Source organism: Corylus avellana, chromosome 1 (assembly GCF_965113065.1).
Source record: "Corylus avellana chromosome 1, dhCorAvel1.hap1.2, whole genome shotgun sequence".
In the NCBI taxonomy this organism is placed as follows: Eukaryota; Viridiplantae; Streptophyta; class Magnoliopsida; order Fagales; family Betulaceae; genus Corylus; species Corylus avellana.
Genome location: NC_142490.1, coordinates 10,592,222 through 10,736,400, shown reverse-complemented (window position 1 = coordinate 10,736,400; position 144,179 = coordinate 10,592,222). Strand labels below are relative to the sequence as shown.

The 144,179-nt window shown below is 35.8% G+C and overlaps 10 protein-coding genes across 30 annotated transcripts in view; 4 read left to right on the top strand and 6 right to left on the bottom strand.

Annotated features, from left to right (window-relative positions):
• The first annotated feature begins 14,940 nt into the window (after positions 1-14,940).
• LOC132172271 (senescence-associated-like protein (DUF581)) lies at positions 14,941-20,882 on the top strand. Its single transcript, XM_059583746.2, has 2 exons — positions 14,941-15,399; positions 20,384-20,882. The coding sequence occupies exons 1-2, from the start codon at positions 15,086-15,088 to the stop codon at positions 20,529-20,531; spliced, it is 462 nt and encodes a 153-aa protein (XP_059439729.1). The 5' UTR covers positions 14,941-15,085; the 3' UTR covers positions 20,532-20,882.
• Positions 20,883-45,376: 24,494 nt separating this feature from the next.
• Positions 45,377-51,058, top strand: LOC132170470 (DNAse I-like superfamily protein). Of its 5 annotated transcripts, XM_059581462.2 has the most exons (15): positions 45,377-46,502; positions 46,602-46,689; positions 47,107-47,175; positions 47,335-47,422; positions 47,513-47,617; positions 47,705-48,323; positions 48,418-48,611; positions 48,725-48,833; positions 48,966-49,114; positions 49,306-49,603; positions 49,701-49,785; positions 49,919-50,020; positions 50,136-50,222; positions 50,323-50,400; positions 50,522-51,058. In XM_059581462.2, the coding sequence occupies exons 1-10, from the start codon at positions 46,473-46,475 to the stop codon at positions 49,529-49,531; spliced, it is 1,677 nt and encodes a 558-aa protein (XP_059437445.1). In that variant the 5' UTR covers positions 45,377-46,472; the 3' UTR covers positions 49,532-49,603; positions 49,701-49,785; positions 49,919-50,020; positions 50,136-50,222; positions 50,323-50,400; positions 50,522-51,058. The 5 variants fall into 5 exon arrangements, with proteins under 5 accessions (XP_059437445.1, XP_059437447.1, XP_059437448.1 ...); XM_059581464.2 differs by having other exon boundaries at positions 49,924-50,020; positions 50,136-50,400; XM_059581465.2 differs by lacking the exon at positions 50,136-50,222.
• An 8,082-nt stretch (positions 51,059-59,140) lies between these two features.
• Positions 59,141-59,924, bottom strand: STN1 (Nucleic acid-binding, OB-fold-like protein). Its single transcript, XM_059584020.2, has one exon. It carries the CDS (start codon positions 59,869-59,871, stop codon positions 59,368-59,370), a length of 504 nt encoding a protein of 167 aa, XP_059440003.2. The 5' UTR covers positions 59,872-59,924; the 3' UTR covers positions 59,141-59,367.
• A 1,994-nt stretch (positions 59,925-61,918) lies between these two features.
• LOC132170854 (Protein kinase superfamily protein) lies at positions 61,919-68,833 on the bottom strand. Of its 3 annotated transcripts, none has more exons than XM_059581979.2 (8): positions 68,676-68,833; positions 68,360-68,526; positions 65,371-65,444; positions 63,859-63,972; positions 63,474-63,752; positions 63,230-63,343; positions 62,295-62,367; positions 61,919-62,178 (listed from the first exon to the last, which is right to left on the bottom strand). In XM_059581979.2, the coding sequence occupies exons 3-8, from the start codon at positions 65,431-65,433 to the stop codon at positions 62,141-62,143; spliced, it is 681 nt and encodes a 226-aa protein (XP_059437962.1). In that variant the 5' UTR covers positions 65,434-65,444; positions 68,360-68,526; positions 68,676-68,833; the 3' UTR covers positions 61,919-62,140. The 3 variants fall into 3 exon arrangements, with proteins under 3 accessions (XP_059437962.1, XP_059437963.1, XP_059437961.1); XM_059581980.2 differs by having other exon boundaries at positions 68,360-68,520; XM_059581978.2 differs by lacking the exon at positions 68,360-68,526 and having other exon boundaries at positions 68,676-68,832.
• Positions 68,834-84,187: 15,354 nt separating this feature from the next.
• Positions 84,188-90,210, bottom strand: LOC132171948 (Pentatricopeptide repeat (PPR) superfamily protein). 6 transcript variants are annotated; one of them, XM_059583367.2, is made up of 6 exons: positions 90,074-90,210; positions 89,775-89,899; positions 89,297-89,667; positions 85,005-87,862; positions 84,726-84,799; positions 84,188-84,596 (listed from the first exon to the last, which is right to left on the bottom strand). In XM_059583367.2, the coding sequence occupies exon 4, from the start codon at positions 87,805-87,807 to the stop codon at positions 85,453-85,455; it is 2,355 nt and encodes a 784-aa protein (XP_059439350.2). In that variant the 5' UTR covers positions 87,808-87,862; positions 89,297-89,667; positions 89,775-89,899; positions 90,074-90,210; the 3' UTR covers positions 84,188-84,596; positions 84,726-84,799; positions 85,005-85,452. The 6 variants fall into 6 exon arrangements, with proteins under 6 accessions (XP_059439350.2, XP_059439348.2, XP_059439352.2 ...); XM_059583365.2 differs by lacking the exon at positions 89,775-89,899 and having other exon boundaries at positions 84,188-84,473; positions 84,552-84,596; XM_059583369.2 differs by lacking the exon at positions 89,775-89,899 and having other exon boundaries at positions 84,188-84,458; positions 84,552-84,596.
• Positions 90,211-90,305: 95 nt separating this feature from the next.
• LOC132171951 (uncharacterized) lies at positions 90,306-97,000 on the top strand. Its single transcript, XM_059583371.2, has 3 exons — positions 90,306-90,394; positions 91,115-91,288; positions 96,547-97,000. Exons 2-3 carry the CDS (start codon positions 91,129-91,131, stop codon positions 96,933-96,935), a joined length of 549 nt encoding a protein of 182 aa, XP_059439354.1. The 5' UTR covers positions 90,306-90,394; positions 91,115-91,128; the 3' UTR covers positions 96,936-97,000.
• A 1,034-nt stretch (positions 97,001-98,034) lies between these two features.
• Positions 98,035-103,737, bottom strand: HMT2 (homocysteine methyltransferase 2). Of its 2 annotated transcripts, XR_009439097.2 has the most exons (8): positions 103,526-103,737; positions 101,621-101,677; positions 101,313-101,542; positions 100,815-100,944; positions 100,327-100,530; positions 99,370-99,441; positions 98,269-98,666; positions 98,035-98,158 (listed from the first exon to the last, which is right to left on the bottom strand). XR_009439097.2 is itself a non-coding variant. In XM_059583370.1 (7 exons), exons 1-7 carry the CDS (start codon positions 103,706-103,708, stop codon positions 98,433-98,435), a joined length of 1,110 nt encoding a protein of 369 aa, XP_059439353.1. In that variant the 5' UTR covers positions 103,709-103,737; the 3' UTR covers positions 98,216-98,432. The 2 variants fall into 2 exon arrangements, 1 of the variants encoding a protein (XP_059439353.1); XM_059583370.1 differs by lacking the exon at positions 98,035-98,158 and having other exon boundaries at positions 98,216-98,666.
• Positions 103,738-108,746: 5,009 nt separating this feature from the next.
• Positions 108,747-116,180, bottom strand: LOC148587932 (serine/threonine-protein kinase 52-like). Of its 6 annotated transcripts, none has more exons than XM_088516488.1 (7): positions 116,126-116,180; positions 112,436-112,797; positions 110,672-110,793; positions 110,204-110,415; positions 109,928-110,102; positions 109,367-109,501; positions 108,747-109,086 (listed from the first exon to the last, which is right to left on the bottom strand). In XM_088516488.1, the coding sequence occupies exons 2-7, from the start codon at positions 112,791-112,793 to the stop codon at positions 108,880-108,882; spliced, it is 1,209 nt and encodes a 402-aa protein (XP_088372614.1). In that variant the 5' UTR covers positions 112,794-112,797; positions 116,126-116,180; the 3' UTR covers positions 108,747-108,879. The 6 variants fall into 6 exon arrangements, with proteins under 6 accessions (XP_088372614.1, XP_088372566.1, XP_088372589.1 ...); XM_088516440.1 differs by lacking the exon at positions 116,126-116,180 and adding an exon at positions 113,305-113,393 and having other exon boundaries at positions 112,436-112,802; XM_088516463.1 differs by lacking the exon at positions 116,126-116,180 and adding an exon at positions 113,305-113,393.
• MCCA (methylcrotonyl-CoA carboxylase alpha chain) lies at positions 116,015-127,791 on the bottom strand. Of its 4 annotated transcripts, none has more exons than XM_088516350.1 (16): positions 127,439-127,791; positions 126,558-126,679; positions 126,101-126,248; positions 125,269-125,406; positions 124,858-124,953; positions 124,714-124,773; positions 121,123-121,215; positions 120,931-121,042; positions 119,969-120,073; positions 119,620-119,759; positions 118,867-119,101; positions 118,610-118,776; positions 118,300-118,416; positions 117,915-118,157; positions 117,724-117,819; positions 116,015-116,230 (listed from the first exon to the last, which is right to left on the bottom strand). In XM_088516350.1, the coding sequence occupies exons 1-16, from the start codon at positions 127,769-127,771 to the stop codon at positions 116,225-116,227; spliced, it is 2,211 nt and encodes a 736-aa protein (XP_088372476.1). In that variant the 5' UTR covers positions 127,772-127,791; the 3' UTR covers positions 116,015-116,224. The 4 variants fall into 4 exon arrangements, with proteins under 4 accessions (XP_088372476.1, XP_088372492.1, XP_088372511.1 ...); XM_088516366.1 differs by having other exon boundaries at positions 119,620-119,756; XM_088516385.1 differs by having other exon boundaries at positions 126,558-126,718; positions 127,439-127,525.
• A 15,593-nt stretch (positions 127,792-143,384) lies between these two features.
• The window catches only part of LOC132171253 (GDSL esterase/lipase), a 4,023-nt gene continuing 3,228 nt past the window's right edge, over positions 143,385-144,179 (top strand). Inside the window, exon 1 of the mRNA XM_059582523.2 lies at positions 143,385-143,704. Coding sequence (XP_059438506.2) covers positions 143,594-143,704 — 111 coding nt within the window. The 5' untranslated portion in view covers positions 143,385-143,593. The remainder of the gene's footprint in view (positions 143,705-144,179) is intronic.

Here is a 144,179-nt window from a genome sequence, read left to right as displayed (position 1 = left end):
TACATAGGCTGATGGGACGAAACTCAATAATTTTGGTAGGATTTTTCACTTTTGGAATGAGCACAATATTTGATGATGCTATTAATTCATCAAAGATATTGTTATTAAGGAAATCAAGCAATGCATGACATACCTCTATCTGTATCGTCCCCCATACTTTTTGGTAAAAACATGCTGAGAAGCCACCAGGTCTAAGAGATTTCAATGGATGCATTTATGCCAAAGCAAAGTCAATCTCTTCCTTTCCAAATGGCCGTAACAACTGAGCATTCATCAACTCTGTCACCCTACCCTCCAACCCATTCAAACACTCCTCCAGTCCACTCATATTTCCTGCCATAAATAATTTCTCATAGAAAAGTGCAAAAGTCCGGCCTATTTCTTTAGGTTTCTTCTGTAACATCCCCAGCCCGTTAAGGCTGAGTTTGCCACTTTTCTTCTTTTACAACAAAAGTTTTTGCAAAGATCTATAAGGTCTATCAGAGTACTTGATTTTAGAGGATACGAAAAATGTATAAAACATTATTCAAGAGATTTTATTACAAGCGAAATTAGAAAACATTAAACTTTAATTGCGGAATATCATATCATTACAATAACTTATATGAAAAGACTTTGAAAATTAATAATTATTCCCACCCCATTCCGGCCTCCTATTCCAGCATCCTTTCTACCTGAAAACAAGAAATAAAACTGAATGAGCCCAAAGGGGGCCCAGCAAGTAAAATCCACAACCATAAATAGTTTTACTCCTTGTTCTCAGTTTTGAAAATCATTTTCGCAAATAAATATAATTCTAGCCATAATAATATCTGTATGTACGGTTGCATCTCCCGTAACATATACATACTATTACATCTAGTAATAGATCATCGTTGTAAATCATCTTTATAAATCATCATCATAATGCATCATTATAAATAATCTCTGTAAATCATCATAGCATATCATCGTTGAAAATATAGTATCATTTTCTCATAATAAGGCCCATGTACACTATTACCCCTGTGCACGAGGGTTGCGGGTCCTGTGACCATGGCACTGAACTGTGGCCACAGCCATGCCCGACCGTCAATTAACTCTTTCTTGGTGCACTCAACGGTCTAGTTGATGGAATACCACCTTCTGGCATAGCCTCCTTCAGTGGTTTCGCCTCCATCCGAGTATCGGTACCGAACTCTCATCTTATCTTATCTTGGGGCCAAAAATATTCTCCTCCATACATGTGCCCTCATTTCATAAACATTTATCTCATCTCTTGTACTTTTCTTTGTACTTCTTTTGATGCATCTTAGGGCAACATGTAAGAGGGTTTATCATCATTTTTCTTTCTTATAATCATCATCATTTCTCAACTTTCTTTTCTTAAAATGGAAACTTTTCCAAATATAAACTTGTTGTGCTTAAAAAGCCTTTAAAGAAATATAAACTTTCTAAATAATTCTTTTAGAAATCCTTCATGCATGCAACATAACTTCATAATACGTAAATAAAATAATCATTTACAATTTACTAAAGAATGAATAAATAGCATGACATGAAGTAACTTTAGAAGGGGTAGTGAATTTACTTACCTCTAGACTGAAGCTAGAAGTGGTATGAAGGAATCTAGTTGCTCCAATATGACTAACACCACTAGTATATCTTTTGAAACTAATTTCTAAAGTCCGCTATCTCTTGTGTTCTTTCTTTCTTGTAGCGCTTGGTCTCGCCCTTTCTCTCTCTGTTCTGAGTAAACACTCTTAGAAAGAAGAAAGACCGAGTAAAAAGCGGAAGAAGGAAGAATATATGCAAGAGATGGGAGAGGAGATGAGTGGTGAAAATTCTGAAGGAGAAGAGCTCTATTTATAGGAGAAAATCAAATACTATTCCACCAACCCTACACTATTCCACCAACCCTTTACTATTTCACAAACCCTATACTATTCCACCAACCCTACACTATTCCACCTTCAATTTACGATTATACCCTCATTCTTTCTTCAATTTACAATTATACCCTCATTTTACTATTTCACCAACCCTATACTATTTCACCAACCCTATACTATTCTACCTTCAATTTACGATTATACCCTCATTCTATCTTCAATTTACAATTATACCCTCATTTTACTATTTCACCAACCCTATACTATTTCACCAATTACCATTCTCTAATTACCACTCTCATAAATTTCCCAAGAATTAAAATCCTTAGCTACAATGGATATTAAAATAACATCATTATCAAAATAATCTATTTAAATAGCTTTGAAAATTCTGGGACACTACAATCTTCCCTTCTTATTAGAATTTCGTCCTCGAAATTAAAACCTATAATATTATCGTCCAATCTTCAAGTTGAGGGATTCAGATAATATTCCTTTCAATCCTTCATCAAAGCTTACTCTCTTTTATCATATTGAAATTCCATCTCCTTCTTCTATGAGTAAATCTTATTCACAGTCTAAAGTCTCAATTTCTGCAATCATTCATCAATTCACACTAAAATCTTACCTCAAAATCTTTTCTATTGTTTCTTTCCAACCTCAATAACAACGATCGAGTTATTCATTAACAGTCTACAATCAAGGTTTTAAACATCAAATTAATAAATCATGTGATCAATAGTTCATACCTCCAAACATCATAGTCTTCATTTCAAGCCTGCAATAATTCTCTCGATCTAATTTAATCAATCTTATCAAAAAGGTGTAAAAATCATCCCCGCCTATATTCTTTTTAGTATCTCAGTATTCCAAATCATGCATACGAAATTTTAATATGATGCTCTAATAATTATTAACTTCTCACCATCATAAACCTGTAAAAGTAAATAGCACCAACATTCTACAGTTTATATTTTCCAAAAGCATTATTACATGAATATACCTCAGAAATGACATCATAATTCGATTCATTCTAAATACACAACCGTTTCTATTTTCTCATCCCAACTTTTGTGTTGATGCTACAATATCAGCGAAAATCTTTCAGTACTACATCTTTACTTGATAAATCATAACTCAATAATAGAAACTCGTAATTATGATTTCAACTCAAACGAAATACACGATTACATCAAATGTAAGATTCTCATCCATTCTTGACTAATACATGCTGTGCTTTGCTGCGTTCTAGAGATGAAATTGATAAGCAAGCAAAGTAGGATATGGGTAAGTTTCCAAACTGGATGTCCCAAAACACTCATGTTATAATTTCTCTCCCTTGGGTCTTGCAAGGTCAAGAAGAGAAAAGAGAGAAAGATAGTCCTGTTGCTTTCTAGAAATGAAGATTTGAAAAGCATTTCAGGACATGGCATGTATGTGAGACTTTCAAAATACCCACATCGGATGCTCTCTCTCTTCTGTCATTTACGAAGACTGGGAAGGAAAGAGAGATATTTAGCCTGAGAAGCATGATCAAGGATAATCTTGCTTCATCAGGACATGATCAACGATAATCTTGCTTCAATGGTTTACTACTGAGAGTATAAGGAGTTGGGTTTGTGAATCAAATCGTGAGGCTGCATTTTTCTCTTGAGGACACGCTCAACTAGGAGGAAAAGTCGAGCTTTCATTGTATGGAAGGCTATTAACAGAAGATTTCAGGCGAAGGGGTATGATCAGAAGGCATGTGTTGCAATGGAGAAAGAGGTGGGAATTTATAGGAAAGATTTCTGGTAATGAACGAGCGCGTGGTGCGCGTTGGCATGACAATTCATTCAGTTGCCCACGCATGGTATTTGAAGTCGTTGATTGAACAGTGGGTTTGAAAAATGAGCTCAGTCGAATTTATGACAGGAGACAAGATCCTACTTCCACGGGATCTTTTGACAAAATTTCCATCGCGGCCCGAGGTCGCCTAACGCTTTGTTGTTTACTGTTTATTTCACCTGAAGTGAAAAATTCCTTTAAAGCCACTCGTCTGCTGCTTCCAGAAACTTCACAAAATTTCTTCAGTTCCTAACGCTTAGTCTCTTCTCAGTACTTCATCTCTCCCAATTTCTTCGTATTCTCAACTATTTTTCCTTACTCTCCTAAATATGGGAGTATCATCATCATCTGTTAACAACCTCGATTTGAATGTTGCTCCTGCAGCACAACCCATTGTTATGCCTGACGTGCAACCGGAGGTGCCTGTTGTTCCCCCTGAAGTGTCTGCTATTCATCCCGTCGTACCTGTTACACACCCTAATGAACCTGCTGCATATCCTAACGTATGGCAGCCAACTTTTGTCTTTGATAATCGTCCTATCACTATTCACGATTCTGTCATGCTCCATGATTCTACTGCTGTAGCAGTGGCCAAAGGTTTCGTAATTCCACGGGATCAAACGTTCTTAGCTGATAGGTCGGATACTGATGCTATTAATAACTCATTGGCATTCAGTATCCAAGGTGCTGCTTCAGTTTCTGACATGGCACAACGTTTGAGTGCCAGAAATGTTGAGCTGAAAGTCTCAAGAAACCAAATCGGGGTCTTACAGCGACTGCTCAAATACTACAAACGAAAACACGTGGATTTGAAGCAGGAGAATACTCAGCTGAAAAAGATGATGTTATCTTACGCAGAATACTTGGGACCAAAGATGCTAGAAATGGAGAAGAATACCGAACGTCTCCAGCGACAGCACGAAAAACTCCGGGTCGATGTTCAGGGGTGTTGCAAGTCTCTCCGCACACGCTCTAGTCAGGTACCTCATTAGAAATAAATATTCTCTTTGATAATTCAATTATATAAATATACGATTATGCTCATACTAGGTTTTCTCTGTGCAGAAATAATCTTCCTGGAGCAGCTCTGAGGAATCATCTGCTCATCATTACCACGTATCTCTTTATGCAACAAATTCCCTTCTCTTTTTTTTTTTTTTTTTTTTTTTTTTTTTTTTTTTATGGACACTGGTATGTAATATTATAAGGAGCTTGTTCTCCAAACATTTCTTTTCGTAATCATTCAGTGCTCATTCAATATTCATTATGAAATCATTCTGTCATTGTAATAACTTCCTTTAAACAAACAATCTGTTTAAAAAAGTTAATCACTCAATAAAACATCTAAGTATGCACCATCACATGTTTTCAACCTCTAAAATACCTTAATATCATTGAACATATATCTTATAAGAGAAATTTAGATCATGTCACTATATTATATCACTGTATCATATTGTCTTTCAACTCTTACCTTTATGCTTCAATTTACCTCAAGAATAATAATCCATTTTCTTTACTTAGTAAAAGAAAATTATATCAAAAGCTTTGGCATGTAACTAAAATTTCTCATAATTTCATATCCACTAATGCCTCAAAATTTAAATATTATCCACAACCTAGGAGCATCAATTCATCCTCAAAACTTTAAGCATCACTTCAATATAATTTACCTCAATTACAGAAAACCTAGCACCTCAAATTCTAAGAATCACCTCAAAGATTTCATGAATTGTACCTTAAAGTCATCACAATCATTTGAAAATATCAAAATCCTTAAACCACAACTTTATATATCAAAATATCTTATAGATTCTAGGGTATACCTCATTTGCATTTATCCCTGCAATACTTAGGCATTCACTTCATGCCACTACGTAATCCTTATTCATCAATCCATATATTATAACATCAATCATAGTATCATTATTGTCATCGACCAAACCTTAGCCATTACCAAAAACTCATATAAACTCTTATATCATTAATTCAGTTCAAGAATCATTTCACAACCGACATCCATAAGACCATTCATTACCAAATCACTTACACAATTTGTCTCACAACCTAAATCCATAAAACCATTTTGTCGCCAAGTTAATTTCACAAATCATCTCGCAACCTAAATCTATAAAATCATCATACGATTTTTAAATCATGATCAATAATCTTTTCTAAATCCTCGAGACACCTTAAAATATACCCTTATCAATCGATACTCTAGAAAACTGCCGCAAATCCAAATAGGCAGATACTATAGATCACAACCTATCTATAAAATAAAAATTCATCTCTGCCATTAACATGATCACAATAATAAAATCCTCCAAATTAATCACACTAGGATGATTTTTTTTTTTTTTTTTTTTTTAACAAAAAATTAACCATTAGAAAAATGCTCATGCATCATTTATTAGAGACCACACAACAATGCACACTCTACTTGGCCGGAATGTGGCTTCTCATTAACCCCCCAATTTTTTTTTTTTTTTTTTATTTTTTTTTTTTTTTTTGAAAAGTCTGCCAGAACCTTATAACCTTTGCTCTGATACCAAAATTGTAACATCCCCAGCCCGTTAAGGCTGAGTTTGCCACTTTTCTTCTTTTACAACAAAAGTTTTTGCAAAGATCTATAAGGTCTATCAGAGTACTTGATTTTAGAGGATACGAAAAATGTATAAAACATTATTCAAGAGATTTTATTACAAGCGAAATTAGAAAACATTAAACTTTAATTGCGGAATATCATATCATTACAATAACTTATATGAAAAGACTTTGAAAATTAATAATTATTCCCACCCCATTCCGGCCTCCTATTCCAGCATCCTTTCTACCTGAAAACAAGAAATAAAACTGAATGAGCCCAAAGGGGGCCCAGCAAGTAAAATCCACAACCATAAATAGTTTTACTCCTTGTTCTCAGTTTTGAAAATCATTTTCGCAAATAAATATAATTCTAGCCATAATAATATCTGTATGTACGGTTGCATCTCCCGTAACATATACATACTATTACATCTAGTAATAGATCATCGTTGTAAATCATCTTTATAAATCATCATCATAATGCATCATTATAAATAATCTCTGTAAATCATCATAGCATATCATCGTTGAAAATATAGTATCATTTTCTCATAATAAGGCCCATGTACACTATTACCCCTGTGCACGAGGGTTGCGGGTCCTGTGACCATGGCACTGAACTGTGGCCACAGCCATGCCCGACCGTCAATTAACTCTTTCTTGGTGCACTCAACGGTCTAGTTGATGGAATACCACCTTCTGGCATAGCCTCCTTCAGTGGTTTCGCCTCCATCCGAGTATCGGTACCGAACTCTCATCTTATCTTATCTTGGGGCCAAAAATATTCTCCTCCATACATGTGCCCTCATTTCATAAACATTTATCTCATCTCTTGTACTTTTCTTTGTACTTCTTTTGATGCATCTTAGGGCAACATGTAAGAGGGTTTATCATCATTTTTCTTTCTTATAATCATCATCATTTCTCAACTTTCTTTTCTTAAAATGGAAACTTTTCCAAATATAAACTTGTTGTGCTTAAAAAGCCTTTAAAGAAATATAAACTTTCTAAATAATTCTTTTAGAAATCCTTCATGCATGCAACATAACTTCATAATACGTAAATAAAATAATCATTTACAATTTACTAAAGAATGAATAAATAGCATGACATGAAGTAACTTTAGAAGGGGTAGTGAATTTACTTACCTCTAGACTGAAGCTAGAAGTGGTATGAAGGAATCTAGTTGCTCCAATATGACTAACACCACTAGTATATCTTTTGAAACTAATTTCTAAAGTCCGCTATCTCTTGTGTTCTTTCTTTCTTGTAGCGCTTGGTCTCGCCCTTTCTCTCTCTGTTCTGAGTAAACACTCTTAGAAAGAAGAAAGACCGAGTAAAAAGCGGAAGAAGGAAGAATATATGCAAGAGATGGGAGAGGAGATGAGTGGTGAAAATTCTGAAGGAGAAGAGCTCTATTTATAGGAGAAAATCAAATACTATTCCACCAACCCTACACTATTCCACCAACCCTTTACTATTTCACAAACCCTATACTATTCCACCAACCCTACACTATTCCACCTTCAATTTACGATTATACCCTCATTCTTTCTTCAATTTACAATTATACCCTCATTTTACTATTTCACCAACCCTATACTATTTCACCAACCCTATACTATTCTACCTTCAATTTACGATTATACCCTCATTCTATCTTCAATTTACAATTATACCCTCATTTTACTATTTCACCAACCCTATACTATTTCACCAATTACCATTCTCTAATTACCACTCTCATAAATTTCCCAAGAATTAAAATCCTTAGCTACAATGGATATTAAAATAACATCATTATCAAAATAATCTATTTAAATAGCTTTGAAAATTCTGGGACACTACATCTTCCAACTTCTCCTCTCATCATCCTGGATTTCTTTTATATGATTGATCTTCTTCCTATGACTCGCTCAAGCATGAAAGAATGGAATGTTCCGATCGCCATCTAAATACCAGTTTTGCTTTGCCCTTTGCTTCCATCGGATGCCCTCTTGCTCAAGCATGTAGTCAATTTCTGCTTGCAGTTGCCGTATTTCCTCTTGGTTGCCTGAATCCTCACAGAGCTGTAGTAACTCTTCGGTATTTCCAAATTTTCTTATGCTCCAGCCCTGTAGCTTTGTTTGGCACTGCTCGAATCTCTTTCTCACCCCCTACATGGCACTCTTGTCAACCCCATTATCCTTTCATGCCTTTAAAATCACATTCTGACATGCTTCATCTAAGAGCCAGCTAGCCTCAAACTTTAACCCTTGTAAAATTGTGTTTCTGCCCTTTTTCTGCACATGTAACTATTAGAGGTTTATGGTCGAATGTCCGAGCTGCCAACACGTGTACACATACTGCTGGGTAAAGATCAAACCAGCTATGATTTGCAACAATCCTATCAAGTCGTTCCTTAGTAAATCCCCCATCTTGACGCTTGTTATTCCAAGTGTAACGAGAACCCACAAAACCCAGATTGTTGAGATGACAATCTTTCAAGACCTCCCTAAACAACTTCATTTGCCGATCCCTTCTCAATAACGCACCCTCTATTTCAGCTTGGGAAGTGATGTCATTAAAATCACCCATACATAGCCACGGTATTGGGGGGGGAGAGTTTAAGATGGTTGAGCAACTCCCATCACTCTTTCCTTTTTTGCACTAGTCGGATTGCCATAAAACCTGGTTAATTTCTACTATTTATTTTCCACTGGGCCTTTCACAATTACATTTATATGACTACGTGAGTAATTTTGAATTTCTACTAAACCATCATCTCTCCATAAAAGAGCAATGCCCCCACTCCTTCCAATAGGCTCCACCATAAAAGCTCCAACAAAGCCAAGTTTGACTCTAATCCATTCCATCTTCTTTTTATTGCTGATTGCTTCCATAAAAACACCACACTAGGTTTCTTTTCCTTCACCATCTGGCAAAGGTCTCAAATGGTCCATTTGTTTCCAAGCCCATGGCAGTTCCAACTCATTAGAATCACTGGGACCAGCAGGGCTGTTCCACAGCCTACGCCAATATAAAAGTGGAGTTGTCCTTCAACGTCTCCCCTTTCTCACCCTCTTGCTAAAAACTTTTCTCTCACCAACCCCCTCTTGAGGTGGGTGTTTTCTTTTTTTCTGATCTCCTTACTTTGCACCAAACCAGGATTATAGACCTTTGCCTTCCTCGCCTTACGTTTCCACTTCCTGATATTATGCCCATTTTGTTGGCTCTCATCAAATAAAATCATCCCTTCTACCTCCTTTTCTTCTTGTCACTGCCCCTACATCACATACTCCTCTACTGTTTGTTGGAAAAAGCTTTCATAATTACTGTCTTGCACAACACCCAAACTACGAATATCAAAATCCCCATTAATTGTACGTGCTTGCCCTTATCTATCTCCTTTCAGAATCCCCATTAGTCATTGGAAAAAGCTTTCATAATTCTAACTCGCTTAATCCCTTTCCCAACATATGTTGTACGTGCTTGCTCTTATTTATTGCATGGCTTTTACATAACAGGCCAAAATTTAAATCAGATTTGGGTGATCCAATCCCCTCCTAATTCTCCACGTGTTACGATCCCGACCCCTCACTACTTGGCTCCAATAGTTTTTGCTTTGCTGTCTTAGGGTTTACAAAAAACCTAGATGCTTCCTTGCTAGACGTCTCATTCTCACCACAGCTGCCATCATCTTATTTCCCCTCCTTCGCCAAATAGTGTCCTCCACCATACTTCCTTCGTAGATCCTCCGCTCTTAAACATACGCCCCATTGATCTCCCTCCTCATCCTACCTTCACATTGTTTTCCTTACAGGACATCCCTTCTCCCCATACAGAATTCTACCACACTAGAAACAAAACATGGGTAGTTTCTCATACTTAAAAGTAACCCAATGCGACTTCCCTGCAACGTTGAGTGCTCGTCCCCTTTCTAGCACCTTGGATAATTCAATTCCAATGTGTAACCGCAAACATCTCCCCCACCCAACATCGTCTCCTACTACATCAACCTCAAACAGCTCTCCCAGTGATTCACCTATTTTGGTCCCTACAACCTTGTTCATACACAGTAATGGCATATCATGCACCTGAACACAGAATGGCAAGTGTGTAAACTTCATCAAAGCTGGAGGTACACTCCCATCAAACTCGTTTAGTACAAGAATCTACCTATTAAACGACCAAGGCCGTCCTTCCATGACTTTCATTTTATCTTCTATATCTTCAAACTCAAAGAGCCAAACATTATCTTCTATATCTTCAACCTCTTTGAATATTACCTTGCCCACAGTTCTCCAAAGACGAGATAGAAGAGACTTAAAGGCTTCTTTGTTAATTTTCCGTTTTGTTCCTACCTTCCCAATCAGACATCTCGCTCCCTTCTCTTTGCCCTAAAAAATCTCTCCTTCAGTAATATTAATCCCCACCTTCTCCCCTCCAGTAAGGGAGATTTTACCACACAATTCCTCTAGTACCTCTATCATCACCCTTCTTCACGCTAGATCCCACCCTTTGAATAAGCAAAACGATCGCACAAAGCCTTCTTCACTGTTGCCGGTAGAAGACTTAGAAGACTTATGTTCCAAACATTTTTATTAATAAAGCACTAAACATTTTCTCTTGTGCATTAAGTGATTACTTTTTCACTTTGCTTAATAATTTTATAGGATTTTGATAGTTAGATTTGTCGGTGAAAAAGTGTGATACATCATGTAAAAAAATTGCACTTTATTGACTAGCTAGTACCTAACTAGATTTTCAATTTTACTAGACAATTTAAAAAAAATAAATTAAAAAGGTAGGGATAAACGGTCTATTAGGTTTGCAAAGCTAAAACATTTTTTGTTATGGGTGGTAGATTATGACCAAATGCGCCCTAGAGTTCTAGGATAGCTTCTATAAATCAAAAATAATTTTATAATAATATCAACAAATATATATATATATATATATATATATATATATATATATATATACCGACCAAATATTTTGTACACATAAGTTATATTGTTTTTGGGAAAATGTACTTTAAACAATCACTACATTTTCATTTACATCTTCATACTTTAAAAGTAGCATTGGGTTCTCCTAAACTAACACCGCATGCTAAATTAAACACTTTTTTCATTTTTCTACCTAAAATACCCTTGAAGTTATTAAAAACTAAAAAATAACTGTTTGGAAAAAAAATTAAGGGAGCTAATATAAAAAATGTCACCCCTTTTTGGTAGTTTTAGTTCCCCCCCTTCCCTCCCTTTTTGGTAGTTTTAGTTTTTTCGTCTTTTTGTTTAAGTTTTAATTTATTTCAAATGGTAATGTTTTAATAACGTCAAGGGCATTTTAGGGTGAAAATTTGAAAAATGTATAATTTAACACGTAGTGGTAGTTTTGAGGGGCTCCAATGTCACTCGTTAATGTTTAGAGGCGTAAAAAAAAATATGGCCATTGATTAGGGGGCTAAAGTATATTTTTTTCCATTATTTTTTCACTTTGCTGGATGACTATAATTGAAGTCCTCACATATGCAGGGTTGAGTCTATTATATATGTAATAGGTGGCATAAGTCTCTAGGTGACAAACTTTTTAATTTTTTTGATGCGATTAGGTGCTTTTTAGATTTTGGGCATCCGAGTTCGTTATAAATAAGGAGAGTCAAGCCCAATACTCAGACCGACTTGGTAGTTTGATCACCATCAAGATTCAAGACACAAGGTCTTACTCCTGTGTTGTGGGAAATATTGAGTGATAAATAATGCAGTGGAGTTTTGGACCTTTTTCTTCCGCCCCTAATGTCACAATAATGACATTAGGATATTTTTCTTTAATGAGAATCTCCTATAATATTTTTCTCTTAAAAAGCATCCCCATCAATTTGATCCATGTAGTTATTAATGTTATCATTCTTAGGGTGCGTTTGGGAGTGCGTTTTTTAAAAAATAATTTGCAATTTTAAACTAAATCGCAACTTTAAGGTGTTTGGGATTGCGATTTTAAAAACGCAAATTTTAAAATCACAAAAAAATCTGCGATTTTCATAAGCTGATTAGAAGGTATTTATTTGAAAAAGTGCAAATTTAAAACAAAATCATGATTTCTATTAAAAAGATATTTGGCACAATAGTTATCTTTTTTAGAACGGGAATGAAAAAAATACCAAGAATACCTAAAATATATTTAAAACCCTTATTTTCTCTTTTTTTCTGTCTTGTTCATCCTTATTGGTAATTTGGTCATGAAACCGCAATTATATGCTAATGTTATCCAAACACTTAATTGATAAAAAAAGTACTTTTTAGTATATTTTACCAAACACCTGTGCGATTTTAAAAACGCAATTTTTAAAATCGCACTCCCAAACGGCCCTTATACCACAGTATCAGGCTTGGTAGGGAAATCATCAAATCAGAAAGAAAATTATGAATGCAATGAAGACTACTAGTACAATGCACCTGTGTTATTGCAAAATGGATCTTGGTTGTTGTCATTTATAATTTGTTTATATTCCATAGACAACTACGTAAGGCTTTATCCAAAAAGACAGTGGGTTAGGATCTTTTAGATTTCCTCCACGGTGGAATTAAATCTTAGCCATTATTTTTAATTAAATGTTTCAAAATTTACATTTACCATCTTTAGAGAATTCTTGTTTACTAAGATAACAAATGTAAACCATTTAGAGCTTGTTTATCTATAGAAAAAAAGGCTCATTTTAAAGCTTTTCAGTTTTGGACTTTTTTAGAGCCCAACAAAAAAAAAAAAAAAAAAGTTTTTTACTAAACTAACTCATTTTTACTTGGCAAAACTTTTTCTATATTAAAAACACTTTTTAAACTTTGTAACACAATCATAGACAAGCTTTTACTATATTATGGTTTAAAAAACTCTATATGATGTAGGTAGGATGTCAAAACAAACAAAGAACAAGAAACAGTAAAGAAATCCCAAGTTGAACTAGAGTCTCATTAGTCAACAATTGGGAGCGGTAGAATCTTGCGACAAGAAGAAAAAAAGTCTCACTTCAAAAAAAATTGGATAACTTGTATTTATCCATCAAATCTACCTTCATTAGAGTACAAATCTTACTTAAAATATAATTATTAACTTACTCAAAATAATTTTGAGTAATGCTATATACCATCATTTTATCCCTCAAAGTTGGTGTGGCTTTTAAAATCATCATTCCAAATCCAATGGTAATTTTAAAATGCACATCGATTTGGGAATAAAAATGATAGTATATAACATTACTCAAATATTTAGGATAACATTCATTTGTTGAATTACAAAACACCCTTAACTCTTGAAAATTAAATTAGATACTAATAAACACATTAACTAATAAGAGACAACAAGAGGAGTCCTAAGAATACTTACTTATACAATCATATTTTCCCAAGCAAATGTTGGATGTTTTTATATTGTAATTGAATTTGAAGATATCTCCTTTTGAGTCGAAAATTAAGAATTACCGTGACGTGACAGTGACTATTATCCCCGGGAAAGTAATGCTACGCACCATCTTTTTATCCTCTAAAAATTGACGTGATATTTAAAATTATTATTTTATCAAAATTCAATTGTAATTTTAAAAGTCACATCATGTTTAAGAGAATAAAAAAATATGTAACATTAATCTACCCAATAGTGAGAGCCCAACAAGTGAAAAGCAAATTCAACTTGTTACTAAGAAAGTGTATGGAAATACATCCTTAAACTTTATTTGAATTTTAAAGAAATTTGAATAGCCTAATTCTAAAGAATCGTCGTCCAAAAATATATCCAAACATGTATGTGGGAAGCCAATAATGTGTTTACGGTTTGAGTAATGCTATACTTTACGGATTTATTACGCCCATATCATACTAATTGATATAACATGTTTTAAGTAATTACTAATTAACATTATAAGCCACTTAAAACACACCAATAAATGAGTGAAGAAAGTCATTATTCTTATAGTTCATTAGCCTTTTTTTTTCCTTGAGCAAATATGGGAAAACAGGGGAGGGGAATATAGTTCACTAGCCTTATTTGGTTATTCATGTACCACTATCATTTAATGTGCACTTTAGAAACCGAGTAATGCTATAAGTACAGAATAGGATCCTCGAATATTCATTTAGTGTTTTTTAAGATGAGTAAAATTGTCATTTTAATTTTTTAAACAATTTTACCTTCTAAAATATTCTAATCGATACTCGAGGATCATTTTCCAATAAGTAAGGCTCGTGTTCCCCTTTTATCCCTAAAGCGACATCGTTTTTAAAACCACTATTGAATTTGAAATAGATTTCTATGTCCCTAAGAGGTAGCTCAATCAGTTAGTACTACGCCTAATGAAGCGTGGGTCGTTAGTTCGAATCTCCCTCCCCCTCTTGTGCGGACATGTAAAAAAAAAAAAAAAAAAAAAAAAGGAAAGAAAGAAATAGATTTCTATAAAATTTTGATTAAAAAGGAAATTTAAAATCCACGCCACCTTTGATTGAGAATAAAACTTAAGCATTTCTTTAAAAAACCTGCCAATTTTCACTTCTCCTCCAAAAGAACGGTTCGGTTTGACATGTATTCGAATTTGACCACCGTAGACTATACGTCCCCTACAAATAGAAAAAACTGAAAGTGTTGCATGGGGACCACAGTAGCCTATATAAACCTCCCACGAAGCTACATACTCACACTCAGGCACCACCTCACCAACCTCCCCCACCTTTCTCGCTTCTCTCTCTCTCACACAGCTTTTCACTCCCTCACCATCTCTCTCTCTCTCTCTCTCGTTGTTTCTGTAAAACCCTAGCGAGCTTTCTCTCACAATGGCAGCGAAGCGCTTGCGGATCATACGGTCCTCGAGCTTCGGCGACACAAGCCTGCTCAACCAGGTCCTGACGCCGACGGCGACCGTGTCGCCGGAGCACCGGTTCGATGTGGGTACGGCTCCGGGGATCCCTGTGACCGCAAGGCCGCCTAGCGTTGCGGCGGAGAGGTATCAGTCTCCGCCGAGGATTCTGACGCTGTCGTCGCCGGAGAGTGAGAAGGAGAAACCTGAGGGGCAGGTTGGTAATTTTCTGGAGAAATGCTACTTCTGCAAGAGGAGAATCGCTGAGGATGACGAAGTTTTCATGTACAGGTAGAGTTTTCGTGTCCCATTTTCTTAGTTCTCTGTTTGGCTCCTGGGAAAAGAATGAAAAAAAAAAATGAAAAGATTTCCTTTTTTTATGTTTTACTTTGTTGTTTTCTCCTCGATTATTCTCAGTAGAGTGAAGATCATTAAGAAATGTTAAAGTTTTCATCATTTAATGTATACATTATGTTGGTTGAGATTTTAGTTGCGCTCTGTTTGGTTGTTGAGAAAATAACGGAAAATGGATGCCAAAGTACTCTTTTGTTATAATTGTTGATTGCCTGATGTCCTACTACTTTATCAAAATTTAGAGATTTTCTCCTTTATCAATTTAGTTCAAAGTCTAATCCTTTTGTTGAAGAGAATAAAATTCTGTTTTCTGGAAATTAAAGATCAGAATTGAAATTTCATGCTTTATCTCTGAAAGTATACAATGACACAAATTTATAGGGGCTTAAAACATTCAAGATATCTCTTGGAACCAAATACAGTAATGACACAACTTGACTTCTTGGAAAAATATGGGCTTGACTAATTTAAGGAAGACCTTTTGACCGACTCATTATTAATCAAAATGATGACTTATAGACTGACTCTCCCCACTGGAGAGAACTCGCCTATGATGAGTGAAAAGCTTGATATCCTAAAGTCCTGGATTGAGGCGTAGGAAGTCTAATGGACTTATCCATGTACTTTCTGACACTGGTTTTCCTTTCCACGTAGCTAGGAATTTCTGGTACCCTCCCTTTCTTGTGGAAACTAGCCATTCATCAAGAACATCTTTCTTCACATCTGGTTTCTTTAGTGCCATTGGCATCTGAGAACTTGGATTTCTTCATCCACAGCATCACGGTGCTCAAATTAATGGTTAAGGTCCTCCACATTCAAATTGGGACTGATGACATCTGGTAGCTGGAGTAAATATGCATTTGGCCAAAGGCTTTTGAGTACCCTGTAAGGTTCAGCTTTCCTTCAGTAGAGTTTCTGAAATGCCCCCGTTAAAAATTGTTCAGGTTGTATCCGTACCATAACTTTGTCTTGAGCCAGAAATTCCACAAACCTTCTAGTTCATTTGTTCAAAATTTCTATTGTTCATTGCCGATCGCAATCTTCTTTCAAACTTCTTCGTAAATCTCATAGAGATATGCCTCGCAAAATCCTCGGTCTCTTGGCTTGTCCTAATATCAGTTGGTAAAGGCATAAGGTCAATAGGTTATTATCATGGCTTCAATCCTATGACAATTTCAATTTGTGATCTACTGGTTGTTCTATTCTGCTACAGGCAGAATCAAATCCATGATTGCACATTTTCTTGGACAAGGCAATGTATAAAGTTTCCCAAACTTCAGTTATCACAACCTCTATCTGATCGTTGGTCTAAGAATGGAGGGGACTTGATAATCTTAGCTTAGTAGTTAGTACCCATGATTATCAATAGAGTTCTCCAGACGGAACTCATAAATTTAACATCGCTATTGTGAAACCATAGTGTTCAGAGGAAGTCATGTAATCACCCAACCTCTTGGAAGAAGATCCAAGCAATCTTGGACACATCAGATGTCTTCCAGTAAGTTATAGTATGAGCCAATATCCACAACCACAAGAATAGAATCAGACCCTCTTGCTTTCCTTGAAATCCTAAGATAAAATCCATGATTTGAGGTAATGGAACTGGAGTGCAGATTCTCAAATATTTTTTAGTTATCCAAAAAAAAAAAAAAAAGGAACTGGAGCATACTGTCCTTTAGAAACTTGACAAATGTAAAAGTGCAGAATAATCCTCTCAATATCCCTCTGAAGCTTTGGTATCTCGTCCAAAGTGTTTGGTAAACATAATCGATTACGCTAGAAAAGATACCCATCATGGAGCCTGAATTCAGTGTGCTTGGCCAATAAATTTTGCTGTAAATCTTCATAGATTGTTCCAAAATATGAATCTCCAGCATACTTGTTCTTGAGGTCTTCAATACCAGTCACTTGTAGATCCATAGGATTTGGGGAAGTCACCATTCAATTGAGCGCCTCTGCAACTTTGCTTCTTGGATTGCTGTAAAAATGTGCTTCTGCTGCATGCCTAGTATTGATATGCTTCTGTGCATTCAAACACTTCAATGCCTCGTTAGTAGAATAAAGAACAAAATCCTTATAAGACAAATAGTGCCTATAATGCTTGATGGCTTGCACCACAGCATAGAATCCAAGATCATAGGTAGAACACTTTCTATTGGCCATAATTTTTTTTTTCCCTAAAGTATGCAACAGCACCCCCTCTTGCCTTAGGACTCACCAATCCCCATATGAGAAGCATTACAAGCTAACTCACAAAATGTGGAATAGTAGGCATGTGTCTAATGTAAGCTAGTTGATTGGTGGTCTAGATATGTGTCTTCTTTTTACTGGACATAACGTGTTGACCTCATAGTCATTATCTCTGTCACTCATCACAGTCAAAATGTTAACGGAGAGGGAACGGTGGAAGTATTTAATAGAAGGTGTGAGTCTTATGGAGTGATTTGATAACTTTTAAACTTAAGGAGAGATTTGATAAAAGGTGAAACCTCAGGAATCACTTGAGCATTTTTCCCTAAAACTTTTGGGGCCCTAAGAGTCATTATCACCTGCCTGACATGGCTCAAAGGCTCCTCTCTGGTTTGGCAGTAAATTAGATGTATTCAAAGAAAACAGAAAGCAATTTTCAAATATAAGCCTGAAGTATGTATGTCACCACCCTCCTCATAAATGTGCTGGGAGCATTGGTAAGGCAAAATGCATTACCAACCAATCATTGAGGCCATCCCTTTGTTTGCCAAGGTTTTTTGAATCTGGTGGTAACCGCTTCTAAGATTGAGCTTAGAAAAGACTTTAGCTCCCACCATCATATCAAGCATGTCATCAAGACTTGGTATAGGAAACCAATACTTAGTGTTAATCTGTTTTAATTGCTTGATTGTCAACGCATATCCTCCAACTTCCATATTCGTTTAGCATTAATAATGCTGGTTCCTCATACTGAGTGAGACTCATTCTGTATGCTAGCATGCAATGCTGCTTCAGGCATTTAATCAATTGCATGCCGGATATCTCACATTGGTGGCAGCCCCTTAGGCAGCTCCTCTGAAACTCCTGAGCAACTAAGGCATAAACAAACCGGTCTCTTACTTTGCACTTTTAAATTGCTATGTGGACATGTTCAAAGCTTTCTTTTATGCTCCGGCTTCGATTGGGGTTCCTCATTCTTCATAGGCAGCAAGATGATTTTTTGCCCATTGTGGGAAAATGTATAAGTATTGGCTTTTTCCGTCATGCTGCACTCTTCTGTCATTTGTCCTTGGCCTTCCTAACAAGATATGAAGAACCTTCATTAGAATTCCATCGCTCCATATGGTTTCAACAGCGGCAGCCAGCTTTTGTAATGTGAAGACTTTACGATCATTTTCATCTTCTGACAGCATAATTTGAGATTATTAACTTTTCTGTGTATTCCTAAACTGTCATAGCCCTTATCTCAAATGTATCAGCTGTTCATAAAGAATCATATAATCAAGAGGAAGATATCTCTCCTTCAAGTGGAACTTCATTTTGTCCCAGTGAATAATCAGAGAGGCTGACCAAGTATGATCATGTGCTTTTCAATACTACGCCACCACATTTATCATTTCCCTTTAACTTCATTTTTAGAAACCATACCTTTTAATCTTTCAACATACCATACCAATTAATTTTTTTTTTGATAAGTAACATACCATACCAATTAAATTAATCATCTATAGTTATTAACCAATTAGAGAAGGCATGAGAGCCACGCTTTCTGAAAAATAGGAAAATCAATTCTCACTCTCTTAGTAATTTCATAATTGGCAATATCATAAGATCCACCATGGTGAATCATCTGCTGATAAGAATGGAGTCTCTAGGATTGGTTGGATTGAACCCATACTTTTCTTTACCAAATCTCCTACTGTGCTACTGTAACTGCTTTCTGGATTGTCACCAACAGTTTCTTCATCCATGACTTGACTAACTGGTATTGTAGAATCTGTTTTCCTTCCAATTTCTAAATTGGTGACTTGATTAGTGAGGTCTCTTCAAGTCTTTGAGCAATCTGTAATGACAAATCACCTCATTCTCAATTTGTGAGTCGTCTTTTGAACTCTTCCAACTTATGTTGCCAAGGCTGTTGAAAATTCAAATGGCTGAGAGTGGAAGAACTGTTTTGATACCAAAATTGATGCAGACCAGGAAAACAGAAACTAAATTTGGTTGTTTATGAAGGTGGTTTGTTATAGAATACGGTGGAATTAGGTGTAGGAGAAGTCCACCTCTTTGGACAGACTTTAAAGTTTAATCCTATTTTGAAAAGGAATACAACTTTGTTTTCTGGAAATAAATATCAGAACTGAAAGTTCAGTCCTTACTTTTAGAAGCATATAATGACATATTTATAGGAGCTTAGAACATTCAAGACTTCTCTTGGAACAAAGACAGTAAAAACTCGACTGCTGGGAAAGCCAAGGGATTGCCTAATTTAATGATGAATCTCTGACGGACTCTGTAGTAATGTTAATAGACAGCTGGATGCTTGTGGACTTTGACTCTGGCTTTCAGAATTAGCAATATTCAGAAATATTCTTAAACTTACTAGTTGATTGTATTCCCATCAACTGGACTTGTTTAACGTGTATTTCTCCTATATTGAGTTAGTGCGAGTGGCCTTTGGGCTAAATGGCACCTCCACCTCCATAGGAATAGGGTTGTGGGTCAAGTCATGGGAATAAAGTCTTGTGGGTTGTACGAGTTATTTACAAATAAAAAAGAAAATGAGTGAATTAGCCATCTAAAATGCTGTTAGAGTTTTTCATGGAAGCTGGTTGTTGAAATGACGCATATATGATCAATTTCTTGTTTCAACTCTGCAGTTCTTTTTTGGTGCTTTCAGTATAATTACTGTTTCACTCTGTTCTTAAGACTGTACTTGATGGATGCAATGCAGTTACTTGCGCGCATTTTGCACCTATGAGTGCCGTGCCAAACAGATTGTCATGGACAAGGTGGGGGAGAAAGTGTTTGGGCAATCAGCAGAACGCATGACTCAAAGTGGCAAGATGAACAATGTGAAGTTGTTTGGTGTTCAACTGTGAAAACGTACATCTTCGATGTCTCAAATATATCTAGCCAGTACTAACTTTTGTGGTGCATAGCTGTCAGGTTTTTGTGATTGGCATGCCCTTTTTTGCATAGATGAACATCATATGTTTTTTAGATTCTCGTGGTTGACATATTGTCAGATCTCGTATAGTTACAGTAAGGATTACTGGAATACAGTAGCATGTTGAACTAGACTTCTTCCTTGTGTGGTCCTGCTTTTGCTAAATGTTGCTATTGATATGGGCTTACAGATTGTCCCATTCTACAGTTCTTGAAAATGTAGGATACAGTTCAACTGGAACACTCTTCTGGATAAATATAGTAGTATATTGCATTGGTGTCTATTTTTTTCTTTTAGCATTAAATACAGCAGGTATATGCTTCTAAGTAATTTGTCATTCAATTATCTGCAATGATTAAAATATATTTGCTTGACATATTGCAACATTTTTTACTTTTTCCTTGATGAAGTTTCTTGTCTTTGAGCACAATTAATGCAATAAGTAGCCATGGAATTTGAATGAGCAAAACTAGCACCTATGTTGATCCAACTTTTAGGGGAAAAAATACATCTTCATTCTTTGCTTATTCTATTAAAGACATCAGATTTGTCCAAAAGAGTCATTCTCCTGGATTACCTGGTAACTGGTTCTGACGGGTGGGGTCAGTTACCCGTAGGAGTTTGATTAACGGTGAGGATTGTTGTACAGTATGCGTTTGCGACGTGTAATTAATTTGAGTAAAGTTCTCTTACGTTATCAAAAAAAAAAAAATACATGAGAAATGAAAAGGCTTTTTGTCTCATTACGCTTCTTAATTAAATCAGAGAAACAAAACAGGGTGTCACATGAAAGCAGAGGATTCTCGTTATATTATTCCAAAAACTCAACAAATCATTCTTACTCTAGGCAGGGTAATAAATGTATAGGGCATCTTTGTAGAATGTAAGAGGAGTAATCACTACCAAGCCTTTGAGTAAAGAGTTGTATGATGGAGCTCACTTTTGCCTATTCAGCACCAGAGCATATGTTTTACTTCTTAGCGAGTTGAATGGTAAGTTCAAACTAGACACATGCATGCTAGGATGAACTGAAAAATAGACACCCTTCCTATAGCACCCATAATTGAGGATTAATAGAGATTTAATATGCATCAACATAACATTTTGCCTTCTGCACCATTGCCGGTATCCTCTTGTAATTCAAACTTACTTTGTCTCCCCATTATTATGTGGTAGCAAGCATTAGTCCATCAAGTGCAATTGGTTAGGGGTTGGAAGCAGCTTCAACTTTAATCATCCATTGCGTATTCTGTTCATGGATGCGAATACCGTCAATCTTACCATACAATATTCTGCTGGTAATTTGTTGACCCAAATTTTCGTTTGAGGTAATTCCACTGCCAGAGAATCTTGATGGCTTAGAGTAAGATGATCTATATTGATTTTAATTTAAACAGAAAAAGGGTGGGTGGACAGTTGCATTGTAGGACTCAAAGCAGTATAAGTAAATGTTAAGATAGCCAAATAAGTTATTGTTATGTTTTGGTAGACTTAAGTTATTTTCTTTGTGAATCGTTTAGAAGCTAGAGGTTGAACAACTCCCAAAGGACCACCCTGTTATTGCGAGTAGCCCTATAATACCAAAAAAAAAATCACAGCCACATAATTCCATGGCCTCTTTATAAGGTTCCAATCTGGATAAAGACTTGGTATCTTGTTCCTTTGTTATGGGTCCCCCTTTTGATGTTGTTCGTAGCAAACCCAAAGTGTTTTTCACTCCTAAAAGGAATTCTGCTGTATAGTAAAGGGTAGATCTCTTGTGATAGAGGCCCAATTTGAAGTTGTGGTCATTATAGACGCCAGTAGAGATTAAAGGAATTTTCTAAGCCTGATATGACCCTTTCAATTGTAAAAGATTTTGAGGTATATCATTAAAAGCCAGTGGTCATTTTTTAGCTTGGATGCCATGGTGATTGCTGAGGTGCAACTTTGTGTTGCCTAGGCCTTATTATTATATCCTTCAAAGTAATGTATCAGCTACTCACAATGTGGAAAGTTGGCCTAAGCTGATTAGGTCTCAAGCAGCACAAATTAGGATTGATTAACTATTTAAAGAATGTAAAGGAGGCTGTTAATTTCCACTTCTCCAAGCACACAGTGATTTTAGAGAAATTGCTAACAATTCAGACAAAAAATGTGAATCTTATAAAATTCACCTGTCTGATTTGTTCAGACAAGTGGGCCCTGTAGAAGCTTCGCACATTTACTGTATTAGCAAAATTATTATAGATTTCTATCGGTTGATATATGCGGTGCAGGGACTGTAAGGGGCTGAGTTAATTTTACATTGTTTTGCTTAACACACAATTGAGTTGGGCAACAGGTACCATATATTAGAGCAGAATGCATTTTCATATTTGCATCCATTGTAGAAAAAGACTATGGGCATTGGCATGGGCATGATTGCCTGTTGCCATGATACTAGATACTCAAATTAAAGCTACCACTTTTATTTTGCATCTTTTTCAGTCAGCGTTTGGCAGAAACAAACCTTTATGTCATTGATTGTAGTTTTAACATCAGCTGTGTCTCAACTTTAGCTATTGCTTTTAGAAACTAGTCATTATTCATTGGTTAACACCATAATAAAACTTTAAAAAAATAAAATAAAATAAAATTGTTGAATTAAGTTTTTTTACGTATCTGTTTTTATTAGTTCTTGGTTGGAGCATCCAAAGAAAAAAAAAATCCTTTTATCCGTTGCAAATCTGCAACATTAACTCCCGAAGAACTGACGGCAAGGAAATGATGGATGACATCCTTCGATTCCGAGCGCTGAAGAAAAAACATCGTGAGAAACGAGGGTTTGACTAAAAATGGAATTGGACGTTGGAGATACCAAACAGTCGTCACTCTACGGCAACAATGATATCACACACACACATACACACAATTGGCAGTGAGTTGATCCCACGTTGTGCTTGTGAAAGAGAGTTGTTTGGCTTTATTTATTTAACCCTTCCTCTGTTTTTCTGACACGTACCTTGTTGAACAAGCAACATATCATCAAATCAAGGCAAAGCAGGGCCCTAAAAAATCCCAAAAAATGACATCACCCTCTACATAAACGGAATGCTTAATTTGCCTCTAACAAGCAACAAAGCTGAGAGTGAGAGGATCAAGTATCAGCTACTTATGACCTCATCTGCAGACCCTAGTTGTAGATTATATTTAATGCAAACCCTAAAATCCCATTTCTTTCTTTTACTATTATCTTCCTCCCCACTATCCCCATCATCTCGATCCACCACATATATATCTCCCTTTTCATCTTTTTACCATCTCTCAGTGAATCAGTGGAGGAACAAAATCTAGACTATCCCCCATCACACAAAAGTAGGCCACGTGGCCGTCCAAAGTATTTCATTTAAATAATAAAAAAATAAAAAGAAACTGTGTCTTATTCATTTTTTGATGATGGGGTTTTGTTTGTTTAATTTTGGAGCGTGCGGGAGTGTCAGGATTTTCCGTGTGGGGGTGTTGACCTATGGAAAGCAATGAGCGAAGTCCAGCAGCCAGCAGGTGAATATTTTTAAACCTTGAAGCACCGACCATCTGCTGCTGCAAATATAATCAATCCACTACGACTACTACTAGCAACCACCCTCTTATAAAGACTACTGTTTTGCTCTTTCTTCGAGAGACCCACTTCATTTATGGTTTATGATTTCCAGTTATCAATATGTTATTATTTCATTTCAGAAATACCCAGCTAATGCATCACTTTTTGACTTGCCCCCCAATAATGCTCACACTCTCTTTAATTCTTAGCTACATACTAATTATATATTGCCGGGATTAGATATCGAGTAACTGTCTTTAAAGGGTAATTTAATCGGCTGAGCATCAAAGCTTATTTCAAAATAATCCTTTCACAATTTCTTTGATCTTCATCGGACGATGTCAAGTAGGCATTCATTTATGGACAAGAAAAAAAAAATAGAGAGCAGGATTATATATAAAATTATTATTATTATTATTATTATTATTATTAATTAGATTCTGAAATAGCTCATTTGGGATCAAAATAAATAATACATTCATTCCCCAAGTGGTACAGTGGGACGAGGCAATTCTGGTTGCCGCACATGTACGAGAGCCTGAGGTCACGTGCCTGAACAAGCAGTGGCACGTCTGGATGGAGAGAGACCACGCTTTGCGTACAAACTAAAAAAGGCTCGGAGTCCGGAGGTGTTGCTTCGGGTTCTCCGAGGGTGACGTCGGATGGAAAAGAGTAGTGGCGAATCATGGCTTGACACGTTGATGGCCACAGTGCCGCTGCCACCTGTTGCCTCTTGGGCATGTCCTGCCAAGCTCTGGGATGTTTTTTGCATCAGTACATTGCATAAACGCATTATAAGTGAAAAAAGAAAAAAAAAAGAAAAAAAAAAGGGTACTTACATGAAACTTATAATTATGTGGATGATGATGGCCCTGTCGTCTAGGCCAGAATGATAGCTGGGTATTCTTTTTTTTTCTTTTAAGGTATGCCAATTTTATCTAAACGTGGATCGTATGACTATAATAATACTTACTTGTTTAAAATTATTTAAAAAAAAAAGAAAAACTGCCATCTCAAAATCAATTGAATTATAGTCTGCCACGACCTCCTTTGGGCCAAAATGATTGCTAGTTATTGATCTCCCAATTAAGAAGGCAGCTTGTCTCTAGCAATTGCATGTAATCACTAATATTAATGGGAAGTGGGACGAGATAAAAAGAGTAAATAAAAAAATAAAGAAAAAGGGTGAGAAATGGGCATGTTACATGTATTTCGAAATTGCTTGTCTTTTAATGAGAAAGGACATGATTAAGCTAACATGAAATGAGTGAAGGACATTCTCATTTGCTCGTGTGGTCCAAGACGTTGCCATCATAGGGCTGCAGATAGGGTGTCAGATTTGAAGGTAAAATAGAAAGAAAAAAAATTTGCATACTATACTTCTATTTAACGTTAATTGTGTTTGTTGGACAAAATTTAATGCAACACTCAACTAACTCTTGGATTAATTCTTATTAAATCAAGTACAGTTAAGAAAACTGACTATATATATGGCTCTTATATGTATATATAATCCAGCATGAGGGATGCTTAAGATAAGATTTTGTAGGAGCTAAAGCGTGATACTTTTGTGATTAAAGGCTTAAAGATTTCATCCTTTGCTAGAAGTAGAAGATATACTAAAATCAAAGTGGATTGCTTCTTTTTATCTAAGGAATATGGTTGAGGTCAAGGTTGTCAAAGGAATTAGTGGTTTGAAGTCTTAATTCTTATTCTTATTATTATTATATCTTCACTTTCAGAAAGTTACTCAAGCCATCATACCAAACCCAAAACCTAGTGTGTACGTGTATCTTATCGGATCCTTTAATATTCCACTCACAAAAACAAAGTATTTGATAGCAAAGCTAGGCTAGGTTATCTAAACTTTTAAGAACTGATCAGCTGAGAATTCCCTAGCCCTAGGGGTATCTCTCATAGCCTTGATGGCATGTGTTGGGCCTAATGACCCGATACCTAATTCAATGACGAATCGACTCAAGCACAGCCGTCGCATGATACCACATTAGATTCTTTCTTTTAACATGCCAGCATTTATCTTTGTAAACTCGATATGAGGTGGAGTCACGGGACTTACGGAACACATCAATAGGGGAGCCTCTAATGAGGGTGTGCCACATGCCTGACAGTTACCGCAGACCCACTATAAAAGGCAATAGATATTAGATTAAAAAAAAAAAAGGAATTTTCGTCTCTTTCTCTTAAATACAAGTTTTTACTTTCCTAAGTTAAGCATCGAACTTATCCTCCGTCGGCCCACTACGACAAACTCTTTTGGTATTCTAGGAATCTGAAGTGTGGCCCTAAGAGTAGAAGATGAAGCTTAATTAGTATTGAGTTTAATAGCAATCCGATCCATCTCTTCTCACAAAAAAAGAAAAGAAAAAAAAATGGTGATGAGTTAGTTTTAGGAAGGAGAGCCAAAGCTTCTCACTTCTTTTTGGCTTCTTCATATCTGCTTAGATTGCTGTCTGTGTCCTTAAAGCATATTGTTTGCTTCACAAAACAGAAACCAAGGAGCCACCCCCCCATCCCCACTTGGATTTTCTGTCTGCTCTCTTTACTGTTGCCCTAATCAAAGCTCAAAATCTATGCAAAAGTAGTTGCTAAAACCATTCAAAGATCAAATTATAGGGATTCTAATTATTCATTTCAACCCACCAAATCATCATTTCATTTGTAATTTCTTTGCATTAATATTCTAATGTGATATTCATTTTTCATGACATGCATTAATATGTCGGATTTAAATGTCAAGTACGTACAACTTGATCAGTAAAGATCGTAAACACCTTTTTGGTCATGATTAAAACGGTAAGAGAATCTTATGAATTTCATCCAAACTCATGCATTAAGACATTTTGAAATTGCCTTTTTCTTGTTCATGATCTTGGCACTCATAGGAAGATCCCATTAGGGACGAGAATCTCATGCAATAAAACAATTCACGTGAGAGAACTTACCTGAGTTTTACCTGTTTTTCAAACAAGTAGGATACAAACGAGCTCTCAAACTGTCTTATTACAATGTAATATGATAATTTTATTGCACGGGATATAAATTCGTTATAAGAAAAATGTAAAGCTTTGAAATAAATTATTCCACTTGATTTTTATTATTTTTAATTTACCAAATCCAAAGATTAGAAATTTAGATGGTCTAAAAAGGAGTGTGTATGGTCTGGGGGTGGCAAAGCAATCAAATCTGGTCGGTCGCAACCGCGAGTGTCAAAGGAATAAAATTCCAACTGTCATTAACGTTAATTAATAAAATAAAAGAATTATTAAATATATAAATAAACCCCATTAAACAAAGACAGACTTTCTTGCTTGAAATCAAGGAACAAGAAGAAATTATGAAAAGTAGAGAGAGCATGGGAATTCCCGAGGCCCCATGCAAAAAAGTGTTTGCCAGATGTCACTTCTGCCCAGTTCCAGGCTTTGTGCGATTCTCCCAAACCTGTAAACGTCCAAACATGTCTTTTTTTTTTTTTTTTTTTTTTTTTTTGAAGTCCTCCACTCCCAATCCTTGCTTTTTGTTGATGCTGCTTTCTGCATATTGAATTGGCTATGGATCGGGTTGGCTAGTGGTGATGTAAAATACGGAAAGCCCATTAGCCCTAGGGTCCAAGGCCCGTGGAGGCCTCCTTGCACGGGCAACCCATCGACACGAGATCTAAGGACAATGGGCCTTCGACTAGGGGGTAAAGGCGAGCAGTTAATAACCGCCTGCTAATCATTAACCGCTATAACCGCTAACCGTTTAACCGCTAACCGCTATAACTGCCTAGCTGTTCATGATTAGTGGTTATTAGGTTTACTAACCGTAACTGCTAACCGCCTTTTATATATTATCATTCTAATTTTAATAATTTATATATTATCATTATAATTGATATGATTATATCACATGATGAATTAATCATTAAATTATATGATAATATAATAACAAATAATACATATATAATGAGATCATATGATTATATAATATCAAATTAAGTAATTGACATTAGATTCAACAATGTATTACTTATAAGCACAATTGAAGTATCAACGCGTATTTTTTGAACAATGTTTTTACTATTTTTTGAAAAAAGAAATTTAACCATTTTTTAAAAAAACATTTAACCATTTAAGATAACCCATATAACCACATATAACGAAATTATTGATTGAGTTGCTAAACTAAAAATAGAAATTTATAAAGACATAAGTTCGTAATTGAATAAAATATTTTTGAAACTTTATAGTTTATACCTTCTAGCATTTATTTATTTAATTTTTCCATAATGAAAGCAATTGATTGTGGGAAATTCACCAAGCTGACATATTAATGTATTTTTTGAACACTGTCTTTACCATTTTTTAACCATTTTCTGAAAAAAGAAATTGAACAAATTTTGAACAAATTTTTTAAACAATTTTTTTGATATGTGTACATGTTTATGCCTTAATATTATTATGTTTAAGTTTATAACTTTTCTTCTTTTCATGTCCACAGTATTTGCTAGAGGACCAAATAAGAGTATATTATACACAAGGATTGATGAAGTTTTAATGTTTTATTTGAACTTTTTTTTTTTAATTTTTTTTATTTTATATGTTGTCTTGAACTTTTTTTATATGTTGTTTTTTTTTAAATTAAAAAAATTAAAATTAAAAAAAAAAAAGGTTAACCGGTTATGATTTAATATTTAAGAAATTTTTTTTTTAAAGCACAAGTAAATGTAAATTTGGGGTCAAATATTTTTTATTTTGCAATATGGGCTCCTTTTATAGCAATTTGGCCCAAGAAGACACTAAAAATATAAAACAACAAATGAGGGTAAAAATGCTACAATAATAAAAAAAAAAAAATTTAAAAAAAGCCCAAAAAGTCCAAAAATCTAAAAAAAAATCCAATTTTGAAAGAACGGTTATAGTGGGCTATTACCTATCTTACTAACAACTAACCTGCGGTTGATAGCTAACCGTTAACCGCGGTTAGTAAAATTTAATAACCGCCTTGATACCCCTACTTTCAACCGAAGAGTCACTCTTTGAATAGCATCAACAACCAAGTGTATCCTATATATCTAAAGGTACCTTAGTCGAAGGTGTCACAATCGATGGAGTACACACATGAGAAGCCGACCATAAAAGGAAAGTGTTCTTGTCTTTAATAATTTTGCCTATTTTGGGTCTACATTGTAGAAGGAAAAAGACCAACCCTATAAGGAAGTGGATCAACGAGGAGAACCACCTTCCATATTAGATTGAACCATCCCCATCCCCAGCCATCCATAAGGGGTGGCTCGACCACAATTTAGTTGTTTTTTAAAATAATACTAATGTGGCAATCGCTGATAGGTTTGATATGGTGGGCCATTAAGTTTTTGGACGAAAATGGAAGTATCAACTATGTTTACAAAATGTCCATGTGTACTACTACTTGTGACATTTTTGCAAGCAGCAAACTAATGTAACTTTTATTTATTTTTTTATGACATGTCCACATAAGGGAAAGGGGAGAGGGAATTCGAACTAGTGACTTCCATTTCGTGATGCGTGGTCTACAACTGATTGAGTTATCCATTGGAGACCAATGTAACTATTTGATAACAAAGCAAAGCACAATTACTAAAAAAGTATTTAACCCCAAAACAAATGAAGTTTTCTAACCTCTTATTTTTTATTTTTTTTTAATTCAAATCAGGGAAGGGGAAAATGAGAGATAACAACATGAAAGTAAAAACAAAGGACACATAACCCAAACAATAGCCCCAAAGCAACCATAAATTAGTGTTGTAAAATTTGAAACTACTGGGAATGGTTCAAATAAATAATCTTGCCAATTTAGAAAATTGGGGCCGTCATAGAAGGTGATAAGCACGAGAAAAATTTCGTAAATGGAACAACCAACGAAACAACATTGGTAGAAAGTGAAGAGACGCTCCATAGCAACATAACAAGCACTAAATAAGTTTGGATTGGAGTCACCGCAGAAAAGCCACACCATGGTGAACAAAACCTACAACAAGATCTGTGAATCTCTATAGCCCAAAAGACGTAACCAACTACAAACCATAACTTAATAATCGAGGCACATAGCGAGTTGACATGTGGACCAAAATGAAGTGAGATAGAGGCGGTGCTAGCAACATGCGCGCCAAGGTGGTGCGTGGAGCGCATGCGCGGACAGAGAGAACGTTGGTTGGAGTGAAGGAAGCCGATGGAGGCAGAGTGAGGGCACATGAGAGAGATGAAGAACAAAACTCAGTAGATCGGGCTTTCCTGCGGATGAAAACCAAGTAAAGAAAAAAAGAGAGAATAGAAGAAAACCAAGAAAGGAGATCGGGTCGGGGAAAGAGGGAGAAAAGAAGAGAATAGAGACAAGTTCCATACCTCCTCCCCAAAGTTACTTAGGAAGGAGAAGAAAAATTTCACGAGGAGATAATGTATAAACCTCACAAGGCGTTTTAGAGCTTCTCTCTATGGCATACACCAGGCTTCAAACTACTTATTTCAAAGAAGCTTTAAATAATTCTTCTTCCAACTTGGCTTGAGATTTTCTTGCTATCCACCTTGATTCAAAATATTAAAAGTTTGTCTTTGTTAAGGTCATTGAGACTAACATCCCACAAGATCTTCTAAGATATAGATAAACCTAGGGGCGGAACTACCCCTAGGATTGGGGGGTCCCCAGCTCCCCAGGCCAAGGGCTGGTCCCCCCTAAAAAAAAAAAAAAATTAAATACCTTTAAAATTTAACTTTTGCCCCCCACCCCACAATTTTTTTTTTTTATTTTTATTTTTTAACTTTTGTCCCCCCAAACTAAATATTCTAGTTCCGTCCCTAGATAAACCATTAATAAAAATCTAAATCTTGGGCAGAGCTTTTGGTAGATGCAACATGTTAGAACAATTTCTATTACAGTGTGAACACGTTTTCCGAGCTCGAACCTGAAACGAGTAAATAAACAAACACAAAGAGAAAGCGTCATGTGCTGAGCGTAATCTCCCTCCGATCCTCAAGTAAGGTCTCTGTTATGAAAATTTTAATATACTCGTAAGTACATGAATCGTTCTGTAATATAATGTTGCAAGTGCGAGGTCGAACCCACAAGGAATTGTGTATATGAAAACCAAATATATATCTAAACCAACTTACTCTTAGCCTAGTTTCGAAAGATGAGTGATTTTTGAATTGAAAATAAAATAAACATAAACATAAACATAAAATAAATAAAGTTAAATTAATCAAAAGACAAAGCACTAAGGTTGTAGAATCCGTACCCACCAAATCATATCAACATATACTCATGGTCATCAATATATCCGAAATTTTCAACATAAAAACCTTATGTATGTCCTACTTTGCTGAAAATAATTAATTAAATCATCCAATGTATCCGTCCTTGGCACAAATCACAAAGGATACCCAATTTAAATTAAATCATCTAATATATCTGTTTGCATAACAAATCACAAAGGATAATTTAAATTAAATCATCCAATGTATCTATAGAATGAAATACAATGAATATCCAATATTTTGATAAATGAAAACCCAAGCAAACAATTAATAGAAACTATCTCAAATCATGAGAAAAACATGATTGAACTCATATCCAAGAATCATCTCACTATTTGAATTGAAATAGAACAATTAAAACATCAAACCTCATATATTCAGATAATATCAACTTACATGAAAATATGGTTGCTCTTCATCGGTGAGGCTTCATCCTCAACCTTAGTTGAGAAATTAGCTACACATAACTATGAAGAATAAATCCTACAAACAAAAATACTAACCATAAAGGAAAAACTAAGCTAAAGAGACTGCTGGTGTGCCACTTTTTGTCCCCGGTCTCCAGCCTCCTCTTTTCTTTCTTCTCTTGCTTTTATAAGGCTTTCTAGGGCTTTTTTACCCTAAAGACGGCACTTGGCAGTTTTTGGAATGTACTGATAAGTGCGATCGAGCCCGTGACGGGTGCACTCGAGCGCACTCGTGCATATGGTCTTCTCTCTTACGGCACAGTTGCACTCGGGCGCTAATGTGCCTATGCTATAGCGTAGTTGTGCTTGATTGTAGGTTTGCTGGGCTCGAGCGCCAATCTGATGCGCTCAATCCCTTTCCTTGGTGGCTTTCTTCCCAACTTTGCATTTCTCAACTTAAATCCACAGTTTTGCTTTAGCAATTTGCAAAATACTAAAATCACAAAACTAATACAAAAACGTTAGATTGTAATACGACTAAAGGATTAACAAATGCAAATTAAGGGGCTCAAATCTACAATATTTGGCACTTATCAAACACTCCCAAACATACATATTGCTAATCCCTTAGCAATATAAAACTAAATATAAAATGAAAAAAAAAAAAAAAAAAAAAGTAAATCCTCTTTTGTGGTAGATACGATTATATTTGACATATGCAACAAGCCTTTTAAACCCCTAGACATTCCTAGTGGACGAGTGAAATTTCGTGAGGGTTTAACATAAATGATACCCACAAACGTTGTCAACACTATGTTATTGAAAATAATGAAGTTTCACACAAACAATGATTCTTACTCATGAGCAAGCTTAAAAGGGTAAACTCCATCTTCAAGGTCTTTAGGACAACCAAAGCCAAATCACTCATAACTGGACAGTTGAGACATCATATAATTTGATAGGTGCAAAGTGAAATTAGCATACAATCATGAGGCTTCAATTTAATCTCAAGATAAATGGTTTAGTACCTAAAAATTCGTAGAAATCCCTATCAGATGAAACAACTAAGGCAAGATAAGCACATCTTTTTTTTTTTTTTTGTATGTGTATGCTGTGCAATGCTTAGCTCCCTTAAGCTTTCTAATTGACTCATGTAATGAGTATTAAGCCAATGACTCCCAAACCAAATGGCTTTAGGGCAGTGGATGTAGAAACATCCTTAAGGGCTTATTAACTCAAGTAAAAAAGGCTACAAAGTCAAGCTAGTCATACCATCAACGAAACTGAACTTCACATTATTTTATCGAACAATCAATGCTTAATAAGGCAAGATGTCTGATTACTCAGTGAAAAACTCAAAATGATCTCTCTCTCTCTCTCTCTCTCTCCCTTTTTTTTTTTTTAGAAGCCAAGGTTATTCATCCAACAAATCTCAAGATAAACATGATTAAGCTCAAATTTCATACCTCACAACCTATATGCTAATATGCTCATGATATTCAACTCAAAACAAGTGAAGTCTCTTTTGCCCAAAAATAAGTCATAGGACTCAGATTCCTAATGAAATATCATGTGTTTAACCCTTTGAGCTAGCCAATGAAATGCAAATCACAGCTACAGCCTAACTCATATTAACAACTTTTTTTTGAAAAGAAATTGAAACAAACAATAAAAAGATAACAAGAAATGGACAACGGTGTTTTTCTATACCCCCAAACTTGAATTACACATTGTCCTCAATGTGTAGTATAAAAATACATTATCATACGGAAAGAAACATCTGAGTGTGAAAAAGGCAAGGTGTCCCCCAAACTTAAACACCAGAACATCTGTCAAAAAACACTTACATTAATATTTTATCACAGAAACAAGCATCATAAGATTAATTGATGTTAAAAACGAAAAATAAAATGACAAGAAATAAAATGAAAAAGGAAAAAGAAATCATGACTTGAAGTGTGGAAAATAAAATGGAAAATAAAATTTGAGATCGAAGGTGTTGTCCTTGATCATTCAGATATCCAACCAATCTTTTCCACCTTTTCTTCTTTAAAACTTCATAGCACTCAGGAAGAGTATTTCGCCATCTTAGATAGCGCACTTGCTTGCTTAGAAGGAATTTCTTAGGAAGATGGTTCCTAGATTTGCGCGCTTGTGTGCATAGGTCCTTGAGGATTTTGGCATAAGATGGCTCTTTGAGACATTTAGGATATGAAGCTTTGGGTTCATGATGCGTCTCAAGAGGGAAAGTGATGCTCGAAGGAGCTTCAGTACTCACTTCCATGTCATTGGACAATGTCGCCTAGACTGCCAAACATCCTGGTGGAGCCATCGGGAAAATGCAGAAAAACCGATGAAGGAATGTCGTAATTATGGCGGAGCACCCTCTCGTCCTCCACCAAAAAATAGGATCTTTGCCGATGTGGAAAGTCTAGATGCAAGGATAAAGAAGACGCCTCACCAACAGGACGCACTCTGGTAGAAGAACCGCCCAAGCAGCTAATCGGAGGAATCTCTGGCGACTGCTCATCGACAGTCTCGCTAGCATTTGTTAGAAGCCTTTGGGAAGACATGATCACAAGAAAAATCAAAATGCACTGAACTCCGGTAGGATGAGTGTAGAGCTGGAAGACTTAAACAATGGAGGTTGACTACGAAATCTTTATAGAATAGGAAACCTCGAGCAAGGTGCAGGGCATTTAATACGGAGACATCATGAGCCTGCAGTCACGCCTGAACTGAAGAGACTCAAGCCGTCTTTCCTTTCAGGAAACGCAACTGAAGGCGCCACTCACGGATCGACACTTGTTTCATCGATTGTTGCGCTCAGATGCAAACGACGTCCAGAAGGACACGTGGACAAACAACGGTGCATTTATGCGGATAAAGATAAAAATTTTGAAGAAACGGAAGATTGCAATAGATTGCTGAATATCCGGGGTGCATAAATATCAAGCTCCATAAATGGTCAAGACGCCAAGAACAAAGGCTCAGAGGAGCTGAGCAGAGTATAGCACTCGAATGGTCTACCCTAAAAGAGGAACACTATAAGAGGATCGTTAGGAATTTCTTGCCCAAATCTTCGAACTTCTCGATAGAGTTTGCGGGCAGTTTTCGGAACCACTCCCGATCGTTTCCCGAAAGAGTGAGAGGAAAGGCTCAGCATGCCATTTCGTCAGGGGTATCGTGGAGGCCCAGATAGGTCCAAAAATTCTCCAAGTGCTCGACGAGATCTCCCGTTCCCATGTTACTCAGCATCGGAGGGGCTTTAAACTTCTCAGGTAGCTTAAAGCTTACCACCCGTTTAGTGAAGGGTGAGCCAGTGCCCATCAGCAACTTGTCCACCAATGTTGGTTTTCCTTCTTCCTTGGAGCCCTATCTCCGCAAACTTCTGCTCCAGTTTTTGTTCCAGCTCTTTCATGGCTTTGTTGATGTCCTCTTGGTTGTTGGGTTGTCTTCGCTCCTCCTAGCGATCGTTTTGCCGAGGATGGCCTCCACTGTTATCCTCTTGCCTACGCCTCTCCCATCGCGCACCTCCTGGGTTAGCCTAGCTTTGCTCGTCCTCTAGATAGGCCTCTGAGTCAAAGAGGTCTAGCATACGATAGAATAGCTCATCGTTCCTCTCTATCAAGGCCGCTACCTGCTCTTCTAGTGCGGCTGTGTGGATATGTTCCGTTGTCTTCTGGTTATGTTGCTAGTGGGGAGGTGGAAGTACACCTCCTCCATTCTCCAAGGTTTTGCAGGTTGGACTGGGCGTCGTTGTTTTATAAGGCTTTAGCCCGATTCTAGTTACCAGAGCGCGTTTCGATTGCCATACTAGATTTATTTATTTATTTTTATGAGAAATGAGATTATTGTTCCCACAGACGGTGCCAAACTATAAGAACAGTTTCTGGTACGATGTGAACACGTTCTCCGAGCTCGAACTTGCGAGTAGATAAACAAACATGAAGAGAAAGCGCCCTATGTTGATCGTAATCTCCCTCCGATGCTCAAGTAAGGTCTCTGAGAAAGTATGTGTAAGCCCTAGAATAATTTAGCAATGATACCTGGGGTCCGGCCTATAAATAGGTTGATAGGTTCACCTAAATTAGAACTCTTCCTTTGATCTTATCCTAGCTTTGTGATGATCTTATCCGAGTCTTGTAGTTTGGTTTGTACCGAGAGTAGTAGCTGTATGTATAAGACGGTTTTTATGATATTGGATATTCGTAACAGGGAGTCCTTGACTTAATGAGACTCAATCGCTGAGTGTTAGAAGTTAGTTTGATCACTACATCTAATTACAATGATAAGATAGACCCCAAGAAACTGATGAGTTGGCAACCCTAGGAAATACATCCCCTAGTGACTTATTCCCGAGTGATTGTGCGTAGACAATGTCTTTCATTCTTTTAATTGTGACTTTCGTGGGCTAGGCCCTTGTAGCCAGGACTTAGTTTATAGCTCTGTTACTGGACAACGACTTCGTAGCCCACCGGGCCGTAAGAGGAATGATATTTTCCCAACACAACCCATTGATCAACAAGAGGGTGCTATAAGTTTTAGGTAACGACCTTTTCTTCAACTCATTGGCATGAGCCATTTCCATCACAATACTCTCTCTCTTATTATAAACATATATTCTTTATATTTTTTGAAGTAAAAAAAAAAAATGTTTAATAATTGTGATTGCTTGTCGTGATTTGCATAGTCTCTCTCCCACTCTCTCTCTCTCTCTCTCTCTCTCTATATATATATATATATAATGGCAACACGCTAGAAGTTTGGTTGTCAAACTGAAAGCTACAAGAAAATTATAGGAATGATGAAATACACAATAATTAACCTCATGATTTGATGGGCAACATGGAGGGAGGGTGATGAAATTGAAAGCTAGGAAAATGAAATACCAATAAAGATAGTGACAAGATCTTTGCCAGGTCAATGAAATTGAACAAATTAAAGAAAACCCAAGTGTTCACTTCATCTTCATTTTTATCCCGAGTGAAAAGCTTCACATCAAGAAAGAAAATTTCAGGACTCCATTTTTCTACACTTTTTTATTTACTTTTTAATTTTTTTTAAAAAATTGGTTTATAAATGAAGTGCCACAATCTCATAAGATTTATTATTTAAAAAAATGCTATACTTCTCAAAAAATATCAACGACAAGAAAAATACTATACTTTTCAAAATATACTATGTTTTAATTGTAAAAGGCAGGAAGGGGGCGAGATTAGAATAGCTACTTTACTTGAGTGCTCCCTCGAATCCGATTAAAACATAACTTGACAAAGCCCCATAAAAAAGACCCATAATTATAATTTACACTAATTAAACATTAAAAATTTTGATTGTGAAAAGATACATCAATTGGGTGGCATCCCACAATAAATTATCCAAAATTGGGACATGCATAGTACTTGTACGAGCAAGAAGAATAATCAACCTCGATCAGCCAACTTTACGTAAGAGGTGGGTTACAAATCATTGACAAGAAAAGAGCAAGAAAATGGACAAAACATGTCACCTTCAGTAACATAAGATTTAATTTGAGAGTGATGTGTCAAAAACCAAGTTGCCATGTTAGAATTAAACCCTACTCTTCATTGACAGCCAAAAAGCTCAACCCTTTTCATTTGCAGAGCAATTTCAATAGAAGTAGACAAAATAGTTATTAAAAAGTACAAATTTTTATTTTATCTACTCATTTTTTTATACACACTCAAACAAATTCTTTACCCTACTCTTCAGTTTCTTTAAATATTATTTTACGTGGAAAAGAGTGTGAAAGAAAGAAAGTAAGAAAAAACATAATAAACAAAGTTTATAGTGTAAATAGTGAATAAACTAAGAGCATCTCTAAAAGAATAGTCAAATCCCTAATAATAGTTAAATCTGACTATTATGAGTATTTTTTCATCTCCAGCAGAATAGAGAATTTAACTTTTTATCATCTAGTGTGAACAGTAAATAGGTTGATTAGTCTATTCACTATCCACACTATAAACTTTGTTTATTATTTCTTGTCTCTCACTTTCTTTCTTTTACTTTCTTTCTCCTCCACTTTCTTTCACACTTTCTCCCACACAAAATAATATTTTAAAAAACAAATAAAGAGTATAATAGAGAATTGGTTGGAGTGTTTATAGAAAAATGAGTAGTTAAAATAAAATTTTTAGCTATTTTTCTTATTTCTGCTGGTGATGCTCTAATCAACTGTTCACACTAGATGAAAAAAAGATAAGTTGACTATATATTTTGCTAGAGACGAAAAAACACCCATAATAGTTAGATTTAACTATTATTAAAGATTTAACTATTCTTTTGGAGATGCTTTAAACACAACTACAATCCATATTCTCAACATTATCTCCCCCAAGCAACCAAGAAAAGCTTCATTCATATTTCATAATTCATAGTCTTCAATGACGTGTTAACAACCCAATGAATGAGAGTCACTAATCAAGCTACCCAAACATTCCATAATATTATTAAATGATGGATACAATTTTGAAGACCCACAACAATAATACAAAAGAGTGGTAAGAGCCGTACGTACGAAAAAAAAAATAACAGCTTTGATAAGATTTCTGTTACGAAATTATTGAGTCTCAAGACTCATTTCAAAACCTTAGGCCTCTTGCTCTTGTCTTCTGTCGTGTCTTCCAGCCTTTCATTTCCTGTGTTCCACTTTTTGTTACTTTTCAAGGAAAAAAACAAAAAATTATGTGAAGAATTTATTTCTTTTTCTCTTTTTTTTTTTTAAAAAAAAAAAAATATATAAATGCCTACTAATTAATAATAATAATTTTATATACTTTGAAGGTTTTTAATTTCTGTCTTCTTCATAATTATCCTCGGTTTCTTGAAGCCACTCTCCAAAACATGAGCCTTTTGTCCCCACGCTCGACATATTACACCAGGCACAGTGTTTGATGCGATATATGAACCAACTTGTTTTAGAGAGGGGAGGGGGTAGTCCAGTCCTTAGGAATAAAAAGATGAATTGCAGGGGTATAATTGAAATTAAATAGAATTTTCTGTTGATTAGTTAACAAACATGAGAAATTGAGAATGAATGTTTTTTGCCTAAAAATAACCACAACAGAGCCTTTGCATCCTATTAATTTATGTAGAGTTCTATTTCAATTTTAGCTAAAATATTTTTTTTTTACTTTTAATTAAATATATTTTCAATGCATATCACATCCGATTATTTATTTTGTATACCATTTTTTTTTTTTTTTAGGAAGTTTTAAAAAAACATTCAACGCCCTAACCAATTAATCCCCTTCTAAAATTCAACTTAGGCTGCATTGCATTTTTTGGTCTAAACTTTCTAAAATTGCCTCATGTGTTTTGGGAGAATTCCAAAAATGTCCACAATTCAATAAACCAAAATCAGAAGAAATATAAATAAATAAGTAAAAATTAAAAATTAAAAATTAAAAATACTAATAATTTGGGGTGGCCAGTTGGCCACTATACGGGTGGCTCTGGCCATTAGGGTGGTTCGGCCATTCCCAAGGGGTCAAATGGAGGTGATTGAGCCACCCCAAATGACCAAAAGAAGTACTTAAGGTACTCCTATTTGGCTGGATTGAAGGTGGCGAGATACTTTCACGGCCCATGGGAGTGATTCAGCCACCCTCAAGGGGCCAAATGAGGGTGATTTCAAACCATTCGGGGATGGCCACCCCTATGTGCCATGGGGTGGCTCGCCACCCCTAATCCAACCAATTGGGGGTGGCTTGAGTCATCCCCTTTGGCCATTTGGGGGTGGCCAAAATCACCTCCAAACCCTTTGGATGTGATTTTGGCCACTGTAATTTTTTGTTTTTCTTGTTTTCTGTTTTTTGAATTATTTATTTTTAATTTTTTTTATTATTATTTTTTAAAAAATATAGGAACAATTAGGTATTTTTCATAATTTTGAATAGATAAAATGGAAATTATTAACGGATTGGTCACATTGCGATTTTTGATACTTTGTTAGGGTACAATGTCAATTTTTAAGCATTAGAGGCCAAATTGCAAATCGGGTGAAACTATTGGGGAGTACAGTGTATTTTTCCAAAAAATAAAAAATAAATTAGGGTTCTTCGAACACCAAACGTTCAATAAGCAGTTACATACAAATAAAATTAGGCATTTCTATTTTTTTGCTTATGCATGCGATATTTTAATTTTATGTACCTTGTATGATTTGCAACTAGATTTACAATTTGAGCTACTTACAGCTGATAACTCTAACATTAAGTAGATGTATGAACTTAAGACAATTAATAATGATTGTGATAGGTGATTTTATTTTATTTTTTAAATCTTTCATATTCATTCATTAAAAAAGATTAAGAGCATAAAACCCTTACATGAGAGAACATAAAGCTATGAGGTTACAACGTCATAAAGATTAACATAAAAATCTTAGAATCAGGTCATATCTATGACTTCAACATTCTATAACCCATGTCCAAATTTGGTTATTGAACAGATCTACTTTAGGTAGACTCAATCTAATACATAAGTAGTTCATATTCTCAACTTTTATTTTTCCGGCTATAAGAGCAAAACCCTCACACCAAAATTAATCATTCTCAACTCAAAGGCTAAGACAAAAATCTTCACCCCAAAAATCGCTCATGAAAGCAGATTTAAGGAGAAGTCAAACCCTTATTCAAAAAAAAAAAACAACAAAAACACAATTAAAAAAAAAAAAAAAAACCAGCAGCAAACAGCTACAACAGCTGAGGCGAGGGAGGGAAAAAGCTCACTCGATTTCGGGGAGGCGAAGAGCGGTGCAGCATGGTGGAAGGCGGATGGACGCAGCGCAGCATAAGCAAAGGGATGGTCGAAAAACCAAAAAAATAAACTTAAAAAAAAAAAAAAAAAGGAAAAATCTAAGAAGGGGAGTGGAAGGAAAGAAGAGGGGGAGTAGGGGGAAGGGAAAGGAGGTGGAAGTAAGAGCTCTAGGTTTTCTCCTACCTAGGGCCGGCTAAGTGAATGTTGTTCTTTAAGACTTAAGTGATTGATTGGAATCAAGTCATTGCATGAGATTAAGTTATCAACAGTTAATTTTAAGCTTTATAAAGTTATTAGCATTTAATTTCCATTTCTGACACCCAAAATTTTAAAGTCTGACACACGTCAAAAAGGCCACGTCAATAAATTTTACTGACGTGTCAGACCACCTAACACGTCAAAAACTGCATGTCAGAAAAAAAAAAAAAATACAATTTTTGTTGTGTTTAATCATTATTACAGAGAACCGAACGTTGGATCCCAACCTTCAACGGTGACAATAATAAAGTTTTAATCAAGCTTGAGTAGGATTTGAAAATATGGGTGTTTTTATTTTAGATTCTCTCTCTTCTTGTTGTTTGATTTGCTTTTTCTTTTTAGTGGTCATTGGAATGGCAGCAGGTACACACTAGGGCCACAGAGAGGGTACATTGGAAGTTCCTCTCCCTTTTGCCAGAAGGTGAAGAAAACGACATTAGAAGAAAGCCTAGTCCAAAGATGAAAAAAAGAGTTCAAATTGGGACCTTAAATACTGCTACAAAAACTGCATGGGAGAAAGGAGAGTGCAAGGGGGGAGGGGGAGGGGCGGCCTTCAAAGCTGAGAAAAGCAAAAGAAACACAAACAAATTTCCTCCCAACAGAAGAAGATACTTTGCCCAAAGTACAAATTAAAGATCATCCTTTGACTGCCTCGTTTCTCTATCTACTTAGCTATCAACTTCAATTTCCACAACTCAGACACAGTTTTGCTTGTTAATATTATCTCATTTCTTTCATTCCAAGCCTTCTTATTAACCCTTCTATCAAATTTCTTTTCATATTTTTTAAAAAAGTATAGCGTGTTTATCAAAAACCCATATCACACCCGCTCATATAGCATGTTTTAAGTAACTTACAACGTCAATTACCTCGAGAAAAAAAAAATGTAAAAGCCTATCCATTTCATATTTTTGAAAAAAAAATCACACCGCTCCCATTGCATGTTTTAAGTGGCTTATAATGTTAATCACTTCAAACAAAAAAAAAAAGAAGTGTAAGCCTATTCATTTTGTGGATCCTAACAGGATCACAATCCCTATGATTTTTTCTTTTCTTTCTTTTTTTAAAAAAATTATAGATTCTAAAATTATGTGAATACGAACAATTCCTTGCATCGAACAACTTAAAAAATACTAACTATTAAAACGAGTGACATGTTAGCGAGGCAACCAAAAAAGTTTTCTCCCAAAACCAAAAAGCACGTTTTTTCTTTAGAAAACCAAATAACTATTTTTTAAGTGGTTTGATGCAATAAATAGTTTGAATTCAGATAACTTCAAACTTTTACAGTTTCACGAGGATTTTTATCCCAATACTATTCATTTCATTTAAAACGGAGAAAATTCTGCATTATTATGAATGAGAGGCAGATTGAAGTTGTCTCATACATTTATACTGTGAGCTTTCTTGTGTTTAATTTTGCGGATCTGGAAATTATGAAAGGTGGACCCACAAGGAAACAGGGGGTTGGTCTGTGACACGTGAGGGAAAGAGGCAAGAGATATCCTGCGAGATTGTTGTACAATTGCAACTATAATAAATGTCTCCACAACTTTTATTATTATGCAACATCTACATATTTGGGAACCCATGAATAATCGTACGGCTCTACATGAAGATCCACGTGGCACTCAACTATTGGATAAGGAAGAAGCCATGTATACAAAGGATTTGGGAATCATAAAATTCATCATACCAATTATTGACTCCAACTCTTTGGCGTCCCCTTAGACCCCCATTTTCATGAAAATGGTGGATCAAATAGCCCCCTCACTAAGAAAGTGAAAGGTTTGAAGTTGTAGGCCACTCCCCTCTCCGCCCTTTTGTAACGACTCAAAAAAAAAAAAAAAAAAAAATTATGTATAAACCCCCACCCAATAAAGCTATGATATAATTGTAACGATGTAGGAAAAAATATTAATCACATATATGTTATCATTCTAAGGGTGCGTTTTAAGATTGCGATTTTGCAACAATAATTTATGTTTTTAAAAGATACCCCAAAACGTAAGGTGTTTAGCATTACAATTTAAAAATCACTTAATTTAAAATAGGAAAAAAATTTACGATTTCTATAAGCATTCTAGAGGGTGCTTATTCAAAAAAGTGCGAATTTAAAACCAAAATCATGATTTCGCATAATAAATATTTGATAAAAAATACTTTTTAACATGTTTTACCAAACGTTTTTGCGATTTAAAAAACGTAATTTTTAAAATCGCCCTTATTGAAACTGCAATCTCAAACGGACCCTTAAAAGAATAGTCAATTAAGAGCTTCTCTATAATTACTGATAAAACTAAGTTTCATCTAGTAATTAAGCAATATGAGACTTAACACCGATGAATATCTCTTATAAACTACAAACTCTCTATATTGACTACTCATTTTCTTAATATGAGATTGGAGCGTTACACATTTATCAATGAGTGTTATAAATCTGCTATATAATTTGATGATGTGATAGTGAAAATTAGTTTTTGGAGTCTATATTTTGGTTCTTTCAAGTTTAAGTTTACTACCAATTTAGTCCCTGAAATTCGAATTTAGTCATTAAAATTTGTATTTGTTGTTCGTCCAAATTTTTCATCATTGGTTCCATCAAGTGTCGGGTTATATACAATTGAGTTAAAAAGGATATCGTTTTTAGTGAAAATTCTCTGAGAGAAGATGATTTTTAAAAATAGAAATAAAATAAAATAAAATAGAGAGAAAAATAGTAATTTTCCTTTTTTTTTTTTTTTTTTTTTTTTAAGTTTCTTGCTCATGAAATTATTTGCTAAAACGATATGATTTTCAATTGATGTGCATTTCACATGAATTAGGGGGGGTGGGGGGGGGGGGGGGTGTTGTTCTTAGAAGTTTTATAACTATTAATTAAATTAATAATATTACTCTTTCTAATTAGTTCAAAATTTAAAATAACTGAAAATTTAACATGATATTAAAAGATGGACAGAGTTTTCCTTTAAATTAGGTTGGAAGAAATTTCTTCCAACCTAATCTATAATAATGATATATGTCTCTTAGCATGTGAAATGAACATTTTTTTTTAATAAAATTTCTTCCAAGTTTATTTATACTATTAAAAAAACATGTGACTTTCACATGCTTAAATAACACATGTCATTATTACAGATTAAGTTGAAGAAAATTCCAGTTGTCCATGTTTCGGAATTTAAACACTCACTTTATACTATACAATGACATGTACAAGAAAAATATTGATTGAATAAACTTTTTTTCAGGACAACTTGTGTCGAAAAATTATATATATAATGAGCACATCAGCAACTCCCTAATCAAGCTCAACACATCGTTTAATGCTTAATTAATCTGGCTAAATGATGATAATGGGAGGCACAAAACTCTTCTATTCTCCATCATAATTGGGTGCCTGCCACGTTGACAGAAAAGGAAAGCATTTGTTTGGACAAGTATGAGTTAGAAAAGTCTTTGACAACCTAGAATTGGGTCCGAATTGCTAAAATTGACTAGTGGAAGCTTCACTAGGGGTAGTGGGTTTCAATAGGGTTTTGGAAGATCAATATTATGGTTCTTTTGATTGTTTTGCCGTCAACTCCAATAGTTTAATTCCACCACATATAAATTAAGAAAAATGTTATTTTATACTCTTTTAATGTTTTCTCATCATATGAGTAGATTGAACATGCCAACCCAGTTGGGTATGCCGAGAAAATGCAAAATAGTGTTTTTGATAAATTAATCGCAAAGCGCGTTAAGTTATAAAAAAAATTTAAGACCGAGCTAAGGGGAACAAACACGGTCTCCCACATGTAGCATGTGTATTAAGAATAGTCAATTAAGATTAGAGAACTTAAACCAAGAATCACTTTTGTTTGAGCTAGGCATTAAACATTAGTTACACTAAACCCTAGAAGATCGCGTGGGGGTGGGGTGTGGGGGTGAGTGAACTAGGGTTAGGGGACCTCAATCACCTAACAAGATCCTACATTCATGTAAACAAGTCATTTTTTTTTGCATGCAAAGCATAAACTTCACATTAATCCACAAATGAAATTAACCCCAAAAATGGGACAAATGCCTTGGGACACAAGTCTAAATTGAGTCAAAAGAGCCTCCCAAAATGAAGGTTTTGAGGAGATGCATTGCCTCTAGAGTTTATAAAACACACAAAAATGCTTCCAATGTCCCAAACCCCAATGGATGTACATACCAAAATTCCCCCACTCAAAATCCTATAAACCTATGCATATCTCTCAAACCCCAAAAACCCACATTCTTCCCTTCAATTCTGCAAACAATCACATGAGATGAGAGTCTTAGCACCAAAGAAATGAATTTTGACAAAAACAAAAAAAAAAACAAAAAAGGGGACAAGTATTACAAGTTTCTGTTCCATATTTGAACAACCTTTTTTTTTTTTTTTTGGATTTGGTATAAAAGAAATGCACTTAAAAGAAGCAGAGGAAAGGGAAACAATTAACTCTCTCCCACATTCCCTTTATCTTTTTTCTTCTTTAACTGCTGCTTTCCTTCCTGAGTTCCTCTCATAGAAAGATTTGAGTACAAGTACTGGCACTGCTTGCATGTTAGATCAAACCTAACTTGCTGACCGTGGGCAGAGGTTAGAGAGAGAAAGAGAGAGACGGAGAGAGAGTCCGGGCAACGTGTGACTGTCGTGGTTGGGTGAGTGAGTCCGGTGGGTGGCCAATATATCCATCCCTCCGCGACTTCCCAAGTCTCCATCCAAAGCTTTTGGTTTTGGGTCGGCCTTGGATTTGGGGTAAAAAGCCTCCACAGAGAGAGAGAGAGAGAGAAAGAAGCCAAGCTGCATCTCCTCCAAACACCACTTTATTCTCTCTTCAAATTCGATACTTTGCTCAGTACCCACAACGAGGTGTTTTTGTTTTAGTTTTTTTTTTGGTTGCAGAGAGAGCCAAAACTCTCTTTCTCTCTCACTCTCTCTCTCTCTCTCTCTCTCCCTTCCTCTCTCTCTTTTAGGGTCTCCTACATTGTCTCCTTCCATCCTCAGAATCTCATTGTCTTCCTTCTACGCATTCAGGGGGTCTGTCATTCTCTCTCTCTCTCTCTCTCTGGTTCACTTTCAAATTTGCTCTGTTTTCTGTTCCTCTGTTTCCATCTGTTTTTCTCTCGACTCAACGCTGAAAATAGGAAGTACAACGGAAATTACTCATCTGGGTTTTACCTTTGTGTTTACTAAATGCCGAGAAACTGGGATTTTCTTGGTTCCATCAATTGTTTTCTTCTCTTCATTACCTGAAGAAACAGAATATGTTAGTTAGCCGCACCGATTGTTCAGTTCTACTCTCTTGTTAATCATTGAGCTTTCTTTCTCCCATTGCTTTGAGGAGCATAAACAAGCGGATTTTCTCTTATTTTTAGGTTCATTCTGGAGAGAAAAACAAACCCAGTTTCTGGGCTTTTTTTTTTTTTTTTTGGTTCCTGAGATTTGATTTTACTGCAGAGTCTTAGTTCATTTTTCCACAGTCAAACTAGTTGAAGAGCGGATTGTAAAAATAGATATCTGGAAATCTGGATAGCTATATGAAGTTTGTGCAACAATGAGAGATGGGAGTTCCAAGAAAAGCAAGGTTTAAGAAATGCCACCACTTCTCTTAAATTGTATACCTTTTTTTCTTTTTCAAATTTCTGGGGTTTCTGAGATTGCTGCCTCTCTTTACTTGTTGAAGCTTTCATGGCCGAAGACATTGGTCAAGAAGTGGTTCAACATCAAAAGCAAAGCTGAGGACTTTCACGCAGACGATGTCGTTTATGGAGGTGATAATGGCCTAACATTTTTGTTAATTTCTGCATGATTTGGATGCAATTTAGGGCTCTAGAATTGGGAATCTTAACTTTGATATCAACAACAAAAATAGGATTTTATCTGCAATACATGACTTGCTTTAAGATTCTTCTAGACCCCGAATGCACTTAGCATTATTCTACTTCTGTATCACTGTTTGGGACAGCAATTATAGATATATATTTGGTTTTAATGGGGTCAGCAAGTTCTATTTGCAGCTCAAGATCTGTTCCTTGTTTGCTTCCTCTTTCTGAAATTCATTTTTTGTTTTTGTTTTTGTTTTTTTTTTCTTCTACTAAATGTCGTTTTTAATAGTGCCTGATATATGGTATTGATGCAGTCAGTGGAAAATAGCACAGTTTTAACAACTTTATGGTGTTTCTTTTCAGGTGGTGATGAAGAGTGGAGGAGCAACTATTCAGAGAGGGAGGCATGCACAATCAAGAAAAGCAAAACAGGTTCAGTATCAGACACTTCAGTACTCATTTGGACCACACCATTCTTAAACCCCTCACAAAATAAAGCTAAAACATATTTAGAAGACGCAATTATGCTTTAAGAGTCTCCTTATTTCTTGCTCCCAATTATTTTCACTCATCCCTCCTGAAAATTCACAGCGAGATCAAACAAAAGGAACTCTGATCGAATCCGGCGGGGTAAGATTGACCTTGATACCTCACAAGTAACGGATGTGCGTAATTATAGGTATGCTCGAGTGCTACTCATTGGCTTGCATTGGTTAATTTCTTTTGCTGTGTGCTGGGTTTTATTGAGTTCTTTCCATTTGGGTTATAGGCTTTTTGTAGCTACATGGAATGTGGCTGGAAAAGCTCCTCCTAGTAATTTGAATCTTGAAGATTGGCTTCACACCTCTCCTCCTGCTGACATTTATGTTCTTGGGTAGGCCCTATTAATCAAATGGTGTTCTCTCTTTTATTTTAGTTAAGCAACTTTTTTTATATTAACGGAAGCCGTCTTGGCTGTCAGGTTTCAAGAAATTGTTCCTTTGAATGCTGGCAATGTTTTGGGCACAGAAGATAATGGCCCAGCTAGAAAATGGCTAGCTCTAATTAGGAAGACCCTGAACAGTCTTCCAGGCACTAGTGGTGGATGCCACACACCTTCACCAATCCCTGATCCAATTGTGGAATTAGATTCTGACTTTGAAGGATCAACAAGGCAGAAGGCTTCATCTCTTTTCCATCGTCGATCATTCCAATCCTTGAGTCGGAGCATGAGATTGGACAACGACATGGAAATTCCACAGCCCCGACTTGATAGGCGGTTTAGTGTTTGTGACCGAGTTATGTTTGCCCACAGGCCAAGTGACTATGACTTGAACTTCAGATATGGCTCCTCTGATGATGAGAATGTACCTGGGGATTCACCAGTGGCATCATATTATTCGCCAGTATCCTACAGCGGGCCTTTGTCCATGGAGGATAGAGATAGACAGTCAGGCCACTCAAGGTACTGCTTGGTTGCCAGTAAGCAAATGGTTGGGATATTTCTAACCATTTGGGTAAAGAGTGATCTCAGGGACGATGTTCGCAACATGAAAGTGTCTTGTGTGGGAAGAGGACTGATGGGTTATCTTGGAAACAAGGTATATTTTTGCTTGTGAAAATTTTCTTGAATTTGAGAGTAAAATTATCATGAACTAGGAAACGGTGGCACTCTCATTTGCTTGGTTTTTCCAGGGTTCAATTTCAATTAGCATGTCTTTGCACCAAACGAGCTTTTGCTTCGTATGTAGCCATTTGACCTCTGGGCAGAAGGAGGGTGATGAGCTAAGGAGAAACTCTGATGTCATGGAGATCCTTAGGAAGACAAGGTTTCCCAGGGTTCATGGCATGGGGGATGCGGCTTCCCCTCAAACAATTCTAGATCATGAGTAAGGCTGAGGCCCTTATTCCAATTGGTTCTTATGTTTGGTATCTCATCTTTAATGTTATGAAATGGGCAATCCAAAGCTTATGTTCTTACATTGTGATTGTCTTGGTGCAGTCGAATTATCTGGCTAGGAGATTTGAATTACCGTATTGCACTATCTTACCGTTCTGCAAAGGCTCTTGTTGAGATGCGCAATTGGAGGGCATTGTTAGAAAATGACCAGGCAGGTTACCCATCCTATTTGATGTAGTATTGATTTTTACTTACTATTTTTTGGGGGCTTTGTAATGTATGAAAGCTTTTTGTCAACCAATACCAAGAATTGCTCATCCTGAACATTTGTTGATACTTTCAGCTGCGTATAGAGCAGAGACGGGGGCATGTCTTCGAGGGATGGAATGAAGGAATAATATACTTCCCTCCTACATACAAGTATTCGAATAATTCTGATAGATATGCAGGGGATGATAGGCATCCAAAGGAGAAGCGAAGAACTCCCGCATGGTAATCTCCTTTCTTTCTTTTTTTTTTGTTTTTTAAGAAACATCTTATAGCAGAAGAGTTACAGAAAAATTACACTGATGCACCTTTTCAAAAGAAGTTATCATTAGGCAATGTGTATTTAATATATGAATGAAACTGTGGGAAGTGGAAAATAGGTACACTAAATCTAATCTGGCCATTTGTATGTGAAGGTGCGATCGTATATTATGGTGGGGTGGAGGCCTCCATCAATTATCATATGTCCGTGGGGAGTCGAGGTTCTCAGATCACAGACCAGTTTATAGCATATTCTTGGCAGAGGTCGAGTCTTTAAACCGTAGCCGTATAAAGAAAAGCATGAGTTGTTCCAATGCCAGGATTGAGGTAGAAGAGCTGTTGCCATATTCACATGGATACACTGAACTCAATTTCTTTTGAGGGACAGAAATCTGAGTGATTCACATTCCAGTATGGTACAACTTGAAACAATGGAAGAAGATGCTCTTCAAGGTAGTTTAGGTTACCACAGTAAGATTTCTATCAATTGCTTGTATATCATTATGATTCTACATCATAATTGAACCGAATTTGAATGAACTTTATACAGGATTTACTACAAACACAAAATTCTTTGATCAAAATACAAGTTTCTCAGATTTTCCAATACCAATTCGTCTCCTCAATTCGGTCGGGTAATTATTCACCTTATTTTATTATTTTTATCAATCTTATGTTATGCTAACAAAAATTATAGGTCAGCTTTTAATTCATTGATATCATTGACCTGGTTTGGATAGTTTATAATATACCTAATGCTGCTTTCAGGACAGACAAGAATCATGAATGTTTGACATGGGCCAAACGGCTTTCTCACTTTTTACCCAAGTAAATTCTTGAGCTAGTTGACCACAACTCCTGCATCAAAAGGTAGGCTACTTACTCAACGAATATCCTGAGAGTATGTAGCCAATTATTTATTCATCTTCTGAAGTAGTTTTTTGTTGAGGTCTCTTGCTTGTTCTTTACTCTTTTCTGCATTCAGTCCCCATCTTGCAGGTCCATGTGCTGCCAAGTACTTGGTTTCAATGGCTATAGAAACATTCTGTTACCCATACAATCCAAAAGAAGGGTTGTCTGTTTTTCCTTTCCTATTCTTGGCTTGGCTGTAATTCTTCTTGCCTATGCCTTTTGTCTAATTCTGTCCATGCTTATCCTTGTCACAACAACAGGTACAGAATTTGTGATTTTTGTCAATAAATAGCCTCAGAAGTTTGTGGTTTACTAGTATATTCAATCTTACCAATAAGGTAAGCTAATTTTCACAAAATAATGCTGTTCTTATTGTAAAACTTGTACTGATGCTTTCACACTTATGGCGGCTAGCTCATTCTATAAGCTAAAAGAATAGTATATTTTGTGTTCTTGCAGGATGAACTTGCTCAGTCTCTCCAGAATCACCAACTTCATTTGGCTTGCAATTTTATTTTTTATTTTTTTGGTTAAAGGGGAAAGAAATAATCTCAGGGTAGATATTTTGCACTGGGGAAAGAATTAGAGATGTAAACAGAAACTAATTAAAAGTGAAAAAAAAAAGGAGTGTTGATTGATATGAAGCTTCTTTTGCTGTTGCTGCTAATGATTTTACTGAAAAATACAAAAGTGAATTTGGTTGACTGTCTCAGACCATTTCATTTTTTTCTTTATCTCTAAAAACAAAAAGCTCACACTAGCTTACTCTTTTCATAGATGTGTCAGGCAGTCACCAGTAAGTCATTATATGTAGAGGTCCTTTACATATTCCTTTCTGGCTTTCTCTGTCTTTTGTTTTGATTCACTGGGCGCCAATGCAATGTTGCCATTTCCAGACCCTCTCCCCACTTAATGCCATTGGCAAATAAATGACATTTTATATTGCTTTCAACCGCTGCTGCTTCAGTAACTCTGTTTCAACTACATACCACAAAAGAAGTGGACACAGAAGAAAGAAAAAAAAAGTGGGCTGTGTCAAGCTCCCTTTCTTTGCATCGGTCTTCAGTCCCCCACACCCAAATTCCCTGAAAAAAAAAGAGCAAACTATTGAGAGAGTCAAACTTAAAGTGTACTTTGGGTAGATCAACTGTGACTATGTGGAGTTGGGTGCAAGTAATTGACCAACAACCTACACCATCTTCTGAAACTACTGCATGCAAGAAATTTATGAGCTGCTATGAAGTAATTTCCTTAGCCAGAACACCCCATCTTACATTAATGTGTAACGCCCCTTCTTCATTAGTAAGTTAAGAGCAGTGGGGTGCAATTATTTTTTCTTTGGTAGAGATTAAATAAAGGTCTTAATTGCTATTGATGTCCACATTACAAGCACTTATTAATATCATCATGATCAATAAATAAAATGCCACTAAACCTAAAATAAGTACAAGTTTCACCTCGTGTCACGGTTAGCTCAAATGGTCCCTTGTTTGATGTAATACCACGATGTCGGCTATTAGGAATCTTCTTAAGTGACAGCAAACATAATAGGACATGACTTACAAAGGGCCCTACTAAGAGGGTTATTCCGATACACTGGTTATTCTCAATCGGTGTAGTCGGTTGGTCAATTTTAAAAATCGGAACCAGTAATTGGTTGCCGGTTGTCCAGTTATGTGATAACCGTCAGTTACCTATTGGTAGCTAGTTATCTGGACTAGTAATTAGGTTTTTCAAAACTTGGGTATTTGGGCCTACTTTGGGGCTTAATTTAGCCTTTTTTTGGCCTATTTTTAAAAAACAATTAGAACTTTTTTGACCCAATAAGCTAGGCTTCGTTGTGATTGTGCATAAAAAAAATAAAATATAAAATAAAATAAAATAAAAAGAAAGAAAAAACCTAAAGTAAATGACGTCGTTTTACATTTTTTTTTTAAATAAATATATTAATATATACACCCGGTTATCGGGTGTATATAAATGCAAAAATCGATAACCGGACCAGTATGGTTGGTTACTGGTTATTTCCAACCATTTTTAAAAGCAATTGACCAGTTACCGGTTGGTAGCTGGTAACTAGTTGGTGGCCGGTTATAACCAACCGGATTTACACCCCTATTTTTTATTTTTTATTTTTGTAATTATCTTTGCTCTTTCTTACTCGTACCCCCAAATTATCATTTCTAATATTTGAACCCTAAAATTATTATTTTGTTGCAAAAAAATTTATATGCTAGTTGTTCCCATTAAAATGAATGGAAAATAGTGCACATGATGACATACACGTTCATATTTTAGACTTGAAATGTTCAAATTGTCTTAAACTACCACTTTAAACATTTTAGGATGTCCTTAATCCTAATTTGGTGTGAGTTATTATACATAAGAGTAATGCTATAAGTCTTTTTAGAGTCTTCTTAGAATTATTCCAAATGTGATGTGGCTTTTAAAATCACAGTTGAATTTAAGATGTGATTTATTGACTTTTGATCTAATGGTGATTTTAAAAGCCACATCACATTTAGGATAACTATTGGAAAACTCTAAGAAAACTTATAGCATTACTCTATATGAGAGTAACTATTTTCTCGATTGAGGGCTTTTGTGTGCTATTTCTCGATTTAAGTAATTTTTTCTTCTATTTTTGGGAGGAATACATATCCCTCATTTTGAGGAATAACTATTTCTACGAAATAGTTCCCAAGAATTCATGTAAGAGCACTCGCTTACATCATTGCAGTCTCATCAAAACTATTTTTTAGTTATTTTGGTGAGGCAATTTAACCAAATGAAAATGTTAGATGTTCTTCTAGTGTTCTCCTATTGTTTTTCCAATTGTGATGTGGCTTTTAAAATTATCATTGAATTTGAGGTTATTGTTATTGACTTTTAATCTATTGGTGATTTTAAAAGCCATATCACAGTTAGGAAGACACCAGAAGAACACCTAGCATTTCCCTTAACCAAAATGGCCTAAATGTCCACTTTTCAGCCTCACTACTTTAACAAAACAAAGTAGTGAAATGAACAGTACTCACCAAATTTAAAATTACTATTCAATCACCTATTGATTAAACAATTCATTTCTCTCTTTTCCTTTTTGCTTTTCATTCTCTCTTTTTCTTTAATAGTTAAAAAAAGAATAAACAAATCTTTAAAAAAGAATATTTAAATAGAATAGTAAAAGTGGATTGTTAAAATAGTAAGGTGCTCTAAAAAAGTGAGTCGCTAAAATAACAAAAAGTGTGGTAAGGCTATTTTTTGTTAAAATATTATTTTTTAGAAACTTTCAAATATTATTTAAAGTTTCTCAAAATATTTTTCATTTTCTCTCTACCATCATCCTACCAATACATGGATCATTTCTTTTAGGACCACAAATTTTGGATGGCACGTTTAAGGAGTACATGTTTGGATTATGTTTAAAAAAATAAAGTTTTTAAGTCAAAAAGTGTTTTTTGGCAAAAAAATTTGTCAAAAGTGCTTTTTAGCTTTTTTTTTTTTTCTTTTTTTGGACCTTTAAATGTGCTTTCATTTTTTTTTTTACCAAACAGTTATTTTTTTTTTCTTCATACGGACTTTTTGAATGTTAAACGCATTTTTAATCCCCTAAAATGCTTACTCAAACAGGCCCAAAGTGCTCAAAAAAAAAAAAAAAAAAAAAAAAGGCCCCAAGTATAATGCTAATAAAATAAAGGGGAAACTTAACAAACCTTCTTGAATTTGTACATGTTTTGAAAGTACTCTCTTAATGTTCAAAAACTCTCAATTTAGGGTATCGAACTTTCATTTTCCATTAAATCTTGTCAAAATTCCTAAAACACCCCTTTATATATATATATATATATATATATATATATATATATATATATATATATATATATTCTTTGTTTTTGCAAAAATTTAGGCGTAACTTTTCGCAAATTCCGTTAAATCTTGACAAACTCTTGAATATTTACAATTTTTTTTTTTTTTTATATACAATAAAAATGGGTATTTTGAGAATTTTGACAAGATTTAACAGAAAATCCTAAGGAAATGGGGACATTGCAAAAACTTGAAAGTTTAATACCTTAAATTGAGAGTTTTTGAACATTGAGGAGTAATGACAAAACACGTAGAAATTCATGAGGTTTTGTAAATTTTTTTTTTTTTTTTGAAACATATCATACTCATTCATTGATAAAAGTTGTGAGCCTAAAACTCTTACAAACAGAACAAAAAGCTCTGAAGTAAATCATAGCCGAAGCTAAAGATACAGTCATCAACAACAAACCAAATCAACCAAAACACAGCATCCGCTAACCTATGACTAACTATCAGATTTAAAACTCAGATCTGCATCAAACAGACACCATCTAATGCATAGGTAGCGCTCATTCCTCGGCCTTGAGAGCAAAACCCCAAAGCTGATACTTATTCCTCGTCCTTGAAAGCAAAACCCCTAGCCGATACTTATTCCTCGACCTTGAGAGCAAAACCCCCAAGCCGATACTCATCCTCCTCGACTCGAAAGCCAGGATAAAGTTCACATCCACAACCCAAGGTTTTGGACCAGTAATAACGGGCAGCAACCGAGCGCAACAAAGTAGGAGGAGAGAGCCTTATTACAAGCATAAATAAAACCATACAGGGAAATAAAGGGAACAATAAAACTAATGCAGGAAAAGAAATTACAGCAAAGAAAACCAATTACAGGGGAACTCAAAGGAAATACAAAACAGAAAAACAACAATACAGGAAATTCATGAGGTTTTGTAAAATTTGCCTTAAAATAAAAGATGGATTGTAATTAACTTCTATGGGGTTAGATCTGATTACATCTGGTTCATTATATATATATATCACATCTTATAATTTGAAGTAAATTGATATATTTTGAGGAACTAATCAAATATGGCACATCATATTTGATATCTTAGTTGGCACATAATCATTCTTCTTTATCCTTTTTTTCTCATGGCCGTAGGGGTGCAAAGGCGGTTACGGTTAGCGGTTAGTGGCAATAACCGCTAACCGTAACCGCCCTAGCGGTTAGTAAATTTCACTAACCGCAACCGCTAACCGCCTAGCGGTTAGCGGTTAGCGGTTAATGGCCGGTTAGCGGTTAGTCAAATAGATAACCGCCCGCTAACCGCTTTTTTAAAATTGAGCTTTTTTTTGGGCTTTTTGGGCTTATTTTTTTGGGCTTTTTTTTACCCTCATTTTTTTTTTCTTGTATTTTTAATATCTTCTTGGGCCCAATTGCTATAAATATTTGAATTGTCATTGGATCATATGATTAAGTGTTGATCTTATAAACTTACAAACAAACAAAAATACTTCAATTGTAGTTATAAGTAACACATTGTTTAATCCAATGTCAATTACTTAATTTGATATTATATGAATCACATTGTCATTGTCATTGTACATGAATAATTGATTAAGTATTGGAATTGTAATTGGATCACATAGTTAAATATTTATCTTATACATTTATATTATTCAATATGCATATAATATAACTATAAGCAATTATATATATATATAAATTCAAAATTGTTCAAAATTGTTAATTTTCTTTTTTTCTTCCTTTCAAAAAATGGTTAAATTTCTTTTTCTAAAAAATGTTCAAAAAATACATTAATACTTCAATTGTGATTATAAGTAACACATTGTTGAATCTAATGTCAATTACTTAATTTGATATTATATAATCATATAGTCTCATTAAATTATATCATATGATTCATATGATTAATTATTTAAATTCTTATCATATTTACTTATAATCTTTTTTCTTTGAATTGAACTTAATATCTAATGGTAAATGGTAATGTTCAAACTCCTAAATCCTAAATTCCTAAAGTATCTAATAATGCTTTAATTAAATTGTAGACTTGTAGTTATAAGTAACATATTGTTTAATTCAATTGAATCAATTGTGATTATCATTGTACATGAATCATATGATTAACTTGTAGACTTATGACTTATGAGTTATGTCATATTATATATGTATTATTTATTATTATATAATCATATGATTTAATGATCAAGTCATCATGTGATATAATCATATCAATTATCGTGATAATATATAAATTACTAAAATTATAATGATAATACATTAATACTTAAATTATGTTTATAAGTAACACATTGGTCATTGTTTAATCCAATGTCAATTACTTAATTTGATATTATACGAATCATATCATCATTGTACATTAATAATATGATTCACTTGAAGTCTTGAATAAAGTATTTGAATTGTCATTGAATCATATGATTAACTATTGATATTATACATTTATATTATTCATATACATATGTAGACTTATATAGACTTATAGGTTTATAACATACATTGGAAATAAGTCTCTAGATATTTAATTGTTGTATTAGTATGAATTAGTATACTTATGAGTTATGTCATATTATATATGTATAATTTGTTATTATATAATCAAATGATTTAATAATCAATCTCATGTGATATAATCATATAAATTATAGTGATAATATATTAATACTCAAATTGTGATTTAATTATTTTTTTAAAAAAATTGTGATTTAATGATCAAGTGATTATATGATATAATCATATAAATTATAGTGATAATATATTAATACTCAAATTGTGATTTAATTATTTTTAAAAAAAATTGTGATTTAATAATCAAGTGATTATGTTATATATATAATTATAAAAATATATTATATAAAAAGGCGGTTAGCGGTTAGCGGTTACGGTTAGTAGACCCAATAACCGCTAACCGCTAACCGCTAGGCGGTTATGGCGGTTAGGCGGTTAGCGGTTAATGCGGTTAAACGGTTAGGCGGTTAGGCGGTTGGCGGTTATAGCGGTTAGCGGTTAGCGGGCGGTTAAAAACCGCCCGCCTTTGCACCCCATGAGTCATGGGTATATATGTGGGGACATAAATTTGCTACAAACTAGTTTGTAGTAAATTCATACAAACCCATCTAATAAAGTGACATATGTCCATTAATATGTGAGAAACACATTTTTTTTTTAATGGTTAAGTACTTTTTTATTACCTCGGATTGCACTTTTTTATTTTTCCCCCTAGGTTTCCAAAACAGTCAAATCTAATACCTCACCTATGGGGAAATACAAAATCGATACCTCGTTAAGTTTCCATCAGAGAAAATTAACGATCTGCCACGTGCCACTCCCAAAATATGCCACGTGTCCTAAAAAATTAAAAATAATAATAATAATAAACTAAATCTACAAAAAAAAAAAAAAAACAAAAAACAAAACAAATTGAAAATTGAAAATTTCCATTTTGGCCCCCAAGGGCCCTTGGGGGTGGTTCGGCCACCCCCAAAGGGACTGCAAGGGCCACCCCCATTGGCCAAAATGGGGTGGCCGGCCATCCCATAGAATTTTCAATTTTCAATTTTTTTTAATTTTTTAAGACACGTGGCATTTTTTGGGAATGACACGTGGCATGTCGTTAATTTTCTCTAACTGAAACTTAATGAGGTATCGATTTTGTATTTTTCCATAGGTGAGGTACCTAATTTGACTGTTGTGAAAACCTAGAGGGAAAAAAATAAAAAAGTGCAAACCGAGGTACTAAAAAAGTACTTAACCCTTTTTTTAATATGTGCTTCTCACATATTTTTTAATAGTTATGGGCCACATGTCACTTTATTAGATGAGTTGGTATGAATAGGGTTTAGCAATTTGTAGCAAATTGTTGTTCCATTTGTGGATTGAATTGATTGATATAGTTTGGAGCGAAGGTTCAAAGAAAAAGAAGAAAAAAAAAAGTGTGGAACTATGGTGTCAAATAGCTAACCACGTAACATCACTTCATTGGTTCATCAAAATATATATTTAATTTTAAGGATAAATTATACTTTGCCCCCTACCAAATTATTACCTCATTTGCATATAGGGGTGTGTATCGGTTATAACACTAACAGGAGAAGCATTTTTTAAATATTAACCGAAATTGTCGGTTAAATCGATTAATTCACCAAATTCATTTCGATAAGAATAAAATTTTCAAATTTTTAGTTAATCGATTAACCGTGGGCTTTTTTTAATTGGGCCAATACTATTTTTAAATGGGCCAAAAATTGATTGTTTTTAACTTTTAGATGACCATTTTTTTATTTTTTATTTTAACTAAAACAAAAGTTTAATCTTGAACATACAAAACAATAAAATCCCTTTTTAGGCTAAATTGGTTGTTTTTAGGCCCAAATGGCCTTTTTAGGGCTAAACAAGTGTTTATTGGACATGTTTTGAAGCACCCTTAACATATTCATTATCTTAAATTATTACAAATTGTCACTAATATAGATAAAATTAAATGAAAACCAATTAATATTGCTAGGACGCTGTCCTACCATACTTCGGTGGTTAATGTTTTAGTTAAGTCATTTTCAGTTCGGTTACTAACGTCGGTATAATTTTTTTTTTTTATTACCGACAGCCGGAAGTCGGTAGAGTCGGTAGGCGGTAATTGAATAATTTGCCCACCCCTATTTGCATTCATACCTTTAAACTTTGACTCACTATAACTCATCCCTATAAACTACCATTTCGTTCGAAAATTATTCCCCGAGTTAGATTGAACCAATAAATGTGAATGGTAAACACATCACATGCATGGAGTGAATTGCATTGAGCCAAAGTTTAGAGATGTAAGTGAAAATGAGGTGGTAAATTGGGATGGAGACAAAGTGTAATTTACCATAGAGTGAAACTCGGAACAAAATGATAGTTCGTATCGTAGAAGTAAGTAGCAATGAGTCAAAATTTAGAAGTATGAATGCAAATGTGGTGATTATTCAGCGAGAAAGTGTAACGTACCCTTAATTAGTTAATTTTATAGTATTACACGCTATATCAGAGTTGAAGTATTTATGCCTTACTGTATCATAGGTATATGCTTTGCATTTATATTTATAGATTGATTTTTTAAACTAAGAATATTTAATGTAACTTTTCAAAAGTATATATATAGATAAGCAAGTTGAACATATATAGAATTCTAGACCTACATAATCTGCAATAAGAATGCAGAGAATTTAGAAAATGAATGCCCCATAATCTTTAACTTCTCCAATTTTTACGATTTCCTTCCATTATATTTCAGCCTTTTTGTGCTTAGAATAATCATGAATTGGCTCGAGCATTCAAAGCTCAAAATCGATCCCAATTCAAAATTCTTTAAGAATTCATTCGCACACTTGCAGGAATCGAATTCAAAACCAAAACCCATTTCACCAAATTCAAGAACACATTGATTGAATTCTTTCAACCAACACAGCGACTACTACTACTTGTTTGGAGTCCCAACATCGTAACACTTGCGAGCCAAAGTAATACAGTGCAACCAATGTAAGGTCTCCGCATTTGGGTCTCTCTCGACCACCACATCCGACACCGTGATCTGCACCGCCCCCCGGTAACTGGTGATCCTCCCGCGCACTCGGGCCGCCGCCCCGAGCCTAATCTCCGCCGCGAAGCGATTCGCCGCTTCGGCAATAAGTCGAACATCTGGCGGGCTGCGCCGAGCGAAGTAGGGGGACGAGAAGTGGTTGAGCCAGAGGACGCAGCTGACACATCCGGTGCCGTCGTCGATGGCGAATTTGAGGAACTTTCCGGGTTTGAGCTCGCGGGAGGTGATGGTGCCGACGGTTTCTGCGCGGGAAAGAAGGGTGCCTTTGCGAGAAAAGGAGATGGGTTCTGAGGAAGAATGAGAAGGGGTTTGGGTGAGAGAGAGGATGTCGAAGGCCAGGAGTTTTACATGGGTGTTGTAGAGTCGATGGCGTTGATCCATGACAGAAGGACTTCCTTCTTCTCCTCCTCTTGGTTCAGAGAAAATGCTGATATTTTCTCTTTTTCTTTTTTTTTTTTTTTTTTTTTGATGGGGTTATATATATATATATATATATATATATATTTTGTGACATGTCCTTACAAGAGAGAGAGAAAATGAGATTAAATATTTGGACCAAAGTAAAACTTAATAAATCTCTGATAAAAAAAAAAAAAAATTATTTAATAGACTTGAAATAACCTTTGCTTTGTCAAAAAGACGTTAATTGATGTGACATGAATGTGATAAGAGATTTATTTAGTTTTCATTTTTGCTTTTTTATCAATCTTCGTATAAAAAATGAACAAATCTATTACTGAATCTGTAAAATTTACATTATTAATTTTTTTAAAAAAAGATAAACTAAAGATGTGTAAGAAAATGACACTAAACACTTAACAGTAGTTTTAAACAGAAATTTTGCAAAGACAATCATGTGGGGGTGCAACAAGCCCACGATTACGCCATGCCTCGTTAACCTAAAGCATGTTCCAGAGCAACTGCTTATATTAGGTTCTCTTAGAATCGGGTAAACACGGAAGATGGGTAAACAAATATTTAATATATATATATATATACACGGTGAAGTAGCACTCCAATTGATATCCGGTAACTGGTAAATCAAGTTGAAGGCTCGTTTTACTGGTTTCTTTGAAGGCAACAGCTTTTGGCAAAAATCTGTTTTGGGCATCAATGGATGTAGTCACAATCAAACCAACCCCACCCTAATTTTATTGGACCAGAAATGCAATCATTTCCAAATTTTGGCCAGCCTGGAATAGGGGATTGCAATGGGATGTAGGCACCAGCTTTTTTCATTTTTTTTTTTTCTTCTTGGGTGAAAGAGTATCATACTCAAGTAAGTTTGCAATGAGGTCTCAATCATGGTTATACTACCACAATTATTGCCCTTTTTTCTTTATATAAATAAAATTTTCATTACCAAAATGAGATACACAAGTAGACAGGAAGTGTACATGAAAATCCCTTGCATTCTGCCATTGTTAGTATTAGTCATGAATGAAGATGATAATGAAACTGAAATCTGTCCATGCATTTATTAGGGAAATAGCCTCGATACCAACTATGATAGCCTGAGGACCACTTTCAGTGTCTTGTGGACCTGTGGTACTTTTTTTTTTTAAATGACCTTTACCGCAGAGCCACTTCGTATATCCACCTTAAATCTCAAACCCGTGTAAAGCACCCCACCACACTTTTGTGGTACATCCTTTCACATGCAATCACATGACACGCAAGACCCATGAGGATTAAGAACAAAATCTGTAACCATACGAAACTAAAGCGTATATGTCTTGATAAAAAAACCAACTAAGCTTGTGATAGAAAAGACCAAATCCGAAGATAAACACACAAAAAAGTCAGGCCACATAAACAAATGGTATAGCAAACTGAAGGGGACAACCACTTGAGCACTATTCCAATAAATGAAGCAGAAGGATTTTGTCAAGGCTCATGGTTCTTAAGAATGATATTTACATAGTCAAGAGCCCTCGAGAATAACATATAGGCGGGATGATCCTGAGTAATTATGTGCTCCAAAATAATAATAATAATAATAATAATAATAATAATAAATAATGCAAATATGACACCTGAGGTAGATTACTACAAGAGTAGCACCCCAATGAAAGAAACAAATTTAGACTGAAATCTTAGGTAACAAAATAATATGGGCACTTACTAGCAAGTTTGGATCACAATCTTAAAAATTATATGTGAGCCGAAGAATACTCACTTTCCCACAATAGTTTGGCATTTGGTTCAGTGAAGTTCTCCCACCAAGAAAAAGAAAAAAAAAAAAAAAAACTGATAATAGGGTAGACCAACTGGAGTTTATTATCAATTCTTTGTAGCGTCCCAAATCAATTTAACAGCATATGGCTAAATTTCATGCCAACCATACCATATAGCAGTCGTCATCTTATGCAAAGGGTAACTCATGACACTCAAGAGTGAAGAAATAATCTAATTGGAGAAAAAAAAAAAAAAGTTAGAACACATTGGTAGCCTATTTAATATCTGACTGGAAATGTTTCACATCTTAAGCATCAGGTTCAAAACATTTGCATTTCTCTAAATTACTATTACAACATGCAAACATGCTGTGATAAATACAACACAGGGTTTGATTATCTTAGAAAACTCCTCTCTCCACTAGAACATCCTTCCCTTTTACCTTGATGGCGAACAGATATTTCAAAATGGCTTATCCAACCATGGTCCGCTTTCGTCCTCTTTGTCGCACTGTAATAAGTTGCAAAAACAAGTATGAAAATATGGAATGCAATAAGGATAAAACAGAGTAGTAGTTGAAATTCCTAATTAAGCAGAAAACAAACAAATGTGGGGGGGGTGCACACCTTCAGCAAGCTTGTTAAATGTGGACGACCACTGTTTTGAGGACTTCCGATATGAAGCAAGTATCCGATCCATCTATCCAAGGCAGTGTAACAATGAGGAAATCAATCTCCATTCAGAAAGCAGAAACTGGAGGATTTTGGGTTCGATGATCAAGAATCATTTTTCCACATTTAAAAAGAAAAATGACACAACAAACACAAATAATTGGCGTTTTTCCACATTTAAAAGAAAATGACACAATATACACAAAAAGAACCAACTTTCTCGAATCTGATCTTGTTTATCTTGTAAAAATCCATCCCCTGGGAATAAATAGTAACATGAAGTTATTTCCAATGTTTTCATTTTGAATCTTGTCCAAGGATAATAAGTTAGAAAAAAAGAAGCAAATAATTTTGACTGCAGAAATGTCGCAGTCTCAGAAGTGCCTGCCATTTTCATTCTCAAGTATGGAAATTCTCAGAATTCTCAAAACACACTCCTGAAAATGTAATTAACCATGTGATTTTTTTTTTTGACAAGAAACCCCTCCAAGGCAAGGCCACTGCATATACCCACCCCAATCAAGTAAACCTCGAACCAGTGTAGAGCGCCCCCTTGACATGGATCGAGTGGCCCCAAGGAATTGTTTGCACCCGAAGAGATTCGAACCTTGGACTTCATGAACTACCACAAAGACTAAGCCTCTTACCACTTGGGCCAACCCCTTGGGGTTCAAAGCATATGATTTTATTTTAAGCATTCTAAAAAAAGCAAGAAATTTAAATAAAAAATAAAAAAGTAGCATTAATCTTAGGCTAGCTCTCCAACCCCAACCACTTAGAAGAGTCCGAGTTTCAATTACGTGCTTATTTTCTCTCTATAATAAATTCTCTCTATAATAAAAAAGTACAAGTAAAATTAGAATTAAGGAAAGCAAAACCACTTGGCTTACCACATTTCCACATGAAGAATGCATGGAGATCAGTGCCCGTTCAAGTACATATAAATCAACAGCTTTATCTTCCGGAAGGGTTGAAGTGAAGCTTAGACCAAAGTCAATGAGGACCTATAGAAAGATATTGACTGACAATAAGCAGGTTGATAATAACTTTAGTCATGGAAATCACGATCAAGATGGGAAACATTCGGTCATACCAACCAAAAGAAAAACAACAAAAAAAAAAAGGGAAACTCACAAGCTGATTGGTACCACTCCTGAGTAACATGTTCGATGTGGTCAAGTCTCCATGGATGAGACCACCATCATGTAATTTTCCAATTGCATCACCAATTTGTAAAGCAATATCATCCAACCGCTCTTCAACAACACCATGTGACCCAAATTCAAGGAATACATCTTTCACAGAAGGACCCTCCACAAATTCTAACGTTAGAGTATGCAGCACAGGATCGACAGAATACAGCAAGGGAGTAGTAACTCCAAGTCGTCTTGCTTTTGTCATGCACCTGGCCTCCTGTTTCAACAATTAATTTATAGAAGATATCAGACAAGAAGCAAAGCATTGCTTCATCAATTTATGGAATGAAGGGTGGAAAGAAGGATTCACAACAAAAAATTACCGCATTTAAGCGCTTAAGAGTAAGTTTAGAATCCAAAGTTGGATGTCTATACTTCTTTGAGAAGCGTTCCTTAACAATAGACCTCCTTCCCACAAAAGCTGACTCAAAAACTCTCTGCAAGGAATGTAAGATCAGCTTAAAATTATAAATTAGTCTCTTTGTGGGCCTTACGTGTGATGGCTATGAGGGAAGATTATTGGCCTTGTTTTTGGATATTTTAGCAAACAATGACGCTTAGGGTGTGGGTTCTCATTCGAAAGTGGGCAAAAAAGGTGTGAGAGAACTTAATAGTCCGTTCAGTTCCATTAACTATGATGCACACATTGGCAGTGCTTCTCGTGGTAGGAACAAGGGGAGGGCTCAAAGAGGTTTTACATGAATCCTAAGCTGTTTTCGTGGAATGTTAGAGGGTTAAATGAAGGTGGCAAGTGTTTGAAAGTCAAAAATATCTTAAGGCAAGGAAGGCATACATTATTTGCTTGCAAGAAACTAAACTGGAGATTATTTCTAGCAGTATTGTGAGAAGTTTGTGGGGTTGCCAGTATGTCGGCCGGTGCTATCTTCCTTCTAGTGGGGCGTCAGATGGAATTCTACTAATGTGGGATAGGAGGGTTGTGGAGAAGATTGAGGTGCGTGTGGGGGAGTATGTTGTGGCTTGCTCTTTTAGAAATATTGAGGATGACTTTGCTTAGGCTTTTGCGGGAGCTTATGGCCCTAATATCGATACTTTCAAAAGGTCTCTCTGGGAGGATCTGGTTGGCCATGTTAGTTGGTAGGATTTACCTTGGTGATTTCAATGTCACCCACTTCCCTTGAGAAAGATCGCGGGTAGCTCGTTTTTCTCCCGCAATGACAGTTTTCCAACTTTATTTCAGAGCAGGGTTGTTCACGTGGTCTAATTCCTCTTGGTCAAGACTAGATGGGTTTCTTGTTTCTCTGAATTGGGAAGCTAAATATCCTAGGCTCTTACAAAAGAGGATTCCTTGATGCTCTAACCATTTCCCTATTCTCCTCGACTGTGGCAATGTTCAAGGGGGCAAAAGACCCTTTTTTAGTTTGAGAATATGTGGCTGAAGGAAGATGGGTTTGTGGATAGGGTGAGGCTTTGGTGGTCATCTTATAGCTTTCAAGGATCTCCTAGCTTCGTTTTGGCTCAAAAACTAAAGGCTAAGGCTTTCAAGGTTGATCTAAAATTGTGGAACGAACAAGTGTTAGGTAATGAGGATTCCCTTAAAAAGGCTCATCTCGAAGAACCGTGCGCTTTTGAGACTTGAGGAAAAGAGAGGGTTAGATTCTGAAGAGAAGCTGAGGAAAAGTCTGTTCGTCAGTGATCTAGAAAAAACTACTCTTCAAGAAGAGATTAGTTGGAGACAAAAATCGAGAGTTCTTTGGCTAAAAGGTGACAAATGCACACAGTTTTTTCATTATGTAATTTTCTGATGCAATGGTGGTCAGCATGAATTAAACCAGCTAGATATGGCCTTTATAAGCTCAAATTTTAACTGAACTCACAGCTTCAGCTCCTTGCTTCAGCAGAATGAGAGAGTTGTCTTTTATATCTGCCTTGATCTCCATAATGAAATAACCTGCAATACCAAAATTTTCAAAGTTACCACAAAAAATTTTCAGTTTTTTCTTCTTTTATTTTCTTTTCTTTTTAAATCTAGTCCTTTTACACCAAGTACAATAAATGATAAATAGTATATGTCAAATAATGGAAAACACTAATCTCATGTCAAATGATATGATCCCATGATTTTTAGGTCAAATTAGTTGATAAATTACAAGATATTTATTCTTTGGGAAGTCTATACTATTGGGCCTAATTAGTCGACTAGAAGTTTTTTTTTTCCTTTTTTTTGGATAAGTATTGATGCAGATCGGCAAGCCTTGTTTGCAAGCTCGTCTGCAGCCCGTCCGGACGAGCCTCAACCCGAGAGCCTCGTTTGCAAGCTCGGTCGGAGACCGTTCGGACGCCTATGTTATTTTCGATTGACGATGTTTACTAAAAAGACCGTATCTAGAGTTTCAGACCTCTGATTGGAGCAAGCTTGATGGCGTTGGAAACCTAACTCAAAGATTTACAAAGTCATGTTTCACGAGAGTTTGCTAATTCCAATGTTTACTAAGTCAAAAGAGTCTCCGTTCGCAAGTCGTCCGAACGGCCCTCTATTATGTTTCAATTTTCAGTCGTTTTACATATTTAATTTTCAGTTTCTTTAGGGACCGTCCGAACAAGGGAATGTCCCATCCAGACAGGACTCGTAAAAGTTCAATTCCGACTCAATTTTGTATTAATTTTAGGTTTAGGGTTTGGGGGCATATAAATACATGTTTTATAGACCCTAGAACGCAGTTGTTGATTATATTTGAGTTTGTTTAATAAGAATTACTTTGAATTGAGTTTCTTCTTAATTTTCCTTCAAAACTTTGAGAGTATATAGCATTTTAGAGAAGATTTCTTAGATCCTTTGATAGAACCAAGATCTAGAAATACCTATATGTTCTTTATTGTTGTTATTTGCTGCAATCCACTAAGTCACGCTGCATCAAGTATTAGTCAACCAAAGAGGTAACTATGCACTTCATTTTCGAGGCTTCCTTTCTTGTATAGGGAATTGGTTATAAATTGCAGATGCCTTAATGGCTTATTCACCCATGAAATACAATGTTGCGTAAAGGTTTTGGAAGTCTAATCCCCTTAAAGTGGTCAATCTTTGGAGGTCTGATCCCCCTCAAAATGATTAATCTTCTCTCTTCCTCTCTAATTTTCTCAAATTTCTTGATTTACGATTGATAAAACCCTAAGGTCCTGTCAAATTGGCATCTGAGCATCAACATCATGCATTTTGGTATCTCTAATTTAACGGATTCCCCATACGACAACAATTCCCAATAGAGAGATGAGAGTTAGTTTGAGTCAATGATTGAAGCAAGGTATATGGAAAAGCTTGATTAGAAGTTTGAGAAGCTTAATGGATTTTTTTAGAATTGGATTACTCAAGCCTTAGCCAAAGTTGTTAGAACTTGTTTCTGAATCTATTGCTAACCGTGTTCGGCAATCTGTGCATGGAACCCAAGATCAATCAGAATGGAGTCCTCCTGGCGATCACAATCAGGGTTCCCTTGCATGAAGGTAAAATTTCTTCGGCAAGAAGAAAGGGATCTAACAAGTGGAATTTTTTTTTTTTTTTTTGCTTCCATCAGGTGCTAAAAGCATCAAAGGTTAAGGTGGCTTCCATTAATCTTGGTGGAGGTGTCTTCAGGTTTGGATAGAAGTGAAAAAAAAAATTTCCATTCATAAAATCCAACTAGTTGGATCTTCTTCTTTCTATCTAGGAAATTTTGCCTTTATGCAAGAACACCTTTGATCATGATCGCTAAGAAGACACCATTCTAGTTGGCCCTAGGTACCACACCTGCGATTTTGACAACTTTGGCGAAACCTTGGATGATCAAATCTTAAATAAATACTTTAAACTGCTCTCAAACTTTTGATCGAACTTTGTTGTCAGTCGTTCCTTTAATCCTTGACTACAATTGAGTCTCATCACTCTGTTGGGATTTGTTATTGGGAGTCACGGGGTATTCTACCAAATCAGATATGTCAAAGTTTTCCTTTTGATTATGTGTAAGGGGTATGCACAAGGTCAATGCTCTGATAGCAACTTGATAGGACCCTAGATATCCATTGTAAATCAAAAAATTGCTAAAAAAAGAATTAGAGACAGAGAAAAGAGTGATCATATGGAGGGGATCTGACCTCCTAAACCAAAACGAAGCCAAAGCTTTAATTTTTATTTCTTGAACAATAAGCCCTTATGACTCTACACTTTATGGAAATTGATCCTCTCCATTTCAAATGAAATGGAGAAAAACCATTTCAAAGTCTAGATTTTGTTGTTTAACATCTAACTGTTCTAGATAGTGCCACATCATTTAAATGAAGTGGCACCATATTCACCATGTAGCAACATATAAACTATTAAGTTTGTGAAATCTAATCTAGACCATAAAATGGTTCCTCTCCATTTCAAAATGGAGGGGATCCTTATCCACAATTTATAGGCCTCTAAAGCTCCTATCCCAAATGGATTAGGATTTTAATAATTACACATAATGACTCTAAATTTCTAATGGACAAAAAATTCAATATTGCAGACAAGAACTCCTAATCCCTAACTGATGCACATTGACTAATTAGACCCACAAATCATGGGATCGTATCTTCAGCCTCTTTATTCACTTTAGAAAGACCCAAAAAACCCATTCTTTCTTCTTTCTCACTCAGCTTTTCTCACGCAAACCATTACCTTCACCGCCCAGCCCACCACCACGGCCGGAGCACGCCGCCACCGGGGAATGAGACCTTTTTTTTTTTCAAGTTTCTATAAGACATTCACATATCATCTGGGGAATATCCATTATTTCTTGTAGTTAATTTTACTTATAAAAAAAAAAAGTTAATTTTACAGAAATTTTTTCTGTTTATACAAGTTACCGGTGGAGCAGCGGTGGGGATCGGCCTAGGCGTGGCGGCGTGGTCCGATACTGGGCGGTGTGGGGATCGGCCTGGGCGTGGCGTGGCGGCGTCCGAATCTGGGCGGTCGTGGCGTGTTCCGGGCTGGGCGGTAAAGCTAATCTAAGGCGGCGATGGTTTTCCTGAAGCTGAATATCATCAATCAGGTTTCTCCAATTACCAAGGCAAAAAATTCAATCACTTTGGTATGAAGAAGAACCCTAGACTCAAACCCACAGGATGCAATACAAAAAAATCTTAGAGAATAATTTCGTGAAAATAAGAACAAAGAGAGTACCTTTCGCTGGTCTGAAAATGAGTTCAAAAGTCGGCTGCCACAGGGAGCAATTTGCAAAACGGCTAAAATGAAGCTACAACCATTCACCTCCTTTTTACGCCTCTGCACGACGTCGCTTTTCTTCAGTCATTGAAAACCAAAACCCAAATAACAAGGATAAACCTTCTATGAAGTCCATATGTTGCAATAACCGATAGACGGTGTACACGTCACAGCTAATTACACATGATAGAATAGGAACAAAAATATTGGATTTTTTTCTTTCTCTCTCACTTTCTCTTCTTAGCTGGTTCATCACTTCCTCTTCACCAAAAATTTTATTTCCTCTTCTTCTCTTTCTCTCCTAGTGGGAGATTCGCACCATTCACCCACCACATCCACGGCTAGGTCACGGCAAGTGGCAGCGCTCTTCGGCGGATCCTTTTAGGGTGATAGAATCTCTAAATGATTAATTTTCATTTTCTAGATTTTAGTTTTGAATCTAAAAATGAGTTTTGAGGCATTAGAAACGGATTTTGATGTTAGGTTTGATAAAAAAGTGGCCAGAAAGGGTGACCCACGGCTAGGTCTGGCTTGGGTCTCGCCGGCTATGGTTTTTTTTTTTTCCTCTTTCTCATTTTGATTTGGTATGGCTGTTCTCACTTATATTTTTTACATTTTTCTTAAATTGATGATGTGTCACATAGTAACCGAATGCAATAAAAAGGTTGGTTTATACCAGGTCCTGATAGTAGAGGCTATCAAATAACAAACCAATGTCTTTTAATCAAAAAGAAAACCTAAAAATAAAAAGACTTTATTTACAAAAAAAAATAAAATTCTTTACTTTAACAGCATGATTAGCATCTACTCATGGTCAGCATCTACTTCCTTGTATGCCTGTCGATTAGTAATTGACTTTAACTCGAAACTGTATAAGATGGTTATAGAATTTTAATAATTGTAACCGCTCCACTTAAATGGGTGTTATTTTATAATCGACGGTTAGTGGTTATTAAAACCAATAACCGGTTATTGATAACTTTTTCTTTTTTTTTTTAATAATAAGAAAGAAATAAGCCATGTCTACGGGAACAAATAGACTAGAGAATATTCAGTTTATGGCTAGAATTTATTCTCAAAAATCGTAAAGCTACAAATGGGACACGTGTCCTACTAATAAAAAATAAAAATAAAAAATATTATTTAAAATTTAAAAAATAAAATTAATAAAAAAAAAAAAGGGTGACTGGCCACACCATTTTGGCCATAGGGGGTGGCCGGACCACCCCATTTTAGCTAGGGGTGGCTTGAGCCACCCTCAATGGCCGGCCAAGAATGGCCGAACAACCCCAACGGTTTGGCCCTTAGACCACTGCTAAGGGCCAACTCATTATTTTAATTTCTTTCGTTTGGACCCGGACCACCCCCTGTTGGCCCTGGGGTGGCTCAAAGCTAAAATGGGGTGGTCTGGCCACCCCTTATGGTCAAGATGGGGTGGCCAACCACCCTTTTTTTTTTATTAATTTATTTTTAATTATCTTTTATTAGTGAGATACATGTCCCATTTGTGACTCTCTCAAAAATTTTAGCTATGAGCTAGATATTCTCCGATCCAAAATCGACCGTAAAGATCCTGTCCCATGACAATCCATGTTCAGGCCTGTACAAACTACAAACGAAAGCCAAATTGTGGGAATCAATATAAAATAAAATAAGTCCTATCCATTTAAGGCCTGTACAAACGGAAGCCATATGCAATATCCAATATACAAAAAAAAATTAGAAAAAATTAAACCATATCATGAAACCAAATTCCAGGTTCAAATTTTGCTTCTCATATTTTCCACTTTCCAGCAGAGATAACAATAACAAATGGGGAGCATGTCAAAGAGAAATTCTGACTTGTAGTCTACTGACTATTAACGCCATCAAGGTTGTGCCCTTTGTTGTGAAAATTTTAATACTCAAAAGTTCACGAATCGTTTTGCAATATAGGGATGCAACTGTGAGGTTAATCTCACAGGAAATTGTGTTTTTGAAGAACAAATTATATCTAAACTAATTTAACCTTAACCTAGTTCCGAAAAAGGTTTAAATTTTAGTTTTTGAAAATAAAAAGAAAACATAAACTAAATAAAAATGAAAAAAATCAAGAGATAAAGTACTATAGTTGTGGAATCCACACTCATCAAATCATAGTAACATGTTCCATGTTCATCAATATTATTCAAAGTTCTCAACTTCTCACAATAAAATCTTAGGTATGTTTTACTTTTGCTTCAAAGAATTAATCAAAGGCATCCCATGTATCCATTCTTTTACACAGATCACAAAAGAAATCCAATTTAAATCAAATCATCAAATGTATCCATAAATCACAAGATATATCCAATTTAAATCAAAACATCAATTGTATCCATAGAATAAATCACAAGGGATATCTAATTTTTGTATGAATTAAAAACCAAGCAATCAATTGTATGAAATTATCTCAAATCATCAAATGTATCCTTGAATTACAAAAGATATCCAAGAATCATCTCAACAATTGATTTGAAGTAAAAAAATTGAAATATTGAAACTCAATAAAATTGGATAGTATTAACTTACATGAACACAATGTTGATCTTTATTGATGAGGCTTCATCCTCAACCTTAGTTGAGAATTTAGCTTAACATGATTACGAAAAATAAAACCTAAACCTAAAGAAAAACTAAACTAAAAGGGAGAAAAGATGTGGAATTTCGGACTTGGTCTCTAGCCTCCTCTTCTTGAGGCTTAGCAGTCTATTTATAAAGGTTTCTAGGGCTTTAAACCCTAAAAAGGGCACTGGTGCCAGCCTTTCAGACGAGTGCGCTCGAGCGCATGGCCAGTGCTCCCGATCGCACTCATGCATGCGTTCTTCCTTCTGCGGTGCAACGCTCGAGTGTTGATGACTTGCTGGTGGGCGTGGGTGCGCTCGAGCACAACCCTACTAGGATCGAGTTTATATGCGCTCGAGTGGAGGGTTGTGTGCACGGTCTCACTTCCTCAAATGGCTATTTTTTCAACTTTCTTCCAAATCTTGCATTTTTTACTTTAAAGGCGTAGTTTTCCTTTAGCAACCTACAAAAGACTGAAAACACAAAACTAACACAAAACATCAAATTAAAACACAACTAAAGGATGATTAACAGATATAAATTAAGGGGCTCAAATATGCAATATTTGACACTCATCACCCTCTGCTATTCATACTATTCAGTGGCTTCATGGAGATGGAGGGGTAGGCAATTTTGTAGTACCCGTTAGAGGTAAGCAAAAATGGAGGGGAATTGGGCCAAAAGTCCTTTTATTTATTTATTTATTTTTTATTTTTTTTTTAGGTACATTGAAAGAAGAAGAACAAAAAAGTGCCCATTGTATAAGATGGTTTTTAAGTACATTGAAAGAAGAAGAACAAAAAAGTGCTTATTGCATAAGATGGAATTGTAGACACTATCAATTTAATAAGCACTATGCAGCTAGTTTTGGACAAAGTTTTAGCTCGCCATCCCTCAGTTTTGCCTGAAACCTTCTCCATTATATCTTGAAAAGCTGCTAATTTAGATTTACCAAAGAAAAGGGGTAAACCTAGATATTTAGAAGACAACTAAGCCCGCTTGTAGGGAAAAATGCCATTGATACTATTGATAGTAGATGAGGCAGTATTTTTGCTAAAGTGGACAGAGGATTTGGAAACATTGATTGCATGTGCAGACCAAAGACAATATTTGTCTAAGCAAGACTTGAGAATAACAGCCTCTGAAGATGTTGCTTTTGCATAAAGAATGAGATCATCTGCAAAAAGAAGATGAGTAACCGAAGAGCAATTTCAAGCAATTTTGATACCTTTAAGAAGATGAAGAGATTCTTGACAAAGCAGAAGGCGAGAAATGACTTCTACGCCAAGAATAAAAAGAAATGGCAATAAAGGATCCCATTGACGAAGCCCTCTTTGGGAAGTCATTAAGGATGATATTATGTAGGTTTTTTAAGATTTCTATGTTCGGGCTAATTTTGAAAAAAGCCTTAATGCTATGTTTATCTCCCTCATTCTGAAGGCACACGAGGCTTCTTAGCTTAAGGAGTTCCGTCCTATTAGTCTTGTGAGAGGGATCTATAAGATTATCGAAAAAGTTCTCGCTAATAGGATGAGGAGGGTTGTTGATAGGGTTATCTTTAAGCCTCAGAATGCCTTTGTCAGAAGAAGGAAAATTCTGGACTCAATTCTTATTGCTAATGAATGCTTGGATAGTAGTAAATTTGGCGAACCAAGGTTGATTTGCAAATTAGACATGAAGAAGGCTTATGATCATATTGATTGGAAGTATCTTTTGTATTTACTCAGGAGGTGTGAGTTTGGGGAGAAATGGTGCTCATGGATAGAGCATTGCATATCGTAAGTTCATTTCTCTGTGTTGATTAACGGTACTCATGTCGGCTTCTTTAGAATTTCTCGAGGGGTGAGTCAGGGTGATCTTTTGTCGCCCTTTCTTTTTGTCATTGTCATGGAGGCGTGATATGGTCTTTTTGTGTGCAAAAATATCAATAATAAAAATTACCACTCGTAATAGAACGAATCCTTGAACGATAGAGCTATATAGAGGGTGTCAAACCTTAAGAACTGCAGAGGCGTTGCTATTAAGCTTGTCAAGATCAAATTTAACTCAATTCAAAAGATGATTATTTTGTTTTTGTTTTATAAAAGTAAAAGTACAAATAAATAGTAATGAGAGAAATAATATGAGGTTGATTTCACCACTAACTGCATAAAAATAGTCAATCATAAATTAATAAGGGAAATTCATATTATGCATGATATAGGGTTCGTCTCTCAAAAGATTGAGTTGAAGGCACAGACTGTTGAATAATGTCGAGTTGACGAAGAGTAGAGGCAATCTGTTTTTGGATATTTCTAAATTGAATAGAATTCCAAATTTTTAGAGCTGCCTTTGTAGCTTTGAGTTTCTTGGATAGATTATAAGAGGGAGAGCCATCGAAAAAATTAACCCAAGCATTGGAGATAACCGAACTACAAGTTGGATCATAAGTCCAAAATTCTTTAAATCTAAATGGACGAGAGAGTGAAAGAGTGGAGGCAGCTGTATCCAAGATTATTGGATTATGGTTAGAGGTGTGTGTAGGACAGTGTTGGACAGAGAAATGGGGAAACAAATGTATCCATTGAGAGTTGGCTAGACCTCTATCAAGACATTCCTTGATAACATGATAACATTGTCTTTTATTAGACCAGGTAAAAGGGTTACCAGAAAATCCTAGGTCAACCATTTCAAAGGAATCCAAAAAGCTATGAAATAGATCTTTAGAGGAGTATGCATACGGTCTACCACCATATTTTTCAGATTGGGATAGAATCATGTTAAAATCACCAATACACAACCAATGCCCAACATAATCCTAACAAGCATTCAACAAAAAGTCCCAAAGACCAAGATTTTTTTTTTTACAAGAGAGGACCATATATACATGAAAGTAACCAGGGATTATTAGGAGGATCAGAGTAGCAACAAACATTTATTGTGTTAACAGTAGTCGAAATACATTCTAGATCCACACCATTGCGTCATGGTAACAAAAGACCTCTTTTAGAACTAGAGGGAAGAGCATGAGCCATAAAAAATAAAAAATAAATAAAATAAAAAACTTAGACTATTAAGAACAACAACAGCATGTAAAGGTTGAGTTTTTGTTTTAAACAAAAAGAGAATATCAGGAGAATGTTTTAGAATATTACCCCTTAAGCTACAAATTGCAGAGGCACGAGATAACCCTCTGCAATTCCAAGCCAAGAACTTCATGTAGGGGAAGGTGGCCTCACTGGGCCAGCCTCCAACATTTCCAAATCCTCCAGGGCATAAGTAACATGAGTAGGAGATGATTGGTTGTACAACTCATTACCTTACACAAAATCATTGAAGAGCCTGCGTCTTTCTCTCAGTGCTCTGAAAAAATGGCGTGAAGGTGCTGGAGACTCAGCGACAGAGGTTGTTATAGAAGTCCCCCTTTATAAAATTTTAATAGAGGGCGCAACAGTCAAGTCAGAGGCAGCATAAACATCTGGTGCAAAAGGCAAAACCGGTTATGGCAAAGCGTCCAAATTCTGTCCGTAATGCCCATGGAGAGGGTTGGCCATGAAAGCTTGAATTGGTCCTTTGGGAGGAGCAGAATCCTAAAGCTCAGTAAGAGACAGAGCAGCAAACTCCAAACTAGATAGAGATTCCGTGGAAACATTCAGGGTATGGCAAGATTTCTTCAGAAAGGCAAGAGCATATCATCAACAGTACACGTGATTTTTTATTTTCCTTTTTTTCTAGGCAAAGTAGAAGTAAGTGGGGAAGGAGAAGGAGATGGTATAGGAGGTGGGGTGGAGGGGTAAGAGAGGTTTGGAGAGGAAGAAGGAGAAGGCAAGGGAGCAAGGAGATGTGATCTAGCAAGGGAATATGGACGAAATCGTGAGGGACTGTGTGGATGGGTGGGAATTTTTCGTGAAGATGGGGCATTTGGGGTTTGGGTAATTTGGAAATAGGAGGGCCGGTTTGAGAGTGGATGGGTTTGGGTTAAAGGAGGGGTTAGATGAAAGGGAGGGGGAGGTCCATTAAGGCTTGGGTTATTAGAATTTTAGGCCCAAGAAGTTAAGTAATCTCTAAGGAAGGTGGGTTGGTTTTGGTGGGTGGGATAGTCCAGATTATTTTTTGCTTGGCGGGTAATAGATTCCAGCTAGGAGACAGGGGAAGGATAGGCATAGAAAAAAGGGTATAGGCAGGTGGGATCATTTATTAGAGGTAGGGGTGGGTATCAGGGGAATCGGTGACGGTAGGGGGTTTTCCGCCTACCGTCCCGAATTTGTCGGTGAAGTCGGTAATTTCACCAACTTCATCTCGACAAATTTGATTTCGACCGTTACCGTCACCGAATAATCAGTGACGGTAACGGTCGGTAACCTGTTAGAGAGAGAGAGAGAGCTTCGTGGGGTGGAGAGGTATGGTTGATCTGTTTGGCGTCGTTGCTTCACGGGCTGGCAGATCGCAATTTTCGCAAAGTAGAAAGCTGGTTCTTCAAGAACCATTCTGTGTTTCTTCAGATCGCAAACAAGGAGTCAAAGACAAGCAAGATTCTAGCTGATAAACCAAAAGGAAGTGTCGTTCTTAGTTGGAGCATAACCATTCTTGCTTGAAAATGGAAGTCTGGAAAAAGCAGATGAAACATTTACGTATGTGGAAGATAGCCCAACTCTCAAAAAGCAAAGAAAAAGTGTGCAGCGTGCCTAACATAGCTCGAAGAAAGAAAAAGCAGAGAAAAAGTGTGCAGTGTGCGTGAACTGTGGAAGTCTCTGGAAAAAGCAGAAAGAGAGAAGTAAGAAAGAAAGATAACCCTTCATAATGCTTTATGAGGTCCCAAGAAAAAGTGTGCTGCCAACATGAGACCATAATAAAAAAGTATGCATAATAAAATAAATATTTGAATAAAATCACTTAAAAAGTGTGCTGCCAGCAATCACTTAAAAAAAAATTAAACTTCAAGTCACAAATACATCACTTAAAGAAAATCACAAATACATTTTAAATAACACAACAACAATTAAACTTAACCTTATTATCCATACTTCACAAATCACAAAATACTTCAGTGTTAATATCATACTTCACTAAACACAATTAAATAAAGTGCAAATTATTAATTCACAACCCAACTTAGAATTAAAAATAAAAAATTAATTAATTAAATTAAATAGTAAATAGCATCATTTGATTCTTTCGACCAAAGAAACACCATTCATCAGAGTCCATCCTTGAAGCCTTACTCCACGTCAAATGTGATGGAATTGGACATATATTCTATCACAATAAAAATTTGACAGAATTAATAAAATCAAAACAACGAATAAGTTGAACAGTTACAAAATTATGAAATTTATTTTGCTAATATTACCTGACTCAAGCTTATAGCTTTCTTCATCTTCAACATTAGACAAGTATGACTCATGTGCACTAATTGGAGAAGATGTCAACCAATTTTGAGTACATACAAGAGCCTCCACTGTTTTCGCAGCCAAAGAACTCCGAAAAGGATCTATCCACTGATGTTGTACCACTTCTCACTTCTTCATCATTTGACAATATAGACCCACTTCCAACATTTTTATAACCATTAGAATAGTGCTCATATAACCGACCCAATACCCATTTTAGTCGAGTGTCCATCCGTTTTGCTTTATCAACCCCAAAACTAAGCCGAAACCAATATTCCAAAGCAATCATCTCGTAACGTGGATCAAGTAAAGAAGCCACAAACAACGATGGGTTAATCTTCTCGACATCTCCCCAATATTTATCATATTTTTCTTTCATTTTGTTCGCCATTGTACTCAACAAAGGATCATTACTTTCACAATACTTTGTCAAACATGAATGAACAGAACATAATATGTCGAAAAATAAGTTGGAAGTTGAATACATAGAACCAGATATTTTCACTATGACATCATAAAATACTTGTAAGAACTTAATAAATTGACGGATATTGTGCCAATCATCATCAGTCATAGTTCCCAACCCCCTTTTTCCTACACCATCATCATACAAATAGTTCATAAAATGCCCATCTTCATCTAGCATAAGTTCAAAGGCCCTTTGGTACTTTTCTGCTACCTCCAACATGATATAAGTAGAGTTCCATCTAGTGGAAACATCAAGTTTCAATGAAGCATTGCACTCAACGCTTTTTCTTTTCGCACAAGACTTAAAGAGAGCCAATCTTTGGGGGGAAGACTTCACCATATTTCGAATATTTATGATTGAATCGTCAACATTCTTCAAACCCTCATGCACAATTATATTAAGAATATGTGCAGAACATCTCACATGAATAAACTCGTGACAACAAACAACTTCCTTATTGGATGTAGTTTTTTTTTTTAAAAAAAAATCAATCAATTGCAGTTTCATTAGCACTTGCATTGTCAACTGATATTGTCAGCATCCTATGAATCCCCCATTCTACCAAACACTCTTCTAATTCTTTCGCAATTGTTTGCCCCTTATGATTCGACACTCGACGAAATGCTAATATTCTTTTATGATATGTCCAATTAGGATCAATGAAATGTCCAGTGACACACATATAATTCATATTTTGAATTGAAGTCCATGTGTCAGTTGTCAAGCAAACTCTTTGACCAGTTGTCAAAAATGTATTCTTCTGTGTGTTTTTATCCTTTATATATAGCTTGAGACAATCCTTCATCACTGTATAGTGAGAAGGAACATTAAATCGAGGCTCAAGAGCCTTGACAAACTTTTGAAATCCCTTTCCCTCCACTGTCATAAACGGCATTTCATCAACAATAATCATTTCACAAAGTCTTTCCCTAATAATCTTCTCAAAATAATTGGCAATCATGAGGTTGTTACCAGTACCATCTTGCTTGGCCCCAAAAGTAAACTTAGATTGAGACCTATCTTGCTTAGCCTTTAGACTCTTGTACTTTTGGCATGAGCTCACATGATACAACATGGATGATGTGCCATTGTTTTTTGGATGACATTTATAGGAAGCTCCACAGTAATTGTAATGTGCTACAGGATCATTATCGGGAGTACTTTTATCCCTAGTGAAATGGTCCCATGCTGCAGATTTGTTCGTCACATTTCTTTTTTTTCTAGGGAGTGGTGGTCGTCCACCACCACCATGACCATCAATTGGCATAGAACTAGCACCAAATATTTCTAGATCTTCAATTTCTATGGGAGTCATCGGAGTGTCCATAGGCAAAGATGGATGACAAGGAGCACTACCTAATAAATGTGTCATTTGAGGTGAATCCATCTTTAATTAATTAAGAACTAAAAATTAATAAATTTTTAACATTGATTCTTTTATAAGAATAAATAAATTCATCAATATTTAACATTGATTTTTTTATAAGAATAAATAAATTTAATTTGATAACTGACATTAAATTTAAACTTGGTTAATTACTGTAGCAAATTTGACGTAAAGCTGATGTCTAAAGGCTAAAGCATTGAACCAAGCGCTTAGAAGAAAAGAGGCATGCAACTGTAAAGTTGTTTGGGTTATTTCTCTTAAAGCCAACTCACATTTACTCTCCCCCTCCATATTATTTACTTTATCACCAACTAATGCACAAAACACACGCATGCTATCACAATATCACTAATGCACAAAACACACGCATCCAAATTTGACGTAAGTCTGAGTCCTGACACACACACATGCTTTGACTTGTCATCAAAAAAAGAAAAAAATAAAAATAAAGAAAAAGAAGAAAGAAGTAAGATAAGACATACACTTTAAGAAAAAATGTGCAGAAAATAATAATAATAAAGACCAAAAACATAAACACAAATAAGTGTGACTATTTTAAACTCACTTGGACAGAGAGACGATAGAAAGTGAGTTTTGGAGCCAGAGAGAATGTCGGCAACTGCAAGAGTCCTTACTGCATTTTTTGAACGGCAACGACAATGACGAAAGAAAATGGGTTTCAGCCTTTTCCAGTTAAGTTAGGGTTTTATTTTTTGTGTTTTCAGTTAAGTTAGGGTTTTTTTTTTAAAGAGATCTAGAATCGTTTGTTTGACACAAAACGGTGTCATTTTGTATTATATATTCATACTTTAAAAAATTACAACAGATGCGATTCGGTTCGGTTCGAAAACCGAACTGAACCGTAGTATCTCGCCTACCGACCAACCTGATGTTGGTAGGGAGATTTCTTGCCATTTCCCGGCCGCCAGTTGTCGGTGGCGAGTCGGCGTTGGTGCGGTGACGGACGGTATGTAGCCGGTGGGCGGCAGGCGGCCGATCTGCATAGCCCTAATTAGAGGATATGGGTAAGCTGAGTCATAAGATTGCATTGGTAGTTGAATTGATTTACCTTTGTTTTCTAGATGACAAACAGATTGAGTGTGAAAAGAGTGCTTCCATTGATGCTGCAACGTGGATGAATGAGGACCAAGGATTGACGTTGAGGGGCACACAAATCCACGTGTAGAGCAGGGGCCAAAGTGTAATGCCCTGAAAATTAATTAATTGGTAATTAACTTTATGGTTCCTCTCCCAACCTTATTCCGCAAGGAACAAGACTTAGGGATCTCTACTCCTTAAAAAGAGAAGATATTAAGCAGCAGAAACATTAAAATTCTATAAACATTTATCAAGGATCATCACAGTAGCTGAAATACTATACATATCATCGTTACAAGGGATCATAGGATTTTCCTAATTTGGACGTTTGCTATGCCAAAAGCGTCCCGCAATATAAAATGTAAATCTGGACGAATGCTATTCCGATTTGTACTAGGATTGCTTCCTAATTTGACTACGAGACTGAAATACGATTTTTCTAGGATTCCTATGGCTTTTAGGGTTTGTTTTACACCCTATAAATAGACATCTAAGCCCTGAAGAGAGGTGTGCTTAGTTTTAGACAGAAAATATCTTCTTGGATGCTTAAAGAGTTGAAGAGAAGATGAACATGGCAAGAGGCTATTCTAGCACCACCATGAGCGGCTAAATTCGTAATAGGGTGTTGATATAGCCATTCAAAGTAACATTGGTTTAATCAACCCTCTCAACTCCCAATGGAAGACTACCTCTATCCAGCTCAAGAGATTCTCAAGAATTCGCTTGGTGTAATTCTTTTTGCCTCTGGACTCTACAGCTTTTAACTTCTCCTTTATGGTGGATTGGATTAATATTATTATCTCTCTAGGTTGTTCTCTTGGTATCCCTCAGGTGGATCACCACAAGTTTCAAAATTTTGCCTCTATGGCATATGATACATTTGGTTTTACAGAAACAAAGCATGTCATGATGGACTCTCCTTCGATGCCCGCAGTGTTCATATTAATAAAATCACTCTCGAGCATTTTTAGGCTTGGCAATCAAAATCCCAAGCCCCCATGGAAAAATGGATCTCTCATCCGCTCAACTAGTTCAAGATTAATTTTGATACTGCCATTCGGGATTCTTTCTTTGCGCAAGCGGCTGTCTGTCGTGATTCTAATGGCTAGATTATCTACATGATCTCTCAAATCAGTCCACCCTGTGTTCCATATGTGGGTGAAGCTTTGGCAGTCCTCCTTACGGTTTCTTTAGTGTCTTCTCTTCATCTTGATAACTTTATTCTTGAAGGTGATTCTGAGGTGATGATCCTAGCTCTTCAGCATCCAGAACTTTCCCAAGATTGGAAGATCTCCCCATCATTTCTGATACTTTAGATGCTATTCTTATTGCTTCCTTTTGGGAAGCTAGGAAAGTTAATAGAAATGCAAACTTCTGTGCCAACTATGTGGCACGTTGGGCCGCAGCTAGACCTTACTCTAGTAGCATTCCCTTTTCCTCTCCCCCGATCTTATCAAATCCCCTTGTTAGTGGGAAAGATCCCCCCTCTATCTATTTTTTTTTTTTTTTTTGTTTCTTCCATTGATGAGAATGGAGAATGATGGAGAAGTAATGCAAATTCTAATCCAGTTGATCCAAGTTGGATGAAATCCAAGTTTTGATAAAATGGCTAGAAGAAAGCTCCATTCCATTCGATCAAAGGCATTTTCCATATCAATTTTGATAATCATTAGCCCTCCTAGTCCTGTTTTTTGAATTGAGGGAATAAAGAAGTTCATGAGCCAGAATTGAATTATCTTGAATATTCTTGTAAGGAACAAAAGTAGATTGATTAGGAGAAAAAAAAATGATGGAGCAAACCTTTGAACCTATTGGCCATGATTTTTTAGATGATCTTGTAGACAATATTGCAAGGGCTAATAGGCCTGAGATGATGCACATACAAAGCACCCAATTGTTTAGGAATAAGAGCAATAAAAGAATGATTTTTCTCTTTTAGAAGATGATTATTCTCCCAAAAAACTCCCAGATGCTTGAAATCACCACATCTTTGACTATGCTCTAATATTTCTTATAAAAGAGTGCAGTAAACTCATCCAGGCCAGGAGCTTTTCTAGATCCAAGACTGGATAAGACAAAGAAGATTTCCTGTTTTGAGGGAGTAGCTTTCAATCAGATACTTGAGCAGAAAGTTATGGTCAAAATACCGAGACATGTGCAGAATCCAAATTTGAATCCAATCCGATTTTAAGTCCAATTAGAGAAATTCTGATTTAATCATTTCCTTGATTTGATTAAACTTGACCACATCATATATGTCATCTATTATGATTGATTAGGCTTAACCACATCTTCTAGGTCTTCTCAAAGTGTGCTTTAAGCCCAAAATCAATGGAATTTCTTGCATCTTTATTTAAAACCTGAAAAACAATAAAAAAAACACAAAATTAAAGAAATAACAATGTTAAGGGATTAACATATGCAAGTTAAGGGGCTTAAATGTGCAATGTTTGACATTTATCAAGGTGTTCAACAGAATGATCACTGCTTCTATCGATAATGGTTTTATCTTGGGCTTCGAGGTAGGAGCTAGTTTGTGTGAGCGGGTTAACATTTCTCATTTATTGTTTGCAGATGATACCTTGGTCTTTTGTGGGGAGAATTTTGATCAAATTCAATCCATTCGAGCCTTGTTTGCTTTGAAGGTGAACTTGACCAAATCAGTTTTGGTTCCGGCAGACATAGTGGATAATGTGGGTGACTTGACTAGTGTCCTAGGTTGTGGAACGGCTTCCTTGCCTTTGAAATATCTAGGTCACCCTTTGGGGGCTTGCTTTAAGGCCAAGTCCATTTGGGATGGTATTATGGAAAAGATTGATCGTGGGTTGGCTAGTTGGAAAATGATGTATCTTTCCAAGGGGGTGGGGTCACTCTTATTAAGAGTACACTTTCCAACCTTCCAATTTACTTTATGTCTCTCTTTCATGCTTTTGTGGCCAAGCATATAGAGAAGCTTCAATGTGATTTTTTATGGGGTGGGATAAGTAAAGAGCATATGGTCAGCTGGGCCAAGGTTTGTTCCCCTATCTCTTAGGGTGGTTTACGAATTCGGAACTTGAGAGTGGTCAATCGAGCTCTATTAGGGAAGTGGCTGTGGCGTTATGCGCATGAGAAGGAAGCCTGGTGGAGAATCGTTTTAGACGCCAAATTTGGTTGTGAGTAGGGTGGGTGGCACTCTATTGACACTTATGGGTCACATGGGGTGGGGCTTTGGAAATATATCAGTATTGGGTGGCAATTGTTTTCTAGCCACACTAGATTTGATCCAAGAGATGGGTTCAAATCAGATTCTAGGATGATGTGTGGTGTGGAGCCTCATCTCTAAGGGAAGTATTTTCGAGTTTATACAACATAGCTAGCGTAAAGGAAGCACCTATTGCAGTTAACATGGATCTTTCGAGTGGATTCCATGTTAGTTTCAGTTGATTGGTTCATGATGGGAAGTGGAAGTGCTAGCCTCTTTCTGTACTTTGTTGTATTCCCATTGAATGAGAAGGGAAGGGGAGGACAATATTTGGTGGGCTCCTTCTTGCAAAAGGAAATTCGAGGTTAGATCTTTCTTTAATATTCTTGCCTTTAAAAATGCTAGTTATTTCCCTTGGAAGAGTATTTGGCGTACAAAGGCTCATTTGATAGTGGCTTTCTTCGTTTGGACGGTAGTGTTAGGGAAGATTCTTACCATTGACAATCTTAGAAAGAGACATCTCATTGTGATCAACAGATGTTGCTTGTGCAAATCGGATGGGAAGACTGTCGATCACCTTCTTCTTCACTGTGAGACTGCCCGTACATTATGGTATGCTATCTTTAGTCGATTCAAGCTGTCATGGGTCATGCCTAGTAGTGTGGCGAATTTGTTTGCTTGTTGATGGACAAGAGATCGTTCCCAAAGTGCTGCAGTGTGGAAAATGGTTCCTCTCTACCTCATGTGGTGTTTATGGTTGGAAAGAAATGCTAGATGTTTTGAGGACTTTAGGAGATTCTTGGAGGAACTCACGACATTTTTCTTCTTTACTCTTTTTACTTGGACAGCTGCTTGGCTAGCTCCGTTAAGTGAGTAGTTTTTCTAATTTTCTTGTTCTTTTTTTTTTTCTCCTAATTAGGTGTTCTCTTGTATACTTCTTGTGCATTAAGGGTTACGCCCCTCGGCACTTTTTGGTACACATTACTTATAAAATAAAATATAATAAAAAAAGGAGGTTAATGATGAATATATACTATAGCTACTGCTAGTGCTACATTTTGATTTCATGCCGGTGAAAGATTTTCTTACCATTGGAGCAATTATTTGGAAATCCTGGTTGGTCAGAAAAGAACAGTGGAAAAATTACTAAAAATCCAGCCCTAATCCAGGATCTGGTTAAGTTCTGTGAAGAAGAACTTCAGATATCCAGATTTCTGTAAAACTCTTACTTCTTGTGATATACGAAATTACACAATTCAGTGAATCAGTCCCATCGAATAAGCAGGACAGTCCCTATTGTAAGGCTGCTCACCATATGGGCGACCCAAATCACATGGGAGCACCCACAATAGACCAAGATGATAATCATAAGACAATTCATTGAGTAATTAATAGCCAAGCAAAGAAATGCTCTAAATAAAATTGGAACATAAATTTATAATAAACAGATGAAAATTCAAGACAAGTGGAATTCCCATATGCTACTCCCTTGGCTCTAAGATTCACATATGCAACTTCATGAGGAAACTGCCTTATCCTATCTCATAAACAACTTCAGACAGAGCAAGCCTTTTCACCATCAGCATTAAAGAGAGAGTTTTCCTCTCTGCTAGTCACAGCAGTTACTATTGGTAGTAGAGCAGCAGCAGATCTATTGGAAAGAGTCCTGTATATGGCTTTAATTGTTTTTGGAGTTTTCTCAAAAAAAAAAAAAAAATTGTTTTTGGAGTTGTTTGGTCCCTACCTCACACCATCTGACGGAATCCTCATCTGAAACCCCAGTATTTTGCTGCAACAAAATGAAGGAAAACAGGAAGCAGATCATGACGTGATCAAACATTGATACTCAAATTTCGTTCAAAACAGACAAATTGTAATTGCTGAAGTGGCATCTGCAACCAAAGAAAAATGGACTTACCACCCACTCCTTTTTCTCAGCAACATAACTTTCCTTACTGTTTGGATATATATGACTATCGGTTTATTTTTCACCTGAAGGAATTGCTCACAATAATCAGGTTAGGAATTCCATTAGGCAAATTGCAGCATAGGAATGTAATAATTCATAGGTAAAAGGTTCATATATTGGAAAGTAAATAGAGTAGACACATAGGTCCTACGATTTTTCACAATGCAATAAGTTATTCCACTGAAACAAAATGAACGGACCAGAAAGTATAGTTCCACAGAAAGTAACCTAGAATGCCAATAACTGAAGTATGTGGAACAGGTGTGGAAACATGGTACGTCATAGCAAATCCTAGCAGAAAGTCTTCTTTTGAACAAAGCCAACAGTAATATAATTGGCACCGGTGATGTAGCGCTGCTCAAGTATAACGTATTTAAGATACATCATACATCTGCATTTAGAGTCCTACCTTCCCCTCCTTTTGTTTGTTTGTTTGTTTCTTTTCTTTCTTTCTTTCTTGTTTTTGTTTTTTTGTTTTTTTTTTTTCCCAATCCCATCTCATAACATTTGCATGTCATTTTGTGGGAAATAACGTTGTTAAGACATAAGAACAGGCAATATATGTTGAAGGCAGCCAGCTACAGCTACACCAATCTTCACTCTCTTGAAAATCTGTGTAACAGCAAGTCTCAATGGATTATTACCCAAAAAGCCATGCAACAGACCATAAATTTTCTCAACACAAGCCTACCCACTTCTTGCAAGCCAATGCTGCTTCTCTCTTTTTCAGTTGGGCTTCTGTCTGGAATTTAGGAGCCTTGCCCTTGTAAAGTGTTTTATGGTACTTCAAAAAGAGAGTTCGGTATTTGTACTTGTCAACAAACATGTTCCCTTTTTCCATCATCTCCAAGACTTCATTTGCTCGAACAAAAAATCCACCCCTGACAAATGTATAAAGCACAGAATCCAGAAGTTCTTGATCAAAACTCATTGAGGTGGAAGAAGCAAGACTCTTCATCTCACCCCATAACTCTGTCACCTCCACATACTTTCCCCCAATAGCAGCATACCCAGTAACCATGGAATGAAAGGTTTGAGCATTTGGGGGATGCCCCAGACTCCTCATCTTCTTCAGAGCCTTCTCAGCATCTTGCATCAATCTCTTCTTGCAGAAGAAATGGATTACATTATTCCAATCATGCACTCCACTATCAATTCTCTGCCCTTCATTGATTTCCTGCAAGAGCTTTGCCATCAACCCTGCCTCACCACCCTCTTCACATCCCTTAACTAATATCTCAAATTCTTGATGACCTGCTCGTGGTATTTTTGCCTGTTTCATCTCTTTGAATAGATGGAGGGCACCTTGGGTATCTTTCTGAAGCACCCTGGATTGGATCAATGCCTCATAAGAGCTGGAATCTAGCTGGATTCCAGCCTTCCGAGCATCTCGTAAAAGTGATGCCACCTCCCCTGCTCGGTTTGCTTGGCAATATGCTTTCAAGAGGGACGAATATACAGAAGAACTAGTTCTGACCCCAGCCAAACGCATTTCGTCAAGAAGGTCATGTGCCTCATCTAACCACCCAAGCGAGATGCATGAATTAATAACATGTACCAAGGCTGAATTATCATTGGACACTGGGCAATTTTCTTTCTCTGCCTTGATAAGGAATTCTGCCAAATCCTTGGTCTTGCCAGCTTCTAGAAAAGCCTTAACTATTTTCACATAAATTCTTTCAGTCGGTTGAAGAACTCCACGTTCAGTTGTAATCAATTCAACTTGCATCTGCAACTTAGCTAACAAAGAACCAAGCATTTGCTTCGATTCAGCCTCAAGCTTTAAGAAATTTTGGTCCCCGTAAAACTCTTCGTATCTAATTAATTTATCATTCTCTGAACCTAATAATTGTCTCTGACTCAAACTTTGCCCAGAGGCCACAAAAGGCGGAGACTTATTTCCACTTGCAGAAGCATCATATACGAGTGTAGCTGCAGCAAGAGAATTTCTTGCTTCTTTTGCTTTATGAAGCATTTCCAAAACCATGTTGGATGCGGAATCTAGATCACCAAATTTTAAGTGGCATGTAAGCAAGCAGTTATAGAACTGTTGAAACTGTACATTACTTAAATTATGAGCTTCATTAATGTATCTTTGAAGCTTCTTTAGCTCTTCTCTTCGCCCATTTCTCTCATATATATGTGCCATAATGATCAACAAGTTTGTGTCTGCTTTGACACCAACTCGAGGCATCATGTCAAGAAGCTGCTCTGCTTTCCTAGTTGTCCCAAATAAAAGACACCCAGCCAAAGCAATGTTGACAGCAGTAGTATTAGGTTTCATAGCAATCAAAGGCGCATTACTCTTTTTACGTGGATCCACCCTGCCATCTTGAAACAAGTAACCTATCTCAAGAATCAACTCAGCAGCAAGGTAAGCCCCAGGAGCTGTTTGCGACATGTGGGCCAAAATTGCAGACCAAGCAGTAACAGGGGGATATTCTTCCATTTCTACCAATTTTCGTAAAAGAGTTGATGCAGGAACTGGTAGTCCAGATTTGGACAGACAAAAAGAGAGATACATCAGTGGCTCCTTTTCTAATAAGGTCTGCTTTCCTTCCTCAAAAACCTGTTCTACTAACCCATAGGCCTTCTCAAGCCACTGAACATCAAGGCTATCTGCAAAACTTGTTAGAAGCTTGTTCACAACAGATTTCCTAGGAAAGCCTTCCAGCTGCATATGTTGTTCATATAACTTCCACGAATCATTAAATCTACCCTCATTGATTGCATTTTGTATTTCCATACTTAGTTTAGCAGGGTCTCGAGCCTGGGCCAAAAACGTTCCAGCCATGGTAGATGAAGACTTTGGTTGAAGATTAAATTTATTCTGTACTCCCAAAACAACAGTTTGTGTGTCCAAGCAGGTCAAAGAGGAGCTAACAAATTGACAGACAGAACCGCCCCAATAAGCCTGAGGCTGGCATCTGAATACTTGAGTCACATTGCTGGTGCCGGCAGCCAGTAAAAGATACAAAACAGAAGAGGAATTTGCAGTAATCTGACAGCTAACTTTTCTTATAGATAGCATCTTGTCCAGACAGCAAACATTAATAATGATCCCAGTACTGAAAATAGGCCAATATCTGCAACATGGACAGCATTAATGAGATGAAAAAGACCTCCAACTGCAGCATACATATGAAATTTAAACAAAAACACAGCCAACTTTCATGCATAATTCATGGAGATAATAACTATCAACTTCTTGCGTTCGAAGTGAATAAAGGTTTAGCATCATTGGCAACCCTACAAAGAATAAATCCACGTTTCAAATTGCAAACTCAGGCTAAGAAAGGTAATGGGCATAAGAAGTGTAATGTCTCACGATGCAGGTTTTAAAGCTTTTTCTTCCTTTTTCTTTTAGTTTTTTGAGCATCTCTTTTAGAGTACACTAATTGCACAAAGTTCATATCTGATATTCTCTTCCTAGATAAAGTCATTGCATGCTGAACAGAAATCCAATAAATGAGCTATTCAAAAAAGAGTCCAATAGCCTGAGGAGTGTCTCCAAACCTTTGATGGCCAAGAATTTGACCAGGCAAGTAAGCCAGCATACGGTACAAAATTTATTGAAATGCAGAATAAAGAAAGAGTAATTCTGCCCCAAAGAACGATTAATGGTTTAAAATCAAGCTTACCTGACATATAAATTTAACCAAATAAGCAAATATATTTATGGTGGATGACCAAATCTTAAATAAATACTTCAACTACTCAAAATTTTGATTGAACTTTACTTATCAAAAAAAAAATTTTGATTGAACTTTGTCGTAAACCTTGCCTTAATCCTTGACGTCAATTGAGTTTCATCACTTTGTTTGGATTTGAGTCAAGGGGTATTCTGTCAAATCAGAGATGTCAAACTTTTCTTTTTGATTACATGTAAGGGGCATGCACGAGGTCAAATTGTGGAGAGGATCCTTATCCACAGTTTATATCCCAAATGGAGTAGGATTTTAATAATTACACATAATGACTCTTAATTTCTAATGGACAAAAATTGCAATATTGCAGACAAGAAGTCCTAATCCCTAACTAATGTAGATTGACTAATTAGACCCAAAAATCATGGGATCGTATCTTCTGCCTCTTTATTCACTTTTCAAACACTAAAGATGAATAAGGAGGATTTACAATGAACAGGTTCAACTTTTAACTCCCAAGAAACAAACTACATACAATTTCTGCCAATTGGTAAACAAAAACAAAAGGTTTCACTTTTCAAATTTTCTGGATCAAACGGATCAAACAAAATCCAGATAATCTTATCGACTTGTAAAATCAAAATTATCTCATTTATGAATAATTAAAAAAATTCAAACAAAAGCCCCGTTTTCTGCAATTTCCTACTCACTTTTGATTTCAGATGAGGCTAAATCACCACATTTTTCCCTGTTTTGAAGATTATTCATCATAATCTTAAACTTCAACTTTTAAACTGTTAATAACTTGAAGTTGATGACCGTAAAACAAGAAAAAAAAAAAAAAAAAATTACAAAAATTAAAAAAGTACTCACACGAGAATTCTTCGTGGAACGCGGACGAAACCAGACGACAATTCGATCAACAGAGAGAAACTTCTTGAGAGAGGAAGCGAAACAACTGACAGAATTCTAGAGAGGGCAGCGTTAGAGCGTTAGAGGAAGCGATATTAACAGAGAGAGAATTCTGGAGATATAAGAGAAATAGGGATCAACAAAATTAGAGTTTCTTATATAACAGAGAGAGAAACTGACGATTCGAATTTCACAGCCAAACCGAGAACCTCCAAAACTAACGCAAAATTTCCAACACCCAATGTGAAACAGGGAGAAAACTCGACAAGATACAGCTACAAATTTTAAACCCATACTCGGTCCATGCTCAAACCATGAAATCTGTCAAATACCTACAAAATTTATTTACCCATTCGTTAGAAATCTGTCAAATTTTCGTGCTTATAAACAATGGGTATAACGAAAATAGGAAGAAAAGCTATAGATTTTATCTTCTTACAATCCATGGCCAAAACCCCTCTAGGATTCTTCTTCTTCTTCTCGGTCTCTCTCTCAGTCGCAAATCTTTCTCTTTCTCTCCTAATACTAGTACTGGAACTGATAGCATTTGTTCGTGTTTTTCAGCTAACCGTTTAAGCGAAAGCAGAATATCATCAATCAGGTCTCTCCAATTACCACGGCAAAAAAATTCAATCACTTTGGTATGAAGAAGAACCCTAGACTCAAACCCACGCCACAACCAAACAATACAAAGAATCCCAAAGAATAATTTGGTGAAAATAAGAACAAAGAGAGTACCTTTCACTGGTCGGAAAAGGAGTCGGAAAGTCGGCTGCCACAGAGCGGCCAAAATGAAGCTACTACACTTCAGTGACTTCGCCTCGTTTTTACGCCTCTGCACGACGTCGCTTTTGTTTTGTCACGGAACCCAGAACCTAAAACACCAGAAGCGGCGTCGTTTCATCAAAAATTAAATCCAAAAAAAAAAAAAAAAAAAAAACGACTCTTTTTTTAAGTCTTTAACCTCCGATAACGCTCTGGTTTTAAACCCTAACCCAACCCTCCGTCAAATCGACGCACGCACGAGCTCACTGAACTCGTCCCGTTCGATTGGTAAAGGTATGTTTTCCATCCTACGCCTGTGTCTCTCGCTGTTCTGTCTAGAATTCTGCTGAAACAATCTCGGCTAACCTTTTGGGCTGCAAAGCATGTCAATTTGATTGCACAGGAAAAAAAAATAAAAAAGTTGAAGTTATTAAAGGACAGAGTTAAGCAATTTTCAAGTACTAATTACACACTTTCTACACTTGTTCCAAATTCTATTTAGATTACATTTGATTGATTGCATACTTAAGTTTTGCTTCTTTTTTTTTTTTTTTTTATTATTATTATTATTATTTTTTTTTTTAATGCTTGCTGTTTGATCTGATTGCGAGTTTGTATATGTGTGTCATGGACTTGATTTAAATGCTATGTAACTCTTTTTTTTTTTTTTTTTTTGGTGTGTGTGTTAATTTTTACATTTACTATAACTATTGTTAGAATTCACAACTATGAGTTTACTCTTAAGTTCCTTTATTATTATTATTTTTCTTAATTTTATGTGAAATGGAAATTATTGCGCAACTTGAATCCTTATTGAATTTGGCGACAAGTTTATGTGAAATTTTTTGTTGTGGGTTTACGACATGTGATTCTGGTTGTCTTAATTGGTTGTTGTATGATAATGGTTTCATGATAAGGCAGAACATGACCCAAGTGTTTTCTTCTTCATGTCATCTTCATTAGGATTTAGGAGCTGTTAATTGTTGTTTTAATTGTCTTCTTAATGTGCTTCAGAGTCATTTTATACTATGAAGAGAGCTATGCCATGGAGTGATGAGGAGGAAGATTCCTCATCTGATGAATCATCTTCTTCACATTCAAACTCCGAAACTGAAGATGGGGTTAGCAAGAGAAAGGCAAAGGATCAATCTAAAGCTATCCAACCTTCTAAAGAAAAAACCTCCAAAGGTATCCTTGATAGTTCTTCTCGATGTTTAAGTAGAACTGAATATAGAGCTTATTATCTCTCTAAGAGCATTCGCATCCGATTATGTAAAGTTCTAACCAAAGGCTTTTCAAATGCACTCCATGTCTGATTATTTATTTTTCTCTTTACTATTTAAATATTATTTCTTTAGTCAAGACTTCTTCTTCCTACAAAACTATGATGAAATGAAAAGCACAAGCCCTGACAACAACAATCCCAACAGAGTTCTGGTTCGCCATAGCCAGAACCGTATTCTCACAAATCTGCTGATCGGTGGGCTTCAAGGCCACCCAGCTCTTGGCACTCGAAACCCTCACCCTGGTGTCCACCAAGCACATGCAGGCGATCGCCCACTTCACCGCCTCCCTCACCAACCACTCCAGCCACACCCACTCCAACCTCCTCGACCTCACCTACATGGGCGGACCCAGGTATTAGCTAGGGGGGCTTCAACCTCACCAAAATTTTAGAAATCTTCTTAGAATCAATACTTTTTATAAGGTGGACTCCCAAAAATTAATTGTTTCCTTCTCAAAAATAAGTATTTTTATAGCTTTGCCCCCCCACCACACCCCCCCCCCCCCTCTGCTAACCCACGCCCTCCATGGTATCGTCTCGCTCAACATTGGCACCTTTTCCAAAGGCTCCATTCTCCACAAAGATTGTTCCACTTTGCTGCTCACCTCTAGGGTCCTCAAGGACCTCTCCATGTTCATGGAGTTCCATGATGAAATCTCATTTGCCAAGACTATTCCACGCATGAATCGTAGCAGCCTGGGGAATTTGATTCCTTCAAACGATAAATTGGATCATTCCCATGTGCCCAATGGCTGCCTGGATTTCTGGAAGGGAATTGGGACGACGAGAGATGGCAAGGGAAGGAAAAGAGAGAGAGAGAGAGAGAGGAGAGGTTGTCTGGGGAATCGTTGATAGTGGGGGATGAAAAATTTCGCCAATTTTTTTGAGTATGGTAGCCAAAGATTTGAGGAGGAGAGGAGCTTGGGAGAGAGAGAGAGAGTTCTGTTGAATAAACAAATAGGTAGGGAAGCTACAGTACCAACCCAAATTTGTGTTGGTACTGTAGCTCATTTTGCTTTTTGCTTTTTAGCTTAAGGATACATAGTGGGGTGTCAGGTTGTTTTTTTTTTATAAGTAATGAAAATATATAAAAAGAGCGCAGAGGGGCGCAACCCATATACACGGGAAGTATAAATAGAGAGCGCCTAGGAGGGAGAGAAATGAAAAAGAAAATCAGAGAAACTAATCACTAAAGGAGCTAGCCAAGCGGCCGTCCAAGAGTAAAGAGTAAAGAGGAAGAAATGAGTCAAATCCTCTATGGTCCTAGTGGAATTTTCAAAACATCTAGCATTTCTTTCATTCCAAATACACCACATAAGACACAGAGGTATCATCTTCCACACAACCGCGCTTCGAGAACGTCCTCCCGACCACCAACTAGCAAACAAGGCCCTCACCCTGCAAGGCATGACCCAATGCAACCCAAAACGCTGAAAAATCATGTGCCAAAGAGCACTTGCGAGCTCACAATGGAGAAGCAGGTGATCAACGGACTCTCCGGTCTTCTTGCACATACAACACCACTCCATAACCACTATGTTCCTCTTACGCAGCGTATCATGAGTCAAAATTTTGCCTAAGGCCGCAGTCCATCCGAAAAAAGCCACCCGTTGAGGCGCCTTAGTACGCCAGATGCTCTTCCAAGGAAACTCCTCTTGATTAGAAATGGACAAGGCCTTATAGAACGACTTAACCTCGAACTTGCCCTTCTTAGACGAAGACCAGCAAATACGATCTGCACTGCCTAGGGAGACCTTGCAAGAATACAACCGATCAAAAAAAGGAGAAATCAAATCCATCTCCCAATCTTGGACCGATCGAACAAAAATGACATTCCACTCAACAACCCCATTCCTCCCAATAAAATTATCCTTCACCCAAGCTTCTTTGTGTCTGGCGATACTGTATAAGGACGGAAAAGCTTGCTTCAAAGAAATGTCCCCACACCAAATATCATGCCAGAATCTAACTTTCGAACCCTCCCCCACCTCAAAACGAATACCTTTGGCAAAGAAATTCCACCCTTTACGAATATGCTTCCATAGACCCACACCATGAGAGCCCAAGACCTCCTTCGTGCACCACCCACCTTCTTGATCTCCATACTTAGCTTTGATCAAGTTACACCAAAGAGCCCCGTTCTCATTTGCGTATCTCCAAAGCCATTTCCCCAACAGAGCTTGGTTAAACTGGTACATCTTCCGAATGCCAAGACCACCATATCTAAGAGGGCTGCAAACTTGATTCCAACTTACAAGATGCAACTTGGGCTCATCCCCCATACCTCCCCACAGGAAATCTCTTTGGACTTTCTCGATCCTTTTAGCTACACTAACAGGAATCGGAAACAATGACAAAAAGTAAGTCGGAAGATTAGCCAAAGAGCTCTTGATGAGGGTTAAGCGACCTCCTTTAGAAAGATACATTCTCTTCCAACCTGCCATCTGACGCTCCATCTTCTCAATCACTTCATTCCACATAGCCGTATCCTTGAACGAAGCCCCAAGAGGGAGACCCAAATACTTCATAGGCAAACCAGCAACATTACACCCAAGGATGTTAGCTAAGCCCCCAATGTTCTCCACCTCACCAATGGCCACAATCTTTGACTTTCCAAGATTCACTCTCAAACCCGAAACAGCTTCAAAACATAAGAGGATGAGACGAACATACCGGATTTGCTCGATAGAATCTTCACAAAAAATCAAAGTGTCATCCGCAAATAAGGAATGAGAGACCATCAACTCCGACAAGACCCTATTACCCACCGAGAACCCAGTCAAAAGGCCTTGATCAACTGTCGCATTCACCATCTTACTCAACGCCTCCATAACAAGCACAAACAATAACGGAGAGAGAGGATCACCTTGCCGGATTCCCCTCGAACTGCTAAAGAACCCTTCCGGAGAGCCATTCACAAGAACAGAGAATCTTACCGTCTTAATACACCACTCTATCCAAGCCCTCCACCTCCCACCAAACCCACATCTATGCAGCAAGTACAAAACAAAATCCCAATTTACATGGTCGTAGGCCTTTTCCAAATCCAATTTACAAAGAACACCCGGCACCCCTGATTTCAAGCGACTATCTACACATTCATTTGCAATAAGAACGGAATCTAGGATTTGCTGACCCCCAATAAAAGCATTTTGAGAATAGGAAATGACCTTACCCAAGACAGTCCTCAATCTATTGGCAAGAACCTTAGCCACAATTTTATACACTCCTCCCACCAAGCTAATGGGCCGAAAGTCCTTCATCTCCACCGCATCTGCCTTTTTCGGAATCAAGGAAATAAAAGTTGCATTCAAGCTCTTCACCATTTGACGTCTACGATGGAACTCTGCAAAAACCGCCATAACGTCTTGTTTTATAACACCCCAGCAAGCTTGAAAAAAAGCCATGGAAAAGCCATCTGGACCCGGAGCCTTATCACCATCCATGCCTTTTACCACCTCCCAAACCTCCTTTTCCTCAAAATCTCTTTCTAACCACCGATTATCCTCCTCATCGATGGACAAAAACTGCTGGTTATCCATTCTAGGGCGCCAAGAGCTTTGTTCCGAATAAAGAGATTGGTAATACTGCACTATGTGATCTTTTACCTCAACTGGATCATCGGATAAAACGCCATTAATACGAAGCACTTCCACACGATTGTACCTTCGGTGAGAGTTAGCCATCTTGTGGAAAAAGCGAGTATTCCGATCCCCCTCCTTGAGCCACAAAGCTCTCGATTTTTGACGCCAATGAATTTCTTCACACAACAATGTATTCTCCAAATCTTTCAACTTGTCCGCCTTCCGAATTTTCTCCTCTTGATCTAAGCCTCTCGATTCTGCCAACTCATCCAACTCCTGGATGCCTCCCAATAACTCTTTCTTTTTCCTCCCAATATCCCCAAAGACCTCCTCATTCCACTTTTTCAAGTCCACTTTAAGGGATTTTAATTTACTTGCAAGCACAAAACTAGGCAAACCCTCAAACAAATACGACCCCCACCAAGAAGCAACCTTATCAACAAAACCCTCTGCCTTAAGCCACATATTTTCAAATTTAAAGCCCTTCTTACCTCCATAAGGAGTCCCGCAGTCCAATAATAAAGGAAAGTGATCCGAGAGCAGACGTTGAAGTCTCCTTTGAACAACTGTTGGGTAGTGATCTTCCCAATCCGACGAAAGCAAGAACCGATCAATCCTCGACCAACTCTCATTTTCTTGGTTATGAGAGTTATATCGAAATTTTACATGTTATGCAAATGCTCTAACAAAGTTGTTGCTTCATGTTTTGATTTTTCTTCTTTCCTCGAGTGAATGACTGTGGATTGGGGTTTGTGGTTGGCTTGCTCAACCAAAATGTTGAGTGTGTAGGGATTTATTTACTTCTTACATTCTTAATAAGCTATTAAATTGGTTTCTTATCAAATACTGGAATAAAATAATATCTTCACAAGAAATTACATCACAGAAGAGCTGGATCATATAGCTGTGTTTGAATAAATTGATAAACAAAAAGGTTGAGTGTGTAGGGATTTATTTACTTCTTACATTCTTAAGAAACTATTAAATTGGTTTCTTATCAAATACTGGAATAAAATAATATCTTTACAAGAAATTACATCACAGAAGAGCTGCATCATATAGCTGTGTTTGAATAAATTGATAAACTAAAAGGAGAAGAATCTCCTAAAAAAATGAAGTTTGTTGTCTACCAATAATAATAATGGTTGGCATAAGAAAACCTTAAAGGAAAAAAAAAAAAAAAAAAAAAAGTTTTATTTTTTGTCCAATTATATTTCGTATAGTTTTGTAATTACCTGTTGGCAAAGGTCACATTAACTTTTTTTTAAAAAAATGCCTTTTATCTTCAGAAAAGGTCCCCTTTTAGAATCTAGCTATATTTGCTTATTTTTAAATCAAAAACACCAAAGCCTTACAGCTTGTTTGAAAATTATAATGTCCATATAAATCTCTTGATGATTAAACCTTCACAAGTCATTTATACATCATGCTTGTATTTAACCACATTGGTGTTGGATCAAAAAGACTCTGGCGTGCGACCCATATAAGAGTAGATTGTTGTTTTCCATTGACACAAAATCCCTATACTCTATCTTCAAAATGAAGTTCTTATAGTTCTTATCTCCGCGTGTGTACAGTTAAATTTGGAAAGCAAAAGGCTGGAGTTGTGGACTTTGAAGAATTGAAACGACATGGTTATAAAGGTGGACCATCAGTCTTGCGTGTGCCCCCACCAAGAAGAGAATGGGAAGACAAGAAGGAAGACTGGTCATGGTCTACTGGCAAGGAAAGTCGTGAAACCAAAGAGACTGAAGAATCTTATGCAGAACGGCAGAAAACAAGGGCTGCAATAATCGATGGGGAGCAGCTGGCAAGTGTGGAAAGTCGGAAAGAGAAGAACTTTTCTTTCTCTCAGAAAGAGAAGAGGAAAAGAGAGCTTGGTCAGGCTAGCAGGGGAAAGAATTATGTTGAAGAAGAAAAGAGGTTGTTAAGGGAGAGTGGTGTCTATTCTGGTTTTGATACTTGATCCATGATGCTTGTAGCCATGAGTTTCATTATGTAAAATATGTAAAAGCACATTTTCATCGGATCCTTATTGAATTGATAAGATTGGGTTTTTACTCAAATATACATATTCTGAGCAATACACAGGTACAGGTACAAAGGTTTAGAGGGAGAGGGAAGAACAAGAAGAATTAAAAACTGAAAAAAATTACAGAATTACAAGGAACATGAGCTTTAGAATTAGCTGATCTATGAGCTTTGCATGCTTCCCAGTTAGGAACAGAGCCAAGGATATCTTCAATATCTTTGATGGTAGGTCTATTTGCCAAACAGAAATTTGGCTTGGATTCGAAATAGCCAATGTGACCATAGAAGAGTTAACTTGATCAATATATGAAACTTTTTAAACATAATTTCTTTATTTTTTATTATATATATATATATATATATATATATATATATATTTTATATCAAGGAACCTCTTCAAAGCAGGGCCCTTCGGACCCACCCCTGCAGAATAAACTCCAATCTCTTGCACCGCACCCTTAAAAGTTTTTCTACACGAAACTGGTTAAATCGCTAGCTTTTCACTAGGGGATGTGGGCCCAAGGGATTGTTTGCACCTACCCATGAGGTGTTGAATGTTGGACCTTGAAGGGATGATAATTTCTTAATAGTTGTTTGCTATTGTTTTGGCTTTGAAAATTTTGAAAGCAAGGCCTAAAATTGTCCTGTGAAGCAGCCAGCGAGTGCTAATTCTCAACTCTAGGTATGGTAGCTACTCGATGAATGAGAACTAATTTTCATTGAGCAAATAATTGGTTATCACCTTCATTCTTCAGTAGAATCAGCACTGTTAAGAACAATTATACTCGGACAGGAGTTTCAACAAGAAATCCTTCAACTATACATCCAAATTGGAAGATATGGTCTAAATCAGTTATGGCTGCGGTGGTTCACTCGCTCCTAACTCCTATTCCAGCGGACCAACAATGCGTATTTTCGTTTTTTTTTTTATTATTTTAAAATTTTTTCATGAAGGATATTCTTGTCCTTGAGATGTGTATCGACAATTTTTAGTAATTTAAAAAAGACATTATCAATTAGGTGATAGTTTGAATGAATATATAAACTTGCTCTCAAAATTAACATATGTACTTATGTAGAATCAAGTCTAAGAGAAGAAGTTTCTATGGTTTCACCTCATCATTACTTATAACTGCAGCTGCCACTGAGAAATTTGACCTAATTGCAACATCAAAGTTGTAAGGAAAGTTAGAGGGAGGAGGCTTAGACAATTCATTGAGTAATTAATAGCCAAGCAAAGAAATGCTCTAAATAAAATTGGAACATACATTTATAATAAACAGGTGAAAATTCAAGACAAGTGGAATTCCCATATGCTACTCCCTTGGCTCTAAGATTCACATATGCAACTTCATGAGGAAACTGCCTTATCCCATCCCATAAACAGCTTGTAAGAGGCCCTCCTCCCACATGACAACCAGAAGAATTTTCTTCAGACAGAGCAAGCCTTTTCACCATCAGCATTAAAGAGATGGTTTTCCTCTCTGCTAGTCACAGCAGTTACTATGGGTAGTAGAGCAACAGCAGATCTATTGGAAAGAGTCCTGTATATGGCTTTAATTGTCTTTGGAGTTGTTCGGCAACAGCCTCCAACAAGGGAAGCCCCTACCTCACACCATCTGTCTACATATGAGACAAAATCCTCATCTGAAACCCCAGTATTTTGCTGCAACAAAATCAAAGCGGGATTACACAAGAATAAGATCCAGAGTGTATTTCCAAATTTTCATTGCATTTGGTCTGAAAATCATCAAGAAAAACAGGAAGCAGATCATGATGTGATCAATCATTGATGTAGCTAAATGAGAAGGATAAAGGTGGGGGAGAGAGAGAGAGAGGAATTAGATCATGATGTGATCAATCAGACTATAATTGATGTCTTTGTTGATTAAAGCCAAAAAGACGCTTCTATCTAGAGAATTTGGGCTCTCCTCCATTACAATACAGAAATAAATAAACCGAGAACATCGGTTTTTAATAAGTAAAGAATAAAAACAAATGGAGAACATATTTAAAATTGACGTTTGAAAAAAACACTTTCCAAAGCATTGCTTTTGCACACACAACCTGCACACTATTGAAAGTTTTCTGCCATGGGACAGAACGGAAATGACACATATCACTTTTTAAAGGTTGGGTTGTAAGAATTTGTAAGAAATTTATGTCCCTAAAAAAATGCATAGTTGCATCAACCATAGGCACATAGCCCAGGTTCCTGAAAAAAAGTTAAAACAGTAAACAGAACTCTAACCCTCTGCTCAAGGTAGAATATATCTCTTTGATAAAGGATTCCATCCTCAAATTTCGTACAAAACAAGACAAATTGTAATTGCTAACGTGGCATCCACAACAAAAGAAAATGGACTTACCACCCACTCCTTTTGCTCAGCATCATAACATTCGCCACTGTTTGGATATATGACTATAGGTTTAGTTGACACCTGAAGGAATTGCTCAAAATAATCAGGTTAGGAATTCCATTAGGCAAAGTGCAGCATAGGAATGTAACAATTCAGAGGTAAAACATTCATATATTGGAAAGTAAATAAAGTAGGCACATAGGTCCTATGATTTTTCACAACGCAATAAGTTATTCCACTGAAACAAAATGAACGGACCAGAAAGTATAGATCCACAGAAAGTTACCTAGAATGTAGATAACTGGTATGCGGAACAGGGGTGGAAACGTGGTACACCACCTACCCAGGAATTTGGAATGATGGGGGTAGATTTAGATACAATTTTTGTAGATTGTTTAATGAGAAATTAAATTATGATAATATAGTCTTCTAATCTAAATAATTTAGCCTACTTTGTCCAGAAAAGTCTATAACAATGGAAGAAGAAAAAAATGAAAATTTTCAGATTGCAAAAATTAGCAAATTGGAACTCAACTGTAGCACAATTTGGATCAATGATCCCATAACGTGATTGTTCACGGGTCTGAATTAAACCATCTAAAATTTATTCAAGTATTTGCCAACTCCAATGCATACATTAACCTCCATCTCTAGAAATAGTCAATAAACCTAGGATTAATGTTATCTCCTGAAAAAATTAAAATAGCTTAGAAGAAGCTGACAATATCTTACGTCAACAAGGACGCAGCCAAATTATCTAACGTTAGAAGATAGTAGAGTGAACAATCTTTAGCTTGTTCTACAGCATTTTATGCAAGATTCTGTTAATAAAAGAAAGACTAGAAAGGTCAAGATGTGAAATGGCTCTTAACAACAGAAAACTCAGACTTATGCTCAACAACATTAGGAATAAAATTCAAAGAGAAAAAGAAAACCGGAAAATGGACAGCATCCTAAAGATGATACCTTTTTAATAGATAATATCAGTCCACGAATGAATCTAGGTGGGGTACAGTTGATTCCCACTGCAACAACTTTCTTGCATGATTCGGCAATGGATGCACATTCAAGAATGGAATCACCACTAACCACATTTACACCATCTTTAGAATTGAAAGAAAACCATGCAGGAATCTTTATGTCTTCCTCCTCCAAAATATCCGCAAAAGCCTGCATAAACATTAAGCTTTCAACACAAAATCAAGAAGTAAAACACCATAATTACGCCAAAATCCTTATTCTCAATAAAGAACAACACACACCCACACACACTCTTTTGCAATGACTCTTAAGAAATTTTATTTATGACCCAAACCAAATATTGGGCACCTTACTGAAAAATTAGAAAGATCTGTCGGCCATGACTAGTATGAAGCCAACAAGAAAAAATCATTGGCCTTTATTCAATATCTTTATGAAAACATTACTAAAAATCAATAAGCTTTGACCGATACCTGAGCTTCTAGTTTATTAGGAACTGTTTCAAATGCAATTAGGTCAGCACCTGACTCTGCTAGGACTTGAACCCTTCTCCGATGAAAATCTTTCAACGTTTCTAATGTAATTGCATCACCATAATTGCCACTGTTAAGGTACACAACAAGAAAAAAGACAGAGGTTCACTGAATTGTCAATATGGGCATCAATTCTCAATTTGAAGAAAGAACAGCAGTCTGCCAAAACTTTGTTCTTTAAACCCTTGTCCCCTCACCCCAACAAAGGAGGAAAAAAACACTTCATCTTTTCTAGCTTGCTGAGATTCCATATTTATGGCTCAAATATATGATACACATGCATGTAAGGCAGGAATAACCAAAAGTATGTAATGTTATGCCAATATTACACATTGGGGATTGTGACAGTTTACTCATGAACTGCTAGATCTAGGTCATATCAAAGCATATGATAATTGCAGCTCATGCAATTACTTTAAGGAGCACTTGTTGACTCACCTGTACTCAGACCCATCAGCCAAGTAAGCCCCATAGCTCCCCACAGATGCTGCAACTAATATGGGACGATGTTTGAGAATTCTACCATCTCCAGTGTCATTTGATGAACATTCAACACATCTTTCATAATAATTATCTCGTGCCTCACAGGCGATTTCAACACTTCTTCTAAGCAAGGTTTCACCTTCTTCTCTAGAAAATCCTTTAGCCTGGAAGCCCTGAATTGTGGCCTGTGCACATACAAATAAACTTGAATTCTATTTTGCGTATAGAGAACTAAGAGATCATCATTAGTTAAGGGAACTTGCCTGATAAGATGCTGAGATTATAATATCTGCACCAGCTTCAAGGTAATTAAGGTGTACCTGCACCATCAAGCAACTCAATAAATTCTGCGAATACGGGAAAGGAGAAATTATAATCCAATTGTTTCAGTTAAACATATCAATTTTCACTCAAGATATATTTCCTAAGGTCAAGGTCACCAAATGCCGAGTTCATACCTATTTTTTTAATTGTGATTTCCTTTTTTTTTTATAAGTGAAATTATATACCAACCAAAATCTTTAATGCAAAAGTAAAATATTTTTCATTTGAAATAACTTTTCCACATTAACCCTTTACCCGTAAAAATGTTATTCAGTAAATACTCTACTATTGATAAATTTTTAAGCATTCTACTACTATTAAGTTTATTAAAACAATCAACACTGTCTTCATATTCATCCAAAAAGAGTTTATTAAAACACTCGTTTACCATATAACAATAGGTAGATGGGTCAGATTAGTTGATCAGGTGAAATAAATAAGAAAAGGGACAAGATGAATAATGCATTTGTTTGAGTTTTAACTTTCAGCCATTTTTACACTCTCCTAAAAATTTTACCAAAACTGGAAAACTCATAAATTAACTTAAACGTAGGTAGTTATCAGATGGTAGCTCCATGTCCCTAAATATTATTTGATATTTATATGGAATTCATAGAAGTCACAAACCAAACATAAAGAGAAAAGTGAAGCATTTTTCTTTAAACAGATTTTACAACAACGTAATGGTCAAGAGCTCCCTTAACAGTCAAAAAAACATAAAATTTATGCCTAAGAAAAAATGTGTCGTATAAGAAACTATTCCCACATAGTGGTTCGATCATCTATTCAATGCTTTATCTATAGAAAACAAACCTGAAAAGATGATTCAATGCACAAAAGCTTAGGGCATATTTGGTATTGTGTTAAGGAGTTTAAAAAATACTTTTAGTACATAAAAAACTATGTCAATCAAAACTGGGTCTGTTTGGTAAAAAAATGTTATTAAAAAAACAAAAAAACTTTTTTCACCTTTTTACTCTAAAAAAGTCGAAAACTACGTTTTGAGGAAATCTAAGCTCTTTAAGACTTTTTCTATAGACAAAAGCTCAATTTTCCCTTGAAATTCCAAACAGTAAGTGTCAGAAGCCCTACGCATTTGGTTTGGTGGTCTCAATTCATAAAACTACAGTCCACCATGTCCCAATGAGCGGGGACAGGGCCATGCGACAGATGCTTTCAAGATTTCATAAGGGAGGAGGAAAGAGGCCCTGGCCAACCATCATAATTAGTGAACACGTGTCTTCTTTTCACCGAAAATCTTATACTGGTCGGACTGAAGTGATTTTCAAACAAGTAATCTCAAAGAGTCAGAAACCGTGTCCACATGGTCTCCCAAATTCATACAATTATTGCACACCTTCATTTGTTAATCACAGCAAAAACCAAGATCTGAGCAACTTTACCACACTAATCAGAGACTCGTTAACACTAAAAACCACCAAAATGAACACATGCCAGTATTCAAGAAACGTGAAAAGTAAAAATCTCAATGATTTCTTAAACTTCACACAAACCATATCCTTTTCTATTTGTCTCAAATTAATGAAGGTCCCTTTTTTTTTCTCAATTTTTCCAATTTCTCTCTTTTGGAACTCCAACTAACGAATATCTCAAGTCCAACACTTCCAATTGCATTAATTTCTCCCACTTTCTCAGCAGCCAAACCACCCTAAAAAGAAATATGAATGACAAAATTAAACAAACAGAAACCAAAACTACAAAGCAACCTAACTAATCAACACAATTGACATCAAACTCAATGAATGCACAATCACAAAGTCTTGCAGATAAAACTCTACATACATTTTCACACACGCAAACCCACACACACGCAGAGAGAGGACCTCGCGAATAAGGTGAGGGGAAGTGAGGAGGCACTTGGCGCTCCAGAGCGGATCGTTGAGGTCCGCGCCGTGGCGCTCCAGCTCCGTCGCTAGCCCTCCGTCCACCACGGCGGTTCCTCCGGTTTGCAAGAGGAACTCGCTCATCAACGACGACGTTTCGGCGCTGCCGCTGCCCAGTCCCATCGTTCTCGCTCCCAGTTCGTTGGGTTTTGAATGAGAGAGTGAATTGAGTCTTTAATTCCGCAACTTTTATTTATTAGTACGACAAAATTGTTCGAAATTTTAAATAGACCCTTCATAACTTCATATTTCACAAGTACCATCGCATGTCCAGATTCATTTATGTCATAAATGACCATTATATGTCCGGATTCATTTATGTCATAAATGTTACGCTTACGTTAAAAAAAGAAAATTTATAGAATGAAGTGGCACAATATGATTAAGAAAAATATTAATTTAAATTAAAAAAAAAAAAAATCAATTATGTTGTATCACGTCACCTTGTAAGAATTTTTTTGTAAAATATTTTGTAAGCTTAACATTCATCTACCTAAGATAAGGATCGTTAGTTTTCTCAAGGGTGAGTTATTTTGTTAAAAAAACGGTTGAAAATGTGTAACCGTGCTTAGAGACAATTAAGGCATAAGCACTTGTTTTAGCGAGAGAAATGCTACACGTACTTTATTTTATAATATGTTTGGATTCATTCATAAGAGATAAATGCTAAGCTTGCAAAATATTTTATATAAAAAAATTCTTATAAAGTGAAGTGGCACAATATGATTGAGAAGAAGATGAATTCAAATTTTGAAAAATTCAATCATGTTGTGCCACGTCATTTTGTAAGAGTTTTTTTTACAAAATATTTTGTAAGAGCATTTACAATGGAGGAGCCAAATTTTTATGCAAAATGGCTTTTCAAAACTCATTTTATCTAGTTTAACTAATTAATTTTTAAAGGCACCTACATCCGATTAGCTATGTTTTTATCTATATCAATTAAATATTATTTTTTTTACTCTTTAGAGCATTCTCAATGGAGAAGCCAGATTGTATTTTTATCTAAAATGGCTAATCATATTTGTAAAAAAACCCACACATTGGATTAGCAAAAAAAAAAAAAAAAAATGAATATTTGATTGGATTAGCCAAAAAAAAAAAAAAAAAATTACATGTAGCAACACTTTTCAAGGGAACAATTTTATTTTTTATTGTTTCTCTCACCTATTTTCTCTTTTTTCTCAAAACTTTTCATACTTTTCAATGGATAATTATGAGAATATTCTTTCACAGTTTTTAATAAAAAGATATTTAAATGATATAGATAAAAATATTGCTAATCGGATATAGGAGGTCTTTAAAAATTCATTAATTAAACTAGATAAAGTGAGTTTTGAGGAGCTATTTTGCATAAAAATTTGGCTCCTCCATTGGGAATATTCTAATTGGGAAAAGTTATTGGGAAAAAGTGGGAAAAGTTTTGGGAAAAAAAGAAAACAGGTAAGAGAAACAATAAAAAATAAAATGACTCCCTTGAAAAGTGCTGCTATATTTAGCTTTTTTTTTTTTGGCTCTTCCAATCAAATATCCATTTTGTTTTTTTTGTTTTTTTTTTTGCTAATCTAATGTAGGGTTTTTTAAAAATATATCATTTTAGATAAAAGTAACATTTGGCTCTTCTATTGTGAATGCTGTAAGCCTAGCATTCTTCTAATTAAGATAAGGGTTGCTAATGTTCTCAAGTGCAAGTAGTTCTATAAATAAACGGTTGAAATTGTGTTATTGTGCAGAAGTAAAAAAGTTCTAAGAGACAGACAAGGCATAAGCACCTATTTCAACGAGAGAAATGTTACACATATTCTCAAATTCACTTATTGACTTGAAAATTTGAATGGATTACTCTCACAGTCTCAAGTACACATTTCATGACGTATCAATAAAAATCACAATTGAATTTTGAATATAACGGTGATTTTCATTGTCTCGTGACTCACGTCAAAAAGTATGTACTTAGGAATGTAAGAGTGAAAATCTTAATAACATTTCTGTTAGAATTTGAATTAAAATGCATATTTTCAAATGCACATTTTCTGACATAATAATAACATTTACCATTAAATTTTGAATCTGTTTGTAATTTTTATTGCGCCACTTAAAGCATTATTAGCAGCTTGACCAAAATAACAAAAAGTACACTTTTATTTATTTTAACTATTCACTTTTTTAGAACATCCCCGACAGCAATACTATTTTAATAATCCACTTTTACTATTCCATCTAAATATTCTTATTCAAAATTTGTTTATCATTTCTTTAATTATTAAAGGAGTAGCGAGAAACGGAAAAGAAAAATAGAGAGAGAAAAACCATTTTAGTATTCAATCGGTGAGTAAATAATACTTACTATCACTATTAATAGTGAGTACCGTTCGCTCCACTATTTTATTTTATTTTATTTTATTTTGTTCTCCATCAAACTGGAGACACTGAAAATAAGACTTTTAAAACATTTTTACCAAATTGTCTCACCAAAATAGCGCTTCAAAGATGAAGATTGAAGAGTGAACATTTGTGTCTCAATGAAGTGCCTTTTTGGTCCCTATATATGGCGGCTGAATAGATGTCCACCGAAAGAGGAGTTTGTGATAAGCACAATTCCACAACAAGCACAGAACAATCTAAGATGGTACCCATGATGTCCATGAGTCCCGACAGGGCAAACCCAAAGCATCATCCATCCATCCATCATCCATCATGTTGCCATATCCAGAATACTGTCCATACTCCATACCCATTTGGCTCCACTTGGCCATCATTTTCGTGGCATCATCCATGATGCTCCTCGCCAGTTTGTCGGGTCGACTAGGACCATTATGTTGGCCTGAGTTCGTCATGCTTCATCGGAACTTAATATTGAATTTTAACGTTCTCAATTAGTACTTCAATAGATTAGAGACTACGTTTTATAAAATGGGAGTTACTAATTTGAATTTTTTCTCCTTTATCTTGTGCAGACATGTCAAAAAATATTAAATTTTAACACATTAAATAGTTAGGAGAAATTTTACTTAATTTCTTTGAATTTTCGTAACTTTTGTAGTTACAATTTTAAAGTTAAAATATTCTTAATTTAGTATATTAAACTTTTAAAAATTTTGCAATGTCATTTTTTTTTTTTTTGTTAGGATTTGATTTTCTGTTAAATCCTTTTTTTAAATACTCTCATTTCAAAAAAAAAGAAAAAAAAAAGAAAGAAAGGAAATGGTCTAGTGGATCACTAGACCCATGAGTCACAAGGTGACCTACTGCCTTCCTTTTTCATTGAATCATTTTATTGTTTTCAGTTTTCAACAAAAAATTAATTATTTGAACCTCCCTTGACTCGTTTATTAGTACATATTCTTTGGGTCCTTGACTAAGAAACTTCATTAAAAGTTGCCACATATTTTCACATGTTAGTTGCTAGTTTGGTATTTTTAAGTTTCTGCACTTTATATTGTCTGAAAATCTCTTAAAACGTTTATCAAATTTATAAATATCATATTTATTTCTTTATGCTACTGATTTGAGATTACTTGTGATACACTGTCGCACTGATTTTTGAGATTAGTTGTGATACACTGCTTTATGCTGCTGCTATTTGTTTATGATTCGTGACTCAATTTGTAATTTGTTTTATGCTGCTGCTATTTGTTAAGATTACTTGTGATACACTGCTTTATGTTGCACCTATCTTTTTGTGGTTTGTGACTCAATTTGTAAATTGTTTTATGCTACTACCATCTGTTAAGATTACTTGTGATACACTACTTTATGCTACTGCTAACTGTTGAGATTATTTATGTGTTTTTTTACCCTACTGTTCTTGTTTATACTTTATAGTTTGTTTATAATTAGTAGTTTTGGACCTTTGGTTGATTAACTTGATTTTATTATTTTTTGAGTTGCTGATTACCTTGATTCTAAAATTTGCAATTTGTTTTATATTGCTGCTATCTTATTTTTTAAGTGGGACCAATTTTGTTCTATTTCTAAATCCTAAGTGATAAAGCTCCCTTGGCATCTTGCAAGGGAGTTAAAAGCGGCTAACACCTCTTTTTTCTTGTTTCTTTTTGTCATGGATTGCAGTGTGGGACACAGTCAGTGTCAATTGGCAAGTGGAACACATATCTCGATATGATATCCTTAACATTTTGCAATGTTTAATTTTATGTGCATTTGCTTATCTGTTTTTTGAATACTTGCTTGATTACTCAATCTTAAGTGATAAAGCTCCCTTGACATCTTGCAAGGGAGTTAAAAACATTTAAACACCTTTCTTTTTTTTCATTGAATGCAATGTGGTGTGGGTAGGGCAGTGTGGTGTGGGCCGGGCAGCTAGTGGCTAGGTCGAAGAGTGTAGTCTCTTTAGATGAATTTTGCATTTTAGTCATTTGACTCATTTTAGTCCTTTGTAATTTCTTCAATTTGATTTGTAATTCTGTTTGTGAATTAATTTGTTTTCTTCAATTTGAAGTTGCTTGTAATTTGGAAGGCCCTAAGCATGTAATTTTAGGGGTTTATAATTTCTGCAACTGTAAGTTGGTTAATTTCTGCAATTGTAAGTTAGTTTTACCTTTTCCCATGAATCATGGCCCTATTATAATTGTCTTGAATTTTACTTGATTTAGTGAATCTTACCAGATTTATAATTGGCATATTAACGAGCCTTAATCGGGCCGAGCTACCCGTTTAAGGCTTGAATTGCTTTTTAACCAAGCTTGAGCTCGGGCTCGGGCTCGATTTCACAAGTTTGAAACTTTTGTTTCTAACTTGAGCTCGAGCTCGAGCCAATTGAGGGCTCGACTCAATTCGAAATTGGCCTTTCGTGATCCCGAGCATGTCAAACTTCTCAACGAGCCGGGTTCGAGCAAGGGTTTTCCAGCTTGGCTCGTTTATTTGTCTTCTAAAACGAGCCGATCCTGGATATCTAATACCTGGCTCTTCTCGTTTATAGCCCTACTCAAGTTTTAATAATTGAATCTCCAAACCGTTTTTGAAAAAAAGCCTAGGATCCTCTTAATATCATATCCTTTTAATCATTTTATTAGAAAAAATAAACAAGAATAAGAAGCTTGATCCTGCTTCTTTTCCTGTTGAGAGGCGATGACCCGGTCTTTTACAAATTCTTGTAACAAATTTCCACACATTAAATGAGTAAGAATCGTAAGATCTCATATGGACAACAAATTTCAAATTGGCTCTTTTGTTTTCTATTTATGCAAAAAACTGTTAAGTACTTGTTTTGATACAATTTGTAGTCCTGCTATGAAGTGCTGCAGAACTAATTTAATTTGCACATTTATGATATTCTATGGGCCACGAGCTGTGCTGAAACAGAAACAACCATGAACCTGATCTTCAGGAATCATGCCACCTCCCTTGCTCGTGTCTATTGCTTCTAACATCCTCACCACCTCATCCATGTCCGGACGCTTCTCTGGGTTTGCATCCCAGCATTTTCGCATGATGCTTGCCAATGAACTTGGACAACATCTTGGGATTTCTGGTCGTAGGTTCTGCAGGAAACAATTTCAAACGTACATCACTTTCTACAGTTGACAATCAAATTGATTCAAAGACTCGGAGACAAATAATTCTAAGGCTATTAAGTGAGAATATAAATTTCAAACACATGGTAATATCACTGAGGCTGGCTGGAGTCAAAAGATTTGATTATAGACAGTAATAAAAGTATTCTTTATTAATAATTGTTGGTAAATTTAACTGCTTTGAATATAAATGTGCAATGTAACATGCTAGAGAACCTAATATTGTAATGTGAAAAAGCATACAGACCTGTCGCACAACCGCAGATGAAACTTCTGCAAAACTAAGATTAGGATATGGCATGTCACAGCAATAGATCTCCCACAAGCATATACCAAAACTGTAGACATCACATTTCCTATTGTAAGGCTTGCCATCAAGAACCTGCAAAAGGTATCTCGTTAAGGGGAAATTATGGCCAGAAACAGAACTAACAAGTCACTAGTGACCCACTTTTGCTTATAAGGGTGCGTTTGACATTGCGATTTCGCGAATAAGTGTGATTTTAAATATAATGGTAGAAAATGCATCATTTAGGATTACGTTTTTTTAAATTTGCGATTTGAAAACGTAGAAAAAACTGCGTTTTCAAATCGCAAGTAAAAGGGTGTGTTTTCAAAAACGCATTATTTCAAAGATTAAACTGCGTTTTACCAAACGCTTAATTACGTTTTTAAAAATTACGTTTTCAAATTGCAAGTGTCTCAAAATGAATAGATCATTCAAATTATTTTTTGGTCTTCAATGAAATGGCATGACTATTTTCCATGGCAGAAAGTAACTGATTTCTGAAAACAAGGGGTGGGTTACCTCTGGGGCCATGTATCCAAGGGTACCAGTTTCACCAGTCATGTCCCTTGGGTTCTGGGCTTCAACTCGAGCAACGCCAAAATCAGCAATTTTCAAGGTTCTTCCAGCATCTAGCAGCATATTTTCTGTTTTAACATCACGATGAACAATCTTTTTGGAATGAAGATAACTCAACCTGCAAGTTGTTGGATTAAAGAATACATAATCATGATCCAAGTAATTTTAACCCAACAGCATACTGTAATAAATTCTAGCCTGAGAAAATAATATACTTACCCTCTAGAGAGATCCAAAGCAATTTGAATCACAACCTTAAGGGCAAGTTTCTTTCTCACATTCCTTATTAAAAATTTCTTCAAAGTCCCACCTGGAAGGTACTCAACAACAACACAACAAGCTCTGGATGGAAGAGAATTATCATGACCTTCACTTGATGCATTTTTCGAAGGCATTTTAAGATTTGAAGTTCCCATGGAAGCTCCAATAAACTGTTAAAGATATACTAGACTATCATTTGAAAACAATGAAAACCCACAAAAATGGAGAAAGACTTGTTAATGCAAGTTTCTATTGTTATCACATATAACCAGTCAATGATTATGTCAAATCTCCTTGTGTGTGTTTGGCTATGTATTTGCATGCTTGGACTGACTAGAGAAATGCAAGCCATCATAGTATCAGACAGATTGCATCAAGGATGCATGAGAACATCACATTATGTACACCAGCAAAAGTAAGCTTTACCTTTGTAACATTTGGATGGTCAAGCTTATGCCACACGGCAACTTCTTGCTGAAATGACGCCCGAAGAGCAGCAGTTTCAGCAGCTGTGGCAATACCATCCTCCCCCCAGTCCAATATCTTCACTATAATATAAAGAATAACAGTGGGCAGAGAGTCTTTATAAATAAAAGCACAAACAAACATAGAAACGACATAACTAATGCCATTAGCAAAGCATCAATGTTTTAGGGGCTATTGCACAGAACTGAAAAAGCTCACTGCTAACTTGACAATTGGCACATCATCAGAGTTTGAAAACACTAACAGACATGTATGTGTAGATGGTTTACATGTATTCAATGTATTATGTATATGTATATGTGTGTGTATTGCTTCCTAATACAGTGTAGCTAATCTCTGAGTTCAAATCCAGAGAAAAATTCTGTGTCAACCTAAATATTTAAGGAAAAAAACACTAATAATTGTTTTAATATTGTAATACTAATAGTCAATATCTTAATGGTAAGATGGTGACTTAGCAGCCCTTAGTGGCACTGGCAACCCCAAGGCAGGGATGGAGATAACCTAGAAAAATGAAGTGGACAGAGCACAAAAAAACTTAATCCAAGATAACAGCTTATGAAGACATAAAAATCCTAATTTGCAAGACTGTTATCTAAAATATGAACGTTTCTCTTAAGAACTGTAGCCTATATGTAATGAACAAAATGGAATTTTGTCAAGAAATTTTGAAAAGCTTGGGGAGACATTACATCCTACAAGCATTTTCAATTTCTTGTTTGAAAATGACTGGAAACCTACAAAGTATATATATCAAAAGCCATCCCCTGTAACACACATCATCTTTCATACGTGCACTACTAATTTTGACAGATACTATAGATTGTCAGCTCAGCTGTTGCACCAGAACATAACGATTTATCATGGCCTTGTCATCAAACATACTAACACTTCATGACAAATGAAGTATTGATGTAGATCAGATGGTGTTCGACTTCATGAAGAAGATAGGAGAAGACGTGCGCGTTCGAACGAGCCCACTGGATGAGTTTGGAATGGACTTCCAGGGAGTCTCGGTTGATGGCCGTTTGATACCCGTTTGACTGAGATGATTTCTCGAGAGGCTTGGTCGAACCGGCATCAACATATTCCATGCCCGTTCGACCGAGTGCTGCATCGCACAACAACCCGAGGCGTTCAGTTGATAGTCGGTCGAAGCCTGTTCGACCGCGGAATTCCATCGGTTCCGTTCGAACAAGACTTTTGTCTGTTCAAACGCAACTCAACAATTTCGTTTTATTTTCCTTTCTTAGAAGGGTTTGAACTTATTTTTTCTGTATAAACTCACTTAGGACGGCTTAGGCCACAACTTATGATATATTTTCTTCAATTTTCAATAAGAAATACTCAAAGGTAGAGTTTTCGTTTTCTCCTATTTGATTTTGTTCTTGGTTTTGGGAAGAGTTATGAGTTTTATGCTTGTTAATTCTTCGATCCACTACACCATGCTGCATCAAGTATTAGGCTATGAATCCTAAAGCATTTTTCCTTACAACATGGCTCGCAAGCAGGGTTTTTTTCTTTTTTTCTTTTTCTTTACTTCGATCCAATATTTCTTGTTTGAATTCATGGCAAACCATACACTCAATTTTCACAGTAACACACTTATATAACCAATAAAAAGAATCTAACAAAATACTATATCATTAAACCAAATATATGATCAATTCAAGTACAAGGAAAGAAGGAAGAATGAGAAATTACCTGCAACATCTTGGCCACCATAACTACCTCGGTATACAGTCCCATAAGTCCCATGAGCAATAAGATATTTTAGTTCCAGTTTAGACAAATCAATTTCCCACTCTTCCTTGATTGTCTGCACTTCCCTATCCCTCGACCAAACCCGGCTCAAGTGCTCCTCCAGCTGGATATCCAAGATCTTGAAATCAATCTTATCTGCTCTGAAAAACATATCTTTGCTACCAATATCATTTCCCTTCAAACCCAAGGCATTCTCTTTGGAATTAGACTCTTTTAAAGCAGTCTCCCCTTCATGGTCATTGTATTTGCCAGCTGCCTCCTTTACTGCTCCAACTCCCTCACCATTGCTCAAATCCATTTTTCTGAACTTCAATTCAAGAATCAAAGTTCAAAACAGCAAAAACAAAGGAAACCCAAAACCACCCAGCAAGCTTTTATTCAAAACCAAGAGAAAATGAACCTAACATTTGATTGGTTACCAATTCAAACCAAAACCACCAAAATCATTGAAATACTCAAAAGGGACAATGAAAAGAACAAAAGGTTTCACTTTCTCTTTCTCAGTTTACAATAATAGACTTCAAAATATAAAATTTCACAGAGAAAGAAAAAATGAAACCAACTCCACAAAACTGGGAGCTCAAAACCCTGACTTCATCACATTACCAATAACCAATTTTTGGCAATTGTCAGGAAGAAGCAAATTCTGGAACTATAATCTCCCCCCCTACAATAAATAAACTAAAATTAAAAAAAAAATAAAAACTAAAAAATAAAAACTAATAACTTCAAGTAAAACACCTTCAACAATTAATAAAACTCCCCCAAAAAAACCCACCACACAAACCAAAAAGAAAAGAGAATTATACCCCAAAATGAATGAAAGTGGGTGTGCTGAATCTGTGGATTCGACAGGAGAGAAGATGTTTGTGGACGAGATTTTATGGATGAATGACCAAGGAAAACGATAAAAAAAAATAATAATAAATAAATAAACAAAGTTTGGTCTATTATCAAAATTACAGGAACCTCCTGTGATAAAAATCAAACTCTAGGGAGGAAAAAATAAAACAATAAAACTCCAAAGAATATTTAGTATTTAACCCAAAAAAATAAATAAATAAAGTATAGAGCACTTAGAAAAAAAAAAAAAAAAAAAAAATTTTGAGCACAGAGAGAAAAAAAGGCGGTTGTGGCCTAAAATAGCTGCGTGACTCTTTCAAAATCAAATAAAAATATTCTCTTCTCTTGTATTTGACGAGCTGTTATTTATTTATTTGCTCTGTTTAACGGATTTACCGATACTTTTGAGATTTTTTTTTCTTTTTTGGTTGTGTACATTTGAAAAATGACCTAAACAACCCATTTATTATTGATATATATATATATATATATATATATATATATATATAGTTTGGGCAATGACAAGAAGATTGACCGTACCTTCCATACATGCTGCCTGACCAATAAAAGGTGATTGGGACCCACCTTGTGCATGAAACATGCAAATCAGTTATTTGAGAGGATTCTGACTAGTTTTCCTCTTTCAAAAACATAATTCATTTCTTGACCCTTTCTTAATTTTGTCTACCACGTCGAGAAATACTATTTAATATATATATATATATATATATATATATATATATATATATATATATTTTAAAAAATAATAATGATTAGATTTGTAAGATCAACATAAATGAAGTGTGGGTTCTACGAATTTAATGGTTGATTTTCAAAGAGAGACAATGAGAGAATACTAAGAGCATGTTTGGGTATGTGTTTAATATTCAAAAAGTCAGTTTGAAGAAAAAAGTACTCGTTTGGTAAAAAAATTAAAAGCACTTTTAAGAGTTTAAAATGTCCAAAAATTGTCAAAACGTACTTTTGACAAAATAACTTTTTTTATTTTTTTATTTTTAAACTTAAAAGCTCTGTTTCTCAAACATAATTTCAAACATACTCTACATAGCATTTGTCTATGATTATCATTCCCGGTGTGCTTTTGTCATCCTCACATTAGAGCCGGAATTAACATTTTAAATGTGGGGATGAAATTAAAAAGTAAAGATTTGATTTTAAAAGAACAGTAGTGGTATTTTAAATAATAAAAAATTGAAAAGCATAATAATAGAAGAGAGAATATAACAGAGGGTGTTTTGGGCATTGGCCAGTGATATCTCAGATGGGGGGTGATTCGTTAAATTCCACAGCCTATAGATGGCTAGCAATTTATTTTTTATTATTATTGTTATAATTAATAAAGATTTTTCGATAAATATAGTTTTGAGCAATTGACTTTTAGGGGCCTGAAAAATCAAAGTTCCATCCTCAAATGGGAGAGCCTTGTGTTTATTCTTTGTAATGAACAATGACATATTCTTTAGATATCCCACCGGGGAGGGAGCAATTGGGTGGACCGTGGAGCAGCATATTCCTCTATTTGTCCTCGTGAAGCACCCCATACGTAGGCTGTCTTCTCCGGCATTGGAATATATATGGAACCATCCTTTTTCTGTTTTCTGGCCTAGGTGCTTCTCCAACTAACTTTTTTTAATATATAATAATAATTAAATAAATAAATAAAATTTCTAGCAAATGAGGTTTCATTGTGACTCATAACACCTCCAAAACTCATCATTAAAAATTGAGGCCATCAATTAGTATTATGAGATAAAAAATGCGGTATATAGTACTACTCTTTTTTTGTAGAATAATACATTCAAACTAGGGGTGACAATTCGTGTTCACGTGTTAAGTTTTGTCGTATCGATGCACGTGTACGAAGTTATAGAGATCAGCCTTAATTCAACTCTCTGCTAATTTTGTATTGGGTTTATAAATCGTGTCAAAAATTATCGATCATAAATGTTGTATGTCAGGTTTGGGCTATGTCAAAGTATAAGTATAAGATTATATAAATAAACACTGATTCAACCTACTTAGTTAAATTGATCAAACTCTTCGACTCTTATTCCGGATTTAAGAACAACTCGAAGAAAAATTGAGTGCCCAAATTCAAACGGCATTGACGTGGCATTTAAGGTCCTTGACAAACCGTCCAAATTTGAATACCTGGTCTGGTACGGCACACTGGCTTTTATTGTAAAGAAAAAGGAAAACAGCATGACTTCCACGCTATCTCTTGAGGTGTAGAGTGGTGGTCATTCTAGAACTGGGAGGGATTACAAGTTACATCAAGAGAGGATCCACATCAACTGCCTTGTCTAATGCCATGTCTCCTTCCACTTGGCTCTATATCAAATTTTCAGACACTATTTGTATTTCATGGGAAAAATTCTAAATTACTTTATTTGCCTAGTCAGTAGTCACTTAGAAAATCCGTCATCATGTTGTAATCTCAGATGAGTCTCATTAAGAAGATTCTCCTAAGAAAAATCTAGCCCCTGATTTACCAGTCAATCCAGCAACTGATGAAATTAATTAAGTATTCTTTATAATCAGAAGCTAAATAGAAGAAAAAAAAAAAAGAAGAAGCTAAATATTGACTGGTAAAGAGACAAGCTCGCCACCTCCCGGGGGAGGGCGGGGGAAAACCATCAACTTTACTTTTCCGTATTGAAAAGTCTGCAAGAGTATTTTCTTTTTATTTATTTTATTTGATTTTTATTACATTTTGAAGAAGGTAAATAAACCATGTAAACAAGGGATAAATGTCAATTTTCTTACAGCAGAAATGCAGACAGCTGACTCCATTCTGAGCACAATTCAAGATGAGCTCTGCCTTACTATGATTTGTCAGGAAAACATAGAAGCATGATGATTCTACTAATCCTGCACAGGTACAAAATCTCTAGTCATCACATGTTTAGCTAAACATGCAAATATTGTAGGAAGCTATGCTTGACCATAATTACTATTCATTATACAAGAGCTGATCTCGTAACTATTTTCCAATCCAACACAAGGAATATTGTCTACCAAGTTATAAATTCAGGGATCTAATACATCCAGAGCTCTGGTGATTTTTAACACAAAAAGCAGCAACAATGATAATAATGGTAAATTGTAATGACGTAAAAGCCTGACAATGTCTAAAACTAAGAGTGTTTGTTTGCAATTCAAGTATACTTCACATGTTTAAACTGAGTTCATCTTATTTGAAAGGTATTTACTGCTTTCCACATTAAAACTAAGGTATTGATGCTGTATATTTGGATGCAACAGTAGCACATTCCATAGGCACTTCTTCTCACAAAAGAGATACACCAATGACTGTTCTAGGCTGGTTTTTTTTTTTTTTAATTATTTCCTTCTTTTGCTTCCTTAATGAAGAAATAAAACATACTCACTTCCAATATCTTTAAGCAAATGTGGACTGCATTTGTGTGATCGCCTCCCTTAAATCTTAAGTGCCACTAGAACTGTGCAAAATGGCCGCCTGCAGCCTACAGGCCAAATACTGGCCGCCACTGGTGGCTTTCCGCCTGTAGGCAGCAAAGAAATATGATTTCCTACATACTCAGGCCGCAGAACATCTCAAAAGTTGGGGTTCCGCCACTGACCAGCCCTGACATTGCTTTTTACTTATTTTTTATTAATTATTTAAAAGGTGTCATTTTATTAGCCAAAAAACAATGCCGTTTTAGATGCATATATATGCATCGCATTCTCTAGAAACTCTCTCTACCAGTCAACACTCAACCCTAAATCTAGTCCCTCCCTTGGCCTCTAACTCTCTCAATGCTTTGCCTCTCATTCACACACCCTCTCTCTCCCTCTCAGTCACCCACAGGCAGCCCAGTCACCCACAGGCAGCCCTCAGCCAAAAAATGATGCAGCCCTCTCTCTCACTCTCAGTCACTCGCTGTCTCTCAATGCTTACCAAGGCTCAACCCGAGTACCGTCTGTCACCGTCACTGGGTTGGCAGTGATGGTTAATTATGGTACTCCCCCTTGTCAGAAAAAGTCAGTGAAATTACCGACTTTCTGACAATGGGAGGGGTGGTAGGTGGAAGAGCCTCTACCGACTCCCAGCCCTAAATGCCAGTTCTGGTGAACTGCAGCTGTGGGTTGAGCAGCAGCCTCGCAGGAGCTTGCATGCCGTGTGCAAGCTTTGAAGGGGTCTACAGATTTATATGGGTGCTTCCCTCCATTTTGACTCTTATATAAATCACAATAGGAGAACCAGTATGAGACAGTATCCATCATATGCTGCCATTCTGTCCTAATTACATACCAACTACCAATTATATGTACGGTCATTTAAATTGTAACCATTTCAAGTCATCAGCTCCTGTCAAGTGAATCAAAGTGAAATGACTAACCTTGATGCTGAAGAGAACACTGCCATCGGAAACTTGCTGGCCAGCTGTAACTAGAAGCCCATGGACACACCCGGCACATGGTGCCTTTACAACATGCTTTTAGAGGGAGGGTAAAAAATTATAAGTTTGGCATTGGAAATTATCAGAAAAGTAATTATTAGATGCAAAATGCAAGAAGCATGAGTACAAACCTCCATTTTCATTGCTTCTAAGACTAATATAGGTTGTCCTTCCTCCACTTTTGTCCCATCCTTCACCAAAAGTTTGACCACTAAACCAGCCATGGGTGCCACAACAGTCCCTTGAGGGTGGGATGCGGTATGAAAGCTGGGCTTATGTTGAACTTCATCATTATCAGATAACTCGAGCCCTATTTTCTGTCTGAAATGATGATGATGTGACCCATGCCATATATGAATGTGCTTAGTCTGATCCTGCCAGCACAAATTGGCAATCAATAATTAGCTATACTATGATTGTTCATAAATAAGTAAGAATAAAGGAAACTGCAGAAAAGAGTGCCTATAAATTAATTTATCTACACTGCTAAAGATGCATGCAGAGAAAGTTATTTACCTTAGAGTAAACAGCTAAACTGACATCCATGCTTACAGCATCAGTTTCAACTCTGAAATCATGGTTACCTAGATCTGCTGCTTTGACTTCCATACAATGGGACCAGTTTTCTCCTGTCTATAATTACATATGCAGCATGAATAACACCAAAAATAATAACCCAAGATTATGATATAATTTGTGGGAAAATAACGAGAAAAAGAAAAGATAAGATAAGAGAAATTGCTCTCTTAACATGAATAAGTTCAAATTCAAGTACAACCAGCCAATAAAAACCATCTTCTTAAACGCCTTACAAGTGAATGCATACCTTAATCAGATAGTTTCCATCTGGCTTATAAGTAATTGAAAGTGTGAAGAGATTTGATGCACTGCTGTCATATTCATTCTCCCATTCAAGTTCCATTGTACGTGCGGCACAATGATGGACTCTAAAAGGGGGAGAAGAATACCATATGGAGAGTGACTTGTTGCCCCCTGAATACACTGGCATTTGTAAATATTGCAAGTGCTTTTAATAGCTATTATATCCCAAGACAGAATTGACTGATTGGGGCCTTCAATTACCAGGGGGATTGTCTTTCAATACCGAATGTTCCCTTGAGATTACACACGCAGCAACCAGGGTTGCACCAAGTCTAGCAGCATCATTTGCTTCTTTTGCTGATTTTGAATTGGATGGAGAAACAAAGAGATCATCTTTAAAACGTTCAATAAAATGAGTTTCTACAATGCCATTCTCAAACGCCCAATGGTTCGCAAGTTTTTGGAGAAATTTGATATTGGTTGGTAAACCAGCAACCTATCAAAGAACAATAACATCAGTGATTCAATCAGGATTAAGTGTGTCTAAAAGATGCAATATGTCTCAAGAAGAAATGAACTGTTCAAAAATACAACTTCCACAAAGTTGTAGAACCTAGTAGTTCTGAGGAATACACTAAGATCCTACGAATGGTCCACAAAACCAAAAGATGCACTGAAATACCAGCCTTTGCACAAATGTAGCATTATATTATTTTGGCCATTTAAGGGATCTCCCTTTCCAAAATTTGATATGTAAAACCATCAGGCCATCTGAACCATCCAATTTTTTTTTTCTAATTTATCATACATATTTCCTATTTATCCAGACCAGAAGCTTATATATTTGGATATCATCCTACCATATGGCCCCAAGGCCCAAGAGATATCCAATAAATGGAATTATCTCACGTATGCTACAAATTAGAAATAAATGGATAAATGCGCAACAGTTGTAACACTGTCTATAATAGACTCTGTCACACTGCTGCGATGTAACTCTGAAATCAAGTATACCTGAAACTTTGACAAGCAATCCTTTAATTTTACTAATGCTGCAGCACGATTTTCTCCCCAAACTACAAGCTTAGCAATCATAGGATCATAATGCATGCTAACAGTGTCAGCTTGTCCAACTCCTGTCTCAACCCGAACTGCTAAAAGACAGGTTCCACATGAGCAGCAGACAGAGATACACCAAAAGGGCAAGGAAATCTCAATAAACTATATATCTCACATGCAACGGTATAGTGGGAAGGAAAAATGGCCATTAGAAAATCTCGCAAGTTATTTTTAACAGCACCAAGTGTGGGCTGAAGCATTTTTTTTTACTACATAAGTAATGTGGACATGTGAAGCAATTGACCTGTTGATGACACTGGAACAGGATGATAATGATGAAGAACTCCAGTTGCCGGAAGAAATCCCTTCAGTACATTTTCAGCATATATTCGGGCTTCAAAAGCATGACCTGCCATGATAAAGAGAAATTATACAAACCTAGGACCTCCATAAGTGAACATATATAGTGCATGTACGATGTGAAAACTCAACTATTGCTCTATACCAATGTAACATAGTATTAGTGAAAAAATTCAAACAATTAAAATTTTATTCTTTACAAATAGTGTATTTTTAATTAATTAGGAAGAGCTAGTTTACGAAATGGACCTATGTCATATTTGCCTTATGAAAAATGGTAATATATTAAAAATCTCAGCAATAAATTTTGAGAATGTCATGAAAATGGCCCTTCAAGACAACCGAAATAACAGAATTCATTTTTTCATCTTCTAATTTTTAAAAATTCAAGGACTCCAACTTAATTATGCAGCCTAAGTCATAAGACAGTTATCAATTGCCAATAACTAAAAACTCTAGTTTGCTATCATCAATTCAGTTCATTAGCAGAAAAAGATTGTATTCCAATTTCCAAACATAGAAGTAGCCATTTCAATGTGTAGGCCACCAAGCTGATAGAGGAACAAAGAGAATCAAGTATCTTACAGACCTTTCTTCCATCTACTAAAAAAAACAAAATAAAGCAGAAAAAAAAAAAAAAAAAAAAGATTTATTCAGCCACAGTTCCATCCAGCACATGACCTTTTCTTCATTATTGTGGGATCTAATGGTGATAGTATCTACACAATGTCAAGTTCCCTTCTCCTTCCTAACATGTAAACAAGCATAAACCTAGAAAAGAAAAGAAAAAGGAAAAACAAACAAAACAAAATGAAGGAAGGTGGCGGGTGGTGGAAAGAAAAGACAGGTGACAGAAAGCACCTAAGATCAACTCTTACAAAAGGACTTTGCCAAAGTTATATTCACCTGACAAGGGCACCTGTGACTGGCTCATGGGAAGAGGTTCTCCACTTGCAACACGGATTTGCCACTCTACAAGATCTTGACCAACAATCATCTCAGTCACAGGATGCTCAACCTGCATGTATATGCTCCCATTAGGACCCTGTAAAGCATGTGGATTTAAAATAAAGAGAGAGAATATATCAACAAAAGTACCTGAAGACGGGTGTTCATCTCCATAAAATAAAATTGGCCTGACACTGTATCAACTATAAACTCCACAGTGCCAGCATTGTGATATCCAACTGCCTTTATGTATCAATAAACTTCACATTAGTGGAAAATACAAAAGGAGAAAAGGTAAAATGAAAGTACTCAAAAGACATGTCAAAGGAAACTATTACAAAAACGACTAGAAATAGAACAAGTTCATTGGACTTCTCCCCAGAGACAAATTTATGGTATCAATAAGGTTTTTGCAGATAATGAAGTTTATCACTGAAAAGGAAGGTGCTATGTATTGGAGATACAACAGCAGCATGTGAGAAAAATAAAAAATAAAAAACAAAAGTTTTAACAATTTAGAGGGAGGCCAATACAATCAAGTTTAAATAGCATAAAGAGCCATTGCATAAGAATGGATACACAGTATAAAATAAAGAGAAAGCCTAATAAGAAGAAGAATAAAAGAGGATGGAGGATAGGGCAGATACTCAAAAAATGCTCTTGCTGCAAATCAAGTTTTAAAGCTAGCCAAAGAAACACTTCCCTGGCCCAAAATTTGGAACCCCAAACCACATGTGGTGCTGTCAAAAAACTCTCAGCCACTTTTGAAGCTTCCACGTGTCTAATCATATCTTACTACCCTCATCTATCTAATTATTAGTTGTTATTAATACTCTTCAATATTTTAACCACAACAAACTTGAGTAGATGACACTCCAATCTAAAGATTCTTGTTAAATCACCAGTTGTGTTAAAAGTTTAAGTTGATAGGAAATTGTAAATTTAATCATTTAATTAATATTCCAATACTTTATGTCCCGTGTAGGCCAAGACTAGTTAATAAATCACCAGTTACCTCAAAAGCTTAAAATTTTTATTTAAATATTTCACGAACTGGTCCAACTTATTAAGAGAGATTTGAGGCCCACATGTGAGTGGGTGAATGTAGAATATTAATTAAGTAATTAAATTAACTATTTTTTATCAACTTCTGCTTTTGGGATTTTTTTTTTTTTTTTAATAAATAATTGAAATATCATTAAAAGCGTAAGGCGCCACATGTATACAAGAAGTATACAAGGGAAGCCACCTAGGAAATAGGGGCAAAAGAATAAGAAAATCATGATAACTAATCGCTAAGGAGAAACATAACAGCTGTCCAAAGATACAAAGTGTTGAAAAATAAGGATTTCAACTCCTCCAAGGTCCTCTCGCTGTCTTCAAAAGACCTATCATTCATTTTCCTCTACAAATACCACAAAAGGCATAAATGCACCATCTTCCAAACAACGGCAATCCGAGTGCTGCCAGGAATCCATCAGCAAGCAAATAAATCAACCACTCGCCATGGTATCACAACAATAGTCATGAGTTTGAACATCAACTTGTCCCTTATCTCCCAAATAAAATTAAAAATTCTTACATGTCGGGCGCCACTCAGAGCACTCACATTGGATTAGCCATATTGCACTTTTATGAAAAATGGCTAAGCAAATGAGTAAAAGTGCCGCCACATCAGATTATGTAAAAAAAAAAAAATGCATTTTGCATTTTGTATCCATTTGTGAACAGTGTCACGCTACATGTAGCAACACTATTCACGCATCTATTTAATTTTTTACTATTTTTCTCTTCTCCTCTCTCTTTTCCCAAAACTTTTATCTCCATTTCATTCCTTCACCAGACAACACTGACATAGCGTGATAGATAGAGAACGGTGATTTGCTTGATTTTCAAAATGGGTGAGAGCGTCTAATCATTTGTTTGATTTCGTGTGATTTGTGAAATGGGTTCATGGGCTTGATTTTTGAAATGGGCAAGATCACAATAAGCATAATCGCTCTAGGTGCAATTGCAGATGCTAGAGGATTCAATGTACGAGATCCTAGGCTTCTCGTACAAAGCACAATCGCACCCAACCGTGCCTCCAAATTCATGGTAGAATCCGTCGCTGACATAAGTTCAATTTTCTTGCCTAGATGAACAACCAACATATGTGGAGGTTCCACCGACATGGTCTGTGCAAAGTCCAGTAACCCATGAACATGGGTTCTTCTTCCTATTGAGGAATTTCTCCAGGCCGGAGCTTCAAACGAGGGGCGTATCACATTCCATTATGGTGATTTTCTTGATTTTCGAAACGGGCAAGAGCATCTAATTTTTTAAATTGTTTTTTTTTGACAAATAGCTCCCTAGGTTTTAAAAAGTGATTAAACACTCCTTACAGTAACCAAAAACAAACAAATAGGTCCCAATTGTTAGAAAAGTTAACAGAATCCATTAATGAGCCACATCAGTACCAATCACAGTGTAACGTGTCACAATAAAAAAATACTAAAAACTAAATATAAACTATATATTAAAAAAACGCAGAGAGCTATTTGTCAAAACCCAAACCACATGGATCAGTTTTGCATTTATCCCTAAATTATAACAAGAAGTTGATTGATAGTGACAATAGATTTGTTAATTGGGACCAATCAGATAATGGGTCTTAGTAATGTTACTTTATCATTTTGCTGAAGGCAGGAAGCATATTATAAAAAAAAACAATGACAAATTAAAAAAAAAAAAAAAAAAAAAAAAAAAAAAAAAAAAACAATGAAATGCAGGGGACCAATCAAACCCAGTTCAAAATCTGTTATTAGGTTTTCTCACTACAATCAGCAGGTGACCCAACTTGGTCATGAAAGAATACATTTGTATAATTAAGTATAATTAACCCTAGAAAATATACGGAAAAGCTCAGGTAATTAAATAATCTTTAGTATGATAAACTATAACAACCCAAGAAAAAACATTAGCCACATCTGCACTATCACTCCAAAAGGACTAGTCAATTTGAAGCTTTCTTAGAATTCCTTATAAAATTCAGTTTCATCTAATAACTAGGCAATATGAGACTTAGCACTCATGACTATCTTTATAAACCACTCACTCTATATAGATTACTCCTTATCTATCCAATATGGGACCGGGGTGTTACAAACTCTCCCTCTTAAACTTCTGACTTCCTCGTCAAGGTCACGTCACGTCACGAATGCTCTAGTACCATATGGCATGGCGTTACAACTTGGCTCTGATACCATGTGTAACGGCCTAGGAAAAAGCACTAGCCATATCTACGTTATCACCCCAAAAGGACTAGTCAATTTGAAATTTTCCTAGAATTCCTTATAAAACTCAGTTTTACCTAATAACTAGACAATGTGGGACTTAGCACTCATGATTATCTTTATAAATCACCCACTCTATGCTGGCTACTCTTCATCTTCCCAAATGGGACCAGGGTGTTACATAAACCTATGAATGGAACCCCACAATAAGTTCCTCAATTATTACTAGTACAATGATATCAATAGTTACTCAAAGGTGTTAGCTCAATGTAAATAAGTATTAAGTTTCTGAGGGGACATTAAGCCCCAAAGCATTTCCCATAATATGTATGTACCTATCAACATGGATGCGTGCATGTGTGCATATATACACATTCATAAACTAATCATATCATTTGCAAACATCCTACACCTATCAGATGACAAGCACAAACATTAGATAGTTCAACAGATTAAGAAACCTCACCTTGGCTGCAGACACAGCAGCTTGGCCCAAGTGGGAGCGGAAATCATTGGAAATGTTTGGCTGCATTAAAGAGTTTTCCATTACAACTTTAGAAGAACTACAATCACAAACCAAAACAAAAAAAATCCAGAAAACTATCATTACAGCTGGAGCTTCTTCAATTATCTTCTGGTGTCTTCTCTGCACACTGCAATCCCTCTCATATAAATGCAGAACATTCCCATGTTTGTCCCCAAATATCTATAATATGAAACAGAAGGGAATCTATTAATCAATATGTAAACCTGATAGGCAATCCAAGCATATGATGAATATCAGATTGAATGCAGTTTAAGTGTCTACCAAAAAGTAAAATACATTAGTTTCCACTAAATTGTGGAGAAGTCTGAGGCTAATTTTTTTTGATAAGTCTGAGGCTAATTTTTCTCAAATTAAAATCCAGATAGAGCACCATCAGGATATTTTAGAAAATAAATGCTTATGATACATTACAAATAATGAACTACTTTTAGAAAGAATAAAAACCCAGACAAATATTACAAAGAACAGCAGAACCTGCACTTCTATGTGCCTCGGCTGTGTGATATATTTCTCCAGCAATATTGTGTTTATGCCAAAAGAAGCAGCAGCCTCACGTTGAGCTCCCAAGAAAGATTCAACAAATTCATTTGGACCCTCTACAATCCTCATACCCTAGAAAATGCACATTGTAAGAACTTCATCTGAAAAAATATGATCATCAGGCATGACAAGGGTAATCCTAATTGAAGAAGCCCTTTTCTCTTGCCCTGTTGCAAAGGCTATACCGACATTTTTATTAATAAATGAATAAATCTACATTTTAGTCTGTTAAACCAGTGGAAATGGCAAAGGCATGTACTTGACACAATGATTACTAATACATATTATAAGTTGTATCATGGCTAAAATATGTACACTACATTTATATTTCTGAAAGTTTCATCGAATTTTTATTGGGGGATGTCACCATTGAATTTGTGACCCTTGAAACAAGATTGAAGTGCAGCTGATGAGAAATAGATACCCTGGGCAAGGGTTTCCTAGAACAACCGTGTTGCATTCCAAAGAACCCTAAATCAGTACATATGTTCCCTAGTGTTTTTAACTCAGAAAAATGGCAAATGGACCATGCTGACAAAATCATTACTTGAATAGAGCCTCATTAATGTAGGAGGATAATTATTAGAAAAGGGTCTGAAAGAACCCATTCAAAAATACAGGCTCATGAAGCACATCAGGGAAGACGTTTTGCCAATCTATATTTTAGTATATGTACTTTGCAACACCATATACATAACACTAGCACCATTTATACAATTATGATAACATCATTATAGATTAGAAGATATGCAAGGGGGTCATACACCTTTCCTCCACCTCCATGAGTTGGCTTTATTAAGATTGGATACCCAATATTGTCTGCTTCTGACTTCATTAGATCTATATCTTGTTCTTTACCATGATATCCAGGAACCAGTGGCACCCCTGCTGCACCCATTATTCTCTTCGATGCACTGCAAGCCAATTAAGCACCAATCAATGAGAATCTGTTCTTTATAGATAAAATAATAAAATTGTACAGGATATGGAAGGAATGGCCACATGCATGAGTGTGTGCACCACACAAAAACCCACATGCTTGTAAAAGAATAAAAGTAATCTGATAGTTGCAAATTCGGTTTTACAGATGGATGTTTTAATAGAAAGAACTTCCCACATCCCCAATCCTAAACCATATTAAGCAACAGCAACAATTACAGGAGAAGTTGAGAACAAAATAGAAATAAGTGATGAACAAGAAGAAGAAAGGCAGTGAGTTGTACCTTTTATCGCCCATGTCGCGGATTGCAGATGCAGGAGGGCCAATAAATGTAAGACCCTTATCTTCACAAATTTGAGCAAAATCAGCACTCTCCGATAAGAAACCATAGCCAGGGTGGATAGCCTAATTATCAAAAGAAGATATCCACTCTGAAAGCATGTCCTTGCAATGTCCAAAATATTAAGTAATCAATCATCTACCAGTGAAACAAAGCTGCGCCTAACAAATATTAAACATCAACGAGCCAATCGAAAAATGAGAACGTAACAATAAAACAATTACATATACCATAAGAGCCAATATGCTAAGCAACAGCCATTTACCAGTGTAAAAAAAACTGACTTTACATGATAAACAGCTAACAGCATTGAATCGATGGAGATACAAAACTGATGGTACTGTTTGATGCAACAGTGACAGAAACCAAAATCAACATTACTGTTAAAAAGAAAATCCAAAAGATATGGTGCATAGTTATGCTAGACACCTCTCTACATATTGATACTTGCACCAGTCGTGTACACAAGTTGACCATGTTCATCAAAGAAGCAATTCACCATACTCCCCGCTAATATCTAAACTGTCCAATATGCGGACCCACATATCTCTTACACAGGACCAACATACAGGGATGGCTTAGATTTCTGCAATCTCAACAAAAGGGAACTGTTCGAATTCAAATATTATTCTAACATTAACTATGTCATGATTGAACCACTAATGATAAACAGTACAAAGTATTAACTTCGACGATCAATAACATAACCAGTTAATCCTATACACTAACAAGCAGCCACCCAACAAAAAAATTTTTAAAAAAATTGATTTTCTTTCATTTTCCGACACTTTCTTGCCAGCCAAAACAGATAATTCCTCTCTCACCTGCGCACCGGTACGCATTGCAGCCTCGACAATCGACGACGCGTTCAAGTAACTCAACCGAGCCGGGGGCGGACCGATACGGACGGCCTCGTCGGCGGATTTCACGTGTAGCGCATCTCTGTCGGCGTCGCTGTACACCGCCACTGTCCTAATCCCGAGCCGCTTCGCGGTCCTCATGACTCTGCACGCAATCTCGCCTCTGTTCGCTACGAGAATCTTCTCTATGCGATGCGTGGTTTGGTTCTCTGAGGAAGAGTTGGAGAATATGCGTATTTGGAGGAGGAAGGGTTTGTGAGGGATCCTTCGACGGAGGAGGGTGGCCATGGACGCCATGGTTCGGAGCTCGGTGAGTGACCGAGTGGCAGAGGAAATGAATATAAGCATGAGTGAGTGGGTGTTTTGGTCAATTGAATGTGTTGGTTAGGGGTACTGTTGTACATCGGGAAAATATTTTGTGTGCCGTGGCGTGCTGTGATTGCTTTTTGGTCTCGTCTTGGGAGGAGTTGAGCGGAAGAGTTTTTGGATTGGAACAGACGTGGTGCTTAGCTTTCTTAACTTTTTCTATTATTTGTCCGAATGTGGTGCTGACCTGGCATGCTATTCCAACTTCCATTTATAAATTAACGAAAATTTTCGTCAATATCCTCAAAAAAAAATCGACACCTATTTCTATACCTCATTAAAATTAAGAAATTTTCTTTGAAAAAAAGGGTGACTAGAGCTAGGGTCGACAATTTAACCCACAAACTCCACACAAACATGATACATAGTTTTAAGGTTATGATTTATGCTAAGGGTTAAATACCTCATACCCCTTAGGATTTGCCAACTTTATTTTTTTCTCCCCTGGGCTTTCATTTTTATCACAAGACTCCTCTGAGGTTTTGATAAAGGACCAAGTTAGTCCATCCGTTAGTTGACCGTTAGGACTGACACGTGGACCAATTAGATGTTGACACGTGGCACATATTTAATTTTTTTTAATTTTTTTAAATTTTAAAAAAAAATGTATTTTTTTATAAAAAAAAAATTAAATATGTGCCACGTGTCAACATCAGATTGGTCCACGTGTCAGTCCTAACGGATGGACTAACTTAGTCCTTTATCAAAACCTTAGGGAGGTCCTGTGATAAAAGTGAAACCTCAGGAGGGTCCTATGATAAAAGTGAAACCCCAGGAGAAAAAAAATAAAGTTAGCAAATCCTAGGAAGGTTTGAGGTATTTATCCCTTATGTTAAACAATTTAACCTACGAACCTAACACAAATATGACATGTTGTTTTAGGATTAAGGCTTAGGTTAAACATGCTTGGGTCATAAATGGGTTACCTCGTTTAATAAACATGTCGTGTTCAGGTTGAGATAATCGGGCTGGTGGGTTAACCGGGTTGACACGAACTCGACACGTGAACCCGTTTTACTAGCCCTAACTGGAACCATCCTTGGCCGGTCTGGGGGTCGCCAAACCACCCCTAAGGGTCTTTGTGGTGGCCGAGCCACCCCCAACTTACAAAATGGGGGTGAGGCAAGCCACCCCTCGGTCACCCAAGGATAACCCTTAAATTATATATATATATATCAACTGGTAAGGGTCCGAATGACTTTGAGATGCTAAAGTGGATGAAAAAGTATATATTGGGAAACCAAGAACCCGAAACTTGTTTAACATGTTAATGGGTGAACATGTGTCATAGGGGTTTACATGTCATGGGCTCAAGACTATATGGTGATTGGGCTTGTGACGTGATGGAAGGTGTTTTATTTTTGTTTTTACTAAATTGTGGCTTTTCAGCCATCATTTCCCTACAAAAATTCACGAGTGAGGAAATTAAGTATAGAATTTTGATCTCCTTTGATGTATTCAATATCAAAATCAAAGATGCTTAAAATTGATTGCCATCTGGCAAAAATCTGTTTACTTGCTATGTTTTGAACATCTTTTTCTAAAACATGTTTTGCACTTTTGCAATCGACTCGAATTAAAAATTTTTGGTTTAACAAATCACTTTGAAACTTTGAGATGCATAATACTATAAATAAAATCTCTTTTTTAATAGTACTATAATTACTATTAAAATCTTATATATATATATATTGGTCTTTGAAGGATGGTCGAACCACCCCATAACTTTTTAGGAGTGGTCCAACCACCCCATAAAACCGGCCTAGGGTTATGCACCGCGCGTGGGTGTTAAACGAGAGAATTGTAGCCTTCTAATAAGTTCAAAAATTTCATCATTGATCGAAGAGAGAAAAATATTAGGCTTACAAACAAATTTTACAAAAAAAACTTTTACAACATGATGTAGCACAATATAATTGGGTTTCTCAAAAGTTGAATTTATCTCATTTCCAATCATATTGTGCCACATTATATTGTAAAAGTTTTTTGTAAAATTTGTTTATAAATCTTGTATTCCTCAAAAAAGATATATGCAATGTACTGACGGGTAACAGAGGCATAAAGAAAATGGTGGCTCTAATACCATATAGAAAAAGACAACAGAAAGATAATATAGAGAAAAATTTTGTATTTCTGATATACAGATAATTGTACAATAGAATGACCTATTTATAGTTGAATGATGCCCTTGTTGGGTTTTGAATTGTCAAATTCAGTGACAAAATACATTGATCTATAAACCCGTATGCAGTGCATACATACAAAGTGTTGTATCCAGAGAAGTCCTAGAACCAAAGCTCATTTATCTATGAATCTAAATTTAACCAACTCAATCTTCAAAAGTGTCACGTATCTTTTAAGTTTTTTTTTATTAATGCTATTATATGATAAGATACACATAGCACTTAGCTCTTAGCACTTAGCACTTTTAGAAACGAACTTGGAAAAAATTTCTTACAAAGTTGAAAATTTCTATCTTTATCTATTATGCACAATCCAGCAATGATACGTTATAAGTCTTGGGCTTTTATACTCTCCCCAAACAACATAAATTATTTTCACCGACTTTGGGACTCTATTAGAATGCCGTAAATATGATCTTTAACAATTGAAAATTTCCACAAGAGCTGGGTTAGTCACTTGAAAACTAAAACTCCAAAAAATGACGACATTCTAAAATACTAGTTCACGTTTGAAACAGATGATTTCCTATTCAGTCTCGGATTAAGATTCCTTTCCAACGACATTCTTTCTTATATAAGCCTCACTCCCTTCACACCTTCCTCTTCATACCAACAAGACAACCTCCAAGAAACACAAACCCTTTCTTTCTTAGTTGTTACTCTGTGCGATGGATTGTGAAGGGTTATTTTCTTTACTTCCTTGCAAACCCATTTTTAGAAGCTTTGCATCCCGATGGATCACTAAGCGGTGATCATCATCAATTGGCCGCTTTTATGGTTGTTTTGTAATCCCAAAGCCAGCAGTGCGATGAGGGGCTCCTTTCATGTTAAAAAGAGAGATTGTTCACTTTTTTCTAACAAAAACAAGACACACGAAATTGTTTCCTCTTGTTTTGAAAATAATAACGAAAGAAAACCCGTCATGCACGATTTTTCTGGGTGTACTGGGGAATGCATTGAAAGAGATTTCATTAGATTCTTCAACACACCTGCAACATTTTTGAAGAGTAAATTAAAGCTCATTTATCTATGAATCTAAATTTCATCCAACTCAATCTTCAAAAGTGTCACGTATCTTTTAAGTTTTTTTATTAATGCTATTATATGATAAGATACACATAGCACTTAACTTTTAGCACTTAGCACTTTTAGAAACGAAATTGGAAATTTTTTTTGACAAAGTTGAAAATTTCTATCTGTGATCTATTATGCACAATCCAGGAACGACACGTTCTAAGTCTTGGGCTTTTATACTCTCCTCAAACGATAGAAATTATTTCAACCAACTTTGGGTCTCTTTTAGAAAGCCGTGAATATGATCTTTAACGGTTGAAAATTTCCACAAGAGTTGGGCTTGTCACTTCGAAACTACAACACCAAACAACAATGACGTTCTAAAATACTAGTTCACGTTTGAAAAAGATGATTTCCTATTCGGTCTCGGATTAAGATTCATTTCCAACAACATTCTCTCTTATATAAGCCTCACTCCCCTCACACCTTCCTCTTCACGCCAACAAGACCACCTCCAAGAAACACATACCCTTTCTTTCTTAGTTGTTCCTCCTTGCTATGGATTGTGAAGGGTTCTTTTCTCTATTTCCTTGCAAACCTATTTTTAGATGCTTTGCATTCTAATGGATCACTAAGCGGTAATCATCATCAGTTGGTCACTTTATGGTTGTTCCGTAATCCCAAAGCCAGCGGTGCGATGAGGGGCTCCTTTCATGTTTAAAAGAGAGATTTTTTGCTTTTTTCTAACGAAAACAAGACACACAAAATTGTTTCCTCTTGTTCTGAAAATAATAACGAAAAAAAAACCCATCATGCACGATTTTCTAGATGTTCTGGGAATGCATCGAAAGAGATTTCATTAGATTCTTCAACACATCTGCAATATAGCTAAAGAGTAAACCAAAGTTTATATATCTATGAATATAAATTTCATCCAACTCAATCTTCAAAAGTGTCACGTATCTTTTAAGTGTTTTTTTATTAATGCCATTATATGATAAGATAGACATAGCATTTAAGTTTTTTTTATTATTATTAATGCTATTAAAGTCTGAGAAACAAACATTCGTAGGTTGGATTGTTGAACTTGTAAACCAAGGAAATATGACAGCTCTCCAATCATGCTCATTTCAAACATTTTCTTCATTTCCTCAGCAAAAGAGTGAGAATGAGAGTCAACTGTAGATCCAAAAACTATGTCGTCCACATAGATTTGAGCAATCAGCATATCTTTTCCTTTCTTTCGAATGAAAATAGTGGAGTAAGCTATTCTGTGAGTAAGCCCATGTGGGACAAGATAAGGCGTGAGTCTCACGTACCATGCTCTAGGCGCATGTTTCAACCCATACAAGGCTTTCTTCAGCTTGTACACATGATGAGTGTGATGAAGATCCTTGAACCCTTTAGGTTGTTCCACATAGAATTCTTCTTGTAGAATCCCATTTAGAAAAACACTTTTAACATCTATTTGATACAATCTAAAACCAAAATTGTATGCTATTCTAAGAAGAATCCGAATAGACTCAAGTCTGGCAACTGAAGCAAACGTCTCATCAAAGTATATCCCTTCAATTTGAATATAACACTGAACAACCAATCTAACCTTATTTCATATCACAGTGCCATTTCATCAGACTTGTTCTTGAAGATTCATTTTGCACCTATGACATTTTGGTCACTAGGTCTAGGTACAAAGGTCTAAACATCATTTCTAGTAAATTGATTCAACTCCTCGTGCATAGCTTTAATCCAACTTTCATCTTGTTATGCTTCTTCAAACTTCTTTAGTTCTGATTGAGACAGATAACACATGTGAGAACTTGATTTAAGACCTTGTTTCGAAGCCTCTTTCCTTCTATAATTTTTCCTAAAATATTTTCCTTAGGATGATTCAAGATTAGACGTGAAGGAGTATCTTTAGACAAAACTTTAGGGCTAGTGGGCTCAATATTTGACTCTAGTGAACCAAATTCCACTATTTCTTTTGATTCCTCCACAGTTGGCTTTTCAACTTCCACAAGCTTCTCTTCAATTTCAAGTGGTTGAATCCCGACATTAGAGGATTCATCATGAATCACAACATTTATAGATTCCATGACTGTGTCTGTTCGACTGTTGTAAACCCAATATGCTCTAGTCGAATGAGAATATCCAAGAAAGAATTCTTCATCACTCCTTGGCGTCAAATTTACCAAGATTTTCCATGTCACGGAGTATGAAGCATTAACTTCAAAAAATGTGAAAATATTTCACTGTTGGTATCTTCCCCTTCCAAATCTCATACGGTGTCTTCTCAGTGCTGGGCCTTCGAAGAACTCTATTGATAATGTGACAGGTGGTATTGACCGCTTCTCCCCATAAATATGTAGCAAGGTACTTCCCGTGTAACGTAGCTCGAGCCATATCTTGGATGACTCTATTCTTCCTTTCAACAACTCCATTCTGCTGAGGAGTGATGGGTGAGGAGAATTCATGTTTTATGCCTGTCTATTCATAGAGTTTTTTAAAACATGAGTTCTCAAATTCACTTCCATGATCACTTCTTACCCGTTGAATGACACATCCCTTTTCATTTTGAATCATTTTGAACAAAATTTTGGCTTGATCACATGCTTCAGACTTGTCCTTCAGTAATAGTCATCCACAATCGCCATGATATATTTCTTTCCTCCCACACTCTCACTTCTCGTGGGGCTCATCAGATCCATGTGAAGCAACTCTAGAACATATGTGGTGTGAATGGACTTTGTTGCTCTGTGTTGAGATTTGATTTGTTTTCCCAACTAACAAGGTCCACATACAATTTTCTCAAGCTTTCCTAACTTGGGTAGATCACCGATAAGCTCATTCTTGGATGCCCTAAAGAGATCCTTGAAATTCAAATGTCCTTAACGTTGATGCCATTTTTTAACAATGTCCAACTTTGCTTGCTTACAACTGAGAGTGGTTGAGGGACCAATTCCATAGCAATTATCAGACGTCTCACACCTCTCATAATCCATTTTCCATCCTCATTGAACACAATGTATTCTTTTTTCGAAGACTAAACAATATGATCTACGTCACATATCTGGCTGATGCTGAGAAGATTTGCTTTGAGATTTTTCACATAGAGTACTTCATGAATCTTTGGAATCCTTTGATTTCGACTGAGCCACCTTCTTTGATCTGAGCATGATTTTCATCTCCAAATGTAACACTACCACCCATGTACTCATTTAAACAGTCAAACACAAATTTTTCCCCCGACATGTGCTTAGAACAAGCACTGTTGAGGTATCATATACATGAATCAAGAGCTTTTAAAGAAGTGTGAGCAACAAGATCAACATGATCATCTTCTTCAGTAGGAAACTTCTTGAAAGAGCAACTGCATTGATTAAACTCTTGACAATGCACAAACGAGGAGGGGTATTTATCAGAAATGACGCTAGTAAGAAAATCCAGTTTTGAACTTATGAGTTCCAACTGTTGTTAAACAAGGTTAACATTTTTCTTATTAGAGATAGTCTTAGAAGACTTGGCATTCTCATGCATCAAAATATGACATTTAGCACCAAAATGTCCTTGGACTCCACAGTGAAAACAAGATCCATGTTTTTTAGCAAGATAAGTATCATATGAAGAACAATAAGGTGATTTCACATCCAACACTTTGGACGGTTCAACAAAGAGAAGTTCTATTCTTTTCATCTAATTGTCTAATTCCAATCTTTCCATTTCAGCAGTGACTCTGACTAACTCATCCATGATACCCTCAGTATCAAGATTAACAGAACAAAGTTCCTCATATAATAGGTATAAGTCAAGGCATCTAAGGCAAAGAAGGATTATCACAATTAATCTCAATACAATAAGAAGATTCAAGAGATTCAGCAACACTAGCACAAGAAGCAGAAGACTTATCAAAATCTTTTAAACAACACAGCTCATTAAAAAATGAATATTTCATGACATAACTAAACACACACTGAAAAGAGGAAAGAAACACACTCAATACGTTAGTCAAAAACAAAGTGAAACCCGCTCTGATACCAATTGAAAGTATATAAGGATCGTGTTCTACTACTTGCAATCAAGTATTCAACAGAAAATACTAAGCCATATTATCAAACACAAAAAATGCACAGCAGAAGTATAAATCAAACACAACCACAACACAAGGTTTGTTTACGAAGTGGAAAACCCTTGAGCACCTCAAGGTAAAAACCACTCCAGAGCAGTCAAACTCAGGAAATCACTAAAAGAAGATTCACAGTTATAGAATAGACGATACCCACACCTTGGAGCACCTCTAAACTTAGTAAGAACGACAAACCTCTCAGCTTGTCTCCATTATAACTATCTTCAACCGGTGACTTCCTTTATCGACCCTTCGGTAGACTTTCGTTAACAAACACCAATCAAAGACATCATCTTTATCATCATCAAGTGAGCAAAGCAACACGCCAAAGGCTGAGACGACAAACAAGAGAAGGGGCAGCTTCAAGCTATATCACGTCCCTTATTGAATATCAATACCACCAGGAACTAGTGCTAATGGAGAAAAAATAGACTTTAGTGAAGAGAGAGCTCAACAAAATAAATTCCCAAATCCGGCAGTGAATAGTGATAGGAAAGCTATTTATAGGAGACATATTTTATTCACCATGTCCTAATGAGACACTTTTCCGTTATGACGAGAAGAACAGATTTGTAGATTTGACAATTCCATGTTCTAACGCAACAGCAATTTCGTTATGATGGGAAGAACAAATGTCTCATCTTCATCATATGCCCCGTCTTAACTAGGGCCGGCAATTTTGACACGACCCGCGAATCCGACACGAACACGACACGAAAAAACAGGTATTGGGTTTGGGCTAATCGGGTTCGGGTCGTAATCGGGTCTATCCGATTAAGACCCGAAAATTTCGTGTCTGGCGGGTCGACCCGCCAGACCCGGTTTTTTTTTTTTCCTTTTTTCTGGACCCGGCGACCCGGTTTTTTTTTCTTGGTTTTTTTCTGGACCCGGCAGCAGCTCACGCACGCTGGCACGCACGAATCTCGCCTCACTGCCTCAGACTCCTCACGTCAGTCTTAGTATCCATGGTTGGAATAAGACTTTTGGTATACAAGGCATTAGCAATCAATTTTTTTTTTGGGGTAACTTCACTTATACCCCCTATACTTTCACCCTTTTTGCAGACACCCCCCCATTGTTCAAAAGCTCTCACTTTGGTGTATCAAACTTTCATTTCCTTTCAAATATCCCCCTACCGTTAGCTTTTGCAGTTAAATCAAACGTTTAATTTAGTAAAAGACCTTTATACCCCTAACTTTTTTTAAAATTTCAAATTTACCCTTATTTATAAATAAAAAATTATAATTATAATTATTATATTAAAAAATAATATATAAAATATATAAAAAAGTGACCCACCGGGGGTCACTTGTGACCCGTCGGTGGGTCACTTTGTGACCCGCCGGTGGGTCACCGGTGGTCACTTGTGACCCCCCGGTGGGTCACAAGTGACCCACCGACGGGTCACAAGTGACCCCCGGTGGGTCACTATTTTTTTTTTTTTTTTTTATTTTTTTTTTAAAATATATATATAATAATGTCACTATTTTTTTTTCTTTTTTAATATATATATATACACAATAATAATAATGTCACTATTTTTTTTTCTTTTTTAAAATATATATATAATAATAATAATGTCACTATTTTTTTTTCTTTTATATATATATATATATATATATATATAATAAGAATAATAAGAATAATAATAATGCCACTATTCTTTTTTTCATTTAAAAAATATATATATATATATAATAAGAATAATAAGAATAATAATAATGCCACTATTCTTTTTTTCATTTTTAAAATATATATATATATATATATATATATATATATATATATATATATATATAAAATAATATTATTAATAATAATGCCACTATTCTTTTTTTCTTTTTTAAAATATATATATATAATGCCACTAGTTTTTTTTCTTTTTTCTTTTTTTTTTTTAAATATATATATATATGTGTATATATATATATATATATATATATATATAATGCCACTATTTTTTTTTTCTTTTTTTTAAAAAAAATATATATATATATATAATAATATGACCCGTGGGTCACAATACGGGTGGGTTAGATCCACCGGTAAACCCACGGGTTAGGATTTAAAAAAAAGAAAATTATTTTTTAATAAAAGATAAGGGTAAGATTGAAATTTCACACCCTTCCGTTAGGGTTTCACGGAAAATTCTAACGGAAGGGGCAAAGTGAAAGGAAACGAAAGTTTGATACACCAAAGTGAGAGCTTTTGAACAATGGGGGGGTGTCTGCAAAAAGGGTGAAAGTATAGGGGGTATAAGTGAAGTTACCCCTTTTTTTTTCTATAAAACTGAAGGGAATCTAAAGCAATCATCTCATAAATATTGTCTAATCCAGACAGCAATTGCTTTAATTTTACAGCTGTATCAAATTCTGCATTATATTGCACATCCTTTTAGTCTTTCTTAGGAGAGGTAGATAATTAAATGTAAGCAATGAATTACAAAATGACAAAATTAAATAAGCAAATGATAGTTGTTAATTGTAGATAAAAATTAAATAACTTTATTTAAGTTGAAAAAAAGAAAAGTGGTTGTTGATTAGGGGGAACACAGGCTACACGCGCTGGGATGTGTATGTGAACGCCAATTGATTTGTGGATGTGAAACATCAACTGAATATCCAAATTTCAATGGATGGCTACCGACCCATGGTGGATGCCTCTCTAAGCATTGATGCCATTGTTTGTTTCGGATAGCAAATTTGTGATCTTTAGAAAAATTTTACTGTACTTTAGTAACTTTACCTTATCGTTGCTAAAATGAAAATCACTTAAATTATAACTATTCTATTATATTACACATTTTGATAAATGTATTTGCACAATTAAATAAGGGTCTTGGTCTTCTATGGCTCTCATGGAATTCAAAAATATTGAGTCTTGGCCCAGGGTTGGATGCTAAAAAAAATGTCTGAGAATTTGTATCTTCGTTTAAATTAATTTTTTAACACTTTTGTTACATGTGAGACTAAATTATAAGTGGACTATTTTAATAAATGAACTTACTTGTTTTAACTTTTAACTTTTAAGTTTAGGTAAAATTATGAGTTTAGTAATTTATTTTGAAGTACAATTTGTCAATTACGGTCACTTTCCAAATTTTTTTTTTTTTCTTATTCTTTATTAAAGCCTTTAATCTCTTAGAACTCAATTTTTTGCATTGACTATATTGATGTATAATGTATTAGTATTATTATTACAATTTTGAATTTTAATTTTTTTTTTTTTAAAAAAAAATTATAGTTTAGGGTAATCGGGTCGTGTCGGGTCGTGTCTACCCGTTTATACCCGGTTATTTTAAACGGGTAAAACGGGTCGTGTCGGGTTACCCAGTTATTTTCGTGTCGTAATCGTGTCAAATCCGATTACCCGTTTAGCTAAACGGGTCGTGTCTGGGTATAGGCTAATCGTGTAACGGGTACCCGCGGGTCATAATCGGGTCGTGTATGGGTACCCATTTTGCCACCCCTAGTCTTAACGTACCAGCTTACGGGAAATCAAGGAGTCTAACTTTGGTCGCGTTACATATCCCGTCTTGACGGGGTCCCTGAACAAATGCTTCAATTTTATTCTCATCACTTGTCTCGTTCTGACGAGCTTCTTGGCGAAAAACCATGGAGTTCAACTTTTGCTCCTGTCACATCCTCGTCTTGACGCCGTACCTGACGAGAAATCAAGGAGTCTAACTTTTGCTCCCGTCACATCCTTGTCCTAACGCCATTCCCGACGAGAAACCAGGAAGTCCATCTTTGCTCCTGCTGCATGTCTCGTTCTGATGGCACTCTTGACAGGAAACTAAAAAGCTCTTTACTTAGTCTCGTTACATATCCCGTTCTGACGAGGGTTCTAACGGAAAACCTAGGAACTCCTCTAAAGACCCTAAAAACAACATAGACTACCCCTTAAATAGCCTTTAAGGTTTTACACACAAACACTTAAGTTTTAAACACACAGACATTACAAGAACAGTCATTGAATTAGGCCAATCTAAAACCTAACAATTTTTAACTATGTATATGGACACGTGTCACTTTTTTAAAGGTGTTGACGTAGATTTCCGTCAAATTTTAGACGAAAGTTACACAGAGATACGATATCTATTTTTAATCGTTATCAACGTACCATATGTGATACAAAATGAAACCGATGAGGCAAAAAATAAAGTTTATAAACCATATAGGGCAATAAAGTATTTAACCCTAAAAAATATTTAACATTTTAAAATTACAACATCATTTAAGAAGTTGCAAATATCTAACATGGTTGTCATTATAAAAACAAATCAAGAATTATAAATTAATTTAGATTTAATCTTAATTTTTCCTCCTTAAAATTACAACACAGACTACCACTAGGACAAGGATTTCTTTAAACTGGATTAAAAAAACAAATTCATCAAAATTTTATAAAATTGTAATGTCATTTCATAAGTGAAAAGTATATATTTTTTTAATAACATACGAAAAGCACCTTTTTTTTTTTAATTATTAGAAAAACATGTATTCCTCACATGCTGACACATGTTAAGAGACACGTGATAATTTTAGCATGTGTTAAATGAATATTTTTCATAATTATGAAAGTGTTTTAGGTTTTGAATTATTTGTTAATAATTTTGAGAAAAGTCTGTTTTCATGATTATTACCAAGTGAGACACGTGGCTTTGTTTGATAACACTAGTTTTCAGAAAATTAGTTTTCATGCATTGAGTACCTGGTGTACCTTGAGTTGATAATCAATACTCTCTGGGTAGCTTTACAATATAATTTTAGACCTTGTTTTCAAAAATTTCAAAGCGAAAACGATAGCAAACTACATTGAGAAATTATGTTAAAAAGTTTGATATATTGATTAAAAACCTCTCATTTTGGAAGGTAACTCTTCTATAGTCATACTGGCTATTTCGAATCCGAGCCAAATTTATGTTTGGTAGATAGGACTTACCATCAGAGATATTGAAGATATCCTTGGCTATTTTTCTAACCTTTTTATTATTATTATTATTATTATTATTATTATTATTTTTAAATAAGCAAATAAGGGAAGGGTTATATGGATTAAAACACTGAAGAATTGGTGGGCGACCCAACAAGAAAATTATTGTACGAGAAATACAAGCAAAAATTAAAAAATAGGTCATAAAATGACACAGTCCTCTCAATATGGGCAGCAAAAAGGTTTACACACAAAAAATTGTAACTTTAGCCTCATCTAAACTCCTGCACAGAGAAACAACCACCGGAAAGAGGCTGCTGAGGAAGAAACACTGTAAAATCAATCGCATCCGAAGAGGAAAGATCACTATAGATTTATGTACAAGAACCCAAGTAATAAAAAGACTCAAAAACAATAAGACAACAATAAAACTCTAAAATTAGCAACTTAGGTAGTAGGCGGGGCGGAGGAAGGCAACGCGTAGAGGCTAACATGGCCGTGAGATGCATGCAAAGTTCACAAACCAACTTTGTCTCCAAAATGGAACCATTCCTTGTAATCCTTCATGTTCTTCCCTCTCCCTCTAAACCTTTGTTGTGAGAGCAAGTTTGCCTTGACTCGATTCTTTTTAAAGCATGTTCAATGTAACCTCTTGTGTCTAAGAATGAGAATGTGGGACTTGTTTTATGGACTTTATTTATCCTTCAAATATACTTCTGTGTTTGTAACAAATTGACCCCACAAGTTTCACTTGTTTGTAAAAGTGTTCATGGCATCACCTCTCTCAATGACAAGTTTGTTTTTGATCAAAGATCGGTGCTTATAATGAGACCTAATGATGACATGCTTTCTCATCATTATAGAAAAAGCCGGTGTCTTTGTATTATGGTAAAAGGTAAAACACTCAAGGGATTATTTTTTCTTAATAACACTTATACAATTGAGAAGGAATGGGTGTGTGACCTTCTACTGATCAATAAGGGGTTTGACTTTTGTGAAAACTAGTTTTTCTCTTAAGATATATCTTTGTCCTAAGATGTTTTCCATTGTCTTGTTTCTAAGAACCTTGATTTTTTTTTTTTGTTACATTGAACATGTATTATCTTGATATGGTGGTTCGGGTGAACTTGCTTTAACTATGGAACCGAGTGGACTTCAAGTCAAAATCTCCTCCATGTTCTTCAGACAATGTTATGTTTTCTTTCCTTGCTTCTTCTCTATGGTTGTGGCTTGTGCTTTTATTGTAAGAATATGTTTATTCTTGGATATACCTTGTTAGATATCCCTTTGGCCCTTATGATAAAATGGGGGGAAAGTTGATATGAAAGGGTTTTACTGTGGCTGGTTGCTTTGTCATACAATCTTGTCTTACTCTTGATTTTCTTGTAGATGTCTTCTTCCATGTTTTGAATAAGATGTAGTAATGTAACAAGATGGGATATGTAACAAGACTGAAGTTGGACTCCCTGGTTTCCCGTCAGCTGTTACGTTAAGACAAGACATGTGACGAAGATGAGACATTTGTTCTTCCTATCATAATGGAACTAATGTCTCGTTAGGACGTGAAATTCTGAGATCTACAAATCTGTTCTTTCCGTCATAACGAAAAAGTGTCCGGTTAGGACATGGTGAAGAAAATATTTCTCCTATAAATAGATTTCCTGTCACTGTTCACTGCAGACTTTGGGAATTTATTTTGTTGAGCTCTCTCTTCACAAAAGTCTCTTTTTCTCCACTAGCACTGGGTCTTGGTGGTATTGATATTCAAGAGGGAACGTGATATAATTTGAAGCTGCTCCCTTCTCTTGTTTGGTGTCTCATCCTTTGGTGTGTTGCCTTGCTCACTTGATGATGATAAAGATGATGTCTTTGATTGGTGTTTGTTGAAGAAAGTCTACCGAAGGGTTAGTAAAGGAAGTCACTGGTTGAAGATGGTCACGATGGAGACAAGCTGAGAGGTTTGTCGTTCTTACTAAGTTTAGAGGTGCTTAAGGGTGTGGGTATCGTCTATTCTGATTGTGAATCTTCGTTTAGTGATTTCCTCAGTTTGGCTGTCCCAGAGTGGTTTTTACCTTGATGTGCTCAAGAGTTTTCCTCTTTGTAAACAAACCTTGTATTGTGGTTATGTTTGATTTATACTTCCATTGTGCATGTTTTTGTATTTGATAATATGGCTTAGTATTTTCTGTTGAATACTTGATTGCAAGATGTAGAACGATCCTTATATACTTTCAAAAATTAAAAAAAAAAAAAAAAAATTGTAAAACTAAAATTATTAAAAACTCTAAATAATTTAAAAATAAAAAAATAAAATAAAAACATGGAAAAAGGGTGGCCAGGCCAGCCCCGCACCCATTTTACCCTAAGGAGTGGCGAGCTATCCCTGGTCGATCTGGGTTGGCCGAAGCCATCTCCATGGCCTCAAACCTAACATTTTTTTTCCTCATGGGGTGGTTGGCCACCCCTTTTCCAGTTTTTTTTATTATTTATTATTTTTTAAATTATTTTTTAATAATTTTAGTTTTAAAATTTTTAATTATTTATATGAACACGTGTCAATTTTGTAAGGATGTTTATGTATATTTCCATCAAATTTTGGACGAAAATTATACAAAAGTACCATCTCAATTTTTAGCCATTATCAGGGTATTCTCTAGGCATCTGTGATACAAAATAAAACCGAATTGACAAAAAATAAAATTATTAACCATTGTGGGACTCAAAGTATTTAACCCTATTTTTTAAAGGGTAAATATCTTTTAAATTCATGAGTCAACGCACCAAAACAAAAAACTCTCATAACTTCTTCTTTCTTTTTTTTCTTTTTTTCAAATTTTTACTCTTTGGGTAAGTTGAAAAGGCAAATTAACCCTATCGTTACATTTTTCTCAAATGTGTAACGCCCGTCAGTCCCAAATAAATGCATCGTTTTGCCATGTCAACATTTAATTTTTTATGAATTTAATTTAAAAATTAATCGGGGGTTAGGGGTGACTCTCCAGTCACCCCTAACCCTAAGGCCAACCCTTCAAATTTTTTTTTTTAAAAAAATTAATATACTGACATGGCAAAACAATGCGTTTAGTTGGGACTAATAGGTGTTAAACATTTGAGAGAAAATATAACAGTAATTTGTAAACATGTAATTTTAAACATGTTTATAATTTATAATTTTAAACTAATAGGTGTTAGTTGACTCGTGAATTTATAATTTTTTTTTTTAAACATGTAATTTGTAACGTTCTAAAAATATTTTAAAAAGTTAAAATACGTAATTCTAAACCCTGAATTCTCTCTCTCTTTCTAAACCCTGAATTCGACGATCTCTCGCTCTCTCTATCTCTCTCCGACTCTGTTTTCTGTTCCGGAGCGATCATTCTGAGGCTTTGAGGAAGATGTCGCAGTTCTAGACAGAACCATCATTCTCGCCGTTCTCGCTTTTCATATCGAAGCTTTTGGCGGTCTGACTCTTGGGTTTCTCTCTCGTAGGGTTCAGAAATGGACCCTGTAGCGTTGGCAGTGGACAAACTGAAAGCTTTTGCAAAATCGAGCCAAGACTTCGTCGATGATCTCATTCACCGCCGTGATAACTTACCTCGCCGCAATCCGGTACTTATTTTCAAAAATAAAAAATAAAAATAATAGAAATGTTTGTGGAATATGATTGTTCTTCATGTAATTCAATTTATACATGCTTTGGACATTCTTTTAGAAAATAAAAGAATGTCATGGGTTTATTTTACCTTTTTGGTTTCACTCGAAGCTGGGTCTCCTCCACCGGTTCCGCCATTGCTACACCACCGCTGGTCTTTGTGATTTTGATTCCCAACATAAATTTGTGGGTTTTTATGTTTTCATTATAGGAATTTCATGGGTTTGGATAATCTTGGGTTTTTTTTTTTACCGTGTTCAATCTTAGGGCGTAAATCTTGAAAATCTTGCGGCGTTCGGAAAATTAATTTGCATTGGATTTTTTGTTAGTTGGAATTTTAGTTGAGGTATCATAAAATATGTAACTTTCGGAAATCTTTAGGTTTATTGCCACTTCGTGGTTTTAGAGTAGATTGTTTTGCTTATTTTTCTG

Coding starts and splice junctions, on each gene's coding strand:
- LOC148587932 (XM_088516488.1), bottom strand. CDS start 112,793: ATGGATTTGAGCAATGGTGAGGGAGTTGGAGCAGTAAAGGAGGCAGCT. Junction 110,416..110,671: donor ACCATCCAAATGTTACAAAG/GTAAAGCTTACT, acceptor TATCTTTAACAG/TTTATTGGAGCTTCCATGGG. Junction 109,087..109,366: donor CATCTGCGGTTGTGCGACAG/GTCTGTATGCTT, acceptor TGTTTCCTGCAG/AACCTACGACCAGAAATCCC.
- HMT2 (XM_059583370.1), bottom strand. CDS start 103,708: ATGGGACTGGGCAGCGGCAGCGCCGAAACGTCGTCGTTGATGAGCGAG. Junction 101,678..103,525: donor CCCCTCACCTTATTCGCGAG/GTCCTCTCTCTG, acceptor TTGATGGTGCAG/GTACACCTTAATTACCTTGA. Junction 100,945..101,312: donor GCTGATGGGTCTGAGTACAG/GTGAGTCAACAA, acceptor GTACCTTAACAG/TGGCAATTATGGTGATGCAA.
- LOC132172271 (XM_059583746.2), top strand. CDS start 15,086: ATGGCAGCGAAGCGCTTGCGGATCATACGGTCCTCGAGCTTCGGCGAC. Junction 15,400..20,383: donor GACGAAGTTTTCATGTACAG/GTAGAGTTTTCG, acceptor GATGCAATGCAG/TTACTTGCGCGCATTTTGCA.
- LOC132170470 (XM_059581464.2), top strand. CDS start 46,473: ATGAGAGATGGGAGTTCCAAGAAAAGCAAG. Junction 46,690..47,106: donor AGACGATGTCGTTTATGGAG/GTGATAATGGCC, acceptor GTTTCTTTTCAG/GTGGTGATGAAGAGTGGAGG. Junction 48,324..48,417: donor TGGGTTATCTTGGAAACAAG/GTATATTTTTGC, acceptor TGGTTTTTCCAG/GGTTCAATTTCAATTAGCAT.
- LOC132171951 (XM_059583371.2), top strand. CDS start 91,129: ATGAAGAGAGCTATGCCATGGAGTGATGAGGAGGAAGATTCCTCATCT. Junction 91,289..96,546: donor TAAAGAAAAAACCTCCAAAG/GTATCCTTGATA, acceptor GCGTGTGTACAG/TTAAATTTGGAAAGCAAAAG.
- MCCA (XM_088516350.1), bottom strand. CDS start 127,771: ATGGCGTCCATGGCCACCCTCCTCCGTCGAAGGATCCCTCACAAACCC. Junction 121,043..121,122: donor AGATGAACACCCGTCTTCAG/GTACTTTTGTTG, acceptor ATATACATGCAG/GTTGAGCATCCTGTGACTGA. Junction 117,820..117,914: donor TAGAAGCAATGAAAATGGAG/GTTTGTACTCAT, acceptor TCCCTCTAAAAG/CATGTTGTAAAGGCACCATG.
- LOC132171948 (XM_059583367.2), bottom strand. CDS start 87,807: ATGCTATCTATAAGAAAAGTTAGCTGTCAGATTACTGCAAATTCCTCT.
- STN1 (XM_059584020.2), bottom strand. CDS start 59,871: ATGGATCAACGCCATCGACTCTACAACACCCATGTAAAACTCCTGGCC.
- LOC132170854 (XM_059581979.2), bottom strand. CDS start 65,433: ATGGAGATCAAGGCAGATATAAAAGACAACTCTCTCATTCTGCTGAAG. Junction 63,344..63,473: donor GGAGTGGTACCAATCAGCTT/GTGAGTTTCCCT, acceptor ATCTTTCTATAG/GTCCTCATTGACTTTGGTCT. Junction 62,179..62,294: donor ATTTAACAAGCTTGCTGAAG/GTGTGCACCCCC, acceptor AACTTATTACAG/TGCGACAAAGAGGACGAAAG.